The sequence below is a fragment of the Pogona vitticeps genome, chromosome 1 (assembly GCF_051106095.1).
Source record: "Pogona vitticeps strain Pit_001003342236 chromosome 1, PviZW2.1, whole genome shotgun sequence".
Classification (NCBI taxonomy): Eukaryota; Metazoa; Chordata; class Lepidosauria; order Squamata; family Agamidae; genus Pogona; species Pogona vitticeps.
Genome location: NC_135783.1, coordinates 346,121,850 through 346,266,028, shown reverse-complemented (window position 1 = coordinate 346,266,028; position 144,179 = coordinate 346,121,850). Strand labels below are relative to the sequence as shown.

The window sequence follows — 144,179 nt, the reverse complement described above, 5'->3', positions numbered from 1 at the left end:
TCAACTCCTCCATAGGTTCTCTTGATTCAAACGGACCTACTCTAGTCATGACTTACTTTAGGCACAGTAGCTCCCAGTTAAAGTGGGCTTATTTGAATCAATGGATCGGAACTTACATAAGAGTTTATACACAAAATCCCCACTGATTCAGTGGGCCTGCTCTAGTGTGACAATGTGCTACATAACAGGATTTCAGCTATTGTTGTTGGGGAAATTGATTCTTTCACAACCCTATCCCTAGATATTGTGGGGATTAGGGTTGAGACTCAGAGGTAGAGATGGGCACAAACTGTGGTTGGGCGCTCTGCCCCCTCTGGTGGATGCCCGCTCAAGAGGCAGGGAGGAGGGAAGCCGGAGTGCTGCCCCCGGATGGGCGCTGGCCAGAGGGAGCAAACCTTCAAGGGTACTGAACCACGAAACACTTCTGCAGCCACTTGCCCACCTCTACTCAGAGGTAACAAAGAAGATGGTTTGAAGTGGCAGATGGTATAGTCCTGACTAACCAAAAATTGTTTTATTTTTATTCCGAACCTCCCTTGTTCTAGCTGCCTAGCTGGCTCTTGAAATTCCTCAAAGGCCAAAATATCGGCTGCTGGAATTTGGAGAAAATTGGTTTGAAAACGGGGATGTTTTAGGGTTCTTATAGGGGATCCCCAGCCAGGCAGTGAGTGTTTAGAAATACCGTTTTGTTCCTCCTTTTTAGGTAAAAAATGCCCATGTGGAAAGAAAGCAAAGCAAAAGTATGCTGCTTAAATACTACCCCATAGTGCCCTCTCACCCACCCCCACTGCAAGGTGGGTGGGTACTCAATTTACCAACTTCGGAAGGATGGAAGATTGAGTGAACTTGGGCCAGCTACCTTTAAATTCAGTCTTCTATCAGGCAGTTATTCATACGGAGGACTTTTTAAAATAAAGGACTGTTGCCTGCAAAGTAGAACACATAGCGACGCTAGTGGTGAAGAAGACAGCAGGTTTTTTTCTACGCTTAACTGATATCTGCCTTGCCTATGCTTTTAAGCAATGTTTTCAGCTATTATTAATACAGCTGTTTAAATTTGAAATCACAGACTTGGGAATCCTGTAAAAAGTGTGTGGAAGAGCTGAGCGGTGGACTGCAAGAGCTCAAGGCAAAAATAAAAGATCCTCTTCCAATAATGCATGATATGCTGCAAGCATCCAAAGAAGATGTTGAGGTAATGAAATGCTGAATTGCCAATTATTTCCCTACCTTAGCTTTTCAGACTGATGGATTATTCCTTTTGCCCCGGGAAGCCAAGATTTTGCATCTCTACAGAGGTATATGCCAAATAAAACTTGTTCATTTTACAGGAGCCATCAGACTGTTCACTGGCTGATTTTGGTTTGTTGTGTGTGTGTGTGTGAGGGGGGGTGCAGCATACTTATTTGGCTCTTGTTTTTTAATCATTAAGTCGTGTCCAACTCTTCGTGACCCCATGGACCAGGCCCTCCTGTCTTCCACTGCCTCCTGGAGTTTGGTCAGATTCATGTTGGTAGCTTCGATGACACTGTCCAGTCATCTTGTCCTCTGTCGTCCCCTTCTCCTCTTGCCTTCACACTTTCCCAACATCAGAGTCTTTTCCAGGGAGTCTTCTCTTCTCATGAGATGGTCAAAGTATTGGAGCCTCAGCTTCAGGATCTGTCCTTCCAATGAACACTCAGGGTTGATTTCCTTCAAAATGGATAGGTTTGTTCTCTTTGCAGTCCAGGGGACTCTCAAGAGCCTCCTCCAGCACCACAATTCAAAAGCATCAATTCTTCGGTGGTCAGCTTTCTTTATGGTCCAGCTCTCACTTCCATACATTGCTACTGGAAAAACCATATCTTTGACTATGCGGATCTTTGTCGGCAAGGTGATGTCTCTGCTTTTTAAGATGCTATCTAGGTTTGTCATTGCTTTCCTCCCAAGAAGCAGGCGTCTTTTAATTTCATGGGTGCTGTCTCCATCTGCAGTGATCATGGAGCCCAAGAAGGTAAAATCTGTCACTGCCTCCATATCTTGCCCTTCGATTTGCCAGTAGGTGGTGGGACCAGTGACCATGATCGTAGTTTTTTTTACGTTGAACTTCAGACCATTTTTTGCGCTACCCTCTTTCACCCTCATTAAGAGGTTCTTTAATTCCTCCTCACTTTCTGCCATCAGAGTGGTATCATCTGCATATCAGAGGTTGTTGATATTTCTTCCGGCAGTCCTAATTCCGGTTTGGGATTCCTCCAGTCCAGCCTTTCGCGTGATGTATTGTGCATATAAGTTAAATAAGCAGGGAGACAATATACAGCCTTGTCGTACTCCTTTCCCAATTTTGAACCAATCAGTTGTTCTGTATCCAATTCTAACTGTTACTTCCTGTCCCACATATAGATTTCTCAGGAGATGGATTCCTTTGTTAGGAACCACCAGAATGCCATGAAGATAAGCAGGTTCTCCAGATAATCTTCATCAGGATAAAATGTATAAAAAGGGTACAAAAAGGGTTTGGAGGGTAGGGGGGCACAGAAAAGTTGGGCCCATTCTTGCAGCCATGGGTTCTGCAAGATAGATTCTCGCAGACTGAATGAATTAGACACTGGAAGATGTAGCTGGTGTCAGATTACACCTCACATTCTTATACAGAGAATCACCAGCTGTCCAGCAATTGTGGAACTGTAAAAGGCCAACTAAAATTATAAAAGCCAATTGTAACCCTGCTCAGTCTCATGCTTCATATAATTCTTGGTAGGCAGACGGCAGAAATAAATAAAATTAACTGAATAATACTTGGTGGTACACAAGGTTTTAAAATGTTTTTAAATAAATGGTGTAATATTGCCTACTATTTATTTAGTGGGGATTGAATCCTCATGACCTTAGGGGGGGGAAACATAAAGATGTATCCAGGATGCTGTGGTTTTGGAACCAACATAAAGTTTCCCTGTTTCAGGCTGGAATAAATAAATATAGATGTGTCCTAAAAGTCTTCTATCTGTCAAGTTTTTGGAAATTTTATATTTGAAGATGATGATGATTTCTTTGAGTTATTGTTATGTGCATTTAAGTCACATCCAACATATGGCAACCCTGTGAATGATGAAACTCCAAAATGGTAGGCCTGCTCAGGTCTTCCAAATGCAACGCTATTATTGAGTCTATCTATTGCATGTTCGGCATTCCTCTTTTCCTGCTCCTAGCACTAACCTCTTTCCCAGCAAGTCTTGTCTCCTCCTGATGCGCCCAAAGTATGATAGCCTCTGTTTTGTTATTCTGGCCTCTAGAAGAGTTCAGGTTTGACTTGATGTAGTCCCCACTTGCCTTTCTGGCAGTCCATGTTAACTGTAGTGCTGTGGCCACTTACAGAGAAGATTCTTGACAGCTTCCAGAAAAAATACACAGAAGACAGAATCCAATTGCTGCTTCATACTTTTACAAATACAGTTGTGACCAGCTTAATGATTACCCCATATAATGACAAATCCGCTTCACGATGATGTTTTTGCAAACGCAATTGTGATCGCAAAATGATGTTTTAATAGGTTTTTTTCGCTTTGCAACAATCGGTTCCCAGCTTCGGGAACCGATTCTTCGCATCATGACGATCAAAACAGCTGATCATCAGGTTTTCAAAATGGCCGCTGGCTGCTCAAAATGGCTCCCCGCTGTTTTTAGGAGGCATTTTTCGCAAGACAGGCACCCAAAAATGGCCGCCGTATGGAGGATCTTCACTGGACGAGCAGGTATTCAGCCCATTGGAACACATTGAATGGTTTTCAATGCATTTCAATGGGCTTTTTATTTCGCTTTACGACGTTTTCGCTCTACAGCAATTTCGCTGGAACAAATGTCGTCAAGCGAGGTACCACTGTACAATGGCGTTGTAAGTCACAGCATTCTGAGTTGAGCAAACACCTAGGAATGCAACCAGCAACCCATTAATTAGTGACAATTTACCCCACTTCACTTATGCAAGTGTAAATCAGCAAAGGGTTACTAGCCAGAAAAAAAATTTTAATTAGCAATTTAGGATAAGGTAGGGGATACAGAAGGTAAAGGGGGGGATATGAGGGGGGGAAGTAGGGGGAGGAGAACACAAAATGTACTGCCATTCAATCTATTCATATTGCCGTATCAACTCGACTTTCTGCTTTTCTACTATATGATTGCCCTCCAGGTTATAACTTACATTTACATCCTAGTTTTAATCTATATTATTTAAGTACTATCTGGTGATTCGAGCTATTTATATAATAAATCCCATCGTTCAGTTGCCTTTTGTATTGGACAGTCCTTCAGCACTTTTGATAAAATATCCATTTCTGCCGCTTCCTGTATCTTCTCATTAAGTTCCTCTTGTATCACCGATTTCTTCCAATTCTTGGCATAAAGCATTCTGGCTGCAGTGACTATGTATATAACTATTTCTTTGTCTTATCTATATTGTCTGGTATAATACTCGATAGAAACAGTTCTGGGGTTAGTGGAACCTTACAAAGCAATATTTTTTGTAACAAAGCATGCACACCTATCCAAAATTGCTTTGCTACTCTACAAGTCCACCACATATGATAAAACCTTCCCTGAAACTAGCCTGAAATTTTTAAATTATGGCTATGTACTTGAAATGTATAGGCAGTTCCTTGCTCTCTCCTTACCCCACATTTATTGTGAGTTGTCATTCTGTAAAGAAGAAAATAAACCAGAAAGTAGCATCCCAACAAAGCAGTACAATAGTACCTTTTTTTCCTAATTGACCATCACAGTTAAGTGTGGGTCCACCCCCCCCCCCTTTTGTCTTTGGATTGCATCTGCCAGTCCCTTGCATTGGGCCAGGATTCTTCAGTTTCTAGGCAAAGTCAGTCATACAGCAAACCAGCCACATAAATACCAGTGAAACACAGTTCTGTTAAAAAGCAAGTTCCACAACATTTTCAGTAATTACCCTGCATTTTTTTCCCATCTCCCTGTTGCAACACCAGGCGTCTCCTGGAATGGCTGATCGTTTGACCGGCCCATGTTTTTAAATTACAGGTATTACACTTTTGAAAACCCCACCAACTCTTCAAACCCCCCCCCCCCGGCTCTAAAGTTTTTGTTGTGGTTTGGGGTGGTTTTTTATATAGTTTTTTTTAAAGTTCAAATGCTCAGAGCTCACGAAGCCCCATTAAATCCCAACAGAAGTAACTTTTCCAATAAATCCCCGGAGGCTTGCACGTTTTAGCTTCTAGGCTCCCTGAAATCCAGTCTTGTTCAGTTGCACACAGTGTCCTGAACCCTAGCCAACGTTTTGCAGAAAACAGGGTGACACCAGGCATTTTTTAAAACCTGGAAGTGTCATAGAAAATTTCTGTTGTTAAAAGCTTGGGAAACCTTCTGTGTCCCCCTCCCCACATTCTTTTCAAGACATGGAGAATCCAAACAGCTGCTGCTAAACCAAAGCCTCTGGGCCCCTGGGCGGAGGCAGGGCCTTTCTCCGATATGCAGATTTCTTTCCTCCCCCTTTCTTTCCTCTCTCCTCCTCTTCCAGGCCAATCATAGGATTAACCCAAAGATTTGGAGGAGAAAAATACACACATGCGCTGGCTCCCTCTCTCTCTCACTCACCCACACATCCCAGGAATCTGGTCTGAAAGAGTTGCTGTTTTCATCCAAACCCCCCTTGGTGTTTCCAATGCAGGAGCTGGAGAAGACGCTTGCCAGCTGGAACCAAACGGCCAAAGAGCTTGGCACCCGGAAAGCTGATCTCGCCCGCTACCTCCTCGCAGAAGATGTGATGGTGTTGAAAGAACAAGTCCAGCACTTACACACACAGTGGGAAGAACTCTGCCTCCGAGTAAGTGGCTTACAAAGACCGGCAGCTGTCCACAGTCCGGCTTTAGCAGAAGGAGATGCTACCTGGTGGTGGGTGCTTGGGGAGAGAGAGAGAGAGAGAGAGAGAGAGCTTCTGGGCTTTAATGGGGTGCTATTTGGGAGTCTTTTTCTTCCTTCCTTCCTTCCTTCATTCCTTTCCTTTTTCTTTCTTTCTTTCTTTCTTTCTTTCTTTCTTTCTTTCTTTCTTTTTTTCTTTCTTTCTTTCTTCCATAGTGCCTCTTTTCCTTCCTTCCTTCCTCCCTTCGCTCCCTCCCTCCCTCCCTCCCTCCCTCCCTTCTTTCTTTCTTTCTTTCTTTCTTTCTTTCTTTTCTTTCTTTCTTTCTTTCTTTCTTTCTTTCTTTCTTTCTTTCTTTCTTTCTTTCTTTCTTTCTTTCTTTCTTTCTTTCTTTCTTCCATAGTGCCACTTTTTCTTCCTTCCTTCCTTCCTCCCTTCGCTCCTTCCTTCCTTCCCTCCCTCCCTCCCTCCCTCCCTCCCTTCTTTCTTTCTTTCTTTCTTTCTTTCTTTCTTTCTTTCTTTCTTTCTTTCTTTCTTTCTTTCTTTCTTTCTTTCTTTCATAGTGCCTCTTTTCCTTCCTTCCTCCCTCCCTCCCTCCCTCCCTCCCTTCTTTCTTTCTTTCTTTCTTTCTTTCTTTCTTTCTTTCTTTCTTTCTTTCTTTCTTTCTTTCTTTCTTTCTTTCTTTCTTTCTTTCTTTCTTTCTTTCTTTCTTTCTTTCTTTCATAGTGCCTCTTTTCCTTCCTTCCTCCCTCCCTCCCTCCCTCCCTCCCTTCTTTCTTTCTTTCTTTCTTTCTTTCTTTCTTTCTTTCTTTCTTTCTTTCTTTCTTTCTTTCTTTCTTTCTTTCTTTCTTTCTTTCTTTCTTTCATAGTGCCTCTTTTCCTTCCTTCCTTCCTTCCTTCCTTCCTTCCTTGGTTTTGTTTTGGGTCCCCCCCCCCAATTCTCCAGATGGTCTGGAAACTTTTTACTGGCAACACAAAAGACTATGCCTTGGAACAAAACAAAAGGTTAAAAAAAAGGACAGTTCCAGGCGTCTTTGTTCAAAATGTAACTGTAAATGTAATGCTTGGAAATGGCCTGGAGTGGAAGGAGGAATAATTCTGTAGAGGTTTGGGGGTGGGGTGTCTGCAGGGTTCTCAGGTGACAGCCCCTCTCCATTTTCAAAGGCCTCTGAGCTTTTCAAATTTAATTGCAGAGCGAGAGAGATTAGCCTGTGCATGCACTCCAGGCTGGGGTCATAAACATGTCACACTTTCTGCTTGCATTCCTACCAATGTGCCTCTAAAGCCACTTGTAGCTTTTGGCTGGGCTTGACTGCCATTGTGTGAGCAGCACCTTGTGATTGGGTGTGTCTTGCTACACACTTCTCTGCCGCTGCAGACCAGCAGTCCTACTGAAGTTCTTTTCAGAGGCTTTCCTCCAGGTTTGCCCATCGGGTGGAATGCCAAAGCTTGGGGCGGGTGGAGGAATCCTTTTTTTTGGATCATAGCTCCTAACTAGCACACCCAGTCATCCTGGCCATGCCCATCCTGACTGGGGGGTGGATTCAAAGAACCATATCTTTTTTATTTCCAAGGCTCTAGAACAAAAAAAAATGAGTTGTGGCCAGAAGGAGAGTCCTTTCAATGACCTGAGTCTCCTTTCTGAAATTTCCTCTCCAAAAAAGACCCTCTTGGAAGCAGCAGTGCCATTTACTTGGTGCTTGGCAAAGATCCTTCCCCCACCCCAAAGACTATTAAATATATTTGTGTTTTTAATGAGTGGTTTTATTTTTATATTTTCCCCCATAAATCCCCTGAAAACTGTGCCAGAAAATCTTAACATAAATAAATTAACTTACGCATTAAGTTGGTACACAAAAATCCTTTTTTAAAAATAAGTTCACACAAATCTTGCATATAATGGGCCTTATTGCTCCATAAGCTTACACGGTCTTCCACATTCCCAGCTGGCAATCAGTCCTGCTGAACTCACAGTGACATACGAACAGATATGAATAAGACTGTGCTGCATGGATGATGTTCCCATTTGGTGGGGACACAGAAGAGGGCCTTCCCTATGGCTGCTCCCAGACTCTGGAACTCCCTCCCACTGGATGCCAGCCTGGCTCGATCTTTGTTGTCCTTCGACAAGCAGGCAAAGACCTGTCTCTTCAGGCAAGCTTTCCCTCAGTGAATGACTGCCTGAGTGGGATTTTTTAAATCAACCCTGCTGCTTTGAATTTGTATTTGTAATATTGCTTTTGTTTACCATATCTTAGACTGACATTTGTTTGGTGTTTTTTTTTTAGTATTTGTATACACACTTGTGTTACCTTTAAATACTGACTTTTAATGATCTTTGGATCCTTTTTAAAGAGAAAGGCGGGGTAGAACTATGCTAAATAAATACATACAGTATATGTTACTGGTTGAAAAGATCATTCAAATGTGACCCAGGTGGCACTGTTACTGATATTAGTGCCTGTGTTGTGAAGAAGAGAATGTGTGGGCCAGCCGCCCGCACCCAGCCCATTCAATTACAGTCAGCTTAGTATCGCTACGATGAGAGTTGTAATCCAAAATATCTGGATGTGCTAGATGGGGGTTGATGACCTAAGCTCCTGGAGATGGAAATAAAAAGACACATCTTTTATAGGAAAATACTGCTTTAGTCCAAGCCATGGGTTGTGGTGGTAATGATGATGATGATGACAGTGCTTAGCATGTATCTGTCGCACTCGTAAGATCAAATGCATTCTACTCCAGGTGTTGTTTCACCGTAGCTTCTGGTATTCCTCACGTTTGGCTCTACTGGGCGACACTCTACAAAGGTTGCAGTCTTGGGTAGAGCTGGACAGATAGCTCAGCAGGTTAGGTCTCTGGCTGCAGAGCCAGAGGTTGGAAGTTCAATTCCCCCACTGGGCCTCCTGCGGGAAGTGTGTGTGACCTTGGACATTCCCAGGGCGCACCCAGGAGAAGGGAGTGGTAAATTACCTCTGAGTACTCTCTACAGAATTGACTTAATGGGATACAATTATTATGCTTCAGTCTGGCCCTCCTTTGCCCACAACCACCTTAGAACATTCTATTAATATCCCCACAATGCGCACCGGAGGGCTGAGGCTGAGAAGGAACTACCTTACCTGTGACCAGCATGGCAGAAACCACATTCGCAAGGGGGTGATCTTGCACATTCTAGAGATGTATGTTTCTCAGTCACTGCGCATCACAAGCTTTTTGAAAAGCTGAAACTGCAAGAAAGAAGGCTTTTGTCCTCTGTCCTTCAGAGTCTGATTACAAATTTTCACAGATTGCCATCCTCCTCTTTCTTGTATAGTCTTTAGTCCAGGCTCTCATGCCCACATTTCATTATGGCCTAACCTAAATTTGCAGTATAGTGCGTTGGGAGTGTGCCTTGCGTTGAGTGCAAGCTACTCAGTCCTGTCTTTTGCTTTAAATGCATGGTTCCTGCAGCAGAAAGAAGGAATAGATGTGGGATGAAATGTATATCCCTAAGTATTACAGGGCATTCATTACAGGGCTTTTCCTGATACATTTTTCAGTATAACTGGCAACATGCATCCGCATCAAGACCACAGTTATTCCATGCAACGTACTTACTCTTGATGGAGGTGATCTGTTCTCTTTGAATTGAGGCATCATCCTTCACGGAATACATGTCAGGAGTATATGTTATTTGTTTATCTTTTTTTAAAAATCCTCATAAAGTTTGTTTGGTAGCCATTCGCCAGGAACCTTTTAGTTATGTGAAGAAAATAATATTTTAATATTTTAACATGCAGGGAAATATAGTAGCTGAAGTCCTGTTTGCACAGCTGTGCCACATCAGGCTCATGACATCATCAGCCACCGTAATTTTTGAAAAATAAAAATGTTCAAATCCACCTGGACACGCAACCCTACAAGGTCCAGAGGCTCCCAGAGTGGGACTTGCTCCAATGTTTATTTTTGGGTTTTTTGTTTTTTTATATATTTTGCAGTCCTAGTGTGGGACTTGCTCTGTTTATGATGATGATGATGATGATTTTTGAAATGCTGGAACAGATTAATCCCGTTCCCATGCATTTCAATGGGAAATGGTGCTTCGACTTATGAGCATTTCCACTTACGAACATCTTCTGGGACGGATTAAGTACGTAAGTCGAGGCACCACTGTAGCTACATTCCTTACCTTTGTTGGCTTGTCTGTACAAATTGTGACCCTTGGCCTTCTTTACTTCACTGCATCTTTCTGTCAGTAACTCTGTGCTATTCTTAATCTATGCCAGTCTAATAGTACAATTTATCAGGCATAATTGTGTTCATGGCTCTACCTTAAATCTAAATCCCCCTGAATAAATGGAGGATCGATATCTGGTACAGAATAATGATCTACCAGATCTTGTAAATGTATTGGGGGGGGTAGGGGCTGGCTGTAAATACCAGAATATACCAACCTGCCTCACCTGTTTTCATACTGACAGTTGGATTCTGGAAATTATAGTTGGGGCTTTAAAAATATATATATATATATATCCGAAGCTTGTTTCCCCCGAGGCCAAATAATTAGTACAAACACAGAGGTTGGTACCTAAATCTTACCCTCACATTTTATCAGAAATTTTAACTTGTGATTGGTGAGTTTCTCTGAAAAATTAAGGAGCCTTCAAACAAGGAAAAGTTTGAAATTAAAATGGTTAAGTTTGAAAAATAGGTAGCCACAACATGTTTTTAGTCAGAAAAACGGGCAATTAGCATGTCCCACTTACTTTCTGAGAGGTAAGCCTAAGCTGGCGTGTCCAACAGAGGCGTATTGTTTGAAAACAATTGATGCAAAAGCCCGAGCCACTATAAGCATTTAAAAAAAGCAAGATAGGGCAGCTGTCACCGAATTACCAGGACAGATGCTCCTGCTGGAAGAGATAGGAAGACCGCCAGAGCCAGACTCATTCAGGGGCCAATATGAGGTCAGGGATTTAACGCAGAGACAGGGTTCTTATCACCATCAGGCTGTGGGGGAATACATATGAGCATGGAGAAGGGCTATAGTTATAGGTTACATCCTCCCTGGGAAGACAGGATGGTGACTTATGTTTAAAAGTCATATGCACAAAAGATAGGGGAGGGGACAGTGTTGTTGTTGTTTAGTCGTTAAGTTGTGTCTGACTCTTCGTGACTCCATGGACCAGAGCAGGCCAGGCCCTCCTGTCTTCCACTGCCTACCGGAGTTTGGTCAAATTCATGTTGTTAGCTCCGATGACACTGTCCATCCATCTCATCCTCTGTCGTCCCCTTCTCCTCTTGCCTTCACACTTTCCCAACATCAGAGTCTTTTCCAGGGAGTCTTCTCATGAGATAACCAAAGTATTGGAGCCTCAGCTTCAGGATCTCTCCTTCCACTGAGGGGCAGTAATGTGGATGAAATGTGCACGTGCTAATTTTTGTATATAAAAATCATTAATATCAAATCAATCAAAATGTCACATAACAAAGAGACTGTGACCAGGTGGCCTGTATAATATGTTCTCTGGGTTCTCGCTGTTTAAAGGTAATTTCTTGTGATTTTTCCTCTTCAAAACTGGGACAGAAGAGCCCTTCAAACCAGCCTGGATAATTCTGTGATCAGAAACTCTCACCTCTGCCTTCAACCATCCATTGAAACAACTGACAGTGCCTATTTTTACCCATGATCTATTGAAGCTATCCAAAATTATTTATCATGGCTTAAAGATGGCTTGTTTTTACTAAACCATAGTTAATTCTAACCACTGTTTGTCTGGGTTCATCCATAGCAACAATTGGTTATCTGGAAGAAGTGAAAGCTTCCGGTCTCCCTCTTGCAGCTGCATCACAGGAGGACCTGAAGTCCTATGCTTGTGTTTCATGTTATGCAACGTTCAGTATTTTCTGTATACGTAAAAAATAGCATTTGTTGTAGCTCCTAGTACACAATTATGTCTGCTAATACAACAGTGCCAATTGAGATAATGTATTTTCCAGTCTACCTTTACACTCAAAGATATTGAACCTAATAAGTCTGGTTGCATTTTTTAACTCCCAAAAGAAAACCTTTCGTTTTCTTAGCAATAGGAATTAATTCCTTCAGCATTCTGCATGTTGTAGTGAAGCCTTTTGACATCCTTAGTTGTGGAATGAAACAGATATATTTAGTCATTCTTGCCCCTGAGTTATGACGGCAATGCTTCTTTGGATGCACAAAAGACAGGTGTCATGTATGTTCTCTTCCACAGGTTTCTCTGCGCAAACAGGAAATAGAGGATCGACTCAATGCCTGGATTGTGTTCAATGAGAAAAATAAGGAGCTGTGCACTTGGTTGGTGCAGATGGAGAGCAAAGTACTTCAGTCAGCAGACATCAGCATTGAAGACATGATAGACAAGTTGCAGAAGGTGAGCAGACTTTCTAGTCTGTCATAAGATAGGTCAAGATCTGGCAAGAGCTTTAGGACATGGAAGGGGCCTTAGTGCCTGGCATATTGAGCTAAGCCTGGAGCGCTGAGGTTTCAAGAACTTGAATTGCAAGCTAAGGTTTAAACTACTGCAGGACTATGGTAATCCAAGCCCCCACCCTTGCGGATGCCAAAAAATGTGGAAATAGTGAACGCTATACAAAGGGACGTGGTGGCGCTGTGGGCTAAACCGCAGAAGCTTGTGCTGCAGGGTCAGAAGACCAAGCAGTCGTAAGATCGAATCCACGTGACGGAGTGAGCGCCCGTTGCTTGTCCCAGCTCCCGACAACCTAGCAGTTCGAATGCATGCAAATGCGAGTAGATAAATAGGGACCACTTCAGTGGGAAGGTAACAGCGTTCCGTGTCTAAGTCGCACTGGCCATGTGACCACGGAAGATTGTCTTCGGACAAAACACTGGCTCTATGGCTTGGAAACGGGGATGAGCACCGCCCCCTAGAGTCGAACACGACTGGACAAAAATTGTCAAGGGGAACCTTTACCTTTACCTATACATAGCATAGGGATGTGGTGGCGCTGCGGGTTAAACCGCTGAAGTCTTTGTGCTGCAAGGTCAGAAGACTTGCAGTCGTAAGATCGAATCCACGCGACAGAGTGAGCTCCTGTCGCTTGTCCCAGCTCCCGCCAACCTAGTGGTTCGAAAGCATGCAAAAATCCAAGTAGATAAATAGGTACCGCCTCGGTGGGAAGGTAAACGGCGCTCCATGTCTAGTCACGCTGGCCACGTGACCACGGAGGATTGTCTGCGAACAAACACTAGCTCTATGGGTTGGAAATGGAGATGAGCACTGGCTTAGAGTCGGACACGACTGGACGAAATTGTCAAGGGGAACCTTTACATAGCATGGGATCTGGCTCCTTCTAGTGGCCAGTTCTGGTAAATACACTGTGGGAATACATATAAATGTGCATTTCTGGATTTTGTTATGTAATATTTTCATGAAGCAGATAAGTGAATCATCTGTGGATACTGATCCCATGGATAGGGGGTACTTCTGTATTCTGATTTTAGCCTCATTTTCTCTACAACATCTGTGTCTAAATAGTTGGAACCTGGGTCTTCTGTGTTAGGAATTGTTAGTATGTTTTTTTTGTCTGTTTTATTGTTGTTTTCTTTTAGGCCATGAGTGAATAGTATAGGTACTGTATGAAAATGTGATCTGGCCAAATATGTGATGACAAGTAGCTTTGGATGCTGATCTGCATAATTATTTAATAAAATGGAATCAAATGCTAAATACAGTGGTGCCTCGCATAACGAGCACACCGTTTAACGATGAATCCGCATAGCGATGCAGATTTTGCAATGTTTTATCGCATTGCGGAACGCCCAAAATGGCCACCAGAACACCCAAAATGGCCGCCAGAATACCCAGTGTTTTCGCGGATGGGGAAACATCGCGGAATGGTGAGTTTTGGGCCCATTTGGAACGCATTAAACGAAGTTTAATGCGTTCCAATGGGCTTTTCCGTTCCGTTTAGCGATGTATCCCCAAAGTGAAGGTTAATCCGGAACGGGGCACCCCTGTACTTTGATTCTGTGACTAGACAACCAGGGACAGTTTTGTAAATAAAATTCTGTTTCTCCCAGCATGGAAGGGTGTAGGAACCAAGGTCCTTCTGGAAATGTTTTGGCAGGTGTTCATATACAAATCTCTTTCCTAAGCCTGATGCTCAGTTTGTTGTGTCTTCTGGCTAGTGTGTGTGACAGAAGCATGACATTCTTGCAGCACGGTCCACAGAAAGAATGTTCTTATCTTTTCATCTAGGCAGGTAAAGCGTTTGCGAGCAAAATTTCAGAGAAATAATGTGTTAAGTGAAACCCATGTGTCTTGGATGATGTTTAGAGACAAAATTACAGGACTTCAGATTGTGTTAATGTGATCAACTTGTAGTTTTAACATAGGCTAACAGAGCTGAAGTCTCATCATCCTACCAATCTTTTCCTAATTCACCCAAAATACAACGGTTCTATTCATGAAGCATTCTCTGTTTTGTCCCTTCTATCTTTTATTCATTATTTTATTTTATTTTATACCACCCAATTTCTGAGAATTCACTACTCTGGGTGGTGTACATAAGAGAACTGAATCATCGCTAATACCTTCACCTGACAACAGCAACATAAGATAACAAAATAACATAATGAATAACATTAAAAAACCATGAATTCTAAGAATAACATTTGCAATCAATATGTTTCATTAGGATTGTATGGAGGAAATCAACCTATTCAGTGAGAACAAACTAGTTCATTTCAAGCAAATGGGTGACCAGCTAATGAAAGCCAGCAACAAGAAAAGAGTGGCTGAAATTGATGAGAAACTCAACAAAATTAACGACCGCTGGCAGCACCTCTTTGATGTCATTGGCGGACGGTAAGAAAAGAAACAGCTAATTGGTAGAGAATTGATGGACATGATGTGGACTGATGACTTGTACAGTAAATCCATATAAAACCAGCAACTTGTAAAGTGCTCAACCCACTGCATTTTGTCTAAAATGTTTCTCGTTTGGGCCACCCCTATTTTTTGAGTTGGCTTATGAAATGCCAAATCCATAAGAGCACAATATACTGGTGCTCCTGGGCACCAATATATTGTGCTGACAGCAGTATTCAACATTCCATAAGCCAACTAAAAGAATAGTAGCTATGAATCTCACTTCAACACCAAATTTGGCCCCACCATTCACACTTATTGAAAAACAGTCCTGACAATTGTAACAATTGGGTGAGAAGTGGTTAACTGATAAAAAAAAAGGAGTCAGCTTCTGGGATTTTCCCACGCTTGGTGTCACTTTGTGAAAGGTAGTGAGCAGAAGAGGGTATCCTGTAGACCATCTTGACTGCTGCCATTGGTGTTGTCAACATTCAGGCTGCCCTTTACTATGTAATGCTTGGCATCCTTTTTTCTGCTGGCAACGCGGGTGTGATAATGCACAGGATTATCAGGCCATTTCCTGGTTTTTTGAACCATGGGTACAGAAGCACAATATCCCCACATTCATAAACCAGAGGGGCTTTTAAAAAGAATTGAAAATAAATTATGAATGCAAACAATGCATGGTTGAGAAACATATAGATGCCCACCTTAGTGGCTGCTTGACTATAGCTCCCTGTTTTGCATATGCTGAGCAGCAAGGAAACAGTCTTGTACTGAATGAGATCGTTGATCTGTCTTGCTCGGTACTGGCCGTGTTGATGCCACCGACTATCTAGAAGTTGAGGCAGCAGTCTTTCCTAGCCTTGTCTGGCACTTGGTTAGACCCTAGAACATAAAAACCTGAGTCTGAGCCTCGGTGCATCTAGTATTATCAACAGTGACCAGCATCAGCGCTCTGGCATTTCAGGCAAGGCTCTTTCATTGCCCCAGGAGAAACGCCAGGAAGTGGACATAGAACTTTCTGCACATGGAATGAATGCTCTAGCACTGAAATGCAGCTCATCAATCTACAGACTATGTGAAGCTGTCCTCTGTCAAGACTCAGATGCAACACGGCCTCAGATTTTGGACTGACATGTACCTATTTGACTTGGGTATCTCACAGTGAATTTAGAAATTAAACACAGAGGGCGGGCAATGGAATTGCTACCACAAATTGTAGACCCAAGTTGAAATCTCAGCCTCTCCCTATAATATTTATGCACTGCTACCTGTGTCTTTGACACCATCCCATCATATATTTGTGTGCTCCCAATGCTCACAGGTGAACATAAGCAAGGAAGCACAGTGAAGTCTGGTTCCTTGTTAAAGGAAAATAAAGAAAGCTTTATAGCATAAGGCATGGTAAATAAGAAAAAAAGTGACAACTTTTTCATCTCTGTGGTAGGGAGCACATTTCCTTAAAAAGAAAAGAAAGGAACAAACATTGGAGAAGTAAGTTTGAATAAAACAGGTTTGTCTGTGCCATTATTTGATGCAGAGAATTTCCCCCCCTTTTTGCAATACAGTGGTGCCTCACATAGCAATGTTAATTGGTTCCAAAAAAAACCATCACTATGTGAAACCATCGCTATGCGAAACACCATTTCCCATAGGAATGCATTGGAAACCGGTTAATTGGAACGGATTGCAGTTGTTAAGCGAAAAAACCCATAGGAAACATTGCTAAGCGAAACAATGTATCCTCCATTGGAATGTATTGAAGCTGACTCAATACATTTTAATGGCTTTGCGAAGTCAATTTTTGCAAAATTAAGTGTGTCATAAAAGGGTCAAAAATGGTTTTAAATGCTTGGATTAGCTTCTGCACCCTCTAAAACGGATGCAAAAGTTAATTTGGCTTTGATCTGACTTTTCATTAATTTATGGTGAATTTTTCCCCCCAACTTTTGACAGCTGTCAAAATCTGACAGCTCCATTATTTCCTATGGGGGAAGAAAAAATTCACAAAAAATTAATGAAGACTCAGCAACTGTTCTACATTCTTGGGTTTGTTAGAGGACCCCCTAAGTTGTGTGCAAACCTGATTTGGCTTTGATCTGAACTTTCGTTAATTTTTTGTAAATTGTTTTCTCCCCCATAGGAAAGCATGGAGCTGTCAGATTTTGACAGGTCCATTGGTTCCTATGGGCCAAAAAAAAATTCACAAAAAATTAACGAAAAGTCAGATCAAAGCCAAATCAGGTTTGCACATGACTTAAGGGGTCCTCTAACGAATCCAAGCATTTAGAGCCGTTTTTGACCCTTCTAAGACACTTTTTTAATTGGAAAAAAAACATCGTTAAGTGAAGCAGGGGACCTAAAATCGCATTCGTTATGCGAAGCATGGTCCCAAACTTCGCTAAGCGAAAATCGCCCATAGGAAACATCGTTATGCGATGCATATTATTTTCTAAAAAAACACATCGTTATGCGAATTCATCGCTAAACGAGGCAATCGTTAAGCGAGGCACCACTGTACTTTACAGGTGTGTTTCTCCCTTTGTATCCCTTTTCTGAGGGTGTAAGTGCTACAGGAGGGGTAAGCAGAGAAGCACTTAGGCTAATTGGAAAAATTGGGAAATCTGCATATATTCACTTCAGATTTCTGGCAAAAGCAGCCTGTCCATTTCATGGTGGCCCATGAAGGAGGGCACTTAGCTCATGGCAAGAGAAGGGGGAGGAAGACAGAGAGGAAGACGAAGGAAGGAAGGAAGGAAGGAAGGAAGGAAGGAAGGAAGGAAGGAAGGAAGGAAGGAAGGAAGAAAGAAAGAAAGAAAGAAAGAAAGAGAAAGAAAGAAAGAAAGAAAGAAAGAAAGAAAGAAAGAAAGAAAGAAAGAAAGAAAGAGACATCTCTGCCTGATTTTCTCTCCAGCATTACTATGCCAAATCTTTGCTCCTGCCTTTTCGGAAAGAGGAAGAATCAATCACACAAGTAGAGAATGGGATTCCTCTCTAAAAGAAAGCGTACCGCACTGGCCAACACCTTGTTCTAGCAGAGAGAGGGTAAAAAGATAACCCAAAGTTTTTTCAAAAATAAGATCTTCCACTCCCAGTTATATTTGGAGGTGCCGGTATAGCCCTTGGAAGTAAAGAAATGGACTCTTGACGTCCAGAGCTTACCCATTCTGGCTTTGACTAAATGTTAGATGAAGTCAGCATCACCAAAATGATTGAGGCAGACACGTATTAGAAACATTTCAGTGCATCGGCAGAGCCAGTTTGAAAGTCGCTGGTCAAAGCAGTGCCTTGCCGTAAACAACTTGCTTCACCTTAAACCAATAAATGGCCCAAGACAGATGGGCAAATCAGGTGAGATTTCCATTTAGTCCTTAACGTGCTTCTTTTAGTTCATGGAGAGAAGCTCAGCTTTGCCATATGGCACCAGTTGCACGGAACTGTTTAGCCTTTTCCATTGTGCCTGTACATGTTTGGCTTGCACCGTTCGCAGTGTCTCTGTTTGGGCCTGAAAGCAGCTGGACTATAGATGCGCATCAAACAAGGATGGGCCCTGGGAACTCGGCGTATCTAGGGAACCAAACAATAGCAACAAAAGAGTAACATGCAGACATCTGTCCTGTTTTAAATGTGATGCATGCATATAAATTCATGGGATGCTTCTGAAAGACTGTTCAGGATATTGAACATTGCTACATGAAACTGACATCGGAGCTGTTGTGATGGGGCACTAAATCGAAAGGGGATATGAACACTATTCTAATCTGTTTTGGAATTGCGTTGGTTTCTGCTCAATACAATGTGGCTGGAAGTAAATGTTCTTTGCTCTTGAGTTAGGCACATACTTTAGTGCTGAATCAGAAAAGTGAGAGGTCATCCTAATGGTCAGACTAGATGTATGATAGGCAAGAAGATGGATAGGTAAATAGATACATTAAAAAACACACACACAAATAGGTTGGCTGGTAAGGAAGCTGTATCCCTTTGGGTTTCCTGCCTCCTATTCAAATCTGGGGCAAGGGAGGGGGGGGATTCTTCTGCTGTTGTCAATGGGATATGTTCCCATGTGGCCCTGATCTGGATAGGGACGGTGACAATAATAATGGGTTAGATCTTTATCTCCCTTTTCCATCATTCTGATTCTGCTTCCACTGAAAACACTTGTTATTCACCATGAAAGAATCATCTATCCCAGCTCTAAAGACACGAACATCTTCACATCTCTGATCTGATTGTAAGACTGTAAACTTGTCTTTACTCACATGCATCCTTTCTTACTGTTTCACTCCTCTGCTCACTATTTGTTTCCCCATTCTTGACATTGAAATTGCTATCTCTTTGGGGCAGAAATCTGTCCTTTTTTTTTTTTTTTTTTTTTTTTTTTTTGTTCATGTTGCAGGGTAAAATTCCATCCACAGCCATGATGCTACATAATTGAAAACGTGTGTCTGGAAAAAGGCGGCTACGACTTTCATAAGACATTGGAAACCCTGTTGGGTTATGTTCTGATATATAATTCAACCAGGAAATTAAACAAGTTGCAGCAGTTTCCACTGATGCATGCAGTGACCATAAGAAATGCATCAGATCTCTCAGATGAGATGCACTGCCAGTGTGCCTTTGGTCATTGGCTTATAAACTGTGCAAACTGTGACTGCAGAAACTTTTAGAACACTTAGAAGTTATGATTGGAATGGTATCCTGTTGCTCTGACATGGGATACCATAGAAAGCAGAAGGTGGGAGAGAAGCGGATCTGTTTCCCGAAAGATAACCCCAATAACCTTCTACAACACTGAGTTATTAATACGAATTAATAGCAGTGCAAGAACATGTCATTGGGTGCATGAGTCTAAAATTGTTTTGTTGTTATTAATGTGTGTTTCCACTCATCCTTCAAAGAGGTCATGGCATGTGTGTCCCCTGTGACAGGGAGGTTTTCAGCTGACCAGTCACTTCACTTGAGTGAATATCTCTTTTTCAAAATTCAGTACATGAATTTTTTTGCTGCCTTTCTCTCTCTCTCTCTCTCTCTCTCTCTCTCTCTCTCTCTCTCTCTCTCTCTCTCTCTCTCTCTCTCTCTCTCTCTCTCTCTCACACACACACACACACACACACACACACACACACACACACACACACACACACACACACACACACACACACACACACACACACACACACACACACACACACACACACACACACACACACACACACACACGTTCATATGCCTATAGAATAAACAAATATTCCAGAACCGGCAGAGAAAAGCTGGCTTTCTCCAATGGCCATGGGGTACAGCACTGGATCTTTAGTTATTCTATCATGTTCCTTTGTCAGTTTTTTGTGATTTTTTAAAAAGATATCTGTATCTTCTGTAGAAACTTTTAAAGAGGAATCAAACCACCATGACTTATTCTCTACACACACACACACACACACACACACACACACACACACACACACACACACACACACACACACACACACACACACACACACACACACACACAATAAGACACTTATGGCCTCCCCCACCTCTGCCACATTCCCCCATATCAATCTTATTTCTGATGTGCCGGAATTGAACGTGTTTTGGTTTTACAAGGTCTCCAGCTTTATGGGAGGATGACGTGGTGATACTGGGAGATCTGGATGCCGCAGAAAGGAGAATAAAGGTGGTGTTCGCTCTTCCACACTGTTATCCAGCCAGTGTTTTGAGAGCGCTGTGTATGTATGCATGCATCTCTGCTGGGGGACTTAGAGGAGAAGGAAGAAGGAAAAGATCTCGGTGTGTGTGTGTGTGTGTGTGTTTTCCCCTCCCTTTCTTTCTATGGGAGATGTTAAAGGCAGTGTTATTAAATAGGGCATCTGTGTAGGAGGGGTTTCCTCTTCCCTGAGAGCTTGGCTCATTCAGATGCTCTCCCTGCCGCTTTGGACCTGATAAGCTAAGGAATGGTTTTTCCTTATAAACAGTAAGTGCATCTCTGCTCATCAAGGGTCCGGTAAGAATAGACATGTCTGATGCGGTGAAAAGACTGTGCAGTGGGGGATGGGTACAGACCTTGCCGATATGGATGGATCAGTGGGTGTGGGTGTGTGCACGACATCGCAGACCGGTTTGCATTTGTCTTTGACAGGCGGCAAGGAGGGGAGGGAAGCGTTTGCAGACCATTCGAATGGAGGAGAAATCGCATCCAGGGTCTCCCCTCCCTCCCTCCCACCACCCTTGCTAAAATTAACAGTTTGTTCTCCGTGCTACTGTCAGAGGAGATTAGCAATGGCGGCATTATGATTAAACGAAGAGAAGACGTGAAGTGATGATTATATTTTTACGACCTGCTCTGTTCATTACGTTTTGGAATTGACATTTGTAGCGCAATCTGTCGGCATAAAAAGCGGAGAGGCGCATTACCTGTGTGGATGGGTGCAGACCCATGGCAGAACCACATCTCCTGCTTTACAGTCTAGATATGCTGGGCCTTTTAAAGCTTTCCATCGAGTGCTTTCCAATAATCTGTTTCTTTTCAGCCTCGCTTTTTGTCCAGTATTCTGTGTATCCTCTGAAGAGGGCATTTTCGGGCCCCGTTTCTTTTTAAGACCACAGATGGAATTATACACAGTAGTGGTGATTAACCGTGATGCTTTAATTTCACAGCCTGTTTACCCGTTGAACTTTTATTATCAGCTCCCTCATTAAGACAATGTTTATACTGAAATGTAAACATGTGTTTCTTTTTCATTTTTTAAACATGGTGTCCTTGGGAGTGCAAATGCAAATATTTTTATTCTTCCATTGGCATTGTTAATGGTGATTTTTTAAAAAATCCGTGCAGTTCAGAAAGCTGCAGTAAAGTCTTAATTGCTTCAATTTTTTGCTTCTATTTGATCTCTAATTTAACCTACCAGATCAAAGCTTAGTTCTCTGCTCTTCAGAAGCCCATAGCTTCTTTTTTAAAAAATTAAGAGCCCTTATCAGGCTAGCTTTGGTGGGGGAGACAGGTTGTAACCCCCATGTAGATGGGAAGCATTTCGGGTGGTCGCGATCCAGTCACTATCTCTCAGCTTAATGAAACTCACAGTGTCACTAGGATAAAATGGAGGCAGGCCATGTATGTCCACTTGAGCTTCTTGGGGAAAAGGCAGGACATATACAGTATTTATTAAAGGCAGATCATTCTTGATTTCTCCAATATAATACATCTGTCTCTAAAGCAGTGATGGGCAAATCGCACCCCTGTGGCCGTATATGGCCTCCAAGGCAGTTTGTTCAGCAACCCCTTTTGCCCGCTCTTCCCCAAACTGCCTCTTATGGCAAAAGAAAAACCAATACAAAAATATATATTACTGCTCTTGGAGTTTGCCTTTCTAGTAGGCCACAGGTTCTCTGCAGTGTTTAGCACCTCAGAATAAGCATTCTGCACAGATGGAAATCTGTCTATTTTTGGTTTTATTTTTAGTATCCTTTGGCATTTTTGGTGGTTCTGTGCTGCCTGCAGAGGATCCCGTGGCAGACACTGAGCCCCAGACCCAACAAAGTTGCCCATCTCTACTCTACAGTGGGTGCCACATTGGAGGGGGATGCAGGTGGCGCTCTGGGTCAAAGTGCCAAGTCACTGGGCTGTCGATCAAAAGGTCAGCAGCTCAAATCTGCACAACGGGCTGAACTCCCGTTGCTTGTCCCAGCAGCCGCCAACCTGGTAGCTGGAAAACAAGGAAATGTATTTAATTGACCAACCAAAAGGCTGGGTAAGTATTTCTCAATGACGACTTATGGCTCACGTGCCCACAGAGAGGGCTGTGTATGCCCGCTGTGGCATGTGTGCCATAGGTTCGCCATCGCTGCTATAGAGCATAGGATGGGGTGGGAGAAATTGAGAAACCCAGATATTATCCTGGCTAGATCCTAAAGGTAGAGGATCTGTAGTCTGAATAAAGTTCCAAGTTGCAGTTGGCAAAAGTGAGGTGTGATGCTCCGCCTCAGAGGATGTAGAATCAGTTGTCTGTATTCTAGAAATCGACAAAAATTGCTTCATGCAGGGTCACCTGAAGTCATTGGCTTTTCCTTCCCCCACTGGCCAGCCAGCGCATGCTGCTCTTCTCCTCCTCTTTGGGCATTTGCCCTGTCCTGTTCCCTCCTCCGCCTCCTCCAGCAGCCACCCACTCAAACACTGCGCTGCAGAAATCCCTGTCCTGCCTCCTTGTCTGAGTGGGCATCTACGGGGGGGGGGAGGGAGGCAGAGGATGGAAGCAGGCGCTCATTGTGCAACCAACGGAGCCAAGCAGGATATGTCCAGCCAGCCCGGGGGGGGGGGATGTGCAGCACTTGTGGTGCCACACTGATGACTTCAGACAACCTGGCACAAAGCAATTCATGCCCATCTCTACTGCATTCATCTCTGTAATAGACAAAAGAGAAGGGTTACCAGTCATGCAATGAACTCTCCATTGCCTTTTTTGAAAACACACCGAACCAGTGCTGTTTGGGAGCAGAAGCGCCAAGAAACATGGCCATTCCCGTACCAGAAATTTGAAGATTGAATATAGAGGGCATTCTAGATGAAAAGTGTCAATCGAAGGCTAATTATGTGAGCCTTACCTAGTGATTGCAGGAAGGTGCCATATGTGGTGCCACTCATTATCCCACACCCCATTAATTCATTATTGGCATTAGCAGCATGATTATTTTTAATATATTACTTTCAGGTTCTGGTTGAATCTGTGTCAAAGGCTGTGTGCAAAGCAAGGAAAAGCAGTATCTCTCTTAAACTTGATTCTCCCACCTCCCAGTACAACTAATTAGGAGAAGCTAAGCCAGCAGGATTTCAGAGTGTATGTTTTTCTTAAATTTCATGCCCATGTGTTCCTCGTGTAAGCGGAATGCTTTAGTGACCCTGCAGCCAAGCAAGCCACATGGTGCTGAGAATCATACATTTTGTGCTATCCTCTTTTTTAAAAGGGTTTTTCTTGGGGATTTCTGTAGCGGAAGCTAGAGATTGATGAGAGAAACTTGAGGGGAGTCAGATGGAAAGCCAAATGGCATATGCAACAAATTAGTTAATTAGGCCAGCCTGTCTGCAAGAGTAATTAGCATTACAAAGTAAGAAGAGGGAGCCAACTCCAGGCACCATGCTGGCTTTTGGTGTGGGACTGCAGTTGCTGTCCACGCTCTGTGCTTTTTAGCGAAGTTTATTCCGTGCTTTAGAATTTTTTTTGTTTATGAAGAGTGCTAATCTGGCAAATGAAACACTGGCTGAAATGCTATTGCTTAGCGTAGTAAACTGCACTAAACTGGTCCCAGGACAGATCCATATATTTGCACTTGTTCAAACAACTATTTTATTTCCTTTTTCATATGGTCAGAAAGAGGAAACATCTTGTATTCTGGACTACAGAACTATGCTCCTTCTGCTCCAAGCTGAAGGATTTATGGTGGTAGGAGTCTCAAAAAAAATTTGTACCTCCGGTGCTGACCAGCTCCCAGGAGGCTAAATTAATGCCTTAAACCAGTATCATTTCTACTATAATTGCAGGGCTATTTAAACGTAGGAACGTGCTACCAGATGCGGCTTTGTGGCGAGCCTAGATGCAGCAAAGTAGAATGTGCTTGCCTTTGTCATGTGGGATGGTATGCACGCAAAGTACACAAACAGTTTTCAACTGGGGAATGGCAGTCGTGTCTGAGATACATGTTGGTTCAAGCCAGCTCTTGGCTGCCTTCTGAAACTTTATCCCTCCCTCTCTCCCTCCCTCTGCTCTAGCCAGCTTCAGGGTCAGTCAGTAGCCAGTGCATACTCTCTATTTCGTCTGGGACATGCAAGGTAAATAAGTTGTTCAGAATTCGCCTGGATGGAGCGGAAAGGAAACTGTAAGTCCAATGTTTTATATCCTTCTTGTACATTACAGAGCCTTCAGTGTTCTGTCTTTTTGTCTCCCCCCCCCCTTTCAGGGTGAAGAAGCTGAAGGAGACCTTTGCTTTCATTCAACAGCTTGACAAAAACATGAGTAATCTTCGCACCTGGCTGGCGCGCATTGAGTCTGAGCTCTCCAAGCCTGTTGTTTACGACATCTGCGACAACCAAGAGATCCAGAAGAGACTTGCAGAGCAGCAGGTGGGGTGGGGGGGGAGCAAGGGATTGTCTGAAAAAGACAGGCTAATCATTGTCTTGATGCTCTGTGGTCATCTTAGTTTTAGTTTAGACGGTGACCCTTGGCGTTGATTCAGTGGGAAATGCATTCTTGAGGGTTACAGACTAGAGAGACGTTTCCTTTTTTGGTACCCACGTGAAAAAGAAGACGGAGGCTCCTGTATCTTTAATAGTTATACGGAAGTGAAAATTACATTTCACTAGGTGTGCAAAGTATATATACTTCAGTTCCATCTTCCACACAGCTATTAAAGGTGTAGGAGCCCTATTTGCTTTTTCATATCACCCACCATATCATAGGTTCCTGTCTTTCATCAATTTGATGGGAGATAGGAGCTTTTCCAAGGATGTAGTAGCGCTGCGGGCTAAACCGCGGAAGCCTTTGTGTGCTGCAAGGTCAGAAGGCCAACGGTCGTAAGATCGAACCCACATGACGGAAAGAGCTCCCATCACTTGTCCCAGCTCCTGCCAACCTAGCAGTTCAAAAGCATGTAAAATGCGAATAGATAAATAGGTACCACTCCGGTGGGAAGGTAACAGCATTCCGTGTCTAGTCGCGCTGGCCACGTGACAATGGAAACTGTCTTTGGACACACGCTGGCTCTCTGGCTTGGAAATGGGGATGAGCACCGCGCCCTCGAGTCGGACATGACTGGACTAAATGTCAAGGGGAATCTTTATCTAGGGGCGTTCCGAAAAATTAGTAGCTGCATTCAGTCCACAGAATAACCTGGGCACAACTTGTGTCACATGGTGTCACAGGAACCATGAGGTAATTGTCTTCACCTTTTCTGTGAATTCCCCATGATGCCATTGTTTGGTAGCTTCTCCAGTAGTTTACAAGGGCTTCTCTATTTCTAAGATATCAAAATGACATTCCCATAGCTTAGCTATGGGAAGTAAGAATTTTAAGCTAAAGTAGAATAGTATTTTTGGCCCCACCCCTCTGCCGCATCTACACCAGCAGCATGAACTTGTAGCTCTTGATAGAATACAGTGGTGCCTCACATAGCTATTGCTTCGTTTTATGACGAAATCGCTTTGCGACACATTTTTGCGATCACAAAAGCGATCGTTTTGCAATGTTCCCTATGTGGGAATTTCGCTTTGCGATTATCGGTTCTCTGCTTCGGGCATTGATCATCGCAAAGTGATGATTTTTTAACAGTTGATCGGTGGTTTCAAAATGGCCACCAGGTAAACAAAATGGCCACCCGCTGTGTTTAGGGACGGATTCCTCACTTTAGAGGCACCGAAAATGGCGGTGCTATGGAGGATCTTCGCTTAAAGGTGAGTTTTAAGCCCATAAGAACGCATTAATCGCATTTTAATGCGTTTCTATGGGCTTTTTAATATCGCATAGCGACGTTTTTGTTCTGCAGTGATTTTTGGGGAACGAATTAATGTCGCTATGCGAGGCACCACTGTATCTGAAGCTGAACTTACTCCTCGGGCAGAACAAGGTTCCTCTGTCCTTATCATGAAGGCCAATCATATCAGTGGATATTAATAGGGATAGCTACGTACAGCTTCTCAACCCAGGAGCAGTATATCAGTATATTTCTGAATAAGAAAATGCCAAGGCAAACAACAGGGAAGGAATTCTGGCTGTACATCCTGCTTTTCGGGGTCATCAAATGATAGGAGCAATGTTTGTAAAAGTTGCTCTTTTCTTTAAACTGCAATTCCCAGAATGCTCCAATCTATGTGTAGATGTGTTGTTATTCATCTATAGCTGGATTCATCCTGTGAGGCTGCTGGCCAGCTATCTCAGGACATTCCTTTTGAACCCTAGAAACTGTTGACATTTTGTTTGTCATCCTATCTGTAGCTTCTTCTGCTTCTGTTTGCTTTCTCTAGTTTTGCTATTTTTTTAAAAAAAAGGTGGATTTTAAAGGAAGAGATTATTACTCGTATCTGCTTGTAACTCGCGTTGACCGTTTCCCCACGGCCCTAGGACCTGCAACGAGACATCGAACAGCACAGTGCAGGTGTGGAATCGGTGTTCAACATTTGCGAAGTCTTACTGCATGACTCTGATGCTTGTGCCAATGAGACTGAATGTGACTCCATCCAACAGACCACAAGGAGCTTGGACCGGCGGTGGAGAAACATCTGTGCCATGTCTGTGGAGAGGCGAATGAAGTGAGAGCCATTCTTTCTCTGCGTTTATTTGTTTTTAAACGGGATTGCTTTGTTTTAATTAGTGTTTTTATTTGGTTTTCTTTATTTACTTATTTTAACGATACCTAACCAACACAGCCTAGAGGATCAGTTTTGAAAAGATTGTTGTTTAGGCAGGGAGGAAAAAATCTAATCTGAAGTAATTTAATCAGCTGTCCAGAGTCGCCAAAATTTATCTACCCGAGTAAAAATAAATTTATACTCGGGGTATAAATTTATTGCATTTATACCCTGCCCAGAGTAGATGGGTGGGGTATAAATTAAATTTAAATAAATAAATAAATAAATAAATAAATAAATTAATAAATTAATAAATTAATAAATAAATTAATTAATAAATAAATAAATAAATAAATAAATAAATAAATAAATAAATAAATAAATAAATAAATAAATAAATAAATAATCAGCGTCAACTCAAGACCTGGCTCTTTAGGCAGGCCTTCCCTCCTGTCAATACTTAATTTATTGTTATCCTTATGGTTTAAATGTTGTTGTTTATTCTATTTTATTATTCTTGTATGTTATTAGCCGTTCAGAGTAGACTTCAGTCTAGATGGGTAGGGTAATGAATGAATGAATGAATGAATGAATGAATGAATATTCAGGCACATGCTTTGAAGGCTGAAGTTCCCTGGACTTCAGCATCTTCAGCTGAAAAAAAATCATGAAAGTGGATTTTGAAATGGATGACCTTTTGAACCGCCTTCCCCACCTCTTAAAAAAATAATTACAGTGAACGAAAGCAATTTCCACTCACCGCTTTTTAAACAAACTTCCTATGGACCTTGTTTCCCTCTCCAGAGGGATTTTACAAAACAAAGGACTTCTGGATGGTGCTGCTTTTATTTTTAGAAGGAAGTTAATATAGCCTCATTGCCCTCCTCGAACTTCTGGAATGTATCTACCTTTGATGCAGAAAATGTGACGGGAAAGACCAAGCTTGGGACCTCTGAATGTGATTGCCAGGGTAGACAGTCCTGTGCTAGAGAGTCAAGTGCTTTGTCTATAAAGCATCTTGGATTCAATCTCTGATATCGTCAATTGAATCAGTGGTTCTTAACCTTAGGTTACTCAGGTGTTTTTGGACTGCAACTCCCAGAAACCTTCACCACCAGCTGTGATGGCTGGTGTTTTGGGGAGTTGCAGTTCAAAAACACCTGAGTAACCCAAGGTTAAGAACCACTGAATTAAATGACCTCAGTAGAGAGTGAGAGCAATAGCTTTCCTCTGCCTGAGATCCTGGAAGGTCGTTGCCAGACAAGCCCTATTCAGTCCTTACCTAATATGCCATTGTCAATACAGCTGGAAGAGAAGTTAACTGGTTTTCTTCCGTGGGAGGAGGGAGAAGTTTGTTGTTGATGTTACTACTAGGGTGTAGACCAACATTCCCTCTAATTATCCAGAGTGCCTCGTGGCATCTCCACTCCCTGCACACAGGATTCTGGTTACAACTGGAAGCAAATGGGCAGGACCACCAGGTGTGCACCCGCACATCTTAGAGGGAACATTGGTGTAGACCCAGATTTTCTGTGATGCTTGCTCGCACAGAGAGTCTTCATGCAAACATGGACCTCTCCCTTTCAAATTCACCTCTGCCCATGTGGAGAAACCAGTGACAGAAGGAGAGGAGCCAAAGAAAGAAAGAGCTCATCATCTTCATCTTAACTCACACTCTCTGGGTATCTTCTGAAGAGGTTTTCACTGGGGTTTGTTTCTTGTAAAAGCCCTGCATTGCAAAAGTTGGGGAAAGTGTTTTGCTAGCTTTTGTTTCCTTGTACAAAAGCTGCTTTTCTTGGTTCCCCCTTTAGAATTGAGGAGACCTGGCGACTGTGGCAGCGATTTTTGGATGACTACTCTCGCTTCGAAGACTGGCTGAAGACAGCAGAAAGGACAGCTGCTTCCCCAAACTCTTCTGAGGTTTCGTACGTAAATGCCAAGGAAGAGCTGAAGAAGTTTGATGTAAGCCTTTCTTTCTTTCTTTTTTCTTCTTCTTTTTCTTGTTGATTCCACTGTGGCTTTGGTGCATCACATGGAGGATCCACACTTGTGCATGGCCACAATTTATTTCCTTCTAGATAGACAGTTTGGAGGTAGACCAACCTCTCCTGTCTACAGTTCGTGTATTAGAAAGCTGTCTTTTAGTTCATCTTCTCCACTGCAGAAGCAACTCATTGGAGTTGATTAATGCTTCTTATTAGGTTCATGGTTATCATTATATTTATTGTGCTTCTTTAATATTTTCGCTTTGTGAACAGATGTACATAGGCTTGGACTCTCTTCTCCCTTCAGGTTTTTCTTTTCTTTTTTTTCTCAAAACCCACCCCCCCACTCCATGGCCATTTTTTAAGCCAAGAGTTTTCAACCTTGGGTAATCCAGATGTTCTTGGACTGCAACTCCCAGAAACTCTGACCAGACGAACTAGTGGCGAAGGCTTCTGGGAATTGCAGTTCAAGAACACCTGGGTTACCCAAGGTTGGGAACCACAGCTGTAAGCACTGGTGTTTTTTAATGGATAAAACATTTCTCTCTCACATACAAAAGGTGACTATTTTGCCTCTTGAGTATATAACATGACTCTTTAGAATGCAACATCTGTCAGTCATTTTCAGACCAGAGTATATGTAATCTCAGTGTTCATTTATGCTCTCTATCTCTGATTTTTATAATCTTCTAAAAGATATAATCTATGTGTAAATCACCAGTGATTCCCCAGGTCATTCTTCTACTTATCACTGTCTGTCGGTCTATCTAAAATATTTTTACCCTGCTTTTCTCCTTAAAAGAACTCAAGGCAGCTTACATCATTAAAAGGCAATATTAAAACTAACAACAATGAGTATACAAATACTGAAAATAATCAAACAAATACCCAACAAAAATGTCTCTACCACTCAATGGTTTATGTATCTGGCTGTGGAGCCAGAACTGGGAATTTGATTCCCCCAGACAAGGACTGGACCTGATGATTCATATGGTCCCTTCCAGCTCTGTAGTTCTAAAATATCTAAGAAATCAACTACATAAATCTCAGTGTTGATTCTGCATTGATGCTGATCTTGATGTTGACCCCATGTATCAAAGCTGGAACATCCAAGAAAGGAAAGACAACAGATTCCTTGGGTAGCCACGTGGCACAGTGGTTAAACTGGTGTACTGCAGCCAAAACTGTGCTCACAACCTGAGGTTCAATCCCAGGTAGCCGGCTCAAGGTTTACTCAGCCTTCCATCCTTCTGAGGTCAGTAAAATGAATACCCAGCTTATGGGGTCTGTGTGTTAATGTGTAGCCTGCATAATTAGCTTGTAAACTGGCCAAGAGAGTGCTTGAAGCACTATGGGAGGCAGTATATAAGCAGCACACTTTGCTTTTCCTTTTTTCCCCCTGAGGCATAGAAAAGAAAAGAGTGTTCACCACCTTCATGCCACCATTATCACGACCACAACCCTATCACTTCAGACTATGATTGGCATTGATGCTTAGACACGTTTTCTAGGGGGATATTTTACTTGTCATCATCATTCTTCAAAGCATTGCTCCTCTGCTTCTAGTTATTCACCCCATCATTATTTTCAGTTGTCAGCAGTTCATGACATTAGTCTTCGATCCAGTTCCTTGTATCTATCAGCCACACCAGAATCACACCTTGTACAATTGTGATTAGGATGCCCAGTGTGGGGTAGTGGATAGGTTGGCACACCAGGATGCAGGAGGTCTGGGTTTGACTCTCCCAGCCCACCATGGAAACTCACTGGGGGAATTGGGACTGGTCAAACTGCTCCTTAAATATCTCACTTACCTTGAAAACCCTATTAAGGTTGCGACTGGTTGGTTCCAACTTAAGGGCACATTTATTTATTTATTCAATTTATATGCCGCCCACACTACCCAGAGGTCACATGACACACAACTGTGATTACATCAGCACCATTGATCTCTTCAACACAATATTTTATTTCCTCTTTTCACCCAGCCTATCTTTTTCTTCCCTGGTTGTTTTGTTACACCCATGTCACCACGAACAGCATCTTTATCCTCCGCATTGGTGCTTTCTTTCAGTATCGTCGTAGCCACAGTTCCGATTTTCATACCGACTTCTTCGGAGCGCCATCTCGCTCTCCTCACCTTCATGACTAGGACTGTTTTCATCTGTCCCCTGTCATTTCTGCAGTGGCACCGGCTCTGTGGAAGCTACGCCCAGCCCCATCCCTACTAATGTTTAGAAGGCAGCTCAAAACACTGCTTTTTAGGGAGGCCCTTCCACAATGACCTTGCTTGGTGTTACACCGACTACCCTTGGCTTATACCGAGAGAATGCACTTCCGGTGCCGTTGGTTTTAATTTTTCAACTGTTTTAACTCTCTTGATTGCTCAGTTATACATTTATTTTTATATATTTGGTTATTTCATGATGTCGTGAACTGGCCATAAATTGTGCATTGCACTAATGGGGCAATATATAAACTGAACCAATCAATCCATCAGCACCCACAGCTCCGTACATAATCCACCGTGAATGTTTGCACCGTATTCTATTGTAGTTGTAGCTCTGATACTGTCTCTCTACATTCTGTAGCCTCAATGGTACACCACTAATCATGCCCACCAGATGCTTTGGTTGGTTACCGAGCCCTTTCCTTGCCCATCAGTGTTCTACATTTCTCACACTGTATTATTTTTCTGAAGGGCAACATGTTTACAGATTCGGTACAAGCAAGAGAATTCCCCTCCCAGCCCGACATGTCCATTATTCCAATCCTTTGCACTCTGGGGAATGCCTGCATGGTGCTCCCCAAGCTATCTTCTTTCATGAAGCCTGTTAAGAGCATCTTCACTGTAGACTGTTCATGAAGGTTACTAAGAGCATCTTGGACGCCATCCACTTCTTATCAAGGGGAGGATTTCCCAACAGCAGCTTTGATTTGGCCACCCGTCCTGAGGCTCCTCCCAAAGGAAGCCCCAGGGAGGACTGAAACCTGAAAGAGGGGATGTGTAGCTTTCAGTTTATTTCAACGGTTGCCAGGTGATGATATCATCTGGTTCACATGGTATAAATTTACGCAAAAGGATTTCAGGCAATGATTGACTTCTCCAATGTGGTTGTAGGTTTTTCCGGGCTGTTTGGCCGTGTTCTGGTGGTTTTTCTTCCTAACCTTTCGCCAGTCTCTGTGGCCATCATTTTCCTGAAAAACCTACAACAACCCTCGGATCCTGGCCATGAAAGCCTTCCAGAACCTTTTGACCTCTCCCTCTGCCTTTCTTGTGGGTGTTTCTGTCATGGCATTTACCTTGGAGCAATGCCTGTGGACAGCTTACAAGCAAGTATGGATGATGTGGAAGATGAGTTGGAATATTGTTTCTTTGATCATCTTCTCCTGCTGCCGCACATGCTTGTTGTTTCTTTAAACCTTTTGGAGAAATTAAATTTAAATATTTTGTTCTTTTAAAAAAGAAAAGAAAAGAAAGCTCTTAATTCTTAGAAGACTTTGTAATGTTGTCGTCTCAGGCTTTTCAGCGGCAGATCCATGAACGCCTGACCCAGTTGGAACTGATCAATAAGCAGTACCGAAGGTTGGCTCGCGAGAATCGCACTGATTCAGCCAGCAAGCTCAAGCAGATGGTACATGAGGGTAACCAGCGATGGGACAACCTCCAGAGGCGTGTCACAGCCATTCTCCGGAGACTCAAGGTGATTGCACAGTAGCGGTGCAGAAAAGGATCAACAGACTGGAATAACTCCTTTATAAGGAGTAGCTAGAATGTTTGGGGTTACTTAGCTTAAAAACTGAGAAACCACAATACAGATGCATAAAATTATGGGGGAAATGAAGAGAGAGAGGAGTTTTTCTAGTAATACTTCTAGATTGTTTCTAGTAATACTTCTAATACTGTCTAATAATACTTGAATCCATCCACTGAAGCTGAAGGAGGGGAGGGCCAGGGGAGACAAAGAAGAAGTACATCTTCACACAATGCATATTTAAACTGTGGAACTCACTGCCACAGGATGTCATGATGCCGCCTCCTCCCCTTGGGCAGTTTTGAAGGGCAGTGTGGCGAATTCATGGAAGATGGGCTATCAATCACGATGGACATATACAGTATAATCTCAAATACCAGAAGCAATAGACTCATATTTGTGTATGAAGCTCGTGTTTGTGTATGATTTTGGGAAGCATGTGAGCAACTGCTGTTGTAATCTTGCACTTGCTTGCTGTCTTTCCACAAGCAACTGCTTGGTCCCTGGAGGAATAAAATGTTGGACCAGCTTGGCCAGATCCAACAGAGCTGTGATCTGAGCAGTAGTGACTGAGCACTGGACCTTGCCTGTCATTGCCTGTGCCACATACTCATCATCTTTCCTCTGCAGGAGGACAGGATCTCAGGCATGCTTTTCCAGCCCAGATATCTTTGTTTGCTGGGAGGTGCCAGGGCTTGAACCAGAGACCTTCTTTGTGCAAAATCTCAGCATCCTCAGAGAATTGCAATAATGTTTAGAGCTCTGAAAATACATCAGTGTGGTATAGTGGTTAGCGTGTCCAACTAGGGCCAACTAAGACCCAGGTTCAAGTCCTCAAGTGCAGACTAGGTGACTCGTCGTGCACCCTTTCTTAGACTAGCCTACCATGCACGATGACTATCAGAATAAAACAGTACGAATGAGGAAGAACCCCATGTGCTGCTTGAGCTCCTTGGAAGAAAGATAAGCACATAGGTGAGATTTTTCCATTAAATCTTTACTGAAATATGAATAACCCCTATCAGCAAGATTCCTGGGTTTGTTGTGTTACATATCTAAGTTCATAGGGGTGACAGTGTCACGTTGCAACAGTCAACAAGGAACTCTCGTGCTAGCAAAAGTTGTGTGTTTGGAATGCAACACTCTAGAATCTGGGATAAAATTAGGGCCAGTGAGAAAGATCAGGGATTCCCGGGAGCTGTTACGTCAGAAAGGTTGCTTTCCCAAGGCAGAGCATTCATCAGACAAACAGCAATTTTGCAGGGCAGAATGTGCCGGGACAATGGCCATGCATGGGTCACGATTTCCTCTCATTGCCTTTAGCACTTCGCCAGTCAGTGGGAAGAATTTATGACCACCAAGGACTGCATCCTGGTATGGCTGACCGAAATGGATCTGCAGCTCACAAACGTGGAACATTTCTCAGAAAGCAACTTTGAGGACAAACTGCGGCAGCTAAATGTAGGTGTTGATTTTTTTTTTAGCTGCTTCATGATAAATACGTTACAAATTGTTCTGCTGATTATCTCAGAGCCAGGTGTCTGTTGCTGCTGCTGCTGTTTTAATTAACAGGTTCCAAAATGTAGGCGGTTTCAACAGGAGTCGCCTGGTGTCCTCTCCAAAAATGAATAGAGTTGATCCTACTTGCTTTAGCTTTCAGAGTTGTATTGCCAAACTGTCCCCTGCCCCGAAGACCATCTATTGCAGATGCAGTGAATGCAGAAACAGCTTGTAGGTTGAGCAGAAGGGATCCCTGCCCCTGACATGGGAGGAAGGGGCCTGCTCTCATTGTGAGCTGCCTGTGGGGGAATGTTGTTGGGACTCCTGATTCCTCCAGATGTTGTGGGACTCCGATTCCCATCAGCCACAGCCAAAAAGAATACACAAGGAAGAGGCTGGGGGAGCTGCAGCCCAGCAACATATGGAGAGCTAAGAAACGATTAAGAAACATCCTCACTTTTCTTGTAAGCAGGGTTTCCAGCAGGAAATAATGCTGAACACCAACAAGATCGATCATCTCATTCTGTTCGGGGAGCATCTGATCCAGAAAAGTGAGCCGTCAGACGCCGTCATAATTGAAGAGGAGTTGGAAGAGCTGAACAGATACTGCCAGGAAGTATTTGGCCGGGTCTCTCGATTCTACCAAAAGCTGGCATCCTGGCACCCAGTAAGAGCCACGTCTTTCGCTGACACCCACTTGAGTTTGCATTCTAGGGTCAGAAACTCCCATACAGTGGTGCCTCGTATAGCGAGGTTAATCCGTTCCGGATTAACCTTCGCTATGTGAAAACTTCACTAAGCGGAAAGTAAAAAGCCAAATCGGCACAAAACTTCACCGTTTAGCAAAGTTTCCAGGGTCCAGCAGCCATTTTCGCACCCTCGATAAGCAAGGGGAGGGCGCGAAAACGCTGTGCGCGGCCATTTCGGGCATCCGGCGGCCATTTTGGAGCCGCCGAACAGCTGATTTTCGGGTGTCGCAAAGCGAAGATCGGTAAGCGAAACGCTTACCGATCTTTGCTATGCGAGTTTTGCCCATTGGGGCCGACCCTATGCCTCCGCATTAGCGATCCTGGAAAAGGGATCGCTATGCGGATTCGTCGCTATACGAGGCACTCGTTAAGCGAGGCACCACTGTACTTTGTTCACAATCCTTGCGAGTGAGCGATAAAAGCATTCAGGGTGGATTTTATGGATGACTGAATAAAAGTAATCTCTCCCCCCCCCCCCCCCCAAATTAATAGAGGAGGCATATTTCCATACTGCTAAGTTCTACTTTGGTCCCAGGGTGAAAGCTCAAGGGCCTATTTATTTTATTTATAGTTCTTTCAGCTGCGGCACCCTCTTTATGGAATAAAGTTCCATGAGAGATCAGGCAGGACCCCACCCTACAATTACTGAAGACTGAAAACAGTTCAAGGAGGCCTCTGGCAATATCTGATATTAATTCTGTGACCCGCTGCTATATTTCATTTTTGGGATAGAAGTTTTATCAATTTTTTGTTGTATTGGATCATATCTATTTAATTTTGATCTGTTATAATTTGTTCGATGCCTGTTGCTGGTGTCATCTGATGGTTGCCTTTCAGTTAATTTGACCATTTGATTGGGAGGTGGGGTTTTTTTTTTAATTCTTCTCCTTTTTTGATTGTATGATAGATATATTTACAGTGTCTTGACCATGGGCTGACAGATTCTGGAAGTTATGCTTCCAAAGAAGCATCCTCTTCCAAGTGACAATGGGTATAATCTGGTATTTTATCAGATTATTGTTAGGTCACCTTGTTGATGTTGTTAAGCTGCCCTAGAGAATAACATCCTTATTTTCTCTTTTAGGGACTAGAAGATGAAAGAGAGACATCTGAAAACGAGGCTGAGATGGAAGAGGGGAGGACAATGCCCTGGCACAAGAAAGCCATGCACGAGATGCCTCCCTCCCAGCAGTCTCTCTGCCACCTCATGCCTCCAGCTGTGGGTCAAGAGAGGTCAGGCTGTGAGACACCTGTCAGCGTGGACTCCATTCCTCTGGAGTGGGATCACACTGGGGATGTGGGGGGCTCCTCTTCTCCAGAGGATGAGGAGGAAGAACCGTACTTCAGTGCTCTCTCAGGTGAGTCCTCCCCCCCCTTTTGACATCCGAGCCATTTTTTCACCTTGGCTAGAAATGGTGACTTGAACAAATCCAGTTGGCAAGCATCAAAGACTCAATTATAGCAACACAGCCATGCAAAGGCATGTCAGCAGAAGACCTTTTCCATTTCTCCAGTTCAGTGTTGCTCGTATACCATGTTTCCCCGAAAATAAGACAGGGTCTTATATTCATTTTTGTTCCAAAAAACACAGGAGAGCTTATTTTCAGGGGATGTTTTATTTTTTTCATGTACAACAATCTACATTTATTCAAATACAGTCATGCCATCTTCTGGTTGCTGCACAATGGTGGAGGATGGGGTTTCTCTTAACTGGGGATCATTTTGGGGCTAGGGCTTATATTACGATTATCCTGAAAAATCATACTAGGGATTATTTTCAGGTTAGGTCTTACATTCGGGGAAACAGGGTATGTATTACACAGAATGAGGTGAGAGACTTCTGGACCAAGGGGCGAAAGAAATGAAAGTTTCTTTCATTCACTCATAAACCATACCTTATTCACTGAAGTGGAAAACCAAATCCAGTTATCCACAGGATTCATCCTTTTCCACATTTTTGATGCAGTTTACAAAACTGATGCGAATAGTGGATTATACTTGCTTGGCAGACGGAGGCTGCAGCTTCGGGCGTACGAAAATCACAAACCAGAAGGGGAACAAGATGGGATAAATACATGATTGGAAGAAAATAAGACACTGAGGCAAACCAAAATTATCACATGCATCTATCCTTATTGGGGTCAGAGTACTTCATTTTAAAGGTGGTGTGTGATTCATATCTAAGGAGCAACGATAGCTTGATGACAGAGCATATGCTTTGTAGACAGATAGTCCTGACTTCAATACTTAGCATTGTGTGTTAAAAAAAAAACAACCAAAAAGGTGCTTTTTGCTTGGAACACTAGAGACCCACTGGTGCTCAGAATAGATGATATTGGGCTAGACAGATCATGGTTTCAATATTTTCGTGAAGGCTTTCACGGCCGGGATCTAATGGTTGTTGTGGGATTTTCGGGCTCTTTGGCCGTGTTCTGAAGGTTGTTCTTCCTAATGTTTCGCCAGTCTCTGTGGCCTGCATCTTCAGAGGACAGCACTCTGTCCTCTGGTGTAGTTGGCTTGGGAGTGCAGTATTTATGGCTGTGAGATAGGCTTTTGTCTTTTTCTGTAGATGGGTGATTAGTGTGTATTGTTGTGGGTGTATTGTTGTGCTAAGGAGAAGAGATTATCTGTTCCTGTGGTTGATGGGTGTCATTAGCTGGTCTTTTGTGTGTAGTGATCCCCTGTCCTCTTAGCTGGGTAGAGTTTGTTGACCTTTTGCATGCTGTATTTTTGAGAGCTGAGAGCCAAGTTTTGTTGAACTTCACACTTTTCTCTTTTTTGTTGAAACTGTGCTGGTGCTTGTGGATTTCAATGGCTTCCCTGTGTAGTCTGACGTAATGATTGCTGGTGTTGTCCAGTATTTCAGTATTTTGAAATAGGATTTCATGTCCAGTTTGTTTCAGGGCATGTTCAGCTACTGCAGATTTTTCTGGTTGTTTTAGTCTGCAGTGCCTCTCATATTCTGGTGTGGATGCTTTGTTTTGTGGTTCCAATATATATCTGGCCACAACTGCAAGGTATCCGGTATACTCCTGCAGTGGTGAAGGGGTCCTTTGCCGACCGTAACATTTGTTGTATTTTTGTAGTGGGCTTGAATACTGTTTGTAGGTTGTGTTTTTTTCAAAAGTTTCCCCATGCGGTCCGTGACCCCTTTGATGTATGGCAGAAATACTTTATTTGTGGGTGGCTGTTTCTCTTCTTCAGTTCGGTGTTGTTTTCTTGGTTTGATGGCTCTTGTGGTTTCATTTTTGGAGTAGCCATTTGCCTGTAGGGCCCAATTGAGATGGTTGAGTTCAGTGCTGAGAAACTGAGCCTCACAGTTCCGATTTGCACGGTCTACCAGTGTTTTGATTATGCCTCTTTTTTGCTGTGGGTGGTGGTTGGAGTTTTTGTGTACGTACCGGTCTGTGTGGGTGGGTTTTCTGTAGACCTTGTGTCCCAGTCGGAGGTCAGTTTTGTGTAGGACCATGACATCTAAAAACGGGAGTTGGCCCTCTATTTCTTTTTCCACGGTGAATTGTATATTTGGGTGGATGCTGTAGAGATGGTTGAGAAATTCTTCCAATTTTTCTTCACCGTGACTCCAAATTGCAAAGGTGTCATCCAGATATCGGAACCAGACTGTTGGTGTGAGGGGTGCCGAAGCCAGGGCCTGTTTTTCAAAATGCTGCATGTAGAAGTTTGCTATAAACGGGCTGAGGGGGCTGCCCATGGCCACTGTCTGTTCATAGAATTCATTATCCCACTGGAAATAGCTGGTCGTTAGGCAGCGTTGGAAGAGGGCCTTGATGTCTTCTGGAAATATCTGCTGGATGAGTGTCAGGGTGTCCTTTATCGGTACCTTAGTGAACAGGGATACTACATCAAAGCTGATCAGTCTGTCCCCAGGGTTGAGTTTTAGGGTGCTGATCTTGCTTATGAAATGTCCTGAATCTTTGATGTAGGATGAGGTTAGTCCAATGTGGGTCTGTAGGAGGGTCGCTAGGTGTTTGGCTAATTCATATGTTGGGGAGCTGATGGCACTTACAATGGGTCTGAGTGGGATTGAATCCTTGTGGATTTTGCGGAGTCTGTATAGTCTTGGTGGGAGAGCTTCTGTCTTGCAGATACGTTGAAGGACGTTGGGGTGCAGGGAGGAACTCCTGATCAGCATGTTTGTTTGTTTTGTGATTTTGTTGGTTGGGTCCCTTTTCAGTTTTCTGTAGGTGGTGGGGTCTAGAAGTTCTTTGATTTTGTCCTTGTATTTTTCTGTTTCCATGATTACTGTGGCGTTGCCTTGTCTGCTGGCAGGATGATGATGTCCAGGTCTGAGTTCAGGGACTTGATGGGATTTCTCTCCTTTCTTGTTATGTTGCTTTTGGGGTTTTTTGCTTTCTGTAGAATCCTAGTCACTTCCCCTCTTATTTCCTCTGCTTTTTCTTCTGGAAGATGATATAATGCTGATTCCACGTTAGCAATTATGTCTTCCACAGGAATTTTACTGGGTGTGATTGCAAAATTTCTTCCTTTGCTTAAGACTGAGGTTTCTTCTGGGGAGAGTTGGCGTCCCGATAAGTTGATGATGATACGTGTGGTGTCTAGTGTAGGTTTCTGTTGGCTTGTTTGGCATTTGTTGAATTTCTGTTTTTGCCTGGCTGTGTGGTTCATCATTTATTTTTTCCATCTTTTTGTAAGAGAGGGTATCAATCTTGTCCCAATCTTGACTTCTCATTTTTTTGGCTGATAGTGATGTGTAGGCCTAGTAGTTCTTTGTCTGTGGAGTCCAGTTTTTTGCGGGTTGTGTGGATTCTTTCTCTTGTATAACCACTATGTTCCTTCAAAACTCTGCGTGTAGAAAACTAGTCCATCATTGCGGCAGTTTTATTACAGCCCTCCCTGATGTGCTAGCTTACTTAATGCAGGGGACTTTATAATGCCTGGAGGGCATTCAGCAAAACGAAATCTCTTCCCCCACATTGCAGTCCAGAAGTCTTTGTCACCTCGTTCCGTGTTAATAGGCAGCAAAGCTCTTTGAATGCAAGTAGGAGTGCAAACATCTGTACCTAGAAAATGAAACATGCCATGTTGTGTGACTGGCTTTGCATATGTTCCATCACATGAATTATCTTCCCATAGCTTCCACATGGGCTTTTGCAGTTCCGGCAGAATCTGTTGCAAGGATGGGAAGCAATGGATTGGTGCCGTCTGGCCCGGGGAGGTGGGCACCTTGTGGAAACATTCCATTAGCGGTTCATGCCTATCTCTCTCCCCTGTGCTCAGACATTCCTTCTGAGACTTTGGAAAGCTTCTTGAAGATAGCCGTTTCGTTTTCTCACATCAAAGCTTGGCTGCAGTCATCATGGAAGGGGGTCTGCATGTTGAGACTGCCAAAGTCTGCCCAACACCTTTTTGTCAGCTAAAATGTGGGGCAAGAGGACAGAAGGTTCCTCTTATCTCTTGTAGCAGTGAATGTCCTTGCTCAGCCTCCCCTCCTACTGAAGAAGGACAATCTTCTGCTAAGGAGAATGATAAAGGAGAGGTGAAGAATTCCTGCAGAATGGGAGCTTTGAGGCAGTACAGTGTAGCAGTTGCAGTGGAATTCCGTAGACCTTGTCAGGACAGCTAGTGGGTTGTTGTGGTTCACAGTGGTAGTACTGAGGAAATCCATGTTTCTGTCAAATCCATTCTGACTTATTGTATGGAGATTTTCCAGGTAGTGGTTTACCATTCCCTTCTCTTGGGACTGTGCAGCTTGCCCAAGGCCACACAGATGGCTTCTTCCCCCAGAAGGCCCAGTGGGGAATCAAGCGCCCCACCTCTGGCTCCGCAGCCAAAACCCGAAACCACTGAGTTATCCGGCCAGAGTACACAAGGAACCTGAGTTCAATTCCCTCAATTGTCCAGGGCACTCCCTGGGTGACCTTGGGCCAGCCACCCCTTCTCATCCTGACCTCCCTGATAGAGCTCTTGTGAGGATAAAGCGAGGAAGAAAGCCACATCCTTGGCTGTGGGCTTTCTGGAGGACATGCAGGCTGTAAATGTGACAAATAAACCAATAAAAACCTCTGTTTTCTGAAGCATTCTATCTGGGCAAGAGGGCCAAGAAGAGGGAAATGCTCTGTGTGAGGTCCTCAAAGTCATGCAAGGAGCTTCTTTGGGGGAAAGACCATTAGGCTTCCCGAACCCTGCATGGACTGTTTAGGCCGGGTGAGGGAGAGAGAGCGTGTGGGCCGTCTCGTTTTGCATCCAGCAAGGCGATGGGGTGACGTTAATTCTTCTTTCAGATCTTGAAATCCCTGACCATCCCGAGGCATATCTTAAAATGACCACAAAAACTTTGAAAGCCGCTTCTGGTAGGCACCTGCTACTGCATGTGTCTCAACGTGACAGTCTCGCCCCACCCAAACCCCGCCGCACGCTATGCTCCCCCTACACCTCTCCCATATGCAAGCTTCCGACTCCTTAGCTTGTGTTGACACCATGGGCCGACGGGGTCATGGTGGGCTCTCTCTCTCTCTTTTTGTTTTGTTTACTCTTTTTTTTTTAACACTGCACCATCCACACGTGTCTGTACATTAATCAAGATGAATGCTGTACTTGGGTTCTCTTTGTGTCATCCAGTGCAAAGATGGTTGGATAGGCATCAGAATCAAGGGTCCAAAATTTTCTGATGCCCATTCCTTACTAGGTGGTCTGGAGTGAACATTTTTGTCAGCTATGGCGACACCGCTTTTTAAGACATGCTCTGCTGTTCAGCCCAGAGCTTCACGAGGCCACATCTGGGTACAGTACATATTTATAGGAACCATTAAAAAAAAATTAAAAAAAACTTTCCTACCCAATCAAAGAGAGGAGTCCCCTCGCTTATCTGCAACATGCCTTGTTTGCTGCCTTAACATATTCATTAAGGAGTTAGGTTCTCAACTGAGATGGCTGGGAAAAGCTCCTGATACAGGAAGACTGAAAATTCAGACAGAATCCTTCCTGTTTAGTGGTAAAATATTATAGTGAATCAATAAAAGAAGTTGTTCTGTGATCCACCCATAGAAAACAAGTTCTGGGTTTGGTCATATCTTTCTTGGATCACTAAACACTTACCAATAAGACAAATTTGGAGTTCTCCAGAACCCTCCACAAAGCACAGCTGGTATAAAACATAGGATTAAGATGGTAAAGGTAAAGGTTCCCCTTGACATTTTAGTCCAGTCGTGTCCGACTCTAGGGGGCGGTGCTCATCCCTGTTTCCAAGCCTTAGAGCCAGCGATTGTCCAAAGACAGTTTCCGTTGTCACGTGGCCAGCGCGACTTAGATTCGGAACGCTATTTACCTTCCCACTGAGATGGTACCTGTTTATCTACTCGCATTTACATGCTTTCAAACTGCTAGGTTGGCGAGGAGCTGGGACAAAGCGACGGGAGCTCACTCCGTCGCGTGGATTCGATCTTACAACTGCTGGTCTTCTGACCCTGCAGCACACAAAGGCTTCTGCGGTTTAGCCCACAGCGCCACCACATCCCTTTAGGATTAAGATGAGTAATTCCCAAATTGGGCCAACGGCCCCGTTTGCTCTTTTAAAAGGCTGCCAGCAGTTCTGTAGATTCCTTATAAGTGTCAGATGTTGTCAATTTACATCCTGTCTTCTCACTGCAGACAAAAGCCTGGGATCCTCACAGATCTGCTCGTTGCACCAGGTGAAGTGCACAGACGTGTTTGTAGGCTTAGAATAAAAAACATGGAGTAAGGAGCAGAATCATTATTCTTTCCTACCCTTTATTAAAATGTCCTGAGATCTACTGTCTGAGGTGGGACACCTCATACTGGTTAGCTTTTAAGGCCCAGCCCTTCCTTCTAAACTAGCTTCTAAGTCTCCCTCCCACCCCTCTTTTTGGTGGTGGTGTTGACGCATAGGGCCTGTTGGCATTTTCAGGAAAAGAAAAGACTAAGTCTCCCCATAACTGCATGACTGTCATTTCATTGCCCCCCAAATACCACTGACATATGTTTGCAAACAAGCATGCTTTGCAAGGAAAATGGCGAAACTCATTTTTCCCCCATGCCATGTTTTTTTCCTTTTCTGACGAATGCTTTTAATGTATTATTAATAAAATAACCAGCATTTCTCTTACCACTACCCTGGCACCTAATTTTCTGTGGATTTCTTTTGTGATCTCCTGCAACAGGAAAATCTGCGTCTGAAACGCATACATGGCACTCTCCAGAGAGTTCCACTTGTCGGAAATCTCCGTACAAGCAAGAGGAGATGATTCGAGATGTCTTATCCGGCAGCCTGGAAACCAGCACTCCCTACAAACCAGGCTACGTAAGTCCCAGATGCAAGTATATTCCAAGACAAGAAGGCTGGATTCACTCTTAGGCTGATGTGGGGGATTTTTTTGGCCTGCAGTTTTGATTTAGAAAGGTTTGGGGAACACACGTGAGCAGCTGGTGGATCTAAAGGCACAGGAACCAAGCCTTATTGATTTGGACAGATTCCTACCAGCCATAGATAGCACAGCTCAAATCTAAGCATAATCTACTCAGGGGTACAACTCCGTGCTCTGCAAATCAAAGCTCAGTTCCATGCAAAACCTTCCTTGGCTTTAAATAACTCTGTTGGCTGGTTGGAGATAAGAGTAGAAAAAGCTTATAGGTCAAAACAGAAACCATTGTTGAAAGAGACTGCTGGGGGAAAACAATGTTTACTAATCTCTAATTTTGGGAACAGTGAAGAATCCCTTAGTGCTCCAGGGTGAAATATCTGTTACTCCTGCCTTCTCCTTTTATTTTTATTCTAATTTTATTTTCCATTTTCTTTATCTCTTGTTACGAGCAGGATGTTGTGAAATTCTGCACAGCTTAATGCACTTTCCAATCTCATTTTATGATTGGTTAACCTCCCTGGTGGGAAGGCTGTAGACATAATATATCTTAACTTCAGCAAAGTGCCCCATGATATTTTGATTAGCAAGCTAACTAAGGGCTGGAGAGAACAACTGTCAGGTGGATACACAATTGGTTGCGGAATCATACTCAGAGAGTGCTTATCAATGGCTCCTTCTCAAACTGGGAGGAGGTGAGAAGTGGCTTGGATGGTGGGGTGGTGGTGCAGGGAATGCTTATCAGATTTGCAGGTGATAGAAAATTGGGTAGGATAGCTAATACCCTGGAAGATAGGGGAAAAAATTCAATTGGATCTTAAAAGGCTCAAGCCATGGGCTGTAAACAACAGAAAGGGGTTTACCAGGAATAAGTGCAAGGTTCTAGGAAACAGACATCAAGTGCACAATTACAAGATGGGGAATACTTGTCTCAGTAATACTGCATGTGAGAAGGATCTTGGAGTTGTTGTAGATTACAAACTGAATATGAGCCATATGATGCAACTGCAAAAAAAGACCAGTGCTATTTAGGCTGCATTAATAGAAATATAGTTTCCAAATCCCACGAGGTGCTAGTCCCCCTCTGTTCAGCACTGGTTAGGCCTCACCTTGAGTATTGTGTCCAGTTCTAGACACCCCACTTCAAGAAGGATGCTAACAAATTGGAACATGTTCAGAGGACGGCAACAAGAATGGTCAGGGGGCTGGAAACCAAGGCTTATGAGGAAAGGCTGAAAGAACTGGGCATCTTTAGCCTTGAGACTTGAGGATATATATTTTAGCACTCTTCAAATAAACAGAAGACTGCCATACAGAGCAGGGGCAGGGTCTGTTCTCAGCTATGCCAGAGTGCAAGACACATAATCATGGGCTGAAGGTACAGGAAACCAGATTTCAGTTGAATATCAGGAAAAGCTGCCAAATTGTTAGAGCCCTATGACAGTAGAACCCATAAGCTCAGGAGATGTTTAGTCCTCGAACACGGGAGGCATTTAAGAGAAATTTAGACAACTGCCTGGCAGACACACTTTGATTTGTATTCCTGCACTGAGCAGGGGGCTCGGCTCCATTGGCTTATAGGTCCCTTCTGACTCCATGATTCTGGGATGAATACGGTGCAGGAAAGATGCCATTCTGTGCAAAAATCGTTGGGCATTTAATCCAGGGGGGGAAAAAAACCAAGGAGCACCACATTGCTGATAAATCCTGCAGCATTTCTTGTGATTGCCAGGATTTCATGTAGAGAAATATTACGGTGAGAAGAAAAGGGATTTTTCCTTCTCAGTTCCTCTCCAAGAGTGAGAGGCTGCAAGTTTCACACACCTAACCCCAGCACCAGCTGCCTGATCACCCCAGTATAGAAAGACTTTGCTATAGTTGACCAATGCTAGATCATTGGACTTTACTGAAGTGTCTTTATTTTGGTTGCATCACCCTATCCCAGGCGAAACAGCTGAGTACGGACAGTATAGACAGCGTGAAGGAGATCTCTGCCGTCTCGCCTACAAAAGAATCCCAAGACAGCCAGGATTTTGTTGGCGTCGCAGCTATGGAGAAACAACCAGGTACATTAGCAACGGGTCTTTTAAAAAAAAAAAGTAATATCTGTCTGTGTGTAGTTTCTGTGAATCACAGTGAGTAGAAATGGGCACAAACCAGTTGGTCCCAGTTCTTCCCAGTTTGTCAAAGTGCTGCTGCTCTCCTCCCCCACCTTATCTGGCTCATCCAGCCACTCATCAGACCGGGTATGGTAGCTTCCGGCCCCTCCTCGACTGATCTCCCAGTCCCGGCAAAAGCTCAGGCTTCTCTGTCCCGCCCTCTTGGCTGATCTCCCAATCAGAGAAAAGGGGCGGGGCAGAGAAGGCTGTGCTCTTGCTCGTGACTGGGAGATCAGCTGAGGAGGTGGGGAAAGGCAATCAAGCTGGGCCTGGAGAGAGGCTGGATTGGCTGAAGAGGCGGGGGGGGGGAAAGGAGGAGGATCAGCACTTGGTGTTGCTATCTTGAGGAACTGGGAAAAAAATGTTAGTGCCCATTTCTATTCACAAGTTAGTTGTTTTGAAAAGCGCCGAACGGGCGATTCAAATGGGCCAGACGATGGTACATAGACCTGAGTGGGGCGAATTGGGGCAAAGTGGCTTGTGTCCATTTCTAGCAGTCAGCTAGATCAAGAGACACTGCCTTAGAAAGGAAGGGTGTAACCCATGATGTCGTCAAAGTGGCAAAGAGGCTCTTTTCTCACTGCCCTGGCAGTTGCGCGCACACACAAAGGCAGCACCCGGTTTCTTTAACTTGTGGCTACCCAGAGATGACGAAACCGATTTTATTTAAAACAGAGGTTAGTCACAGCTTCGCCACTTTCAAGGCATCATCCGTGCAGGGAGGAGACGGTGGCTTTGCAGGGCAGGCCCATTGCCATCATCATCTTCAGGAGTCGTTGTAGATCTCCGTGACCCTGCAGGGTCGTGGATCCAGGGCCGCTGCTTCTGTACATGCGTTGAAAAGCAATAATTTGAAAGTATTCAGGGCTCACGACCTTGGATTGTCAGCTGATTAAGATACAGATTGCTGGGGTATTATTGTAACAGAATACAGTCACATAAGCCCTGCTTGTAAACATACACTGGCCTCTGTGTTGGTATAGTAGCCACCATAGTATAGAAATCCTCCTTCCTCAAGGGGTGCCACATTCATAGCCCTTGGTCTCATGTTCCCCATTCTTTTTTCAGAACTGTATTGTTCCCCCTTTGGGGAGGGGTGTGGAAACCTATTTGAAGGGGGGCACAGACCCGAAACAGTTCTTCACACACCACTTTGTAGGGTTCATTATGCGACTTCTGCAGTCCTGATATTGCCTTTATTTCCTTCCTATTGTATTAATGACGGCGAAAAAAAAAGGTGGGGGGGTTGAGAATGATTATTTTTAGCATGAATTTATTTATTTATTTATTTATTTGATTTGTATCCCACCCATCTGGTCTGATTGACCACTCTGAATAATTATGCAATGAACGTGCAGGAGCCGTGGAGCGGTGGGAGCTCATTCAAGCCCAAGACTTAAGCAACAAGCTGAGAATGAAGCAGAATTTGCAACAGTGGCAGCAGCTGAACTCTGACCTCGCCAACGTCAATGCCTGGTTGGATACCGTGGAAGAGGAGCTGGAAGAGTTGCAGGAGGAGGAACCGCCCACCAGCATCCCGGCCATTGAGCAAAGAGTCAAGAAACTGAAAGTGAGTTGATCTGCAATAAATACATCAACGGTTCCCAACCTTGGGTCACCCAGGTGTTTGTGGACTGCAGTTCCCAGAAACCCTGGTCCAGCACAGTTGGTGGTGAAGGTTTCTGGGAATTGCAGTCCAAGAGCCACCTGGGTGACCCACAAGGTTGGGAACCACTACAGTACATGAATATATAGATCCCTGTTGTCTGGGAGTGAGCAACCTCTAGGAGGCAGGAATTTATTTATTTATTTTTATTTATTGTATTTATACCCCGCCTATCTAGTCATTTCAACCACTCTAGGTGGCTTACAACATAAAAGATGACAAGTTCAAGAAAACTTTATAACAATTAATTAATTAAATGATTCTGCAAGATGGGGAAAATACAAAATAAACCAAATAAAGAGAAAAAGAATAAAAAAGGAAAGAGGACAGGAATTAACTGGAAGGGAAGGCCTGCCTATACATCCACGTTTCAAGTTGGTTCTTAAAAGTACCCAGCGAGGGTGCAGCGCGAATCTCCGGAGGTAGGTTATTCCAGAGGTGAGGAGCCACCGCCGAGAAGGCCCGGTTTCTTGTTCTTTCCTTCTGGGCCTCCCTCGGCGTCAGGCTCCTCAGCCTCACCTCCTGGCTCGCGCGGGTGACATGGGTAGAACTAGTTGGGAGTAAGCGTTCCACCAAGTATCAAGGTCCTAAATCGTTTAGGGCTTTATATGTAAGCATTAACACTTTGAAGTCAATGCGGAAACGGATGGACAGCCAGTGCAGCATGGCCAGAGTAGGAGAGATATGTTGGTATTTTCTCACTCCAGTAAGGAGTCTGGCCGCTGCTTTCTGCACCACCTGAAGTTTCCACATCAGCCTCAAAGGCAGCCCCACGTAGAGCACGTTACAGTAGTCTAATCTAGAAATTACGAGCGCATGTACTAAGGTAGTGAGCGCCCCCGTGTCTAGGTAAGGTCGCAGCCGGGCAATCCGCCAAAGGTGGAAAAAGGCCGCAATGGGTCTTGCCACTAAAATTCAGTAGCCGCCCCCCACCAACCCCCAGCGGCGCAGCGGGGTGTCAGAGCGGCTGTTTGCACAGGAGAGCCTTAGAAGTCTTCCAAAGACAGCACTTCCTTTCCTTCCACAAGGGTTGGTTTTTTTCTGCAGTGGTACTTCTGTGGGTTTGTGATAGCATTGTTTAGCAGCTACAGATTGGGAAGGTGGGAACACAGACACGAACCTCCAGAGAGTGGCATTTGGGGCAGCGTTGTCCGCAGAGATAAGCAGTGCATTGGTGGAGCAAACCAAGCTCCATCCATGCCTTCATCCCCTTTCCTGGATGTCTCTTGGAAGCTCTCCATCCAGGCCAGTTCTTCTCTGCCCTTGCCATTTGCTGTTGAAATGTATCCTGTTCCTGTAACTGGAGGCTCCATTTCTCTAATAAGCAGTAATAATGCTGCAGTCTTTACATTTAATCCTTTCGTTTCTTCGGTCCCTCCAAGTTAGTAGCTGCTGACACCTCTAATGGTAGCAACCTCCGAGCGTTCCTTGTGCGAAGGACATGATGAAGAGTTTGATGTACAGTAACAAAGACTATTAACACGGGAAAAAGTGGCTCACTCCAGAGATTTGAAGGGCCGTCCTGTAAAGAAGAAAGCGAATTTCTTCCCTTTTCCTTTAAGTGTAGGATCTGAACGAGCAGGAAATTTTAGGCTAGGGGTGAGATATGTAGGCTTTGGCACTCTCCCACCCAGCTCCAAAATCACCCCCCAGCAAAAATAGTGTCTTATTGCTCCTGGGAGTCTCCGTGGGGTAAAATTCACCCTTTACGTAGGTTGCAGGGGCTCCTTGGACCCCTCAGTCCATCTGCTGTACCCTTTTTCTTTTCTGGAAAACCAGGAATGGTACTGTGGTCACTTCTGCTTTTGTTCTTTGGTGGGGGCAAGGGGGGTTTGCCTTTTTGGAGTGGTCCCCGAAAACTGGCCCCGTTGTTCAATCCTGTTTTAAGGCTAAGGAAGAACTGCCCTGGACAGTGGGGAGCTTTTCTTCATTAGAGGTTTTCGGATGAAAGATAATTGGCCACCTAACCAAAGATGTTTTAAGTAGCGGGTTCCCTGCATCAGCTGTGGTTGGAGTACCTGGCCTTTGAGAGACCACTGGCAGCTCTGACGTTTTGTACTCCATTTTCTAGCTGTGCTCGCAGCAAGATGATTCCCTGCCAATTCTGCAGGCATCCTCACGTGAACACCTTGACGTAGCAAAGCAATGTCAAAGGTGGGATGGTTGAATATTTTCATGGCTCAGTAATCCTATTCTGAAAACAGCCCTGCTTGCTGAGAGAAATGGGTGGTCTGACATGCATAAAGAGTGCTTGCAAGGAAAGTGTCTGCAAAATACCGTATTTTTCCATGTATAAGACTATACTTTTGTCTAAAATCTTTAGAATAAAAATTGAGGGTCATCTTATACACAGAAGTAATCTGAGGAGAGAACAAAAATAATTGGAGGGGAAAGCAGGGATCAAAGTGATCCTGCAGGGCTTTGATCCCTGCTTTCCCCTCCACTTGCTAAGCCCCACTTAGATTTTGGGTTAGAAAAGTGGGGGGGGGATCTTATAAATGGAAAAATACGGTACTTTACTAGAGGTGTACAGATTGTTGTTCACAAATCTGCACACCCTCTAGTCTTTACTATTCCTGAATCAGGCCATAAATAATGCATCGCAATATCCTCTTGAGACTTTTTGTCAGCATTCTCCTGGAGGAAAGTAAGTATGGATTCTCCCGACTGCATCTTGCTGCTCATGGATTGGTTGATTTGATTTGATGGCTCAATCGATGGATTCACAGAACCTGAATCTGTTTCTCTCCCCCCCCCCCAGGATATGCTTAAAGCTTTCGATAACTACAAAGCCCTTGTACTTTCCATTAACCTGACCAGCAAGGACTTCAAGCAAGCTGACAGCACTGGATCCAAAGAACTTCAGAACAGACTCCGGCGAGTCAATTTGCGCTGGGAGAAGGCGAACCTTTTAATAGGAAACTGGAAAAAGAGTTTACAAGAAGCCCTGATGGACTGCCAGGTCAGGAAATGAATCCCTTGGTCCTGCTTTGGCTTCCCCATTACGGAGAAACCAACGTGGGTGGCAAACTAGCAAACCTCTTTATAAGTTCTGTTTTTAACTCTTTGGGATTGCACAGAATTCTTATGAGACGAGAGGTCTCTCCTTACATGTTTAATCTTCCCCTGTGTAATGGAAGGCGGTGGATCTGTGCCTCCACCTTGATGCTGCCTGTGATTCTGACTGTGGTGACCGATGTATCCTTTTTCCCTGTCTCATTTTATCTGAACTCTGTCATAAAGTGGCACAGATACTACATTGCAAATTCAGAGAATGAAGGGCCTGGGCGAAAATCATTTCTGTTGGCCACAGCCCACCACTTGATGTTTGCTGATAAGAGGCTGATCAAACGGATCTGACTTGCTGAATGTAGAACTCTTGAGAATACTATATGTGGAGAATAGCAGAAGTGCAATAAAAGCGTCAGCTGAACCTTCCAGCAAAGTCTGGCTCCTGTAATACCAGGTGGCATGGCATGGCTAGTGAATGTGCTCTGACATGACTATATTTTTCCAGCTGTCTTAATAACAAACTTATGCTCCTGCAGGATTTTCATGAGCTGAACCAGAAACTGCTCTTGTGGCTGGCTTGCACAGAGACTCGGAGGCATCACGCCCAGGTGAAAGGTCTGAACGCTGATCCCCACACGATACAAGAGAGTTGGAAAGAATTGATGGTAAGTGAAGGTATTTGCAGCATCCAGAAAAGAGGGGTTGCCCCACCAATTAATAAACTTAGAACTGCAGAGCCGGAAGGGTGTCTGTGGATCATTGAGTCCAGCCTCTGTCAGGAAGGCATTGTGGAGTAACTTAGGTTTAAACTAAAATATAATTGTAGGTTGATAACTGCAGGGTAATCAAATAGTTTTTTTAAAAAAAGCAGGAAGTTGATTTGATACTGAAATATGAATACAGTGGTACCTTGCTAAATGACGACCCCGCTAAATGACAAAATCGCACGACGATGACTTTTTGCAATCGCTATAGCGATTCGCAAAACAGTCATTCCAATGGGCAATTTTCACTTAACGATGATTAGGTCCGTGCTTCGCGAACCGTTTGTTCGCAAGACGACGATTTTTTCGGCTCTGCAAAATGGCTGCCCTGTCTTTTCTGGACCCATGCCTCGCAGGGCAGCCATTTTTACAGCTGATCTGCGCTCGCAAAATGGCTTCCCCATGGGTGATCTTCGCTGGACGACGAGGTATTTTCCCCATTGGAATGCATTAAACCGGGTTTCAGTGCATTCCAATGGGGAAAGGGTTTTTGTATGACGACGGTTTCACTAAACAGCTATTTTCCTGGGATGGATTATCGTTGTCATGCAGGGCACCACTGTAGTTCAAATGACTGTATATTCTGTGTTCTCCCACCCTCAAATTTTTTTCCCTTTCCCCCACCTTCCTTTTACATTTTGTACTCCCTACCCTTTTCCTAGTAGTTAATTTTTTTTAAAGGAAGGCATAGTGGGGAATTGAATTCCCAACCAACCTAAACCATTGAGCTACCCGGCAGTCTGATTTAAATGGTCCCCATTGGCTGCATCATGGATTGATTCATTGCAATGTCCCTTTCCCCCAAAGTCCCCTCAGGCACCGGTGAAGGGTTTTTATAAAACCTAATTCCTGCATCTGTAGCAGGGAGAGGAAAGGTCTGTCCCAGGCAGCAAACATCTGATGCATGAGCCAGAGTCTCCTCGTCCCTGAGTTAAAGGTTCTGAAAGCTACCCAAGGACGGCTTCATAGACTCATCCCCTAGGCAGCGCTCCTGGAACAGATGGACACGATTTTCTGCAAGGCAGGTTTTTCTATCTGATGGTGACGTTTCCTCCTTTTCCCTTGTCTTAGCAACTAGAAAAAGAGCTCCTGGAACGCCAGCTTCAAGTAAACACTCTACAGGAAATATCCACTTACTTGCTTGCCAAGTCCGACGGAGGAGAATATGTTGAAGCCAAAGAGAAAGTTCACGTCATCGGGAAGAAACTAAAGCAGCTTCTCGAAGGAGTTTCGCGTGATTTAAAAGTTTCACGGAGAAGCCAGGTGAGGCTGGGCTGGGTACTATGAATTTTCCAGCCGTAGAAAGTTTGTATTCTCGTGAAAATGCGGGCGAATCAGGGAGAAAAAGAGTGTGATTTTCTGCACAATATAAAAGTTTTCTTTTTGTTTTTGCTGTAGGATATAAGTGTGTTTCAGCCACAAGGGGATGAAAGAGACTCTGGAAACTATCACCAGCTGCCCGAGAAACCTTCCTTATACAAACACAAGGCAAGCTGCTTCGTAATTTTTTTTTTAACATGGCCCTTTTCCTCTTAATCTAGCCAGTCTTTCTTATCGGAGGATGCTAGTCTTCAGTGTTCTCTGCACATCAACAGGAGTTGGCAATCCTAATGGTTTTTATCAGGATTGTCCAGATAGTCACACTAACACACACTTGTATGAAAGCACACTTTTATAGTACAAATATAACGAGGTGTGGTTTTGGACTAAAACTCCCAGAAAACTCTATGGGGGGTCCAAAACCATGTATCTGCACACCTCTAATATGAGCAGACTCACTGCTTAGGTTGATCGAGTATTTGTGAAAGTAATTAGAGCTCTTCCATTTATGTTGCCATTACAGTTCTTCTTCCATTTCTCCTGCCTAGAAATGTTTTTCGCACAGAAATATGTAACCTTGGAATCTGCATCTTTGTGGTTTTGTCCCTTAACAATATTTATATTTTAAACATCTACAGGTCGATGGAAGGGAGGCCTTGGAGAGTGAGAACGGCAGCAGGATTAGGTAGTACTTTATGAATTTCTTTCCTGTAACTAATTTTTTTTAAAAAAAAACACCAAAGATTTGGCAGTCTCAGAGCCAAACTAGAGAGGATATTGTGTGTGAAGTAATTACCGTATTTTCCGGTGTATAAGACAATACTTTTGTCTAAAATCTTTAGACTAAAAATTGAGGTTCGTCTTATACATGGAAGTAAGCTGAGGAGGGAACAAAAACAAGTGGAGGGGAAAGCAGGGATCAAAGCAATCCTGCAGCGCTTTGATCCCCTTCCCCCTACACTTCCTAAGCCCCACTTAGATTTCTTAATTTTGGATTAGAAAAAGGGGGGTCTTATACATGGGGGTATCTTATATACGGAAAAATATGGTACTTATTTGACAAAGTCTGTCTAACCCATTCTGTATGGACAGATCTCAGGAGAGGGTACGGTCAACAAAGTCGTGGTACAAAAGAATTTAAATAATCTAAAATAATTCAAGTCCTTTAAAACCATTTAAAACAATGTAATGATACAGATAAAACAAAGGAGGGGGAAATGGCTAGAGGCTCAGGAGGGGTGGCCCGCTTTGCCCCGCTTCCAGTTTTTGATGTCTGGCGCATCCACTGCATTCTGCCTAATGGTAGGGCCAGCCTTAACCCAGAGGTCTAGAAGAGCAATCACTCTTGTCAGAACCAACCATACAGGGCTAGGTGGACTCCATACTGAGGTTCAGGAAGTTGCGTACTTAAATTGTCCTCTTTGCAGAGCGGAGAAGAGGGACGAAGTCCGTGCAGCCTCTCCCAGCGCCCCTTCCTTCTTCTACCGTGTCCTGCGAGTGGCGTTACCTCTCCAGCTGCTGTTTCTTCTCCTGCTGTTTTTGGCCTCCTTGGTCCCGTGTTCCGAGGACGACTACAGCTGTGCTCAAACCAACAACTTTGCCCGATCTTTCTATCCCATGCTACGGTATACCAATGGACCTCCACCAACTTAAAACAAACGTTCCATGTTTTGCCCTCGACTCAAACAAACTTCTTCCTGTGGGTTCTCTCACCGCTCTGCTAGCGCCGTTCTGGGGACTTCGCAGAGCTAAAGTTCCTCTCCAGTTTCAAGTGACGTCCAGTGGGCATTAACCTGTCCCTCATGAGTAATACTAACCATACATCGAGGTCTCGCTCACAATTGACAATGGCTGAAGAAGTGACCTCCCGCTTATCGACCTATACGTTATTGTCCAGGCTTGTGATGGAGTCGAGACCCCCGAGGGCGTTGCTCTCAACTTCTCTGACATACTCAAACTCCCTCACCATATTCAGGTGCCCAACTAGGAGGAGGGGTTTGGGCCATTTTAGGACTTCGGATGGGAAAGTGTGTTCATGACTTACCATTTTGTACAGAAGACCCTCTTTCTATATATTTTGGAGCTGCAAACAAGGTCTTTTATAGTTTTGTACAACATGCGATGGATCAAGCCGTGGTCTTTGATAGTCCAATGAACATAGAATGCATAAGAAGACATTTCTCTAGTTTGTGATTGATGTCGTTGGACACAATCATCCAAAAAGCTGTCCTGCATTGGTACCGTTGCAATTCATGAGAGGTAGAACGGTACAGGAGACTATCAGCGGGCTTTGCAGGGGGCCATGTCCTCTCGCTTATGATATGCTAGAGAGCACATTTTCAAATGGTGCTTTGCATGCATAGAGATCACCAAATCTATTTCCATATTTTGCTACTGAGGTGTGTGTGTGGGGGGAAGGTTTAAATTTTTTTAAATAAATATTTCTTACGCCCTGTCATTTTAACAAAGCTGTTTCTCCACTTAAACGTACGTGCACATGTTTCTATTTACAAAGATTTTAGTACTTAGAACTGCTGCCTGGTCCGATAATCTTCTTTTGTATTATTATTATTATTTTTAAGATAAAAAGAAATGAAGATGCTGCTGCATGGGGGGGTGGCTTTTATTGTTCATAATTTTCTAAAAACAACCGTCGAAAAGAATTAGTGTTGATTATCTCACATGTGTACAAATGAACTATGTAAAACTTGTGGCTTTTAAAATCAGAGCTGTCTATAATTCATCATCTTTGAATCATGTACAGTAAGTCAAAAGAAAGAAAATTTTGTGATTTTTTAAAAAAATAATAATAATAAATCAAAACAACAATCACTTTCAATGCCAGTGTGGCGGCACTGAAATGTATGCAAGAAAGCATAGCGTAGTTCCTTGGCTGCTTCTTCCCATGGAGTGTGCAGTGTGCCTCCACTGAAAATGTAAATACATGGTAGCTCCTCAACAGGATAAAGGAGAATAGATGACAAAAGAGGAAGAATGCCCTCAAGATAGATCCATTGGTTTCGATGGTGAACCTTCCAGTCACGTGTTTCACATTAACTGCAGGGAAACCTCCATGTTCAAATGCAATACAGTGGTGCCTCGCATGACAACATTAATTCGTTCCAGCAAAATCACTGTCGAACGAAAACGTAATGCCATATTAAAAAACCCATAGAAACGCATTAAAACTCAATTAATGCGTTCCTATGGGTTTCAAACTCACCGTCCAGCGAAGATCCTCCATAGCACGGCCATTTTCGCTGCCTGTACAGCAAGGAATCCGTTCCAGAAAAGAGCAGGCGGCCATGATTTTTACCCGGTGGCCATTTTGAAACCGCCGATCAGCTGTGCGAAAATCATCACTTTGCGATGATCAGTTATCGAAGCAGGGAACCAATCATCGCAAAGTGAAATTCTCCATAGGGAACATCCTTTTGCGATCACAAAATCTTCAACGTCAAGCGATTTTGTCAAACGGAGCGCTCGTAAAGCGAGGCACCACTGTATATCATTTGATCCCAGTTTCCAGGGAAAAGTGGAAACAGTAAAGTATGGCTGTATCCCTTGCTCACTGCTTGTGAGCAGGCTGTTTTTGAAAACAGATGCTGGGTTACATGGTTCATTTCTCAGATTCAACACGGTCTTCCTACCTTTAGGAGTAAGGGCTGGCGCTCTTAACTTTGTATGAATCATTACATATAAAGTAACTGCAGCCTCAGGTGATTGTCAGAACAGTCTATTGACTCTTCCTTGAATCCACAGGAGATTGGTTCTGTTTTCCATTGAGTCATTTTTTTTTCTGATTAAAATTCTGCAATAATTCTGACTCCATGTGGTTTGATACTTTATTTAAGTATTAATTTTTGTTATTTGTAGCATGTACTTATCATGCCTTTGTCCACCTGGACACCCAAAATGATATAATGAAAAAAGTTGTAAATAGCTTTAAAGTATACAAGGGATCTGGGGGTTTCTAGTTTTTCAAGGATACCTGTGGCACCGCCACAGCAAAATACAAGTGGTGTTCTCATTGTCGGCACTGGCTGTACCTCAGATGCTGACAAGACGTTGCAACAATTATCATCATCTGAAAACATAACACACGACAGCTGTATAGCTACCATTTTGCATTGGTCTTGAGGGCAAATGTACCATCCAGCGGAAAACTTGGAGACATGGTACTCTTCTCATCTGTACTTCCCATCGTTATAAAAGGGACTCTCTCAAAGTCCATGCTTGCCACCACGGAAAGAGTAAGGACAAGTGCCCCAGACCAGAAAGGATTATACCCATGAAAACAACCATACATACACATGAGTAGGGTGTATCATTTATTGATTTTATTTGCCTTATTTATAGGCCAGTTTTCTTCCGATAAGAGGACCCAAAGTGGCTCACAGTGTTAAAAGAGTCTAAAATATAGTAAGTTCTACATTAAAAACAAATTATGGAAGTGATTAAAATGCGACGGAATAATTAAAAACAGGTAAACGTTGAAAGCTATGGTTGTTATAGGTTTTTTCGGGCTGTTTGGCCATGTTCCAAAGGTTTTTCTTCCTAACGTTTCGCCAGTCTCTGTGGCTGGCCTCTTCAGAGGACAGGAGTAGCACCAGAGCACAGACAGAGTTCTGTCACCTGTCCTCTGAAGACGCCGGCCACAGAGACTGCCCTAAAAACCTACAACAACCATCGGATCCTGGCTGTGAAAGCCTTCAAGAATACAGTACGTTAAAAGCTATCGTAGCTTAAAAAGGGCATCCAGGGACTCCATTAAAAGCCTGCCTGAAAAGGTGGGTCTTCAGCTGACAGTGGAAAGATGAAAGGGAGGGAGCCAGCCTGACCTCCTGAGGGAGAGCATTCTACAACTGAGGAGCAGCCGGGGTGGGCCATTAATTTGTATACGGGGCCACATGAAAAATCTGAACTGTGTTCGGGGGCTGAACCAACTTTACTTAAAAATAAAATGAAACAGTGATGCTATGATTGTTTTTATTTTAAACTTGTTAATCTTCACAAATACTAAAGAGGTTTTTTTGCGGTATGTTAAAGATAAGCAACTTTAGACAAAAAGTTATAAATGGTGTTGATGTTCAACTTGTTCAGTGAGAGAAATCGAATCTGTCTTGGGCTTGAAGAAGTGATTCAACACCGGACTGGAACAACGACCGGCAGGCCGGACAGGAGTAGCTTGTGGGCCGTATGTGGCCCTCGGGCTGCCCTTTGCCCAGGTCTCAGCTACAGAGAAGGCCCTCTTTTGGACCCCCGTCAACCAGTCTTGTGCTGGCCATGGGGCCCAAGGGGAGATTGTAAGAGCCAGGAAGGCTCGTATGAGGAGATATGGTCCTTCAGATAAGTCTGGACACAAGCTGTACAGGGCTTTATAGGCAATGGCCAGCATCTTGAACTAGGCCTGGAAATGGACTGGTAGTCAGTGCAGTTATTGTAACAGGGGTATTACAGGCTCCGGACAACTGGCTGGTTGCTAAATTTTGAACCAGCTGAAGTTTCCGATCCATCTTCAAAGGGGGCCCTTGTTTTGACATATAAAGCACTAAACGGCTTGGGCCCTGGATACCTGACGGACCGCCTCCTTCAGATCTAGCCAGGGGGCCCTTTTGAAAGAGCCGTCCTTCAAGGAGGTAAGAGGGACGGCTTGTAGACAAAGGGCCTTTTTGGCAGCTGCCCCCAAACTATGGAATGCTCTCCCAACTGAAATTCGTCTGGCGCCGACGTTGATGACATTTCGGTGCCAGGTCAAAACCTTCCTGTTCCAGAAGGCTTTTAATTGAAATAACATCAACTGTGGGTCCTGGTGGCAATTTTAATTGTATTTTAATCATTTTATCTTTTATTGCATCTTAATTGAATTTTAATTGCTGTAAGCCACCCAGAGACCTTTGGGTAGAGTGGGCGGCATATAAGTTAAATAAATAAACAAACAAATAAATAAATAGCCTCACAATTATTATTATTATTTATTTTATTTATATCCTGCCCATCTGGTATATCATACCACAGTAATCCATGCATGATGTATAAATAAATAACTAAGGCTTATGTTATTCCTCGTCCACTCTACAAGGCAGGACGGTATGCTTAGGGTCGTGCTTAAGATGATCAACAGCAGAATCAGATTGATTGTTTTCCTAAACAGAGAGACTTATATCCCCTTCCCCTCAAAGAAGAAGAGCTAAAGTTTGGCCAAGCTGTCACCCCAGGAGCCTTCCCGGAACGCTACACCCAACAGAAACAAACTGGTTGGGGATGGCTGTTCTCCCTGGAAACAGGATCATTCCTGTTGGGATGTTCCATGGGAAACAGATGCCAGCTCATTGCTGTGATGGCACCAGCACCATTGCTTGTCTTGAAGTGACATTGTTTTGTTAACCCCATAACTCATCTTGCTTTTGAGTCCCATACTTGTCCATCGCTTGTTGAAAGAAATTTAATACAAAACGGCTGAGTTTTGTTTCACAGTTGCATGTCTGTGCACTTCATAAAGTTTCTAGATTTCATCACTGAAGTAGGAACCAAATCTCTTCAGCATCCCAGTGCAATTATTTTTTGTCCTTTTGGTTTCAGCAGACTGTGGAAGCAAACTAAGTGCAAATTTCAACTTGGCCACACAAATAACTGACATTCTTCCAGCTTCGTTTCCACTGCAAATACTAGCAAGCTGTACAAGATGCTCCTCCTAACACTGTCGCCTTTGATTGTGAAATGCATTGGGAGGAAAGACATGTGATGCCATTAAACTGGTTTACTTCTCTTAATATAAACACAAAGGTTAAGTTCAATACCAAAGTCAGTAAGTTCAGTAAGGTCCCTTAATTACCACTGTATCCATTTTGCAACTGAAATAGAATCCACAGAAAGAGAGAGAAGACCCGTCATGTCATCCCTACACTTTGCAGGATACCATAGGAGAGATCCTGCCCTGAGGACCTTAAGATGCTAAAATTAGACATGAGAGAAAAAGCAGAGGAATAGGAGGTAAGGAGCAAAAAGAGGAGCAATAAGTGGTGACATTGGTTGCATGTGCATGCCCATGTGCCTAGACTTAGCTTCCTACTCAGGGTGTAATGCAATGTGTTTGTCTTGCTGTTTGGTCAGCTGTGGAGACAAGCTCATTTTGCCAGGGACCTGACAATGTAAAAGCTAGTGAAAACCAGACCATTCCCCAAAGCATTCCTACTTGCACCTTTCTGGATCTTGTGTCAGGTGCTACTGTTTGTTGTTGTTTTTAGTGCATGTAGGATCACTTCATTTTGGTTCAATTCCAGCAGGGAAAACCACTGGAACCAAAGCAGATTTGTGGCTTTAAATTTCCCTTCCATTTTCAATTTCCCAATATTGTTAAGTGGCTAAGAACACAGCTTAGCCACTTCACAATATTGGGAAATTATGCACTGGCAAAGGCTTTATTGAAAAGTGGCTTCCAATATCTCTCAATATCTCTCTCCCTCTCTCAGCTCACGTTTCTGCAGATTCATCACATGGGCATATTCTAGAGGAAAATCTGAAGCAGGCCTCACGCAGACATGCTTAAAGAAAGCAGGGAAAGGATCACTTTGCTTTGGCCCTGACCACTTTGTCTTTGAGTCTGCCCACATATAACCTTGGCCTCAAAATTCCCACCCAGGGCTGAAACAGATCTGTCACGACTTTTGCTAAATCAAGCCTCAGCCCCTGAGTTGAGAAAGTCTGCTTGAGTCTGACCTAAAGATTGCTTTCTCTCACTTGAGCCCATCTGGATTACAACCCTTTTCTGAAATTAAAGGGCCTCAAACCTAGTCCATCACCATAGTCTGGAAGGGCCTTTGTTCACACCTCCGAAATAAAAATTACTAGTGGTTGTTGTGGGTTTTTTGGGCTCTTTGGCCGTGTTCTGAAGGTTGTTCTTCCTAATGTTTCACCAGTCTCTGTGGCCAGCATCTTTAAGATGCTGGCCACAGAGACTGGCGAAACGTTAGGAAGAACAACCTTCAGAACACGGCCAAAGAGCCCGAAAAACCCACAACAACCATTAGATCCCGGCCGTGAAAGCTTTCGCAAATACAAAAATTACTACCCTTTCAGGTTATATTTTTGAGTTGTCCAAGCAAGCCTTTTTGGTTGGAATGCATGTAACATGGGTTAGAGAATCCTGTTTGGCTTTTTCTGCCAGGCATAACAAACTATTGGTGCATTATTCTCCTTTCCTGCTATTCTGTTGCCATGATGTCTGTCTTCACCAGAGATTCCTTAGCAAGCATCCAATAGCCATTTGGGACCAAGGCTTAGACTGGAAGATAAGAATTAATTGGCCCTATCAGAGTCAAAGAAAGAGAGCAAACCAAGACACCATCTCCACATCTTTGACCCCCAGTAAGAGGAACCTAAAATAAGCAAGACAATCACTTTACAGAATATCCATTTATTTGTCAGGTACATCCAACGATTATCAAACACATCACTGACCCAGAAAAAAAAGCAACATTCAAAAGTCTACATTAGTAGAAAGCAGCTGAGAAAGGGCCAGAAAGTTTTCGCCCACCACCCTGTAACCCCCACCCCACCCCATCCGAGTCCCACGCCTGGATTTGTGTTCACAAAGTACTGGTCAAGGCACCGAAAGAGAACTTTAAAAGCATTTCAGGTTCAAAGCTGATAACGGCAAAGGGTACACATTCATATTTATCTTGTGTTTTACGAAACACCACGAAACAAGGCATGTAGTCAATGTGTGTGGCCAGATCTCTTCAGTCTAAACACCTCAGAACCCAAATAATCTCCTTTCTGTGGAAAAAAAGTGCTTCTCATTTCAGAGCAGCACTTTGTTCTCTCAACACTTGTGCTTAGCAGTGCAGCCAAATAATTTTTGGAGAAGGGAGAAACCATGCAGGCTCACAGCAAAAGAACAGACTGAATCCGCAACACGGAGGCGATGCTAACATAACTTGTAAGGAAAGCAACTTGTAGGGAAGGTTTAGGTGTTTTTAATGGCTTGTAACGAGGAATGTAAGTAGGGTACACTGTATTAACTGGCCCATCAAGAACACAAGTTTTACCTCTTTGGGATCATTTATATTTCCAAGTCCACTTATTTGGACTGTCCAGCCACAAGAACCTTCAAAATCCTACATGTAGTGAAGGATGTCCCGAAGTCAGCAGGGCAGTGAATTTGGTCTAGGGTTTTAGTCAGAACTTTGCAGGAGGTCTCCAAAGAGCTAAACCCTAGGCACAAGATTCAGCATATTAAATGGATCATTTAAAGTCTGGGCCAAAAACTGGAGTGGATTCACTGCCCCACTGACATTATGGCTGCCAGTCTCCATTTTGTCCATGGCTGAAGAAACCTGCCTGCATATTAAGCTAATCTCCAGAAAATCTCTTCTGGGTGCCCTAATAGCTGAAGATGGTAACGCATCTTCTGGGTGTTGGCAATCTAGGTGGGGAATGAACCATTCCATGCTGCTTCACCTGGCAGCTACACACACAGATGTACAAGCTTATTCTTTTTTGCAAGAAGGGAATTGAACCTGGTATATTCCCCATGTAAAGCATATACTCTACCAATGAGTTATAGGCCTACAACAGTGCTTCCCAACCTTGGGTCTCCAGATGTTCTTGAATTACAACTGCCTTACAATGTTGAACAGAGAACAGCCTTCATACCTTCAAAACCTTCTTCTCTCAGGCCACTTGCATAGCCTACTGAGGATGCTTTCTTATCTCATTAAGTTACCCAGATGAGCACCTAACAGGAAAACCACAGGAAAGCCGCAATGACCATTTCAAAGAAGAAATTCTCTATGGCAACAAAAATGAAAATTGAAACAACCTAAATAAACTTAAGGGTTTTTTAAAAATAATTTCCTTCTTTTGAAACCTAGCATTTTGGTGTCTATAACCTGGAATTCTTAAGAGTCATTTCAATGCTATTTTATCTCCATGCCTCAATTTCTCTATTATAGTTGTTAAATGAAGTGGAGGACCGCTTTAAATACAGCGTACATATACCAATCGTTATCCTATAGTCTGGATCTGTGCATGGGGACAGCGTTATATTTATCAGTGGTTTTGGAAAATCTGGCATGGTGCCTCCCATTGTACAGTTGTGCCCTGCATAACGACGTTAATCCATTCCAGGATTAATGTCGCTATCCGGAAACATCGCTAAACGGAACTGAAAACCCCATAGAAATGCATTAAACTCTGTTTAATGCGTTCCTATGGGGCGAAAACTCACCGGTAAGCGAAGAATCCCCATCTGCCCGCCATTTTCGCTGCCTCAGTAAGCAAGAACAGGGCGTGAAAACGGAGCGGGCGGCCATTTTCTGCACCCGGCGGCCATTTTGGAACCGCCAATCTGCTGTTTCCCTAACATCGCAATGCGAAGATCGGTAAGTGAAACGCTTACCGATCCTCGCAATGCGATTTTTGGCCTATCTGAACATTGCAATGTGATCGCATTAGCGATCGCAAAAAACGTGCCGCTATGCAGATTCGTCATTAAACGGTGCGCTCGTTAAGCGAGGCACCACTGTATTCTAAATGCCTCAAATAAGATATGAAAAAAACACCTTCAAGCCAGCCACCCAGATGGATTGTCTTCACAGCTTTACACAAACAGATCCCGTTGCCCAGCCTGCTAGTTTACCATTCCTATGCTATGAGCCCAAAGGAGCTAGCCATGTCTGCTTCCTGGTAGCATACAAATCCTCCCCATAATAAGGCAAGGAAGAGAAAGAGGATGCTTCCAGATATGTACTAAAAAAGGGAAACCATCCCTTCACTCCCCACTCTAAATACAGATGGTCTCAACTAGCAGATTAAAGCCTACAGACCATCTAAACCGACCTAAGACAACCAGAGACATCCAACTCACTCTGTGAATCAACTCAGATGTGTAATTAAAGTGCTATGTATTCTCGCCTAGATCAACTCTGGGGATGTGTCAGCCAAAAGAGGCAGTAACAATTTCCCTTGGGTTCCCATAATAATTAAGTATTATCTAGGGAATGGGACAGCCTTGTCTCTCCATTGACATTTTGTGCACTAAAAAGAAAACTGTGATACCCTGTCCAAACGGTATGAGATAATTTTCATTGTTTTCCAATGACATGGAAAGACAAGCGCCCAGCTTTCTTCTTCATCCAGTGGCATTTATGTAAAAGGTGAACATATTCACGCATTTTGCCCTTCACTCTACAAGCTCCAGAGCAATGTATGGGTTGTCATATGCATACAGAACAGTAGCACACAGATGCATTCACATTTACTTAAACGATAGGGGTGCACAACTCACACACACACAAAAAGCAGCAATAGCTGTCTTGGCACAAAATAAATTCCAAACTCCATATTTTAAGGCCATATCTTTATAACCAACCAAAATTGTACAAAACATGTGCAGAATAGACTATAAAGATCTTAATATGGAGTTGAAACTCTGGTCTAAACTTTGCACAGTTTTCGTTTTTTGTGCGTCAAACTGCTTCAGCCATTGAAGTGAACTGGGAGACCATTAAGAGTGGAGCAGCTCTCTGCGTGGAGACCCCGAACTAGCACATGGTAGAGCATGAAGATGCTACCGCCCAATACCTTAAGCGGCCCACCAGAAGACATCACTTTTCTCCTATGCTGTGCTCTTCCTCATTTCGGAATGAACATATTTACCAACCCTGTTTCTCCTTCTTCACGTCTAATTGCCATAATAACTGTGAACCTCTGTAGACATAACATACAGTAATCATTCACGGAGTCTGAATATTCATCGCAACGATTCCTTCACATCAGTGGCAGCCATGTTGCAAAGCTTACAACCCAAACGTCCGGTCAAGTGTTTGAACACAGAGATCTAACAAGCCAAACATTGATAGAACAGTCCGTACAAACTAGAGCTATTTTTAGAAGCTTCTGGGCCATGTTGTCCCAATGTATCAAGGAGCTGGGCCCTTTCAGTTATATCAGAGCATCCCCTACATATTCAAAAGGGAAACATTCTCATGTCTTTTGCAGTTACCAAGGCAAACAGCACACATTTCTAGTGGGAACAGGCTACGTCTTCCTTGTTTTAATACGGAGAACGTGTTGATGAAAAGCATCCTGTTAAATCAATCAGTTATTCTGTAGAAGTTGCTCCTGTTTCCTGCACCACTAGAGTTTTTGCCGTTAGTTCGTAAACATGTGTGTCATTCCCTCTTTTTTTAAAAAAAAAAAAGGCTACCCTCAGCTAGGGTATCATAAAGCAATAAGGCTCATATGGGCGCGTCAACAGTCTCCTCTAGAAGGCACTTCAAAAGTGCAACATTTGATAAAGCCAGGATCATAAACAGTTCACTCGATGCCAGCCATGCGAGGTTTTTCCAGAACAGTTCCATGTGTGATCCAATATAAATGGTTACAAAGATACCAGTGTCTTCTTTCTGAAAGATAACGAAACAAACAGCCTCGACTTTTAATCTTCACCCCTCCCTCCATTTTTAATTTATTTTCCAGTTCATTGCAAAATCACATTTGTGCTCCATCTGTAATGTCCGTGTGCGGAGGTGGATTGTCTTCATCGTTGGAGATGGGTGTTTTCCTGTGGCTTCGGACCGTGTGGGCATTCAGCATTTCCAGTAGCAAATCGTAAACGGGTACGACGTTCTTACACTTCATGCTGAGAAGGTGCTCCATCCCTTTGTTGCTGTGGTGAAAGGTGAAAGGTCAGAAAGAAGAACCTAAAATAGCATCATTCTGAGATCCTCAGGGGTTGTGGGAAGTGTACAGCATAGACCAAGTTGGTAATGGCAATATTTACCTCACCAATGTGTAAGTAAAGTACTAATCCAAGATACCGTATTTTTCTGTGTATAAGATGAGACTTTTTTACTTAAATAATTGGACCAAAAATTGAGGGTCATCTTATACAGGGCAGGCAGCTGCTTTCCCTGTCTTTTGCAAAGCTACAGAGTAAAGCAGCCATGAAAGGGCAGCACACTCACACCCCTTTGATCCTGAAGCAGCCATGAAAGGGCGCATTAGCCATTTCCTAAACTCTGCAGGGCTTAGAAAGCGGGAAAGGCAGCTGGGAAAGGGTGTGAGGATCAAAGGGCCACATGCGTCCACTGCCCTCAAGTTTTCTAATTTGGGTGTTAGAAAAGGGGGGGGGGCTTTTGTAAATGGAAAAAATACGGTATTTTGCTGCCTAAGGTAAAAGACAAGACAACCCCCTTCCCATACATTTAGAAGAAAATAAGAGGGGTTGAGCTTTAGATATGAAAAAATGCGCAAACATGCAGTTGATCTCCACATCCTGAAACAGAACATTCTCAGGAGGTCTATACAGACATTACAGCCGGATTTACACGTAAACTAAGTAATAACTTAGAGCTCAGGTGATTATGGTGAATTAGGTGCCATTAAGTCAATGTCAATTTATGAAGACCCTCCCAGGGTTTTCCCCATTCCTCCTTCTTATGTTGCCCTGGGAGAACCATGCAGTTTGCCCAAGGCTGCACAGGTGATTGGGTACAAAATCCAACATGTCAGCCACACGGTGGGTCATCTCATGTGGCCCCTCTCCCAGGAGGCCGGGAATTTGAACTCCTGATCCATGTGCTCTAATCCAACAAGCTGCACCAACTCAGGTTATGAAGGACCACTGAATCCAGAAGAATGATTTCCACCAAATATTGACTAGATTGCACATTTTATATCATACAAGCTCTGGGCCAGGCAGGGGAGGTGTGGCAACAGGAGATTCTAATCCCAAAAAAGTAAAAAAAATTTCCCAAGCTCCGGGCTGGGCAAAATCAACATGGCACCTACTTATGTCAATGCTGGCTTGGAGGCCTCAGTGAATTGTATTTGCTGAAATGAATGTTTCCAAGCTCTGAGCTGGGGAAGGGTTTCATGCAATCAAGAAACATAGATGAAAAAAAGACGCTATGTATTTGCAAGATGCTGCTACCTTGTCCCTCCAGGCCAGCAGGGAGAAAGCACAATTTGAACTTTGTAATATGAGAAAAGGTGTAGCCATAAAAGGTCAGAAAGGCCATCATTTGGTCATCCATGCCTGTGCTCTCCAGCTTATGCTCTTGATAAAATTAATAGTGGGTCCAGAGAGGGAGTAGATGACAGTTATCATCTCTCAAAGGAGAGATTTGAGAAAATGGGAAACTATTCACACTCTTATTATGGCCACTGATCATCTCATCATAATCTTGTCTCCAAATACTGTACTCAAATGGGAAGTAAACTTTCATTATGCTATGGAGTGACGGTGACTTGTATTAGCTAAGAATGACTTGATGAATGAATTAAAAATATATTTTTACTCCACCTTTCTCCTTGAAAAGGTCTCAGTGCGGCTTACATTGTTAAAAGACAATATTAAAGCTAAAAACATTAAGTACACAGATTCTAAAAAGTACTGAACAAATATCAAATAAAAAACATAAGCAACACCCAAACCCGTTTAAAGCAATAAGGCACCGCCATCCATTTAAAAATCCCACTCAGGAAGCTAGTAATGGAGGGGAAGCTTGCCTGAAGAGAAAGGCCTTTTGCCTGCTTGTGGAAGGACAGCAAAGAAGGGGCCAGCCTGGCCTCCTGTGGGAGGGAGTTCCAGAGTCTAGAGCAGCAACAGAGAAGACTCCTGTGTGCGCATGGAAGCAGCTGTAAAGGTGGGGGAACCAAAATAAAGGCCTCTCCTGGAACCTCATGGAAAAATCACGTCACTCAGACTGGAGCAGCCATCTGGCATCCACACCATTAGTAAGAGCAAGGTTGGGAAACGGAGCATTGCATCTCAAATGCAACTGAAGAATCGCATAGTCATCAATATAGTCATACCCCCATAGATGGTAAACACCCTGGAAGCAGAACATTAGCATGGCAGGGTGGGTTCTAGCCCCCATGTTCTACCTATGGGGATTTTTTAACGTTTGTTTTTATAGTCTTGCCTGAAAGTCAATAATGCTGGAAACAGTTGAAGGCAGCAGGAGATGAGGAGAACCAAAGAAGAGATGGTTTGACTCAATAAAGAAAACCACAGCCTTGAGTTTGCAAGACTTCAGCAGGGCTGTTGGTTGACATTTGTAACGCAACTAAATATACTGATAACTCAATGTTTTAGAATTCACATTACAACCAGAAGTGTCTCTTCATATTTCCTTAATGCACGCGTAGTTTAAAATTGAGGGGTTTGGTTTTTTTTTTTCCTTTTGCTCCTGAGAAGCTAGGAATTAGATTACTAGAAAGGTTTATAGCTTTTTTTTTAAAGGCAAACGTTAAGTCAAAATCCAGATTACTCCATTTTGTACCTCTCATGATGGGGGGGGGGACACTATTTCTTAGGTCCTCAGGTCAATTCTACATAATGGCTCAATCTTTTTTAACATGCCAATTTAAAAAGTAATGACGAATTTTCCAGTGCCAGGTCAACATTTTATCACAATTGCAGAATACAGTTCCATCACTACCAAAGCATAGATAATTGTCATAGAAAGGCTTGTGTGGAAGATTTCAAGAAGCAGAAAATTACGGGAAATACATCCTTTAAAATACATCTAATTTTTTTTCCTGGTGAAAATTACATTCCATAGTGGTCAAAACTGTCTTTCCCAATCTTGCTATCCTCTTGTGTTAGATCTAAAACACCCTTTATATCTACCAGTGGCGTAGTGGATGAGGATGGTGGGACTTATAGGAAGTATAGGATGCCAGGTTAAGAACGTCAGGTTGGAGAAGGCTGGACTAAGAACTACCCTTTTGCACATTCACAGAACGGCATGGGTAGGTATTGCTCTGTCTCAAGCTTATGGACAGTATGGTAAATCAAGCATCGAGCAACCACAGCAGATGACGTTCTCAGCAGCACCAAGGACCTTCCCACCTGGCTGGAGAGGATGGCCATGGGATATTTATCTGCTCATTTTTATGCTTATATGGAAATTTAGAATGATTGCTATCCTTTCAATACAATACGAGTAGACGTTGTCTAGAGGGGCAGGGTAAAAATTGAATAAATAAATAAAAATAAATAAATTTACAGTAATCATAGAAGCATAGAAAAGTGAAGTTGGAAGGGGCGTACAAGGCCATCAAGTCCAACCCCCTGCTCAATGCAGGAATACCATCAAAGCATATCTGCCAGGTGATTATCTAAATTTTGATTGAATGCCTCCAGTGTTGGAGCACTCACCAACTCTCAAGGTAACTGGTTCCACTGTTGTACTGCTCTAACAGTTAGGAAGTTTTTCCTTATATTTAGCCCAAATCTGGCTTCCTGTGGCTTGAGCCCATTATTACATGCCTTGCACTCTGGGATGATTGAGAACAGATCCTGCCTCTCCTCTGTATGACAGCCTTTCAAATATTTGAAAAGTGCTATCATATCACCCCTCAGTCTTCTTTTCTCAAGGCTGAAAATGCCCAATTCTTTCAGCCTTTCCTCATAAGGCTTGGTTTCCAGCCCCCTGATCATTCTTGTCGCCCTCCTCTGAACTTGTTCCCATTTGTTAGCATTCCTCTTGAAGTGTCATGCCCAGAACTGGACACAATACTCAAGGTGATGCTTAACCAGTGCTGAATAGGGTGGGGGGGGGGAGACTAGCACCTCGCAGGATTTGGAAACTATACTTCTATTAATGCATTTGCCTTTTTTGTAGCAACCTTACACTGTTGGCTCATATTTAGCTTGTGATCTACGACAATTCCAAGATCCTTCTTGCTCGCAGTTTTGCTGACCCAGGTATCCCCCATCTTGTAACTGTGCAGTTGGTTTCTTTTTCCCAGGTGCTGTACTTTGCACTCATCCCTGTTGAGTTTCATTCTGTTGCTTTCTGCCCAGTAATAAAGCCTAGGGAAGAGTATGACCAGATAATCTTTATTCCTGCTGCTCGCTGATGAGCCCACTCAGGAGCCTTGCTTTCCCTTTTCGCAGTTAATAATAATCTTAGAACTGCCGAGCTGGAAGGGACCTTATGGCTCATCAAGCCCAGTCAAGGAGCCACAGTGCGGAATCAAACTCCCAACCTCTACCTAAACCACTGAGCTACCTAGCAACTCATTCCTACCTTTTTAAGCCAGAAGCTTTAGGTTAGCTTATGTTTTTTAAAGGATGCCCTAAACCAGAGGACAGTCCTCTATAAAACTGGGCATGTTATCACCTAATGATAAGGTGAAAATCAAGTTATAAATACCCCAATAGGCACCACTGATAATTGATGAATTTAAAGGCTGGGCCCAGTGACACGTGATAATAACTTTTGGACCATCCTATTGATGCATATACAGTGGTCCCTCGCTGTGTGAAAACATCGCTGAATGGGGCAGAAAAGCCCATTGGAACGCATTAAACTTTGTTTAATGTGTTCCAATCGGCTGATTTACTCACCGTTCAGCGATGTTTTGCAATGGCTGGCAGCCATTTTCGCGCCCTCCCCTCGCTTAACGAGGGTGCGAAAACGCTGCGCGTGGCCATTTTGGGGCTTCTGGCGGCCATTTTGTAGCCGCCGAACAGCTGATCGGCGGGTCGCAAAGCGAAGGTCGGTAAGCGGTTCGCAAAGCGAAGGTCGGTAAGCGGTTCGCTTACCGACCTTCGCTCTGCGATTTTCGCCCTATGCAGGCATCAGTGTGCGATCGCATTTGCGATCGCAAAACCGGCCTCGTAGAGTGAATTCATCGCTCTACGGTGCAACCAGCCTTGTAGAGTGAATTCATCGCTCTACGGTGCACTCGTTGTGCGAGGCACCACTGTATAGGGGGTGCCAGAGCTTTTATGTGCTTGGACTGTTATACACACCTATAAATATCCTTAATCGCATAAATCACAAATGATGTGAGTAAGTGCATGTTCTTCCTTCTATAAACTAAAGCTTCACTTGCAGATGATTTACTGAAGCTTTAGAGCAGGCTTGTCCAACCCGTGGCCCGAGGGCCGCATGCGGCCCAGGTCAGCTCGTAATGCGGCCCAGTGCAATTTTTTATTTTTAAAGAAATTCCAAAGTTTCAAGTTACACTGCCGGCGCTTGCGGCCGGAATGTGGCCGGGGCATGTCACAACAGTAGAGGGGGAGAGAGGGAAGGAAGGAAGGAGTGGGAGGGGAGGGGACAGGGGGGCTGTGTGACTGCACTGTGCCGTCCCCGTCAATAGGTGGACCTCCTCCCGGCCCCATAAAGCCGCCGGAGTAGAAGCTGGCAGCCTCTGCTGTCTGAGATCGCAGCTGCCGGTAAGCGCACTTGGAGCGGGACTGTGGAGGACAGCTAGGGCTGCCCCCCCATGTGGCCCAAACCAAATGTATGTGCTGCCCAAACCAAATTTTCATCTTCTAATGTGGCCCAGGGAAGGTGAAAGGTTGGACACCCCTGCTCTAGATCATGCAGGTACTCTAATAATAATAATAATGTGTTGTCAAGTCAATTCTGACTTATGGTGGACTCTTTCCAAGGTTTTCTCTGTAAAGAATACTCAGAAGTGGTTTACCGTTCCCTTCTTCTGAAGGTGCCCTGGGACTGTGCAGCTTGCCCAAGGCCACACAGGCTGACTCTTCTCCAAAGAAGGCAGAGTGGGGAACTGAGCTCCCAACCTCAGGCTCTTCAGCCAGATACCTAAACTACTCAGCTATCCAACCAGTCAGCTACACAGTTTTCTAGGCACTCTAGCGCTAACTCAGTTTATATAGCCTTGAAAAATTAATACAGCTGCTCCCATGTTATCTTCCAAAATATTACATGCAAGGTATCATACAGAAAGGGGTGGTGATGTTTCTATGGACGTATGCAGGAATGAGTTAAATTAAATAATAGAATGTGAATGAATTGAATAATAGAATAATCTTGTGTGAATGACTCAATGAGGGTGTTTTTCCTCTCCAGGAAGCACTGCTGGAAATATCCAACTGCTGGCCTTGGGAGTTGGCTTATATCACAGCAACGTGACTTAGGCCTTGGGTTCCCCTAGCAAAAATCCCAAATGAAGGTTTAACGCTTCAGGAAGATATAGCTGTTATCTCCTCGGAAAAGCCACAGAAATCTAGCCAGTCTGTGACCCAACGAGAATATCTCAATTGGAATTACAGGCTTTGCACAAGATGCTTGTGTATTCCGGACTGGGACGGAAGAACTGCATGATGGATTGCTCCCCATATTTTAAAAAAAATTCCCTCTGCACTGAAAACTAACTGCTCATGAGGGAGTTGTGAGCTGAGCCTTCTCAACGACGCTCTTTACAGTAGTACCTCGGTTTGTGAAACGGATCTGTTGTACGCGACGTTATGTAGTCCAGAAATTTCGCAAACCGAAACGCCAATTGCACTACGAAAGGGCTCTGGTAAAACCCTTTCGTAGTGCAAAAAAGAGAGAAAACAACATAAACCGAGCCTTTATTTCTTATGGATTTCGGTTCATAAACTGAAAATTATGTAAACTGAGGCATTCACAAACCGAGGTACTACTGTATATTTTTCCTGGGGTGTTAAATCCAGGGGTGGGGCTGAGAAGCATGGAATCTGAACGTATAGTTTCCTCCCTGGTAGAGTCCAGGAAACATCTGGAAGACATTTTGTCGTGTTAATGAGTCCCTCCTCCCCCCCCTCCGAACCAAATCTTTCAAACACAAGGTTGCCACCAGAGCAGATTCTGATGGGATAAAAACCATCAGAATCCTCTACCTTGGCCAAAAAGACTCAGGAAAAGTAAACTTCCCAAGTCCTGGCTCCCATTATGCCACTTAAGAGCCCTCTGGGATGAACAGAGCCATGGGCCTGCCCACACTGAGAAATTTGGCGTTATCCAGCCCACTCTTAAAAGTTTGTATCTTAAGTTTGGTATCTTTTAACTCTCACTTGTGTGAGCCTTCCACCCACAGTGGAGATCATGCTACGAGTCTTTGTTCCCATGCTATAGATCCACACAGAACTTGTACCTGGTTTGTTAGTTTGTTTGTTTGTTCAATTTGTATCCCATTCCCATTAGTGTCACAGCTCTACTCTGGGCAGGTTACGGCAATAACCCTTAAAAAAAACAACAGATGGCACTGACTAATCCCTGAACAGATGGAGGAAAAGAAGGGAAGGAAGGAGGGGAAAGAAAAAGTGTGGAGAAGATCATCAGCTGGCATTGGTGTGGAAAGCCTCCCCGAAATGCAATGTCTTTCACTGCTTCCTAAAAGTCCACAGGGAGGGGGCTCGGCAGAGCTCCTCCAGAAGCTGGTTCCATAAAGTTGGAGTCATTGCAAAGAAGGCCCTGCTTCTTGTAGAGGATTTATGGCCCTCCCTTGGGGTGGCCACCCACAGGAGCCTCAACTGAGATGATCTTGTGTGTCGGGCTGATGACATTAAGGAGAGATGCTCCGACAAGTAACATTGGCCCAAACCATGGAGGGCCTTGTATGTGAATGTCAAAACCTTGAACCTAATCCGGGACACCATGAGCAAACCCATGGAGGCGAGCCAGAACTGGAGAGACGTGGTCAAATTTACTTGCACCAGCCATGAGTCTGCTGCAGTATGTTTGCCTGTATTATTCGCGAGTAAGGAGGCAGTGGCAACCACAGCCAAGGACAGCTGCAACACAAGAGGAAAGCGTTGGGGTGAAGGTTGAGAGACTGAAAGGAAGGAACTCTCCTTTTTCCTGGCCTTTTTCCCCCAGCAGGGGCTCTGCTGAAGCTGCACCTCCTTCCCCACCTTTTCTCTCAGACCTTAGGGTGACTTTCCTTCTTCTTCTTCTTTTTCAATAAATTAATTTGCATATCAAAATGGCAATGCATCAGCCTCGCATGGTATTAGAATTTTGCTGTGTGAGTTAGCAAAACATTTTTTTAAAAAACCCACACAAAATAGAGAATTTCTTTGCCCTCTCTTCTAATGTCACAATATGTAACAGGCTTGTCTCCTCTGTTAACACTACCCATTTGTGTGTGGGCTGTCTGCGCAGGCTACACAGCAAGCTAATTAGGATTGTGTTGAATCTTTAAAAGAAAATGCATGCCCTACCGCTGTGCCCAAAAGGAGAGGGACAGCTCTTAAGAGGCAGGATGGATTAATCTAAGTGGAAACACATGTGGATGCCATAATTAGATCCAAACGGTACCAACAGCGATCCATATAACGATGTATACGCCAGTGTGGACAGTCTCATAACTGGCCATTTTGGCACTTAGAGCAAGCAGCATTGACCTCTACTCACTCCAACACAACACATGGGAACAGGCCTTCAATCAAAAAGGAGGAAGATACAACCGTTCTCCTCCCTGACTCCACAAGAGAGAGAGAGAGAAAAAACAGTTATGTGTTCAATAATAAAGGAAGGTGAATAGTGTTGGGATGTATTGCCATTTATTTTCCAAATACTGAATGGTAGAATTATCACTAGATCATGTTTTCCTATAAATCAGGGGTCCCCAGCCCCTGGTCTGTGGCCTGCTGTGGGTCTGTGGCCTTCGCAGGACCAGGCCTTAGAGACAGATCTATGCCCCTGAACGCACTCTCCCCATGCACACCCACATGCACATAGGGCCCGCCGACCTGCACACACAGGTGCCTCACCCACCTACATGTGAGTGCGAGTGCATGCCGCTCACCCATGAGCGCGCCATGCCCATCCGCACATGCATGTGAGCCCACCAAGCCTACCTGTGAGCGTGCCACGCTCACCCATGGAATCGTACGAGTGTGCCCCTCATCTGCAAGTGTGTCCTGCCCATCTGCACATGCACACGAGCATGCCACACCTACCCGTGAGCACGCCACACCCACCCATGCATGCAAGTGCACCATGACATGACCACATGTGAGTGGGGGTGCCCCACCCCCCATGCATGGACCCTCCCCACCTGGTCCATGGTTCGTAAAAGGTTGGGGACCACTGCTCTAAATATTGTGTCCTGTGGCAAAGTCCTGGTTCCACCAACCCGTATACGCCTTGTGGATCAAACAAAAGGGCCTCCCTGTACCAACATCCTATTCCCTACTGCAGCCACCTACCTGTCCATGAGATGCACACCTGACTCCCTAAAGCAGTGGTTCCCAACCTCGAGCCCCAGATGTTATTGCACTACAACTCCCAGAAATCCTGGCCAGCATATCTAGTGGTGAAGGTTTCTGGGAGTTGTAGTTCAAGAACATCTGGGGACCCAAGGCTGGGAATCACTACCCTAAAGGAAGCCACAGGGTTGAGTTTACAAGATCTGTGCAGGGCAACTGAGGACATGACATTCATAGGGAGAGTCATAGGGTCGCCATAAACTGGAGGCGACTTGATGGCACATAACAACAAAACACAACAACAACAACAACAACAACAACAACAACAATTAACTGCTTCTCTCCTCCTCCTCACTTCTACATGTATAGCTCTTTCGTACCCTCAGCAGGATTTTTAAGGAGCAAGTAGGACTTATGCCATTGCATTAACATCATCATTTTTATGCCCTTACTTGACATACTATATGTCAGCCATGAGCCGTTGCAAGTATCCATGAAAAAATCCAGAAGCAAACACCTAACGTTAGCCTAGCCTCTAGCATGTTTCACTGCCAGCCATTTTTTAAAAAAGGCTCATAGGTTTCAAAGAAGGGCCTCATCTGGCCTGAGGTCCCAAATGGTCTTACCTTGCATGCCGGACGTGTGAAAGCAGCATCAGCAGGTTTGCCAAACGGGTGGTCTGTTGGGCCAAAGGGATCCCACTCTTTGCTATAACCCACACCAAAGCATCCGTCACAGAATTGAGCAGGTGGTTCAGCTTTCTGCTGCTTTCAGGTTCTTCTGCAGTGGGGGCGAGTGGAAACATGTCTACCCAAAAAAGAACACCAAAAAATCAGGACCTACAGCCTAAAGGTCCATAGAATTGGTTGTACTTTCGGTGCTGTCTCATACCACCTCATCCCAGACTGTTTTTTTTTAACAGACTGGGCAACTTCAATGGATCCAGGACCATTCTTAACCCCATCAGGTGCCACCAGAGACAGACATAACCAAAGCAAAGTGGGGAAGGCCAGGTGTAACTGACAAAGGCACAGCTCAATTCTTATCATTCCTATTCAGCGTAAAGCCACAGAGCCACAGCTGTCAGGCATACAAAGCATTGCTCAGGTCTATGCATCGTGATCTGGACATTTTAATCAGCAGTTCCATGCCTTTCAAAACAAAACAAAATCATGAATAGAGATGGGCACAAACCAGTTCGTTCCAATTCATTCCAGTTCGTGAAGGCAGCAGCACAGGGGCTGCTCCTCCTCTCCTCCGCCTCCGCAGCCAATCAGCCACTCACCAGCTTGATTGCCTTTCCCCACCTCCTCAGCTGATTTCCCAGTCATGAGCAAGAGCACAGACTTCTTTGCCCCGCCCTTTTCTCTGAGTGGCAGATCAGCCAAGAAGGCGGGGCAGAGAAGCCTGAGCTCTTGCCGGGACTGGGAGATCAGTTGAGAAGGTGCTGGAAGCTACCCCATCGGGTCTGGTGAGGAGTGGACTGAGCCAGAGAGGGTGGGGAATGGGAGCAACAGCACCGACTTTATGACCTGGTACGAACCAGGTTGTGCCCATCTGTAATCATGAACCGCAGCAAATATTCCTAAAATAAACTGATTTTGCTTGTTTGTTTGTTTTGCATATTATGCTTCAGAGCTGGTCGGTAAACCTTCATGACTTCTCCCCTGGCCCTCTACCTCAGACCTGGGCAAAATATGGCCCTTCAGATGTTGTTGAACTGCAACTCCTAGCAATCCTAGCCCACACAGCCAATTGTGAGGAGTGTTGGGATTCGTAGTTCAGCAACATCTGGAGGGCCGCACTTTGCCCAGGTCTGCTTCTACCTGAATCAAGTCATTCCCAAACAGTGCAAATATCAAGGTAACCTTTGAGGGGCCCAGTTCTATAGAAGCCAGAATGCAAAGCATGTTCTTCAGCCAGAAAATTAAGATGGCACTCAGATTCACATGACTGGTTGGTTTGGCTCCTGAAAGCTCCATTTATTTGAGGCGAGTGTGGGGAAGTGTCTGTAACACACCACAAACAATGGCCCAGCATTCAAACCTAAGTCAGAGCGTCGAGGTCATTTGGGGAAAATCCTTTTTTTCCCCCAATAAGAAAAATAAAGGTACTGCTACATTACAAGTGAAATGTAACTTCATTCTCTTTTTATTTAGAGCATTTTGTATTTAGAATATACAGTATATATTCCATCCTATATCCTATGACCTCAGGACAGACTACAGCAATAAAAACAATATAAAAACAATTAAGTATTTTCAAAAACATTTCAAACCATTAAAAACATTAAAAGTTTTACACAGACATTAAGACCAATAGCAAGGAAGAAGCCTCCACAGTCTGCTATCATAATCTCTGAACACTCTGGTGAATAACCATGCATTAATTTGAGACTAGACCTTGTGGCACAACTGTAAACCCGCATCTTTACTGAACAACGGAGAAGGAATATTTTCATTTTAACTGGATTGCCCTGTTGACTGTTCTGTAGCCTTGACACGCATGAGACCTGCCAGGCCTGTTTTGATGGGAAAGTAATAAAAATTTACCAAAGAACATTTTAAAGCTGGAGGTTTCAAAAGAAAAGAAATCCTTTCTGTTACTATGTGAAATCGTCTCATCACATTTTGCCGAGTTGATTCTGACATTTGGCAATCTTTTCCAGGGCTTCCTGGGTACTCAGAAGTGATTTATTACTCTCTTCTTTTGAGATTATGTAATAATAATAACCAAGCCAAGTCAATTCGGATTTATGGCAGGTAGAGAATACTCAGAGGTGGTTTATTGTTCCCTTCTTCTGGGGCTGGTCTGGGACTGTGCAACTTGCCCAAGGCTACACAGGCTGGCTGTTCTCCCAGGAGACGCAGTGGGGAATCAAACTCCCAACCTCTGGCTCTGCAGCCAGATATCTAAACCACTGACGGGGACTACGTAGCTTAGCCAAAATCACACAGGCTGGCTCTTCTCCTACAAGGCACCAGTGGGGGTTTGAACTTCCAGTCCCTGGTTCTGTAGCACATTGGGAAATCAAACCCTCAATTCCTGTCTGTGCAGCCAGGTGCTCCAACTCACTGAGCTATATGGCCAGCTCTGTTGTTACCTATAACTTATGTGTTTTTAGTTTCAGTATTTCCAGTTTAGATATATTTTCTTCCTTATCAGTTAACAGCATAGGAGAAAAAGTAGGCAATCTAACTTTCTCGTGTATCTGTGAATGAACAAAAGAGTAAATTAGAAATGTGTGGATCGTACACTATTTTATCGAGAGCCCTTTTAAATGTTACCTTAAAGAAGACATCAAACACAGGTGCCGAATAATATGGTACAGCAACCTAGGTGTATCGAACCCTCATAACACAAGGAAGGGAAAAGGCAGTTTGGCTGTCTTCATTTCATTTGCACGAACGGCTCTTGTGTCATCTGGTACTTCTACAACCACCATCCCACATTTTTGTCACAATAATCAGCACAACTTGACACAACTGAAGGGTCTACTCACTGGAATTGAGGAGGATCAGCGCCTTCACACAGATATATTCCTTGTGCTGCAGTTTCAGCTCTCGAAGCCTTGAAGTCGTCGCCAAGAGCATGTCAAAGATTTCCAAAATTCCTTCCACGCATTTCCCCTCATCCCTAATGTTAAGTCGTCAGAGGATTATTAGAACTCAGAAACACTTTCTCCTATAAGATATTGCTCCTTGTGCCAACAATGGTCTCCCACCCACCTCTTTTTCATGAACTGGTTTTTTTTTTCTTGCATCCACTTTTTGGTAAAGAAATTAAAACGTTGAAACTACCAACATAAAATGTTTTCTCAAGAACTTTGAACTGTTGATAAAATCCTCTCATACAACACTGTTCATAACCGCTGCTCTACTAGCTTCGCAGAGTAGAGGGGCCTTTCCTGTCCAAATGAGAGAGAGAACATGAAAGAGCCTTCTGTAGTCTATGTTCTGTCAGAAATTGCAGAAAGACTGCCTCTGCACACAAAAGAGTCTATGCTTATGCAAGAAGAGTACAGAAAAGTTTCATATTTCTTTCGTGTTCCCTCTTTCATGTAACCTTTTGGTGCCATGTCACTCTTTGTCTGGCAAATCACCAGATAAATTTTTCATCCAATAGCAGTCATGAAGGCTAAAAAGAAATCTCTCCATATTCTAATAGCTTTGGTTTGGGAGGAGGCTTTGATTGCATTTTTTTGCCTTTATTTGCTTGCTTGCTATTCTTGGTTTTTGGGAGAGGAAGTATCCCCGTGGGTGGGTTTTTTAAATTTTTACTCTTTTTCCCCTATGTGTTCATTTCTCTGTATGATTTTTTAAAAATTATTTGGTTAATGTACTCTGCATTTTTTCTATTAAAAGTATATATGGGGGGTGCAATACCATGTGTAGCGCACCAAAGATTGGAGAGGGAAGGAATTGGGGTGCCAGCGCCAAGCAATGATGATTGATGGTGTATGATAATGTAAACTAGTGTCTGCATATTGTAGATCTGATAATTTTTCTTTTTCATGTACTGTTGACTGCTTTTGGAGTAGACTGGTTCTCTGTTGCCTTGCCTCTGCCCTTTTTAAAGTCTTTTGGTGTGCCAATAAAAATGAATGGGGAAAACTCCAATAAGGAAAACATGAGTGGGAATCTCAAAAGAGGCTTTCCTTTTAGGGCAAAACAAAAGGACAGATACACAAATAAAAAAATGAAGAGGCATCCCCCTAAACAACCCAAAATAAAAAAATGCAATTTTTGCCTATTGCAGACATGGGGTTCTGCTCCAGATGTTGATACAGTAGTGCTCCCATAATACTCGGCATTGGTCAGCTTGCCTGGGAGAAATAGAATCCATCAACCATTGGAGAGTCCCACTTTCCCCAGGTCTCCTTTGCTGCCTTCAACAACTTCCCAAAGACCTCCTGCTTGCCTAGAAGATCCCTGCCCTTCTTCCTTGCTACTTTTTCCCATCTTGGAACTCCCCAATGGAGCACCTGCATTACAGCAAATTTCTTCACCTTAGAATATCTCAAATCCCCCACCTTACAAAGAGTTATTTGCTTAAACAGTCTAACTATCATCCCACCCACAACTGAAACAAAATATTATTGCAATGTAAGAGAATGCAATAGCTATCTCAGTTTAAGTCAGGATTTAGAAACAACCTCTTACCAAAAAAAGAGATATTTCGAATCAGTTCCTTTTCACATCAACAAAAGTGTAACTCACCTACACTATGACTTGTTCACCTACGCCCTTTTCTGGACTATGACTGTAGCTTAAGGAGAGTTAACTGCAGTCTTATCCAACTGTGCCTTTACTTTTTAAAGTTACATTGCTAAATATAACGGAAGAAGGATATCACATGGTTCAAGGGCTAGCGTGCTCTATGCCCGGGGTCCCCAACCCCTGGTCCATGGCCCAGTGGCGGTCCATGGCCTGGGCTGGACCGGGCCGCGGAGAAAGATCTCCCACCTGCCACATGCACTCCCCCCCTGCACAGCCCCTACACACATGCACACGTGCCCATGTGAGGGGCCCCCACCCCTTTGCGCATGCGAGCGAGAGAGTGCTCCCCGGCCTTTGCACACCCGTGCAAGCGCTCCACCACTCCTTCATGCATGCGTGGGGGTGCCCCGCCTTCCCCAACCCTTGCACAGTGATGCAAGGGTTCTCCAGAGGAAGTACTGCCCGCTGTCCAATCTTGAGCAGAGGGGTTTTAAATAGACTCCTGCAGTGTCTATTTGTGAGGGCTGTGCGCCCCAGTGATCTCACCTATGTCCACAAGAGAGGATGCCCCCATTTCTGAATTTTGGAGTGAAGGCAACCCCCCCTTCATTCAGAGACACACACAGAGAGAAAGAACATGAGTTCTTACCTGTCAAGCACAAGATCTGGTGCAAAGATGAGTTTACCAGGATGATCAATGGATCTCCACATGAGCCCAACCATCAACACTTCCAGCCAACAGCTTTCCAAAAGCCTCACTTGATCGTATAGACTCAACTCTATGAAACCTTTTAAAATAATAGGGTGGCAGGGTCATGACATCAGAAATATCCAAGTCTCTATCTGTATTTCCTAACAGAAGGCAGTGTGGATTTTAAAGCACCTTTGAACGCCATTTAAGATTTAGGAAATATTTTGCTCTTGAAAGAGTGGCTTGTACATAAAAAACCAAGCCTGAAGACTTTTCGGAAAGAAGGAGATGCATTAGTCTCTTTCAATGTATAGTCAGAAAATATTACAAAAACAAAAATCAAGTATTACGGGCACTTTAAGACCGATCACCCAAAATCTTGTCACTTAAGTTACACCTGTAAAAAGGTAATGATGATAATGCCACCAGGAGGGGCAGATATCTGTTAATTAAAGACTTCTTCCTTCTGTCATGTGGCTTTTCCTGCTCCTATGAAATCATTTTCATTGCATGCAAGAGACGGATGAGGGCGAATTATTTAATCACTAAAAAAACCCTGCACCACCAGATGACATTATTGGCAAGAAGAGATTAGAAGATTTACTAATTGTTGTACAGTCAACCCTCGACTTACAAACGGCTCGAGTTACAAACATTTCGACTTACAAACCACTCTGATAGAAAAATATTGACTTGACTTGCACACTTAGATTCGAGTTACAAACAAAAAAAAACGTGTTTGAGGTGGGGAAAGCATGAAGTTTCAACTTTCAGTTAACTGTTGGCCAGTGAAGAGGGTGCTTATCTACTTCCTCACTCTTCCCAGCATTTTGAGAGTGGATTTGGAGACAGTCTTCAGACTGCCTGGTACTGCCTGGTACTGCTGGTATTGCCTGGTACAGTGCAGTACGGACTGTATTTTTATTTTTTGGCGCTTTTTTAATTTTTGATTTTTGGATTTTTAAAAGGTGTTCCCTCCCTCCTTTGCTGCCCCCCCCTTTCCCCAAAAGGTGCTTGTATTGGCTTGTCTTGATTTAAAAGGTGCTTTTCAAGGTGATCTGTTGTCTGAAAGGTGGTTGGTTTTTTCCAGAAGGTACTTGTCTTGGCTGAAAATGTGCTTTTCAGGGTGTTCTGTTGAAAAGGTGTCTGTTCCCTCCTTCTCTCCCTCATTTCTTTCCTTTTTTTAAACCTAAGTCATCTTAGATTAAAAGGAAAAAAAGAAAGAAATTCTGCCCCTAGTGGTAGGAATGGATTAACCGGCTTTGCCTTAGTTCCTATGGGAAATGCCCCTCAACCTAAGAACCAAAAACAGCCGGAACAGATTAATTGGTTTTCAGTGCATTCGTATGGGAAATGCTGATTCGACTTCCAATACGGATTAAGTTTGTAAGTCGAGACCCCACTGTAATATATATACTGTAATTACTACAGCAATTAGTGAGTCCTCTATTTGCCTGTAATGTCTCCTGGTGTTGTTGTTTTTCTGAAAATGCTCTCAACACAGAAGGTTTTAGTATGAACATTATATTTATGGGAACCCATATTTGTAATTGCATAAATTAAAATATACATACGTGTGTGTGTGTCTGTCTGTCTATCTATCAGCCGCCCAGAGTGGTAGAACATACCAGATGGGCGGGGTATAAATCAAATAAATAAATAAATAAATAAATAAATAAAATGTGTGTGTGTGTGCATGTGCGTGCGCACGTGTGTGTGCATTGTGTGTGTGTGCATACGTGTGCATGTGTGTATGAATGTATGTATGATATGCAATTTTAATTTATGCTCTAAAACTTACAAATGTGGGTCATAGACATTGTATTTGTTATTTGTAATTACATGATATTAAAATGTACCTTTTGCATTGTACCTGATTATGTTCTTTGTGGAAATTAATACATGTGCTGTATAACTATTTAAAATGTGTGTGTTTTTATCTCAATATTCCTTGCAGTGCATGTGTAACCCCTATGGACTGTTTGGTTCAGCCTAATGGGAGGGCAAATTTAGGAAGGGGCTGTGAAGAGCAGGCAGGAGCTGTTGTCTCTATTCATTTAGGTAGCTGAATTTCAATATCTTTGTGCAGGAGGGGCACCAGAAGTGTGGATCTACCAAGCAATCATATGTACTTACATCTAAAGGCTATATACTTGAAGATGTTTCCTTTATGTTGTGGATATCCTAGGTAAAGGTTCCCCTTGATGTTTAGTCCAGTCGTGTCCGACCCTAGGGGGCGGGGCTCATCCCTGTCTCCAAGCCGTAGAGCCAGCATTTGTCCATAGACAGTTTCCATGGTCACGTGGCCAACACAACTAGACACGCAATGCTGTTACCTTCCCACCGTGGTGGTACCTATTTATCTACTCGCATTTTTACATGCTTTCAAAGTGCTAGGTTGGCAGAAGCTGGGACAAGCGACAGGAACTCATTCCATCCCGTGGATTCGATCTTACGACGGCTGGTCTTCTGACCTTGCAGCACCTCCCGCAGCGCCACCACGTCCCTTGTTTATTTTATTTATTTATTTATTTATTTATTTATTTATTTATTTCATTTATACCCCGCCTATCTAGTCAATTGTGACCACTCTAGGCGGCTTACAACATGCACTTAAAAAATAAACATATAACAAACCTCATCACAAATAATAATTTACATAAATTAAAAGATAGAATAAAATTTTTCCCAAAGATGGCGAGAAACGGGATATATTATAACAGAAAAAGAAGGTATTAGGTAGAAAGGGGGAAGGCCTGCCTGATCATCCATGTTTTCAGTTGTTTCTTGAAAATACCCAGCGAGGGAGCTGCGCGAATGTCAGGAGGTAAGTTGTTCCAGAGGCGAGGAGCCACCACCGAGAAGGCCTGGTTTCTTGTTTTTTCCTTCCGGGCCTCCCTCGGCGTCAGGCTCCTCAGCCTCACCTCCTGACTCACTCGGGTGACACGGGTAGAACTGGGTGGGAGTAAGCGTTCCGCCAAGTATCGAGGCCCTAAACCGTTTAGGGCTTTAAACATAAGCGTCAGAACTTTTGAAGTCAACGCGGAATCGAATGGGCAGCCAATGCAGTGCGGCCAGAATAGGAGAAATGTGATGGTATCTTCGAGCTCCACTTAGGAGTCTGGCCGCCGCATTCTGCACCACTTGGAGTTTCCGCGTCAGCCTCAAAGGTAGCCCCACGTAGAGCGCGTTACAGTGGTCTAATCTTGAGATTACGAGCGCATGGACCAGGGTGGTGAGCGCCCCCACATCGAGATAGGGTCGCAGCCGGGCTATCCGCCAGAGATTTAAAAAGGTGGTGCGGACCACGGACGCCACCTGAGTCTCCATGGAGAGCGCCGGGTCCTGGTGGATCCCCAGACTGCGAACCCCACTCTTTGCGGCAAGAGTCACCCCCCCCAAACGAGAGGGAGTCGCCCAAGCCGCCAACAGTGGGGGCACCCACCCTCAAGACCTCCGTCTTGTCCGAGTTCAGCCTCAGCCCGTTCTCCTGCATCCACTCCAGTACGGTCCCCAGGCAGCGCTGGAGGGACAGGACGGCATCACCTGCAGTTGGAGTAAAGGAGATGTAGAGCTGGGTGTCATCCGCATACTGATGACACGACGCTCCACATCCCCTGATGACCCCGCCCAGCGGCCTCATGAAGATATTAAACAGCATTGGGGAGATAATCGACCCCTGTGGAACCCCACAATTGAGGCTCCACGGGGCCGAGACACTCTCCCCAAGCCTCCACTTTAGATTTAAAAAAGGCTGCAAACTGGTCAGGTGAGAAACTAGGGGGAGGCCTAGTTCGACAAGCAGCCTTCACCTTAGAGAGGTAAAGGTTAGTTGCGACCCTGACAGCTATCCAATTATAATCCGTCGGGTCCTTCCTCCACTTACGCTCTAGCCTTCTCCTATGTCGCTTCAGCGCTCGGAGCTCCTGGTTAAACCAAGGCGCTGGGCGCATTCTGCGACGGAGAGGGCGTTTAGGCGCGATCATGTCTACGGCCCTGGTGGCAGCCATGGTCCAGCTGTCAACCAGAGCATCAACAGGAGCGCTAGCCAGGTCAGCCGTGACCCCTCTCATGGCATCCTGGAATCCAACCGGATCCAGTAGCCTTCGAGGGCGGACCATGAAAATAGGTCCCTGCTCCCTGCGAGGGGGGAGAGCCACGAAAACCTTACATTTTACCAGATGGTGATCTGACCATGACAAGGGGAGTGACACAAGGTCGGTCACCACCAGACCACACTCGCTCCAGTTGGTGGAAAAGACCAGGTCCAACATATGGCCACCCACGTGGGTGGGGCCGTTGACATGTTGGGACATGTTCAAGGAAGCCATGGTTTCCAGGAACTCAAGAGCTGGCCCGGTAACCTCTGCCCCCGCATGCACGTTGAAATCACCCAAGACCAGAAGCCTTGGGGATCCCAACAGTGCCGCGGAGACAAAGTCGGCCAGCTCCGGAAGGGAAATCGCTGGGTTACAGGGAGCGCGATAACACAGCAAAATCCCAATTCCATCCCTGGCCCCAACCGACACGTGGAGTGCCTCTAGACCCGGCCTTACCACCGAGGAGCGTCTGGTAACCTGTAAGCTGGGTTTATACACAATGGCTACTCCCCCCCCTCGCCCCTCCAGTCTACCCTGGTGCTGGACGGCATAACCGGGCGAACAGATGAGAGCCAGGGGAGGACCCCCCTCCCCGCCAATCCACGTCTCGGTTATGCATGCCAGGTCTGCGTCCTCCTCCAGGATAAGGTCACAAATTACCTGGGATTTATTGGACACAGACCTGGCATTCAACAGCAGCAGGGATAGAGTGGAAGGCTGGCTGAACTGGTTACCTCGATATTGGGGGTTGGTCACAGTCTCAGAACAATGAACAGCCTTCAAACATCTATTCCTTGTTCTTCTAACATGAGTAGGGACTGCGCCGACGCTATACCTCCCATTACCCGTAGTCACAGAGATCTTAAAAGGATGTTGTGGATGTCCTACCTTGGCTAATAAATATATCTGGGACTCTGGTCTGATTTTGCCTCAAAGAAATGTTTGTATTCTTCCTTGTTTCCTGCTCTGATGCTAGAGAACAGAACATGGGGTGTACACAGTGTGGCATCCAATTTTGGGCTGTGTTTATATCACTGTTTCTGTTGCTCGATTTGTATATACAGTATACATATAAAAATATTTTTGTAAAGTTTGTGTTTTTAATACTCATTTTCAACACATACACACACAGACCCATAGAACCAGAGAGTGTTACACGTCTGTTATGTCATTATACCATGTGCTTCCATGCCTTATTATCTACTAATAGCATTTGAAGGCAGGAGTACAGAGGGGGGAGGGTGCCATGGCTACATTTGATGTGTACTTCCATTTCCCCCCTCAGTGCCTCTTCTTTCTCACCTTCTCCCTTGCAACCTTTTCCTCAACAATCTTACACATCCTGGAATTTGTAAATCATGGATCCTTTAGCCAAATGTTACATGGAACTACTAATCCCTCTTGGATTTATAATATATGCTTATTGGTTTTATTGGTTTTAAATTTGTAAACCGCCCAGAGTAGACCTTTGGTCTAGATGGGATAGTAATCTAATAAATAAAATAAATAATAATAAATAATTTTACAGTCTGGCTATTGTGGGTTTTCCGGGCTGTTTGGCCGTGTTCTTAAGGTTTTTCTTCCTAACATTTTGCCAGTCTCTGTGGCCGGCATCTTCAGCGAACAAGAGCCAGAACTCTGTCTATGCTCTGTTTTTTTTTTTTTTTTTACCGTCTTCTAAAATTTGTATATCCAGGGAATTCTCCAAGCATGTAAACAACTCCATCCTTATTTTGGGGTCGCCCCATCCAACGTCCCTATTGGAAGACCACAATCAGCACTCTTGGAATGCAAGGTGAAATCTGCCTGCACTAGACAGTAAAATCCACAAAAGCTTTCCTTCATTTAGCCCCGAATTTCAACTGCAGCATTTCTTAAGCAGAGAAGGAAAAGAGGCCGAAGAAAGTGAAGATGTAACAAAAAGCGTGCAACAAAGGCCTTGACGGCAGGAGGATAAAAGCCCTTGCACATTTTAGTGGCACACATGAATGATGCACTCTAAGACCAGCACAGTGGATTTTAAGTATCTGGCTGCAGAGCCAGAGGTTGGGAGTTTGATTCCCCACTGTGTCTCTTTGACAGGGGCCGGATCCATAGGGTCCCTTCCAGCTCTGCAATTCTAAGATGACTACTACTATTATTAACATACTCTTTGTGTTACAACTTTATACATTGAGAAACCATCATTGGTTAAACAAAGGACCAAGGAGGCTTCTTTTTAAATTAAGAGGGTTGGTAGGAAATCGGTGGATGGAAATCAACCCTACGTGATCATTCACACCCTCCTACTCGCTGTTTGCCAGGAGCAGGGATGTGAAGCTTGCTGGGAATGAGTCAGTGGCAACCCACTGTTGTAGCTAGCATGAGCAGCAAAGCCTCATGGGAAGGAGTGAGAACTGAATGAAGATTACAATCGTTGCAGAGAAATGATTTTTTTTTAAGGTGAAAGAGAAGGAAGGACACATGGAAGCCAGAACAGAGAAGTGTGCCATAAAAAGCTTACACAGCACACTATGGCTGTAATCCAGTCCTAGAGTAAGCACAATGAATCAGCTGGGATTTGGTGAGTCAACCCATCTGTAAGGTCCATTGATTCAAATGGGCCTACTCTAGCTGTGGCTTATGGCTAGGTTTCACACAAAGGAGCCTCGGTGTTCAAGAAGTGATGGGAAAAAGATTAAGTTGTTGGGATCCTTGAGGATGCATCTTAAAAAAGCAGAGACATCACCTTGCCGACAAAACTCCGAATAGTCAAAGCTATGGTTTTTCCCTCCTTCATGGATTGCTGCCTTGTCGTGGCGAAGGGGCTTGAGTAACTCAGAGAAGCTATGGGCTATGCCGTGCAGGGACACCCAAGACGGACAGGACATAGTGGAGAGTTCCGACTAAACACAATCCACCTGGAGTAGGAAATGGCAAGCCACTCCAGTATCTTTGCCAAGAACGCCCCATGATCAGAAACAAAAGGCTAAAAGATATGACGCTGGAAGATGGGCCCCTCAGGTCGGAAGGCGTCCAACATGCTACTGAGGAAGAGCAGAGGACAAGTACAAGTAGCTCCAGAGCTAATGAAGTGGTTGGGCCAAAGCCGAAAGGACGCTCAGCTGTGGACGTGCCTGGAAGTGAAAGGAAAATCCAATGCTGCAAAGAAAAATACTGCATAGGAACCTGGAATGTAAGATCTATGAACGTTGGGAAGCTGGAGGTGGTCAAACAGGAGATGGCAAGAATAAACATCGACATCCTGGGCATCAGTGAACTAAAATGGACAGGAATGGGCGAATTCAGCTCAGATGATTATCATATCTACTATTGTGGGCAAGAATCCCGTAGAAGGAATGGAGTAGCCCTCATAGTCAACAAACGAGTGGGAAAAGCTGTAATGGGATACAATCTCAAAAATGATAGAATGATGTCAATACGAACCCAAGGCAGACCATTCAACATCACAATAATCCAAGTTTATGCACCAACCAGCATTGCTGAGGAGACTGAAATTGAACAATTCTATGAAGATTTACAACACCTTCTAGAACTGACACCAAAGAAAGATGTTCTTCTCATTCTAGGGGACTGGAATGCTAAAGTAGGGAGCCAAGAGATAAAAGGAACAACAGGGAAGTTTGGCCTTGGAGTTCAGAACGAAGCAGGACAAAGGCTAATAGAGTTTTGTCAAGAGAATAAGCTGGTCATCACAAACACTCTTTTCCAACAACACAAGAGGCGACTCTATACATGGAAATCACCAGATGGGCAATATCGAAATCAGATTGATTATATTCTCTGCAGCCAAAGATGGAGAAGCTCTATACAGTCAGCAAAAACAAGACCTGGAGCTGACTGCGGTTCTGATCATCAGCTTCTCATAGCAAAATTCAAGCTTAGACTGAAGAGATTAGGAAAAACCACTGGGCCACTCAGGTATAATCTAAACCAAATCCCTTATGAATACACAGTGGAAGTAAAGAACAGATTTAAGGAACTAGATTTGGTGGACAGAGTGCCTGAAGAACTTTGGATAGAGGTTCGTAACATTGTCCAGGAGGCAGCAACGAAAACCATCCCAAAGAAAAGGAAATGCAAGAAAGCAAAGTGGCTGTCCAACGAGGCCTTAGAAATAGCAGAGAGGAGAAGGGAAGCAAAATGCAAGGGAGATAGGGAAAGTTACAGAAACTTGAATGCAGACTTCCAAAGAATAGCAAGGAGAGACAAGAGGGCCTTCTTAAATGAACAATGCAAAGAAATAGAGGAAGATAACAGAAAAGGAAAGACCAGAGATCTGTTCAGGAAAATTGGACATATTAGAGGAACATTTTGCGCAAAGATGAACATGATAAAAGACAAAAATGGGAGGGACCTAACAGAAGCAGAAGACGTCAAGAAGAGGTGGCAAGAATACACAGAGGAATTATATCAGAAAGATTTGGATATCCCGGACAACCCAGACAATGTAGTTGCTGACCTTGAGCCAGACATCCTGGAGAGCGAAGTCAAGTGGGCCTTAGAATGCCTGGCTAACAACAAGGCCAGTGGAGGTGATGGCATTCCAGTTGAACTATTTAAAATCCTGAAAGATGATGCTGTTAAGGTGCTACATTCAATATGCCAGCAAGTTTGGAAAACTCAACAGTGGCCAGAGGATTGGAAAAGATCAGTCTACATCCCAATCCCAAAGAAAGGCAGTGCCAAAGAATGCTCCAACTACCGTACAATTGCACTCATTTCACACGCTAGCAAGGTTATGCTCAAAATCCTCCAAGGTAGGCTTCAGCAGTATGTGGACCGAGAACTCCCAGAAATACAAGCTGGATTCCGAAGAGGCAGAGGAACTCGAGACCAAATTGCTAACTTGCGCTGGATTATGGAGAAAGCCAAAGAGTTCCAGAAAAATATCTACTTCTGCTTCATTGACTATGCGAAAGCCTTTGACTGTGTGGACCACAGCAAACTATGGCAAGTTCTTAAAGAAATGGGAGTGCCTGACCACTTTATCTGTCTCCTGAGAAACCTATATGTGGGACAGGAAGCAACAGTTAGAACTGGTCATGGAACAACTGAGTGGTTCAAAATTGGGAAAGGAGTACGGCAAGGCTGTATATTGTCCCCCAGCTTATTTAACTTATATGCAGAATACATCATGCGGAAGGCTGGACTGGAAGAAACCCAAGCCGGAATTAAGATTGCCGGAAGAAATATCAACAACCTCCGATATGCAGATGATACCACTCTGATGGCAGAAAGTGAGGAGGAATTAAAGAACCTTGTAATGAGAGTGAAAGAGGAGAGTGCAAAAAACGGTCTGAAACTCAACATCAAAAAAACTAAGATCATGGCCACTGGTCCCATCACCTCCTGGGAAATAGAAGGGGAAGATATGGAGGCAGTGTCAAATTTTATCTTCCTGGGCTCCATGATCACTGCAGATGGAGACAGCAGCCCTGAAATTAAAAGGCGCCTTCTTCTTGGGAGGAAAGCGATGACAAATCTTGACAGCATCTTGAAAAGCAGAGACATCACCTTGCCAACAAAAGTCCGAATAGTCAAAGCTATGGTTTTTCCTGTCATGATGTATGGAAGTGAGAGCTGGACCATAAAGAAAGCTGACCGCCGAAGAACTGATGCCTTTGAATTGTGGTGCTGGAGGAGGCTCTTGAGAATCCCCTGGACTGCAAGGAGAACAAACCTATCAGTTCTAAAGGAAATCAACCCTGAATGCTCACTGGAAGGACAGATCCTGAAGCTGAGGCTCCAGTACTTTGGCCATCTCATGAGAAGAAAAGAGTCCTTGGAAAAAACCTTGATGTTAGGAAGGTGTGATGGCAAGAGGAGAAGGGGACGACCGAGGATGAGATGGCTGGACAGTGTCTGCGAAGCAACCAACATGAACCTGACACAACTCCGGGAGGCAGTAGAAGACAGGAGGGCCTGGCGTGCTCTGGTCCATGGGGTCACGAAGAGTCGGACACGACTAAACGACTAAACACATGGTTTTTCCTGTAGTGATGTACAGAAGTGAGAGCTGGACCATAAAGAAAGCAGACTGCCGAAGAATTGATGCTTTTGAATTGTGGTGCTGGAGGAGGCTCTTGAGAGTCCCCTGGAGAGCAAGGAGAACAAACTTATCCATTCTAAAGGAAATCAACCCTGAGTACTCACTGGAAGGACAGATCCTGAAGCTGAGGCTCCAATACTTTGGCCATCTAATGAGAAGAGAAGGCTCCCTGGAAAAGACGCTGATGTTAGGAAAGTGTGAAGGCAAGAGGAGAAGGGGACGACAGAGGACGAGATGGTTGGACAGTGTAACCGAATCTACCAACATGATTTTGACCCAAGTCAGTGGAAGACAGGAGGGCCTGGCGTGCTCTGGTCCATTGGGTCACGAAGAGTCGGACACGACTAAACGACTAAACAACAACGACTTAACCCATGCTTCCTGAATTAATATACAAAGAAAAATGCAAGCATCCTTTGGAATTTGCTCTTCTTTGGAATTTGCTGTGTGGGTTTCTGAACCAAATTACCTGCCTCTCTTTCTCTGAAGGCCATCTCAGTTTCTGAGACTGGCTACCATCATGGCATATCTCCTACTCTCTCTCTCACTATATAGATCTGCTATTTATTAAGGTCCAGCTGGTCTTGAATGATAGTTCTCCAAGGCTGTTGCCTTCCATCTCTTCCACATTGACCCGTGATCTTCTTTTCAATGATGCATTGCAGATAGAGAGGGGCACAGGCTCTCGGTTTGGTGATTCTTCCCACTTTGTTTACCACCACAACACATATTTGGTGGTTCAGCACCTCGCCCCTGTCAGTGGCCACCCATTCAGAGGCAGCACCCAGAGGAGATGGGACCGGAAAGCTGGGATACGGCCTCTGAGTGGCACCTGTTTCTTGACAATCCGTTCTATTTCTTTTTTATCTTGTTATGCAATGAAGTACCTCTTCATTCTATCAGTCCACGGAGCGTAAAGGAGCCTTCTGTACATCCACATTTCAAATCAGTTATTCTACTAAGCACCTGCTTCTTGATAGGCCAAACCTCACATCCATATAGGAGGGCTGACAGTATGTAACACTTTAAAATCCTCAGTATCAAAGGTATGTCAAGGTCTTTATTATGCAACATTTTCTTCAACTTCATAAAAGTTATTCTGTTTCCATTAGTTATATTATGTCCATATTGAAGTCTATGTAATTGTTAACTAAGCATCCCAGACACATGGATTTGGCTACTTGGGCTAAAAATGGGTATAGGGTATATACCCATTATATACCCTATGGTATATAATGGGTATACAATATTTTATATTATCCTCGTGTATTGCCTCTAATCCTGGGGATTTAGGGCACCGATTGACAGTTCCATAGCAAAGAGCATGGAAGATGTATATTTTAGGATAACACATATGTAAATGCAGAGCAAAAATATGTTTACAAATGGGTACGTTGTGAAACCCATTTTAAAAAAAGATAAGATTAAGTATAGTTTCGAATGTAATAAATTTGTATGGCTTTTTAAAAGATTAATGCAGAAATGGGACTCATGACCAAATGCATGTAAAACAGAGAGTGACCAGCAATAAACTGGTCCATCTATTGTTGTAGGTGACCCTCTTTTCCACCTTTAATGCAAAGCTTGGAAAAGTTACTTTTTTTGTACTACAACTCCCAAAATCCTACAGCCACCTGCTGGCCACACCGCCTGGGGAATATCCCAGCCAGTTATTGGTCATGCTGACTGCAGCATTACGGGAGTTGTAGTCCAAAAGCAGGAGTTATGCTGGTGTCCAAAATGCGACCTTCCCAATCTCTGATAATAAAATACAGGCCCCTTTGAGCTGCAAAGAATTGTTTGAGTCTGATGGCATAACCTTACAAACAGTGGTGTGCATTTTCTCCTGTATCAGAAATTTCTATTTTCTCTTCTTTTATCCAAAAAAAAAAAAAAAAAGCAGTGCAAAGTTGAAAATTTACCATGAATTAGTCTGTGGAGTAGGACACAAGGCAGAGAAGTGTCTTTTGCCAAAGGAACAAGTCACCCATGTACAGTTTGGAGCCAAATCCATCATTGATGGTTGCCAACATCTCTTTACCTTCCTTCTGCATTTCCTAAGACACCTTGTAGCAAAAGTGAATCAACCAACATTTTCTGAAACATGCCGGAAGAAGAGGAAGAAAAAATCAAAATTGTTTGAGATGAAAATGATGGAGTCAAAGGAAGCTGGGAAAATCCATTTCTTCCTGCTGACGACTTCCCATTTCAGACAGGAAGGAATTTTCTAATTTTGGAATTTTTTTCAAAAATGAACTGAGATGAAATTGTCACTTATAGGTGATGGACGATCTATCTCCACAATGCCCCTTCTCTCCCTCTCCCCAGGTTTGGGTTATTTGCTAGATGCATTGGTGCTCCATTTTGAACCTTCTGAAGTCAATGGGCTTTGAAATATTACAATACAAGATGACGGACTCATATTAATGTTTGTGGTTATGCAATCTGGTCCTCAGACACCCTGGCTTTCAACTCACAGAGGCGTCCTTCCAGAACCCCAGCTTGATTTTGAAAACTGAATGTTGTTAGGATCTTTGCATTTCAAAAGAAAAGTTCTTTTAAAAAAATCAGTGTGAAATTAGAGAGAACAATATTCCTAAGAATGTTCACTTGCGCAAGGAAAGGGGGATTCAGACATGCTTAGAACAAAATTGTTGGAATCAATCCAGCTTGTTATGACTAGATTAAGTCTGATTGATTTCATAGGGTCGTCTATAAGCATGACTATGTTTAGACATTGCCCGCAGAGATTTTTCATCTTGTAGGAAGGAAAAATAAGCTATGGAAGAAATCGCCCTCAAACTACAGGCATCTCTACTAATGAAGAGCTGAGTGACAAAGGAAGCAGAGACGGTGACTCAAATGTGGAAATTGTCTCCCTTCGCAGCTGCGTACAAATGCCATGCATTATTCCAAATATCAAAGTAAAATCGCTCACCAGCAGACTTCCATTCAAGCCTGTGATTGCTTTAAATTTCATTTTAAGAGTTCAAAGAAGAGGTAATGTTCTTCCTCTATCTCCTATCCTTTCCTTCACTCCCTAGAGGCAGTTCACAATTGTCCCTGCTGAGTCTGAGTTTTAGACACCATACGAATATTAGAAATGGCAAGATTGTACAATAGTCAGGTAGCTGAAGCATGGCTTCTACAATTTCAGATCAGCACGTTTCAAACAATCATGGAAATAGCATGTTCTGAAGTTTCAAAAATGTAACACCTTAGCATTTGTATTTATGGTAGAAGAAATGGGAAAGACAAACGCAGATCAAATTAATATCGAGGATGCTGTGTAGGCATGTGATGACTGGCGGATGGCTGGGGAGAAGGACTGACAACCCAGGGGGCAGGGAAATAGAAGGGAATAACTGGTTCTTAGTGTTTCCTGAGAAATCTGTACATGGGACAGGAAGCAACAGTTAGAACTGGTTATGGAACAACTGATTGGTTCAAAATTGGGAAAGGAGTACGACAAGGCTGTATATTGTCCCCCTGCTTATTTAACTTATATGCAGAATACATCATGAGAAAGGCTGGACTGGAGGAATCCCAAACCGGAATGAAGATTGCCGGAAGGAATATCAACAACCTCCAATATGCAGATGATACCACTCTGATGGCGGAAAGTGAGGAGTTAAAGAACCTTTTAATGAGGCCACTGATCCCATCACCACCTGGCAAATCGAAGGGAAAGATATGGAGGCAGTGACAGATTTTACTTTCTTGGGCTCCATAATCACTGCAGATGGGGACAGCAGCCACAAAATTAAAAGAGGCCTGCTTCTTGGGAGGAAAGCGATGACAAACCTAGACAGCATCTTAAAAAGCAGAGGCATCACCTTGCCGACAAAGGTCCGCATAGTCAAATCTATGGTTTTTCCTGTAGCAATGTATGGAACTGAGAGCTGGACCGTGAAGAAGGCTGACCACCAAAGAATTGATTCTTTTGAATTGTAGTGCTGGAGGAGACTCTTGAGAGTCCCCTGGACTGCAAGGAGAACAAACCTATCCATTTTGAAGGAAATCAACTCTGGGTGCTCACTGGAAGGACAGATTCTGCAGCTGAGGCTCCAGTACTTTGGCCATCTCATAAGAAGAGAAGATTCCCTGGAAAAGACCCTGATGCTGGGAAAGTGTGAAGGTAAGAGGAGAAGGGGACGACAGAGGACGAGATGGTTGGGCAGTGTCATCGAAGCGACCAACATGAATTTGACCGAACTCCGGGAGGCAGTGGAAGACAGGAGGGCCTGGCGTGCTCTGGTCCATGGGGTCATGAAGAGTTAGACACGGCTTAATGACTAAACAACAAAAAGTGTGACTGATAATTTGACTTCTGCGACTGTTTTACTGCTAATCTAATCTAATCTAATCTATTCTAATCTAATCTAACCTAATATGTTATTGGATAATGAAATATTAGATGGCATTAAATATTGAAGAACTAATAATAGTAATAATGCAAATAGCTAGAATCTCTTAACCCAGTCTGCGCACACAACTTCCCAGTGCAAACACTGTTGAGTTTTTCCTGGGTTTGTGTCCTTGCACAACTTTAATCTGCTTGTTGCAACACAGGAAATGCCTTAAGAAGGCTTTCCTTCTTCAGTTTACTAATTCCCTCATTTTATTTTGTCAACCATAGAGCTTGTTAAATGGTAAAAAATAAATACAATAAAGTAAGTAAGTAAACAAGAGCTCTGTCTGAATAGAAGTTGTTAAAAAATAAAAAACAAGTGTCTTGAGAGAAAAACATTGCACAGAGAAGTGAGTGCTGGCACCCTGTGTATGCGCACAGGATTCTTTAATTTTTTTAAATAGAGCATAAGGTACTCTAGTGGGGAATAAAACCTATGGATTGGATCTGTGGGACATGGGGTTGATTTGCATTTCCTAATGTGTCATCTGAATGCAAACGAGCTGGCCCCAAAGCCATTCTCTTTCCCACATTTCCCCTCATGTAGTCAGGCTCTATAAGAAACAATGCAATCATTGTTTTCTTTCTCTGTTTCAGGATCTTAATACTCAAGTCTTCAAAGATTATATATCACAAATTTCACCATAAACCTTTATGTTTCCAAAATACATACCAGGAATCTTTTTGGCCCAACCAATCATATGGACCAGCTCTTTGTCGGCCAGTTTCGTCAAGGACATCATCATGGAAGCTTCCGTGAATGGCTTGTTGGGTCGACTCACTAGCACATTTGGTGGCTCAGCTTCAAGTAAGATGGAAACAAATTGTTCTGGAGTCAAGGCATTGACAAGGATCTCCTTCATCTGAATCATGGTTTCATTGTTCTTTTTCACTTTGCTTACACAGTGCATGGGATCGTCCGTGTTCCGATGGCGGCGTATAATACGATACCCACAACGTTCTCTTCTTGAACCTGAAATTTCAGAAAAGGTTTCAGGAATAGAGGATATCCCAACCTCAGATTATAATTAACCCATGGGCGGAAACTTTAGAGTGTCTAAGGACGGACGGACGGACGGACGGACGGACGGACGGACGGACGGACGGACGGACGGACGGACGGACGGACGGACGGACGGACGGACGGACGGACGGACGGACGGACGGACGGACAGACAGAGAGATAGATAGATAGATAGATAGATAGATAGATAGATAGATAGATAGATAGATAGATAGATAGATAGATAGATAGATAGATAGATAGATAGATAGATAGATAGATAGATAGATAGATAGATAGATAGATAGATAGATAGATAGATAGATAGATAGATAGATAGGGATGTTGTATCCCCTTCAGAAAATGCCATTCCCCCCCTTCCCAAAATCTATGAGGTTGGAAGCATATAATTCCCAAAATGCTCTTTGGGCCACCCATGTTTTGCCTAGTAAAGGTAAAGGTTCCCCTTGACATTTTTAGTCCAGTCGTGTCCGACTCTAGGGGGCGGCGCTCATCCCGCTTTTCAAGCCATAGAGCCAGCGCCTGTCCGAAGTCAGTTTCCATTGTCACGTGGCCAGTATGACTAGGGAACGCCGTTTTACCTTCCCACCGAATGGTACTTATTTATCTACTCGCATTTATATGCTTTTGAACTGCTAGGCTGGCGACGAGCTGGGACAAAGCAACAGGAGCTCACTCTGTTGCGTGGATTCGATCTTATGACTGCTGGTCTTCTGACCCTGCAGCACACAAAGGCTTCTGTGGTTTAGCCCGCAGCGCCACCACGTCCCACATGTTTTGCCTACCTCTGTGTTAATCCAGTAATCTCATTTCGCTTGTGCCAGGCCAACTTCTAATAAATATTTTACAAAAATGATTTTTCAAAAGCATTAAAACCTGCAAAGAGCAAGAACTTGCACAAGCTGGTGGCTGATTTTCTCTAGGCCAAGAGTGGTGAAACTTGGGCAGCCTAGATGCTTTGGACTGCAACTCCCAGAATCCCCAGCCTATATTGCCAACAATAAAGGACGATGGGAGTTGTAGTCCAAAACATCTGGATTGCCATAGATTCCCTACTCCTGGCCTAAGCAGGCATACAGCTTTTAAGTGGGAGAAAGCTAAGGTGAAAAAACCAACATACAAATGTGTTGTCAGTAAATATGATCACTCAGAAAAACTTGTTGCTATCGCTGCTATGACTACTGCTACAACCCGCTCTCCCCAAAACAAGAGTTACTGGTGAAAAATAACTTTTCTGAGCACAAAGAACAAAGGCAACTGCATGAAATTGAGGCAGGCAGATGAGATTGTGAATCAAGATTTCAGGTCGTTCCGACAGCTCATGAAGCCTGCGGTGATTTCAGGTTAGGAAGGATCAATCAATTATTTACACTTTCTACAAAATGAGCAAACAAAGGAGAGGTGACAAAACAGCTCAGCCTCTGTGTCACAAGAAGAATATTTGAATGTTCAAAAAGCTGTTGGGGGACAAGCACATCCATGAGTAGCCATTGGGTAGACCAGGGAAACTTCAAAGGGAGGCTGGAGGGAGAGATGGTGAGTTACAATCCTTTAAGCACCATCAGTATACGATCAGGGAAAATTGTAGATTTCTACATATATACTGTAAGCTGTACGTTTACACAAGCAAGCCACCAATTCCAATTATTCTCTTTATTTATTTCTTTAGTTGCCATCATATCTGGCCTGGAAGGCAATGTAGCTGGCTCTCTTGGGTCATTCCAGGAAAAATACTCCCCCTCAATACAAACTGGCAGGTTTTCTCATGCCAACGGAGCTACCTTTGCTTCACATGAAGATCCAGCTGCTGCAAGGCAGGGTGAGGACACAGAGGGATATCTAAGCATGCAAAGGGAGATGTTACTTAATAATAATCATTCCCATCTGACAACTGTAGAGCTAGAAGGGACCCTATGGATCATCAAGTCTTCGTCTGCTTAAGAAAGTAACAGCGTTTCAGCCAGTGTATCACTGAATAGTCACTTGGAAAGTCTGGTTGGTTGGTTGGTTGGTTGGTTGGTTGGTTGGTTGGTTGGTTGGTTGGTTGGTTGGTTGGTTGGTTGGTTGGTTGGTTGGTTGGTTGGTTGGTTGGTTGGTTGGTTGGGTTTTTATGCCACCTTTCAGTGAATATACTCAAGGCGGCTCACAACATTGTTAAAACAAACTAACAGGACAAGATGTCAAAGACCACCTAGCTAACCTCAGAGATATAGATTCTTTGTTACATACATTGACATCCATGTGTTATATGAATTACTCCCCAAGGATTCAATTCCATTTGCTATAGCAGTTTTTCCCCAACATGGTGTCTTCGGGATTTGCTAGACTAGAGATGATGGGCATCATCAAAAACAATCAAAAGTTGGATTTGACTTCTCAGACCATAACTTGTGTGTGTGTGTGTTACTGCCATTTATCAACTCAGTTTAAAATAATGTTATTTGTGAACAATGGATTCCTCCCCCAACAGTATGCCATTGTTGATGGTAAGCCGCTACGCCATGTACAGTACGAGCTACGTTCATCTGCTGTTACAGCTGCTATGCTGGCTGCTATGTTGGCATGTCCAGCAAGCCTTGAATACAAGTGTTAAACAAAGCATCAACTTTTCAATCTCTCTCTTCTTCCCACCAAAGAATAATGAATCATTTCGTAAAATACTGTACTTGCCAGAAAATCTAGAATTGGTCTTATGGTGGACAACAAGTAGATATTTCTTGGCATATGAATGAAGCTCAGCAAGAGTTTCCATATGAGACATTTACTTTGATTTAAAAGACACAGAAGGAGAGTCCATTCCCTATTTTTCCTTCAGACTGGTTGGAATCACAGTCACCCTAAGGCAAGAAACTAGAAACCAGAAACTAAATGGGAGTGTTTTTAAAGGTGAAACCTATGCATTTGTAAGACACCAACACATACATTTCTGAATCTACTTCCCCCCAATGTAGCATTTTGTATCCATTTTGAAGAGTAAAAAATATTGAAGAAATTATTTAAAATGAGACTATGGGTTGTTTTGAGTTCACATATAGATTCGGGGTGTGTCAATTAGTCAATTTTCAGATATCGAAAAGAGATCACTCAAGACACAGCTCTTCACAGAAGTCTTTGATGGCAACTTCACGTTAACTTGCCACTTGCCTTCCCCATCATGGGTTGTTCTTCCTGGAGTTCCTGTTTTGTGAAGCTTGGGTTGATTTGTTCGTTTATTTTTATCTTTGTTGTTGCTTGATTGATTGTTCTTGTATATTGAACCCATTATTTTGTGTCCTGTACTCTGGAATGGCATACCACTCTGATGGCAGAAAGTGAGGAGGAATTAAAGAACCTCTTAATGAGGGTGAAAGAGGAGAGTGCAAAAAACGGTCTGAAGCTCAACATAAAAAAAACTAAGATCATGGCCACTGGTCCCATCACCTCCTGGGAAATAGAAGGGGAAGATATGGAGGCAGTGACAGATTTTATTTTCCTGGGCTCCATGATCACTGCAGATGGTGACAGCAGCCACGAAATTAAAAGATGCCTGCTTCTGGGGAGGAAAGCGATGACAAACCTAGACAGCATCTTAAAAAGCAGAGACATCACCTTGCCAACAAAGGTCCGAATAGTCAAAGCTATGGTTTTTCCTGTAGTGATGTATGGAAGTGGGAGCTGGACTATAAAGAAGGCTGATCAGTGAAGAATTGAAGCTTCTGAATTGTGGTGCTGGAGGAGACTCTTGAGAGTCCCCTGGACTGCAAGGGGAACAAGCCTATCCATTTTGAAGGAAATCAACCCTGAGTGCTCACTGGAAGGACAGATCCTGTAGCTGAGGCTCCAGTACTTTGGCCATCTCATTTATTCATTCATTCATTCATTCATTCATTCATTCATTCATTCATTCATTTATTTATTTATTTATTTATTTATTTATTTATTTATTTATTTATTTATTTATTTATTTATTTATTTATTTATTTAACTAATTAACTAACTAACTAACTAACTAACTAACTAATTAATTAATTCCCCCCCCGCCCCTCTAGACCATGTCTACTCATGAGAAGAGAAGACTCCCTGGAAAAGATCCTGATGTTGGGAAAGTGTGAAGGCAGGAGGAGAAGGGGATGACAGAGGATGAGATGGTTGGACAGTGTCATCGAAGCTACCAGCATGAATTTGACCCAACTCCAGGAGACAGTGGAAGACAGGAGGGCCTGGCGTGCTCTGTTCCATGGGGTCACAAACGACTAAACAACAACAACAACTCTGGAATGATTGAGAACAGATCATGCCCCAGCTCTGTGTGACTACCTTTAAAGTATTTGAAAAGTGCTATCTTATCTCCCTTCAGTCTTATTTTCTCAAGGCGAAACATGAAGAGAACTAATCTAATACCAAGTTCACTTTTTCCCCTGAGACTGAACTACTGCATCCTGATAATCTCATTTGTGTCTGTATTCCTGCAGCAATGAAGGTCCTGAAATTTAATCTTTCTAAGAAGAAAATGCAGATCAACAAGATTTCAGCCCCAGTGAAATTTACTTTCATCTGAAGATTTTTCTAATTAAACTTTATACATGTGTTAATCTTTCTGGCCTTCAGGTAATAAAATGTGAGATCTAAAATGTAAGATTTTAAAAATGTATTTAAAAAAATCAAAGGACCAAAGAATGATTTTTCGGTCATGTCACACACAGTTACATGATGGGTGATACTTGGCTCAGTAATACTGTGACTGAGAAGAATCTTGGAATAGATGTAGATCACAAGTTGAATATGAGCCAATGGTGCAATGTGGCTGCAAAAAAGGCAAATGCTATTTTAGGCTCCGTTAACAGAAGTATAGTATCCAAATCCCATGAAGCACACCAACACTGGAGGGGAAATCAGAGACCCATCTGTCAGATCTACTTTGACTTGAATTCCTGCATTGAGCAGGGAGTTGGACTCGATGGTCTTATAGGCCCCTTCTGAATCAATGATTCTATGATCCTATGAATAATCTATGATTGAATCCCTACACTTTAAATTGCACCCGAAACTGATCACTGTCAAACTTTATTAGAAATATCCACGCAACATTTTTAAAAAGACAATTCTGTTAGGATGTATCACTTAGGCGATTATTAACTCATTTCTAAATGTGAACTTTTGCCATTTTCATCTAGAATATAAACTCTTACCAAGACAAGAGATTTATACGTATTAACTGAATACATCAGCAACCATCAATCATTAAAAAAAAAAAAGGTAAATGTTATGATTTTTCCCCAATAGTCATGTTGATTAGCAACACCTGTACTCCCACCAGCTCCCAACCCCCTCTTCAATCCTGCACTAACCTTACTATCATCTTGCTGAGAATTGATGCCACAGTTGTTAGCCATTAATTACCAGGACCATTAACATATGTCAGAAAAACAGATGCAGAAATTGAGTTGTGATAATCTAACAACACCAGTTGGAAAGAAGACTGTTTTATACCATTGGATGGAAACATCTGTCTCACTAATCTCCAGCCTCACTGACAGTGAGTGCCAAATTAATGCACATTCAGGGAATTGACTCTTCCTGCTCTTGCATTTTCTCCTCAGCAGTACAATCTGCTTGCTTATACACGAGGAGCCATTGTTTACACAAGTCACTATTCTAATGACATCTTAGCGTCTTTTAAAATGTCCTCACAGTCGTACCTTTTTCACCACTTGAGGAGTACTCTTTCTAGAAACAGACTTATCTGAACATTTGTTGTGGCCTTGACAGTGGCCCTGTAAGAAAGAGATGGGAGATGTGCCGCCCTTCTGATGTTGTTGACCAGCATCACCTATTAGCCCGAGCCAACCTAATCAGTGGTGAAGGATGATGAGAGTTCTGTTTCTGTCCCTGCTCTCAAACACCTTGAAAACCCTACCGTTCAAGATTCTTTCAACCAGCTAGATTTAGGATTGAATCTGGCAATTCCAGCATGAGAAGAACGGGCTGTTTCTACTAACCTCCCTCTGTATCGTTATTGTGATATAAGTTCTGCCCACCATCTTAATTTTTGAAGTTTTCACATTGAAAAGGGAGAAAGTTAGTTTTCTGGGATGTCAGAGTGAAGGACTGAAGTAGTGAATTTGAATTAGAAGGAGCATTCCCCAAAGAGTGGAAAATTGTGTTGTGAGTATATGTGGGTGTCCCTGGGCAATGTTGTGTAGCCAGCAAATCCTTTACTTCCAGAACATATTGCACTGGAACAGCACAAAACCCACCCACTTCATGGACACTGACCACCACCACCCCCGGATGGCAGCCAAAGTCAAGGAGAAGTTTCCCTCTAAGGCTCAGGCCTAAAAATTCCACTTGCTAATAAAGCCCATGTTTACCGACCAACGACCAATGGAGGCTGATGGAAGCAGGCTCATTTGCGAGCTATTTAAAATGAGAATGATCTTGCCGTGGCCATCAGATACTGTTCAGCATTTAAGATTTTCCCATCTCTAATGGTGTACTGTTGGTTTTCCCACGTTTTGACCCTGAGATTTCCACTTGGGATAGCTTTTCCAAATGAGAACTTCCAGAATTCCATACCTATTATGAGGATTCTTGGATTCTAACATTATCTTTTCCAAGCTTCATCCATTTCTTTTTTTAAATCCAGTTTTCACACGTTTTAGATGAAGTTCACACTATTTCCACTAACCCTTTCACTAACAACATTTTGGTGTGTTAGCTCATCACAGCCAATTTCCCCAAAAAACAATGAAAAGATCATTCAAGCCATCACACTGCATGTTGGCAATGTATGAAGCGCTGAGAAGAATAAGCTGCATCAAAGCTTCAATAGAGGCAATCACCAATTCTCACTTGCTCTTCCTCAAATCTAAAATTGCATGTATGAGTCCCAGGTTTAAACATTTGATTGCTGCTTCTCAGATGATTATAATATTTTTCCCATTATGCTTAAATGCTCCCCACTAGAAATGGACTATTTGTATTCGTATCCCTTGGGATACGAATAGTTGGCACCACAAGTGCCATGGGGGCCATTCCTTCCCCCCCAGAAACAGATGGTCCACCCACCAATCGCCACACAACATTGGGGCCGTTTGTTGTCACACCAATGCGAGAAATAGAGTAGACATGGCCTGTTCGTATTCATAACATTGGGGTACAAATACATATAGTGGTATCACAAGTGCCACAGAAGCCCATTCCCTCCCCCCATAACCAGCCGGTCCACTTAGCAGTTGCTGCACAGCACTTAGGTCCCTGCCTCCCCATACAGCTAACCACTTCAGCAAGAAGGCGGGATGGGGAGTTTCCCAACTCAGCTGAAGAGTGGTCAGTTGCATGGGGAGGCAGGGAAGCACCTTGCAGTTTGGCATAATAACAAAGGCACTCAGAAGACATTTCAAGGGCAGCCATATGAGCAGTGATACTGCAGAGCAGGGTTTGACAGGGTCAAAGGCCCAGGACTTTCTGAGTAGAAGGGACGATGAAATCACCCGCCAACACCACACGCTTCCCTCTTCCCACTCTCTTTAACTGGAATCTCACACCAGCTACGCAAAAATGGATTTTGCTAAGAAGTTTATTGATGCAATTTATTTCTGTTACAGTGCAAAGGATTTGATGGTGATTTGGTCAACAATTTCTTGGAAGGGCCATATTTGGCAGAATTTACCTCCCAACAGATAACTGAAATCTCTCATTCCTACTAAATTGTGTCTCTTTGAAATTCTTGCAACTTGTTTTTGTTTTTGTTTTTTTATTATTAGGCAGACGAGAAGATTATCTGGCCTCCAAAGTCCTTGAATATTCTTCACAGAGATTCCAAGTCTGGTGTAATTTCTTCATAGTTCCTCTTGACTGTGTCATTTGTTCCCTCATGGACGAGAAGAAAGGGATATGAATCCATGGGTTGACATTTATAGCTTGTATTTATTATTAACATAGGCTTGGTTTTCTCTTGATTTATGTTTATTACTGAATTGTATTTATGTCTATGGTATGATTTTGGATGCTGTGCAGAGTAGTGGCCTAGCTACTAGATGTGCAGGGCAATAATTTTAATAAATAAAAACAAATAATGGTTGTTGTGGGTTTTTCGGGCTTCTTGGCCGTGTTCTGAAGGTGGTTTTTCCTAAGACTAAAACAACCAGAAAAATCTGCAGTAGCTGAACATGACCTAAAACAAACTGGATATGAAATTCTATTTCAAAATACTGAAATACTGGACAACACCAGCAATCATTACGTCAGACTGCACAGGGAAGCCATTGAAATCCACAAGCACCAGAAAAACTTCAACAAAAAAGAGGAAAGTTTGAAACTCAACAAAACTTGGCTCCCAGCTCTCAAAAATACAGCATGCAAAAGGTCACGAACTCTACCCAACCACAAGGTCAAGGAGATCACTACCATCAACCACAGTGACAGATAATCTCCTTATCACAACAATACACCCACAACAAAACACACTAATCACCCATCCACAGAAAACAATACACCCACAACAATACACACTAATCATCCCAACTCACAGCCATAAATACTCCACGCCCTAGCCAAACTACACCAGAGCACAGTTTGCTGTCCTCTGAAGATGCTGGCCACAGAGACTGGCAAAACGTTAGGAAAAACCACCTTCAGAACACGGCCAAGAAGCCCAAAAAACCCACAACAACCATTAGATCCCGGCCGTGAAAGCCTTCGCGAATACAAAAACAAATAACATATTTTGGGATTTGCTCTTCAATTAGCAATGGTGATTCAAAGCCTTTTTCATTGATCACACAACGGGAGTCACACTTGATGGCCTTATAGGTCCCTTCCAACTTCATTATTCTATGGTTCTATGAACACAAAGGTTAGTGCGAACCAGCCCAGTCTTTTGTGCTTCAGATTCAGTTTCTTCCTCTTTGCTAGGGGCTTTCATTTTTTAAAAGCCAGAATAATTTGAATGGTATTTTTGCTGTGTGATGGTTTGTTTCATTCTGCAAAAGGACAGAGGGATATGGGTCTGGGTGGCATTATGATGATGTATTAAGCTGGGGGCATGCTGTTTTGGGATAGCAGGAACACTCAGCCCCACAATCTTTCTTCCCAGTCACCCTGAAGCATTTTTAATTTTTAAAAAAAAAAAAACAGACTACTGATTTTAGTGCTAGGTAATATTACTACTGAATTGATCCATTAGTTTAGAATTAAATTAAATTAAGATGGTGAGCACTCCAATACTGGAGACGTTCAAGAGAAAATTGGACAACTATCTGTCAGATCTGCTTTGATTTGGATTCCTGCATTGAGGTGGGGGTTGGAATCGATGGGCTTTTAGGCCCCTTCCAACTCAATTATCATATGATTCTATGATTCTGTGATCACCTCTGCACAGAGAACAAAAAGATTAGAAGGGAGAATCAGGAATTGCCAGACGGATAGTATGAAAGGAAAGGGGCTCTGGAATGTGGCGCGCGGGCACATATCAAATTGCATAAGATTGAGAGCCAGGGCAGACACTGGCACCAAAAACAATCCAGAATCTTTGTGTGGTCACCTAAACTGAACACAAGCATAAAAGAGACTGTGGATCAAGCCGCAGCAAAGGCAGATTGCTCAGATTCATCTTGACAGTGTGGCCCCACCCTCAGTTTTAGCACCTTGTAATCTAAGGCTTCTAGTTACCACCTTTCTCCACAGTAGCTGACAAAATGAAATGATTGGAGTGTTAAAGGGTATTCAGCCACAACTGCCACACATTTTCGGATTTCCAGTCTCAGAATAAAAAGATTATGATTGAGTTTAACAGGCTACCCTAAAGCAACAAGGCACAAGAAACCTCAAGGGGGGGAAGGAAAATCGTAACTGAAAACTGCTTTTTTCCCCTTCTATATAGACCTCAAGTCCTCCCAAATCATCAGCTGCATGTCTGTTATATGCTAATTATTTCTGGGTGAAGCTTTACCTAGAGTCAAGCTTGTTCAGTGTGTACACTTGAGATTCTGAAGGTATGTGGGAACAGGGCTAATTTCTGTGCCATCATGGAAGGGCGTTGTTCTCTAACCTGGTGTTTTCCCAATGAGTAGAATTCCCATCATCCTCAGCCAACATATCTGGAAGGACCCCAAACTGGGGGATCTATCTGAGGGCTTGGAAATCTTAGCATTATGAACTGGAGACAAGAATAGGTTCAGCAGATGTAGAGTTTACTGTCCAGTGTTTTCAAATTTACCGCTCTCCTTCTAATTCTAGCTAACTTCTGTTGCAATGGGCGAGCCTGTAGCTTGTCAGGGGAGGGCCAAATTAAACAATACAGTTAACATGTCTTTAGAAGTACAGCTCTATTATGAAGCAAAAGGTGGCTTTTAATGCTAGCACTAGGTTTCCTCTGTTACCATCTCCACACAAGAATTGGAGGTTGTTCATGACTTTGTGTACCTTGGCTCAATGATCTCTGACACCCTCTCTTGAGATGTCAAGCTGGATAAATGCATTGGCAAAGCAGCTACCAGCAAAGCAGAATGAAGGAAAGAATGCACTCTTGGAATAGTAACAAGTGCTATTGCTTTCAATGGGTTGCTCTCCAGTGCAACTTCAAGTTGCAGATCACACAGAGCACTACATCTGTGGGGCATTATCTTCGAAAAAATTGTGCCCTTTGAATACTACCCCCTGCCACATGATTCCCCCAGCGTACAAAGCACCTGTGCTGGATGGTAAGCAGAAATAGTCTTGAGTGATGAAAAAGTGAAATGTCAGCGGTAGTACCATTAAAGTCTCATAAGCATTCTTAAATCTCCTTTCTAATCCCACCTGCCACTTCCCACAAGGATCAGCCTTGGGAAGCACTGATTTGATGCCACCAACCACATGCCTTCTTACAAACAGCCTTCCAAAGAGCCACCAGGAGTGGTGGAGAAGTAAGCTCAGCTCTGGGTGCCGAAGTTGATCATACAACATATGCGTAATCAACATAAGGGAAGACTGAATCTTCCCAAGCATCCCTAAAAACACAAGTGGTTTTGTTTGACTGAAGGTAAATATCTCTGGATCCACATCATAGTCATCATTGAGATCCTTATGGATGCCTGTGGCCTGGATTGGACTGTTTTTGCATGGCAAGTGGAGAGGATCTCAAAGGAGCGAAAAAAACTCACCGCATTTCATCATTCCTACTTCGTAGCATTTCCGTAGCCGGCAAGCCTGACAGCTTTTGCGCCTATTTTTATCTATTGTGCATTGATTCGTCGCCGGGCATATATAATCGTTGTGTCCTGCGTGGAGATATAAAAGGTATATTTAAAAACTAGAGAAAAAGGAAAAGCACTACTTGATTTGTGATTTTAAAAAAACATTCTGTGCCTTGAGCCTAATCTTTGCCAAATCCTGATGGGCCATCAGCCTTCTGATGGGTTTGTCCTTGGTGAACGTCTAGGTGGTCTTACAATAACATAATTTACATCCTCGTCCAGAAACTGAAATTTATATGAAAAACTATTGAGTAGGATTTGCAAGTTATCAGGTTAGAGGGGGGTGAGTTGCCAACCTGCTCAGAAGACCATTTAGAGAAGCCAGTGCTTCCACCAGCTAGCTCATTTGGGCATAGATTATTCCGTACTTCCTGTTTCCTCCTTACGACAATCCTGCTGGGTAGTCACAGCAAGAAAGAGTGACTGTTCCAAGGACAGCTGGTGAACTCAGTGGTATCTAGAACCTAAATGTCCCAGATCCCAATCCAGTACTCTAACTCAATGCTTCCCAACCTTGGGTCTCCAGATATTCTTGGACTACAATTCCCAGAAATCGTGGCCAGGCCAGGGGAAGGCTTCTGGGAGTTTTAGTCCATCTGGGGACCCAAGGCTGGGAACCACTGCCTTCTACACCACATTGGGCCAGCAACCTGTTTAACTGTAGATCTTTGAAAGAGGAAGCAATGTCAGGTAGCAGATTTTAGTGTCCATTTTCCTCCCTGCACCTGCTTCTTTTCCTAACACAGCACCCCTGCCTACCCATGGTTCCACATAAGTGTGTGGAACTCCTGAGAAATAAATTTGAGATTTAACCTTCTCCCATTTTTGGTGCTTCTCCATTGCAACACCTCCTCCCAACCAATTCCTCATCTCTCAGGATTCCAAGTCTCACAAATACACACCTGAGCTTTGTACAGGAGAAGCATATGGAGGTCTAGTTTGAAGCGGGGAGACTGTTTAAGCAAACCTTACCTGAAGGAGAGAGGATACATCATTCCTCTCTTAATTCTCATGCCATTTCTTCTCTTCAAATCCCCCTTGCCCAACACCCTTTTCCTTAGGAAGATTAACCAACCTGCTTATGGGCTTCGCATGAGGTCTCATCATCAAAAGCAATAACACAGTTTCTATCAGTTTTTATAAAGCTTCAGGAAGCTGGCTCTTATGTAGACAAGGAGCTGTGCAGATTTGTACAATGATATTTTTAAAAAATCTAAATAGCTCAAAATGATATTTCTTTTTTAAATATAAATGTTTTAAAGATTGGTTTAATAAGACCAGAAAATTAGTTTTGTAGAACTGCTGGAAATTGTATTGCATTTTATTTTATTTTTATTTTTGAAAGCCACTGTGTTCCCAGAACAGATGTGGACTCCGTGCTTGGCAGCAAAGGCTGATTATAATCAAAGGTGCCCTCGAAAATAAGATAAAAATGTTGTCCTACTAGATCTCTTATGTCACGGCCTTCAAAAGGTTATCTTGTACACTTTTGAAAGCGTAGGTGACCAAAACGGATGTCAGGTAAACATTTTGGTTTCATGAATAAGCTTAATTATCTGCCTTCAGAATTGATGCTATTTGTATAATTGAAGTCCCATTGATAGCAATGACTATTACTTCTGGGTAAACATGAATAGCAGAATAAAGCAGGTAGACATCAGAGATTCTAGAATTGCACCATTAACAGTACAAACTGGAGTCCAAAGCTTGGAAAAGTTAATTTTTGGCCTACCGTTGGCCTACAGTTCCTGGAATTGATGAGGTGGTCACTGGCCAGGTTGACTAGGAGATTCTGAGAACTGAGGTTCTCTACGGATCTTCCCAGGTTGTGGAATGTTTTCTTTTGCAGCAGGAGATGAAACTCATGGAGCTTAAGGCCCCTAAATCCCCATGGAGCTCCAGAAGCAACTTTACCCCACTTTCCAGTTTCAGAAGCAACTTTACTCCACATTTTTAAAAAAAACAAATGAACCTATGATGATCTGTTGTGGAACCATGGTTACTTAGACCTCATTGCTAGTTGTGAAGGGGGTCCCATGACCGTTCAAACTTCAGGGCCCCCAAATATTGGTCCTCTGGTGCTCCCTCACGAAGTTACGTCAGACCCCTCCCTTTTATCCTTCTGTGAACAGGTGGAGACCAATCTCTTCAGATGACTGAGTCTCTGGATGTTGGAGTGCTTCTTTCATTTTGTATATTTTTTGCCTTTTTCATCTTGCTTGTTTTTGGCTTTTTCTTTTGTTTTCTAGGTTTGTTTTGACATTTTTAAAGTTTATTGTTATTTAAATTTGCAATAATTATTATAGTTTAGTTGCTTTTTAACTGGTAAGCTATTGTGCTTTTAACTGCCTCACATGACCTAAAAATGACACCAATAAATAAAATAAACAAAATAGGTTCCAGAGAGTAACCTTACTATGTTCTGCTCTCACACTTCGTAATTTGGCCTCAAGTTGTTGTTTTTTTTAAACAAAAAAAGATTGTCCCACCCCGCAATGAAAACCCCTTGCAGGAAAACCCATTTCTCCTACCTTGGATGCTTCTTTTGAAGAAGGCTTTGCAGCCTTCACAGGACCAAACACCATAGTGGTACCCGGAGGCATAATCACTGCACACGGCACAGAAATGAGCATCCCTTTTTGAGCTGGGACTGTTTGTGATTGGGCTGGTACAGTCAGTACTACCACCTTTCCTTTTCAGTGTCTCTCTGGAGTCACAAAGAAAGAAGGTTTAATTATAAAGCAGTAAAAGCAAAGTGTATGTTTAATGATTTCCGTTCTTTGTTCCATTGGCCATCCAATTCTTTTATTGGAGAGGAATTGGACATGGGAGTCTATTACAATGAAAACACACACAAACACAAACACACACACACACACAGAGAGAGAGAGAGAGAGAGAGAGAGAGAGAGAGAGAGTTTTCTTATAGACTGCTAGATTTATTTTGGAAGAAGAGTTCAGGGGCTAGGATCCACCAGCGTTGAATGTAAACAAAGTTCTATAGCTTCCAGCCTTCATTATATCTCCAGAACTTGATAATGTTATCCTTTTTCGAACTACAAGTCACAGTATCATGAGAGTTGTAGTCCAAAAAAATAACATTTTCATGTTTCAAGTCCCAGTATAATGGGAGTCGCTGTAACATATATATGAAACTGTTATATATACAGTTTAAAGTTCTAGGCATTTTATATTCCACCCATCACACTGTTCAAAGAACCTTCGTTACATCATGATAGAAACCAAAAGCCTGCTTTTTGTCATTGTTTTTAAGAAGATTATGATAAATTGCTTGACAGGGGGAACTCATGATCAGGTGAAAAGTGAGAAGCCCCAAATTTAAATTAGCATGCTCAAAGATCACATATGGATAGTTTTGAGTGAATAGAGTTTATAGGAGATAGAACAGAACAGGAGAACATCCAGGCTGAGCGGGAATTAATCTTTAGTCATTGTTATAAAACCCTTTGATATGCCTCATCTACAAAAATGTTTTCTGTTGACTCATTAACGAGTGATCTCCACAATGTACTGTCCTCATGTGATCCTTTTATGGCAGTGCTTCCCAACCTTGGGTCCCCAGATGTTCTTGGATTACAACTCCCAGAAGCCTTCACCACTTTGTTGTGTTGGCCAGGGTTTATGGGAGTTTTAGATCAAGAACACCTGGGCACCTAAGGTTGGGAACCATTGTTTTAGGGAGTCAGTCCATCTCACATTTGATTTTCCTCTTTTCCTGCTGTCTTCCACCTTTCCCAGCATTATTGTCCTTTCCACTGAACTATCCAGCTAATCTCCTCGTGAGATTACCATCACTCCTGTTTAATCCCTTACATTTATAGGTTGTTGTGGAAGGCAGACGAGGCAAAAGATGATTTACATTCCTGCTGTAAACATGGAAGCCCGATGTGTACTATCGACAGCAATTTTTAAAGTTTGCATAAATTCTGGCCAGTAGTTTTACCCATCTCAGATCAAGAAGGTTTTGGATTATGGCTTCAATAAAGGTTTCAAATAAAAGGAAAGGTTTCATTAAAAGTTTGTCAGTTCTTAAACTGGTTTTTAAACTGGTTTTAAATAAATTCCCTTCCAACTCAAGGAAAGTTTTATCTGTGATTTAAAAAAAACCAACAACCCATCATTTAAAAAAATTAAAATGGCCTATGGACATTTAATCAAGGAAAAGGAGGGACTGGCTCTGTGTAATTCATACTCTTTGCACCTTAGAACTTTCATTTAAGTTGTAATTCACAAAATCTCAATACCACAATCATTGTCTCCATGGCAATAAATTAATACAGGATTAAGACATTACCACCAAGGAAAGAAAGAAAAAGAGCGTGAGAGCGAGCAAGCCAGAGAGAGAAAGAAGTGCCACCCCAAAACAGGATGTGTAACAAGAAAGATCATTTTGAAGATGAGAGATGCTCATTATACTAATCTTAATCTGTCCCTGTTCTCAGACTCACCAAGAAATATTTAAAAAGCTACTACACTGTAACCTGTCCGAAGGCCAAATCAGTCATGTTAGCAGCAAAGCCTTACTGCTTTTTAATTTGTATCACTTACCCTTTATTAAAAGAGTTCAGAATGGAATGCATGCTTTTTGCCCCATTGCTGGTTTTTATTTTCACAAAAGCCTTACAAGGTAGGTTAGACTGAGAGGTAGGAATTGGCTCAAGGTCACTGGGACAGATCCAACCTTCCTCCTCACGCTCTTTATCACAAATGCCTTTGTGAGGGGGCCCTAGAAGGTTCCAGTGTCAAGCTGTCTCTGGTGCCTTTTACCCCAATAATTCTCCGGAGGTTGGACTATCCTACCCCAGATGTGGTGGCACTGAGAGTTAAATTGCAGAAGCCTCTGGGCTGCAAGGTCGAAAGACCAGCAGTTCGAATCCACGCGTTGGAGTGAGCTCCCAGCTCCTGCCAACCTAGCAGTTCGAAAGCATTTAAAAACGCAAGGTACCATCACAGTGGGAAGGTAAAGGCATTCTGTGTCTAGTCACACTGGCCACGTGACCACAGAATATTGTCTATGGACAAAACGCTGGCTCTACGGCTTGGAAACGGGGATGAACACCACCCCCTAGAGTCAGACATGATTGGACTAATTGTCAAGGGGAAACTTTACCTTTATCCTTATCCTACCCCAGAAGGTGGGCATGTTGCACCCTGTGAGGCTGCCAACACTACCAGAAATACCAAGGAAGGTAGAAGAGGAGAAGTCGGAAGAAGAGGGTTGGTCAGAAAATCCAGAGGGCGGGGAACCTTCTGGAAAGAGCAGGCACAGGAAGTAGTACCAGAATGCTAAGGATCTGGAGGGGAGGAGGAAGATCTGGCAGTCGTTAAAGGGGAACAAGAAATAAACAAGTGTTGACCAGATTAGTTGGGGTACAAATAAATAAATAAATAAATAAATAAATAAATAAATAAATAAATAAATAAATAAATAAATAATTGATAGATTAGAAGCCAGATATCTTTTATGTTGATATATTTGGGGCTTAATGATAATATTCCTATGACATTCCTTTTGCAACCCTTACCAATAAAAATGTATCTATTCATGGGGTCCATCCCATGCTGAGTGGGATTTGTGTGACTGGGTGACCCATGTTTTGGCTGCTTCACTTGAATATCAATATTATTGATATTAGGCTTTCGGGTAGACTGACACTGATAACATACAGGTACGGGGGTGGGGGGAGAGGAAGCATCCTTGCCAGGGGAGAACTCTACTTTTTCTTCCGGCGATGCATAGTGAACCCACCTATTTGGCTTTTTATATTATGTGTCGTCAACTCACTTTCGAATTGAGGAAGCTTTATGGATGAGTGGCCTCCAAAAGGTAGTATAATCAAGAGGCATGCACAGCTTTTGCAAACTCATGTAAACAGACAGAATACTGAGCTCCATCAAGGCTTTTCCCCTTGGTCACATTACTGCAAGCCTTTACTGGAGCACTCACCAGGTACGATGAACTATGGAGGACGTCTTCCTAAGAAATTTGAAGAGCACCACGTTGACTAAAAGACAGTGAATTCAGAGAACTATGACCGATAAGGCAAGTAGAACATTACCTGTGCATAGGCAGGACGTGATCCACGGGTCTTGTTTCACACCACGGGCTTTTGGGTTGCTCCGCATATAAAACCGATGACTGGCAATGCAAAGTCAAGGGCGAGATGTGACCGGGACCAGGCCACAACATGCCTGGACTGGCCGTCTGCCTTAAGGGGGCGCTCTCCGAATCACTGTAATTGCTGGGGATGTTATAGTTCATCATGGTAGGGCTATAGAAAGCCATGGCTGAGTAATCGGGCCGGCTTTCCATGTAAGACGAGGGGATGTAGATCGAACTGTGCTCAACGGTCAAAGCAGACTGGCTGCAGCTGAAGGGGATGACACTGGAGTTCAGCTCAGAGAGGGAGCCTTTCCCATCTGTTTTGCTGCAACCGAGGTCCTGAAGAGGTGGCAACGGAGGGCATTCCTTGTGCGACGACGTACAGAGGGACATGCTGGAGCAAGACGGAGGCTCCGTGTCTCTTCTTCAAGCAGTCACCCCCACATATTTAATCTGGAGAACAAAATAAAAGGGTAAGGTTGCAAAATGAAGATTCCCCACCACCATCACTAATTCACACCCCCACTTCTGCCCCTTTCCATGCTATGGGCCCAGGAATGAGTTTGAGGCGCTAGGCCATTAATGCTACCGAGTTTGAGTAAAGAGACAATACCAAGAGGCATCTGGTCCAAGAGCCAACAGGGTTAAGGTAGGAGGTGGATGGGTGGTGTAGTGGAAAATTTGGCAGTGCTGGTGTTCATTATGTGTATTATCCAGTCCCCTGTCAACAAGGAGTCCTAAGATGTCGACAGCTGGATCAATCCATATCAAAATGAGTCATTGCAGTTTTCTTTAGGGAGCTGCTCTTTTGTAAAGGTTTTTGGCTCTTTATTGCTCATTTGACCCAAACTATCTTCAAACACCATACATTACAAGAGGGCTATATGACTACACAGAAGCTCCTGGGGGAAAATCCATTTCTTTCTTGGCAATTGTAAGGATGGCAGACAGTCTTAGGGAAGTCAGAAGGACATGGCAGATGATCCCATAGTCTGTCCTAATCAGAAAGTCCCAGGACTTTGACCTTGTGAAACCTGTTTCCATTATGGCACCATACGTGGAACATTATTTTCTGGAAAGCTTTAATGTGCTTCACTCCTCCACTAGGCTAGTTAATAAACTAATATTCTTTAGATGGGGATTTTCACTGTCAGCCAGGTTTGTTGAGTCATAACGTATTTATTTCTACCCATGGCACATCACCCCCTTTTTTTACCTGGTCATGGGTCTTCCTGGATGGAGACATCCCTCCTATGCTTACCTGTGGTTAGTTATCTCCAGTTAAGATTGATTAAATTAGATGGTGTCTACTACTGTAGAGGTCATAGGCATGTCATCAAAAAGAAAAGGTGCAAAACTCAAGGAGACTGAATTGAACTGCAATGTTAGTGATGGAACACCATCATCCCCCCCTAGCAGAACATGGAAATGGCCAAACCTAGGAGAAAAGGAAATGGCCTCCAGCCATCTTAGTACAAAAAAGTAACATTTCAAAACCCTGCACCTTAAACCTTGGGAGGCAGTGGGATATCAGCACTGTTTTAGCGCAATTCCTAAATGGCTTGAGTCCAAGCGATCCCAAGGACTACATCTCTCTTTATGAGCCTGCCCAGGTGTTAAGATCATAAAAGGAGGCCTTTTTCTTGATCCCACCACCTTCACAGATGCATTTGATGGGTAAACAGGAGAGGGCCTCCAAGACTCTGGAACCCCCTCCTATTGGAGGCCAGGCTGGCCCCATCTTTGCTATCCTTCCTCAAGCAGACAAAGACCTTTTCTTCAGGCCAGCTTACCTTAGTAAGTGGATATCTGTGAAGGGTTCTTAAATGGATTGTTGTGTCTTGTTGCTTTTGAATGTGTTTTTACTATTGATTTTATTTACTGTTTTGAATATAATATTATTTAATTCTTTTTTAAATAATTGTATTTTACAATTGTATTTTACAATTAAGAGATTAGGAAAAACCACTGGGCCACTCAGGTATAATCTAAACCAAATCCCTTATGAATACACAGTGGAAGTAAAGAACAGATTTAAGGAACTAGATTTGGTGGACAGAATGCCTGAAGAACTTTGGATAGAGGCTCGTAACATTGTCCAGGAGGCAGCAACGAAAACCATCCCAAAGAAAAGGAAATGCAAGAAAGCAAAGTGGCTGTCCAACGAGGCCTTAGAAATAGCAGAGAGGAGAAGGGAAGCAAAATGCAAGGGAGATAGGGAAAGTTACAGAAACTTGAATTCAGACTTCCAAAGAATAGCAAGGAGAGACAAGAGGGCCTTCTTAAATGAACAATGCAAAGAAATAGAGGAAGATAACAGAAAAGGAAAGACCAGAGATCTGTTCAGGAAAATTGGACATATTAGAGGAACATTTTGCGCAAAGATGAACATGATAAAAGACAAAAATGGGAGGGACCTAACAGAAGCAGAAGACGTCAAGAAGAGGTGGCAAGAATACACAGAGGAATTATATCAGAAAGATGTGGATATCCCGGACAACCCAGACAATGTAGTTGCTGACCTTGAGCCAGACATCCTGGAGAGCGAAGTCAAGTGGGCCTTAGAAAGCCTGGCTAACAACAAGGCCAGTGGAGGTGATGGCATTCCAGTTGAACTATTTAAAATCTTGAAAGATGATGCTGTTAAGGTGCTACATTCAATATGCCAGCAAGTTTGGAAAACTCAACAGTGGCCAGAGGATTGGAAAAGATCAGTCTACATCCCAATCCCAAAGAAAGGCAGTGCCAAAGAATGCTCCAACTACCGTACAATTGCACTCATTTCGCACGCTAGCAAGGTTATGCTCAAAATCCTACAAGGTAGGCTTCAGCAGTATGTGGACCGAGAACTCCCAGAAGTACAAGCTGGATTCCGAAGAGGCAGAGGAAATCGAGACCAAATTGCTAACTTGCGCTGGATTATGGAGAAAGCCAGAGAGTTCCAGAAAAATATCTACTTCTGCTTCATTGACTATGCGAAAGCCTTTGACTGTGTGGACCACAGCAAACTATGGCAAGTTCTTAAAGAAATGGGAGTGCCTGACCACTTTATCTGTCTCCTGAGAAACCTATATGTGGGACAGGAAGCAACAGTTAGAACTGGTCATGGAACAACTGAGTGGTTCAAAATTGGGAAAGGAGTACGGCAAGGCTGTATATTGTCCCCCAGCTTATTTAACTTATATGCAGAATACATCATGCGGAAGGCTGGACTGGAAGAAACCCAAGCCGGAATTAAGATTGCCGGAAGAAATATCAACAACCTCCGATATGCAGATGATACCACTCTGATGGCAGAAAGTGAGGAGGAATTAAAGAACCTTGTAATGAGAGTGAAAGAGGAGAGTGCAAAAAACGGTCTGAAACTCAACATCAAAAAAACTAAGATCATGGCCACTGGTCCCATCACCTCCTGGGAAATAGAAGGGGAAGATATGGAGGCAGTGTCAAATTTTATCTTCCTGGGCTCCATGATCACTGCAGATGGAGACAGCAGCCCTGAAATTAAAAGGCGCCTTCTTCTTGGGAGGAAAGCGATGACAAATCTGGACAGCATCTTGAAAAGCAGAGACATCACCTTGCCAACAAAAGTCCGAATAGTCAAAGCTATGGTTTTTCCTGTCGTGATGTATGGAAGTGAGAGCTGGACCATAAAGAAAGCAGACCGCCGAAGAATTGATGCCTTTGAATTGTGGTGCTGGAGGAGGCTCTTGAGAATCCCCTGGACTGCAAGGAGAACAAACCTATCAGTTCTAAAGGAAATCAACCCTGAGTGCTCACTGGAAGGACAGATCCTGAAGCTGAGGCTCCAGTACTTTGGCCATCTAATGAGAAGAAAAGACTCCCTGGAAAAGACCCTGATGCTGGGAAAGTGTGATGGCAAGAGGAGAAGGGGACGACCGAGGATGAGATGGCTGGACAGTGTCTGCGAAGCAACCAACATGAACCTGACACAACTCCGGGAGGCAGTAGAAGACAGGAGGGCCTGGCGTGCTCTGGTCCATGGGGTCACGAAGAGTCGGACACGACTAAACGACTAAACACACACACACACATTTTACTACTTTTAACTTTTAAATATTGGTTGTTGTGGGTTTTTCGGTCTCCTTGGCCGTGTTCTGAAGGTTGTTCTTCCTAACGTTTCGCCAGTCTCTGTGGCCGGCATCTTCAGAGGACAGCACTCTGTGCTCTGGTGTAGTTGTCTTGGGAGTGGAGTATTTATGGCTCTGAGATGGGCTTTTGTCTTTTTCTGTAGATGGGTGATCTACAGAAAAAATATTGTCTTTTAAATATTGTCTTTTCATGATTTAAGCCACCTTCAGTCCTTTTCAAGGAGAAAGGCAAAGTAAAAATATTTTAAATAAATACATAAATACATTAAGTCATGTAGCACACGCAAGTCTGTCTTTCACCCCTTTGCCTCCTCTGTCCAGCACCAGCACCCTGTACAGTAGTACCTCAGTTTACGAATTTAATGCATTCTACAGGATGTTACATAACGTCAAAAATTCGTAAACCGAAATGCGGATTGCCATAGGAATGGGGGCGGCACTATAAACCTCCTGGCACAATGCATCCTGGGGAAACTTCCTTCGTACTGCGGGGGGGAAAATAAACTAAGGAATTATTTTCAATGGATTTCCGTTCGTAAACCAAAAATTACATTAAACAAGGCATTCGTAAACCAAGGTACTACTGTATTTGCTGCATGAAGCAAAACTGGGCTGGAGACCACTTTTGAATGTTTCAAAAGTTCTCCTGTATTTTATTCATTGTCATCTATTTACATCTGTTCACAACTGCAGTTAATCTTCCATTGGACCAATTTCAGAGGTCTCCTGCCCCAGGTCCTTTATCCGTCTACTCCTACTGTGTTTTGTCCACCTTCTGCCCCAGCTCCATCTCCTCCTACAAATGGCCTCCCAGGAGAGTTCCCTTCCAAGATGAGGCAATCCTTGAAATGGGGCTCAACACAAACACCATCCATAAACGTTGGCCGGAAACGCAACTGCCAGGTCACAAATTAGCTGGAACATATCTCAACAGTCCTATGGTTCATTTCTGAATAGAATCCAAAGTGTGCAAGTTTAGCTTTTAAGTTCTGCATATTCGTGGTGTTAGATAGTTAAGGGGCCGTATTCTCCTGGATCAACCTGATAACATACTTAGGACTCCTTTTGAAGCCCTTCTCCTGATGCCTCCATCTTTACAGGCTGGTGAACAGAGGGCGATGGTTTTCTATGGCGGTGCACCCTCTTTCAAAGGCTGACCCAAGGGAGGCATATATTTAAGTCCACCTTCTCACCCTGCCGGATTTCTGAAGCTAAGCAGGTCGGCCCTGGATGAGGGCCCACCATGGAATACCAAAGGCTTCCACAAACAGCTAGGCAAGGATTCTGCCTGAAGCCCTGGTGAGCCTCTGCCAATCAAAGCTGACAAGGATGAAGACTAGATAGGCCATGTGTCTGTCAATAAAATGCAGTTTCTAAAGATTAGAGAATCACTTCTCATTTATTTTCAGTGCCAGCCATTCTCTCAGAGTGAATGCTTTGGCTTAGTTTCGTTTCTCATCTGTTCTTGTTGTTAACATGAGTTATTCTTGTTATGGTGATTTGTCTTACACTGTAATTTCAGGACTAGCATTGCCTGTAAATAGCAGTCTGTCCACACACACCCCCACACACGTATGATTCAGAAGGGCTTATTTTTCTGAAGATGGAAGAATGGGGTTCAAATATATAGATACAGTATGTGTATTCTGAGCAAGCTGGCTGGATAGCACAGTGAGTCAGGTATCTGACTGCAAAACCAGAGGCTGGGAGTTCAGTCTCCCCCCGCCCCACTGTGCCTCCAAGAAGAAGAGCCAGCCTGGGTGGCCTTGGGCCAGCTGCACAGTCCCCAGAAGAGACAGGCCTTCCCTCCAGGCATCACTTGATCTATTGATGAGCAACTGCAGTTACAGGGTATTGAATGGGTTCCTAAGACGGTAACAAAAGCTATGCTGAATCAGAGCAAGGGTTCCTCTAGCCCAGGGGTCTCAAACATGCGGCCCCCCAGATGATAGTTTGTGGCCCTTGCCTTGCCTGCCCCCCCCAAAGCGCCCACACATCCTCTGCTGTCAAGAGTAAAAAAAAGCCTTGCCTCGCTCGCCGGATCTCTCCCAAGACAGCACCTCTTGCACCCTCCATCCAGAATCTGTCGGCTGAGGAAACTCCTGGGCGGCTTCCTTGGGCTCTTGCTCCGCTTGGCGGAAAATCTGATGCGGCCCAGCCTCACCCAGACTCTGCCTCTAGCGGCCCCCAGGTAAATTGAGTTTAAAACCCCTCTAGCCCAACATCCTATTTCTGACTAGCCAGATGTCCCAAATAGAAAAAACATGAGTACAAAAGAAACGTCCTGGCTCATGGGCCACAGAAAACATTGCTGAGAGAAATGTCATCTCCAGTATCATATCATCGCCACTGTAAGCATCAGATCTAGGCCTTAAAGCCATTCCTGAATTTTGTGGTGGGGCAAATGCCACAGGGAAACTGTGCTGTGTGAATAAGTGCTTCCTTTGATTTATGTTCTATTACCAGAATTCAGGTTCACTCAGTGGCCGTGAGGACTTGATACAGCACAAGAGCCGGGAAGATTTCTTCCTGACCACTTCTTCTACACTGCGCATCATTTTATCAGAGCATAGAAATGTCTTTTTAAACTAATACTGTACAACTGTGGGACATTCAGTTGATTTCGTCTTATAGCAACCTAGGCAGGCTCTTCCAAGTTTGGAGTGCTCAGAGTGTTTTACCGTTCCCTTCTTCTGGGCAACACACTGGGGCTCTGTAGCTTCCCCAGAGTTACCCAGGCTGGCTTTTCTCCAGGGAAGCAAATCGGGGGATCAAATTCCCAACTTCTGGCTTCAACGGCCAGGCATCCGAACTCACGGAGCTACCCAGACAGCATTAAAACTTCCAAAATCTTGTTGGAATATTCTGGGAACTGTAGTTTAAAAATTAACTTTTCCAAGCTCTAGATTTTATATATCCTTTATCAGATACCCTCTTGCTTTGCTTTTTTTTCCAAACTAAAAATCTCCCAAAGTTGCAACTTCATAGGGCTACTCTAGCCCATTCATATATTTGCTTGCATTTTTCTAGCTCTCTGATATATATTTCTGTGCTGCAGTGACCAACACAGTACATAGTTGTCCACGTTAACCTCCCTTCAGCCTTTCACTGTTTTCTGTATGCCTGACTGATTTTCAAAAACGGAGGAGGGAGGCAAATGTAGAAAAGGCCCTTGAATGTCTAGATATACCAGGTTGTGTCTCTTCTTCCCACGCCTATTTTCCTTGAATTTCAAGGAAAACACAAAAACAACATTTTTAGCTGACCCAACATGCCGGGCTAAATTTAAACTTTGCTGTCTGCTACCTAGCAAACGCACCCACTCTCCTCTTCTAACAGCTTTGACCCTGATCAACAATTTCTTTACAGTTTTGCAAAGATACTCCTTATTGTAGTTTAGTTACTACATTTCTTAAGCTGGAGAAAAGAAAGAAACACCAGACAGAAACACCGAAAGGCCTAGCAACACTAGCATGTGACTTTACAACAAATCTCCTCATCCTTCCACGAAACAATGCAGGGGTGGAAACGTAAACGGCATTTGCTGGAATCTGCACCAGATTTTCCATTTCAGTGCTCATGCATTCAATTTGATGATTACATGGAGTGATCCCCTATTTTGAAAGGACTGCTCCCTAATTATGTCCTTTATATGAGGCAAAAGCAGGACCACCTCAAACTGCCCACAGGTTTTCAGTTTTCTGTATGAATAAAATGCGGTGAGGAGGAAATGGACATTTTGCAGGTTTAAATTTGAAATGGCAAAAAAAGTTAAAAAAAAAAAACCAGCACAACCTCTTATTATGGTTTCAAACAGAACCGTCATGCTTTCTTGAAACAGGCTACTGAAAATGTGATGATAATATGACTAGAGTTCATAAGCTCTATTCAGAGTAGCCTCCTTCACGGATTGATGCCTTGTCGTGGCGAAGGGGCTTGAGTAAATCAGAAAGCTATGGGTTATGCCGTGCAGGGACACCCAAGATGGACAGGTCATAGTGGAGGGTTCTGACTAAACGCGATTCGCCTGGAGCAGGAACTGGCAAGCCACTCCAGTATATTTTCCAAGAAAACCCCATGAACAGAAACAAAACGCTAAAAATATGATGCTGGAAGATGAGCCCCTCAGGTCGGAAGGTGTCCAATATGCTACTAAGGAAGAGCAGAGGACAAGGACAAGTAGCTCCAGAGCTAATGAAGCGGTTGGGCCAAAGCCGAAAGGATGCTCAGCTGCAGACACGCCTGGAAGTGAAAGGAAAGTCCAATGCTGCAAAGAAAAATACTGGAATGTAAGATCTATGAACCTTGGTAAGTTGGATGTGGTCAAACAGGAGATGGCAAGAATAAACATTGACATCCTGGGTGTCAGTGAACTAAAATGGATGGGAATGGGCTAATTCAATTCAGACAATTATATCTACTATCATGGGCAAGAATCACGTAGAAGAAATGGAGCAGCCCTCATAGTCAACAACAGAGTGGGATAAGCTGTACCGGGATACAATGTAAAAAATGAGAGATTAGTTTCAATACAAATCCAAGGCATCACAGTAATCCAAGTTTATGCACCAACCACCAATGCTGAAGAGGCTCAAATTGATCAATTCTATGAAGATTTACAACACCTTCTAGAAGTGACACCAAAGAAAGATGTTCTTCTCATTCTAGGGGACTAGAATGCTAAAGTAGGGGGTCAAGAGATAAAAGTAACAACAGGAAAGTTTGGCCTTGGAGTTCAAACCGAAGCAGGGCAAGGGCTAATAGAGTTTTGTCAAGAGAACAAGCTGGTCATCACAAACACTATTTTCCAACTGCACAAGAGGTGACTCTACACATGGACAACACCAGATGGGCAATACCGAAATCAGATTGATTATGTTCTCTGAAGCCAAAGATGGAGAAGCTCTATACAATCAGGAAAAAAAAGATCTCGAGCTGATTGTGGCTTTGATCAGCTTCTTATAGCAAAATTCAACCTTAAACTGAAGAAAGTAGGGGAAAACACTGGGCTAATCGGGTATAATCTAAAACAAATCCCTTATGAATAAATACACAGTGGAAGTGAAGGAACTAGATTTGGTGGAGAGAGTGCCTGAAGAACTATGGATGGAGGCTCGTAACATTGTACAGGAAGCAGCAACAAAATCCATCCCAAAGAAAAAGAAATGCAAGAAAGCAAAGTGGCTGTCCAATGAGGCCTTACAAATAGCAGAGAAGAAAAGGGAAACAAAATGCAAGGGAGATAGGGAAATATACAGAAAATTGAATGCAGATTTCCAAAGAATAGCAAGGAGAGATAAGAGGGTCTTCTTAAATGAACAGTGCAAAGAAATAGAGGAAAATAATATAAAGGGAAAAAACAGATCTGTTCAAGAAAATTGGAGATATTAAAGGAACATTTTGTGCAAAGATGGACATGACAAAGGACAAAAATGGTAGGGATCTCACAGAAGCAGAAGACATCAAGAAGAGGTGACAAGAATACACCGAGGAATTATACCAGAAATATCTGGATGTCCCAGACAACCCAGATAGCGTGGTTGTTGACCTTGAGTCAGACATCCTGGAGAGTGAAGTCAGGTGGGCCTTAGGAAGCATGGCTAACAACAAGGCCAGTGGAGGTGATGGCATTCCAGTGGAACTATTTAAAATCTTAAAAGATTACACTCTTAAGGTGCTACACTCAATATGCCAGCAAGTTTGGAAAACTCAGTAGCGGCCAGAGGATTGGAAAAGATCAGTCTACATCCCAATCCCAAAGAAGGGCAGTGCCAAAAAATGCTCCAACTACCATACAATTGCACTCATTTCACATGCTAGAAGGTTATGCTCAAAATCCTCCAAGGTAGGCTTCAGCAGTATGTTGACCGAGAACTTCCAGAAGTACAAGCTGGATTCCGAAGGGGCAGAGGAACTCGAGACGAAATTACTAACATGCACTGGAATATGGAGAAAGCCAGAAAGTTCCAGAAAAACATCTACTTCTGCTTCATTTGACTGCTTCATCTACTTCTTTGACTGTGCGGACTGCAACAAACTATGGCAAGTTCTTAAAGAAATGGGAGTGCTTAAAGAAATCTCCTGAGAAATCTATACATGGGACAGGAAGCAACAGTTAGAACTGTATATGGAACAACTGATTGGTTCAAAATTGGGAAAGGAGTACAACAAGGTTGTATATTGTCTCCCTGCTTATTTAACTTATATGCAGAATACATCATGCGAAAGGCTGGACTGGATGAATCCCAAGCCGGAATTAAGATTGCCAGAAGAAATATCAACATCCTCAGATATGCAGATGATATCACTCTGATGGTAGAAAGTGAAGAGGAATTAAGGAACCTCTTAATGAGAGTGAAAGAGGAGAGTGCAAAAAACGGTCTGAAGCTCAACATCAAGAAAACTAAGATCATGGCCACTGGCCCCATCACCTTCTGGCAAATAGAAGGGGAAGATATGGACGCAGTGACAGATTTTACTTTCTTGGGCTCCATGATCACTGCAGATGGTGACAGCAGCAACGAAATTAAAGGACACCTGCTTCTTGGGAGGAAAGCAATGACAAACCTAGACAGCATCTTAAAAAGCAGAGCCATCACCTTGCCGACAAAGGTCTGCATAGTCAACGCTATGGTTTTTCCAGTAACAGTGTATGGAAGTGAGAGCTGGACCATAAAGAAGGCTGATCGCTGAACAATTGATGCTTTTGAATTGTGGTGCTGGAGGAGACTCTTGAGAGCCCCCTGGACTGGAAGGAGATCATACCTAGCCCAAAGAAGAAAAGCTGTATACAAATTTCTCGATCAATTTTCTCACATAATATCCATGCCTTATGAATGTTTCTGGTAACTGTGGAAGGGATTGTCACCTTCGAATTGGCCTTCTTAGCCACACTAGATGCTGTTCCAAGTCCTCTATTCAGAGCATGTTAAAATAGTCTCTTGAGACTGAAGGATGCCTAATCTAATGAATGTTTCCTCAGAAACAAATCATACTGAGTTCAGTGTGGCTTGCTTACTCCTAGCAAGAGCTGTGATGTCCAGACTTTTCAGCTGGTCCTGGTAACTCTGCTTAATACATCCTGGCTACTTTGAGCAGCTGGCAAAGAGGGCAGTGGCCAGCTAGTGACAATGACCAGTTTAGTATTATTAGTTTATCACTATTAGTGCCCACTGTATTCAGTACTGATTTGGTCTCACCTTGAGTATCTTGGCCAGTTCTGGACACTACACTTCAAGAAGGATGCTGACAAATTGGAACAAGTTCAGAGGAGTGTGACAACGATGATCGGGGGGCTGAAAACCAAGTCCTGTGAGGAAAGACTGAAAGAATGGGGCATGTATAGCTTTCAGAAAAGAAGACTGAGGGGTGATATGATAACATTTTTCAAATACTTGAAAGGCTGTCATACAGAGGAGGGGCAGGATCTGTTCTCAGTCATCCCCAATTGCAGGACACACAACAATGGGCTCAAGTTAAAGGAAGATTTCGGTTGAATATGAGGAAAAACTTCCTAACTGTTAGAGCAGTATGACAGTGGAACCAGTTACCTTGTGAGGTAGTGAGTGCTCCAACACTGGAAGCATCCAAGAGGAACTTAGACAATGACCTGGCAGATATCCTTTGATTTGTTTTCCTGCATCAAGCAGGGGGGTTGGACTTGATGGCCATGTAGGCCCCCTCCAACTTCAGTATTCTATAATTAGTTTGCTAATTAAAATCAGTATTTTTAAAATAAACAGCAAAGTTTACAAAGGTAGGTTGTTATCCCATCAATCCCTAGTAGCCCATTTATTTTGGGGCCTTCAAAAGGCTGCTGTTTGACACGGTGGCATTACATTCCCCAGTGTGGCATTCTTGGAGATGAATTACAAATCCCGTACTAAAACTGTTAACTGGAGATGCAGTTCCAGTGTATCGACGCTATCAGTCAGAAGACGGATCTGCATCCTAAACCAGATTGTCACCTCTCTGCCCTTACAGGAAGAGATGCCCGTACTGATCTGACAAGACTGGCACTCCACGGAACCAAACGTTTCTCTGACCACTTTCAAATGCTTTTTTTAAAAAAGCAGAACACTGCAGAAGCCTTGCCGAGAGTACACTCTTAAAAAAAGAAAAAGGCTGATCAACTCCCCCACCTCAGTCAGAGTCTCCCTCCAGCTGTACAGGTCACGGTGACCCATTCTTGTTCTCCAGCGGGGGACTCCTGGCGTTGTCAGCCTATAGTTTCCAGAAAACTGCCCATCAGTTATGGCGGCTAGGGCTTCTGGAACCTGTCAAAGCACCTCAGAAGTCCCCATGTTGGGAATCTCCGGACAATCTTTCAATACACCAAGGCCTTAAAACTGATAATTCAATTGATTTTTGCACTCCTGGAAACAACTGACAGAGAAACGTCACACTGGTCCGTCCAGAGACTTTTAAACAACAAAAAAAGGTAACTTTTTCTGGAACGTGTTGTGAAGCGAGAAACCTGAGACTTTCTGTCACTCACGTTTTCCATCTTCAGATTAATGAGTCCTCCTATGACTAATATTTTTTTTGTTCACTTTTTGAAAAAAAAAAGCTTTCAAGGAAATGGCCTAAAATAATAGTTTACAGTTCCTCTCAAAACATTAGCCACCCCCGAAACTAATGCCTAAACATTACTTGTTACATAGAAAAAGTAATCGCTATTGTTACATTATTTGAAAGAGGAAAGCAGTGTTTAAATTTAAAAAAAAAATTAAACCAAAGTCTAATTTAGAAACTCTCTTAAGTGCAGCCTAGATATTTCTGATTGTAACTCGTCTCACCATCTAACTTTCTAGTAATTTTTATTGAGTCCCATACTATATGTTTTCAGCTACCTGCAGTTTAACATCAATCGCAGAAATCATAAAAAAGTGAAGTTGGAAGGGACCTACAAGGCCATCAAGTCCAACCCCCTGCTCAACGCAGGAATACAATCAAAGCATATCTCCCAGGTGATTATCCAAGTTTTCTTGAATACCTGCAGTGTTGGAGCACTCACCAAATCCCAAGGTACAGTAACTGGTCGCACTGTCATACTGCTCTAACAGTTTTGAAGTTTTTCCTGATATTCAACCGAAATCTTGCTTCCTTTAACTTGAACCCATTGTTGCCTGTCCTGCACTCTGGGATGATCAAGAACAGATCTTGGCCCTCCTCTGTAGGACAGACTATTACCTCACAGGATTTCAAAACTATACTTCTATTAATGCAGCCTAAAATAGCATTAGCCTTTTTTGTAGCCACATCATACTGTTGGCTCATATTTAGCTTGTGATCTATGACAATTCCAAGATCCTTCTCGCTTGTAGTTCTGTTGAGCCAGATATCCCCCATCTTGTAACTGCAATTGGTTTCTTTTTCTGAGGTGCAGTACTTTGCACTTATCCTTGTTGAATTTCAGTCTGTTGCTTTCGGCCTAGTGCTCCATCCTATCAAGGTCATTTTGACTTTTGTTTCCGTCTTCTAGGGCAGTGGTCACCAACCTTTTTAACACCATGGACCAGTTGGGGAAGGCATGCACGAAGAGGCGGGGGTGCTCATGCGGGCGTGTGTGCACTTGTGCGCATGCACGATGGGCGGGGCGCTTGGGGCACTCACATGCATGTGTGAAGGGGCTGTGGGGGGAGTGCGTGCGGGACGGGGTGGGAGATCTGTCTCCGTGGCCTGATCCAGCCCAGGCCATGGACCAACACCGGGCCACGGACTGGGGGTTGGGGACCCCTGTTCTGGGGTATCTGCTTTTCTGCCCAATTTGGTATTATCTGCAAATTTGACAAGCATTCCCTGCACTCCCTCATCCAACTCATTAATAAAAATGTTGAAGAGCACTGGGCCCAGGACTGAGCCTTGGGCCACCCCACTTGTTACCTCCTTCTAGTTAGATAAGAATCCATGAATCATCACCCAAGTGTGATTCTGTAGCCAATTATGTATCCACTTGACACTTGATCTATCTGGTCCACAGCTAGTTAGCTTGCCAATCAGGATATCATGGAGCACTTTGTCAAAAGTTTTGCTGAAGTCAAGATATGCTATGTCTACAGCATTTCCTCTGTCAATCTGGGAGATGACCTGATCAAAAAAATGAGATCAGATTAGTTTGGCAGGATTTGTTCTTGTTATTACTGATTTGTTTTCTAGCTGCTTGCACAACGACCACTTTATGATCTGTTCCAGAATTTTGCCTGGGATTGATGTCAGACTGACTGGCCTGTAGTTCCCAGGTTCCTCTTTTTTGCCGTTTTTGAAGATAGGGACAACACTGGCCCTCCTTCATTCCTCTGGCACTTCACCCGGTTCCCAAGATTTCAAGAAAATAATGGATAGTACTTTTGAGAGTTCTTCAGTCAGTTCCTTCAGTACTCTTGGATGCAATTCATCTGGGCCTGGAGATTTGAAGTCGTTCAAGGTGGTAAGGTATTCCTTGACTATTTGTTTATCTCCTGCTGAAATCCTGCCCACCCCCACTTGCACTTCAAAATTGTTTAGAAGTTCATTGTCTGTCTTATGGGAAAAAACTGAACTAAAATAAGAAATGAGCACCTCTACCTTTTCTTTGTTATCATTTTTCTATCTCCATTGCAGAGTTGTGCCACTATGTCTTTTGTTTGTCTTTTGCTACTGACATACCTGAAGAATGCTTTTTTATTGCTTTTAGTGTCTCTAGCTAACCTCAGCTCATTCTCAGCTTTTGCCCTCCTAATGCCATCCCTGCATTTCCTTGCTACTTGTCTGTACTCTCCCTTGGTGGTCTGGCCTTCTTTCCATTTTCTGTACAAATCTCTTTTTTGTTTGTTTGTTTTTAGGTCCTTCCTGAGCTTTTTGTGAAGCCACACTGGCCTTTTTTGCAGCCTCGTGCCCTTTTTGTTGTTGTTGGAATTGTTTTTAGTTGTACCTTTAGAACTTCTTCTCTTTTTTTTAGAAGCTCCCACCCTTCTTGGGCTACTTTTCTTGTTAGGATCTCCTGCCATGGGACCTTCCTTATCCTTGTTCTGAGATTGTTAAAACTGGCTTTTAAAAAATCCAGCTACACTCTGCTTTCGTTTCCTTTGAAACATACAAACTTAATTGGTTCCAGAACTCCGATCGTAACTCGAAATGGTCATAAGTCAAAGCATCATTTCCCATAGGACTGCACTGAAATGCAATTAATCTGTTCTGGCCAAAGAAAAAAACACAAACCACTGCAAAACCCATCGGAAACTGGACTAATCCATTCTGGCCGAAGGGAAAAAGAGAAAAGCAAAACAAATAAACTGTGCAAGACCCTTCAGAAATACAAAAAAAGCAAAGCAGAAAGCAAACAAACCATGCAAGACCCATCAGAAATGCAAAAAAAAGAAAAAGAAAAGAAAAGAAAAAAGAAAACCAAAGCAGAAAGCAAACAAACCCCGCAAGACCCATCGGAAATGGGGGGGGAACCAAAAAGCAAACAAACCCGCAAGACCCATCGGAAATTGGGGGGGACCAAAAAATAAACAAACCCTGCAAGACCCATCACAGCATAGAAACATAACTCCACCACCCAGCCCAAATCTATGCTGCAAAACCCACCCAAAAGAGTTTTTAAAAAGCAGAAAGCAGCACATTACCTTATCAGGCAGACCACAGTCTCCTCCAATCGCACACTTGCTTACTGCTGGGGTGAAAGAGCTACAAAGAAACAGCCTCTTCACCGCCAACAGTAAGCAATTTGAATTTTCCGTCTTTCCCCCCTGCCTTTTTCTGTTCGTAACTGAAAGCTCCGGCTGCAAGTCGAAGCAAAATCTTGCAGCCAGAGCTGGTCATAACTCAAAATGGTCGTAAGTTGGGACATTCGTAAGTCAAGGCACCAATGTACATGGCTAAACAAACAGGAAATAGATAATGGGGGTCTTCTGTGCTCACAGTGGTATTCTGGCCAGTTTTGAAATATTTCAATAACAAAAAGAAAAACAGACATTAACAAAAATCTTTTTATTTTCCAGCAGGAGGCTGCTTCAATCCAATTCTAGTCCCAACTGTTTAATGGAACTTCTGTGAACATTGATTTCCCAAGTACAAAAAAGAAAACTGTACTTAGGAAACTCTGGCTGTATAACCTACAGTAATTAGTGTGTGCCATCAAGTCCCTTGAGATTGATGGCAACCCTTTTTAGTGTTTTCAAGGTAGAGAGTACTCAGAAGTAGTTTACCATTCTCTTCTTCTAGGGGCATCCTGGGGCTTTGGGAAATTGACCTCCCAGAAGAGCCAACTTGGACAAAAAAAGAAATACTGTTAGGACAGAACACAGCAAAACAGATGAATCCTAGCTAGCAAAGTAGTCAGGTAAAGGTATATTCTATATCTCTATCTACTCAATCTATATGCAAGACATGCTGTGTGAAAAGGTGGACTAGGTCCAGTTAAAGGAGGCATGAAAATTGGTGGAAGAAACACCAATAATTTAAGATACACAGATAATACAGTTATTACTAGCAGAAAACAGCAATGACTTGAAATGACTGCTGAGGAAGATGAAAGAAATGCAAGAGCAGGATTACAGTTGAGTACTAAGAAGACAAAATAATGTATACAGAAGATTTGCACAACTGACAACTAAGAAATAAAGATAATGTGGTACAGGATGAGAAATTTGCATAGACTGTCAAACAAATAAGTGGGTTCTGGAATCTGAATCAAATCAAACCTGAACCCTCACTAGAATCTAACATGACTGAACGGAGACTATCATGCTTTGGACATATGAGAAGACAAGATTGTCTGAAAAAGAGAATAATGCTAGAAAAAGGCAATATTAAAAAGGAGGACCAAATACAGTACGAGATGGATTAACACAATGAAGTAGAGCTTGGCCTTTAGTTTGTAAGAATTTGGTAGAGCTGTTAATGATTAGGATCTTCTGGATATCATTAATTAATAGGGTTGCAATAAGACAGAAGCAACTTGATAGAACATAACAACAAGATGGTGACGTCAGCCCAGATGGTGAAATAAAGCCCACTGGGTCAGGGGTAGAATATGTTTAAAATTCTGTGTCTAATCTAATCCAGGCTGTGACTCAAAGCACAGGAAGAAGCCAAACAGATACATACAGGAAGTGGGGGAAGTATCAAAAAGCTTGAATTATATACACACAGCTCCTAACCTCTCTCTCTGGCACATATATACTCTGCAAGAAATGAATTGACTCTTCAGTACATACACACAAGAGTGATGATTAACCTCTTTATTATCATCACGTAACACGTTATCATGCAGGGCGAGTGTGATTTCATCTTCAAAAGAGATCTCCTTAGTACGTTGTATGTGCCATCTGATCTAACTCATTAGCTCTTGTTAGACAGCCTTTGGAGGGGATGGGGGTCTCCTTCACTAGAAGTAATTACTTAGAAGCATAGGTGACATCTCACACAGATATTATAGTGCATCCAGCACTGGGCAAAGGGCTGAATTTAACAATTCAATGTTTTCTATTATTTGTTTCTGTCTCCAATGATGTGAAACTAGGTTAGCACTCCTGTGTCCATGGGAATTTGTATGCTCATAAAAAGCTACCAGAATGCACAGCAGGCACTTTGCTGGGTTATAAATTAAAATCACTGAGTCCTACTTAGTCTACACAATCCCCTCTCATCTGTTAGGCCAGTGTTTCACGACCTTTTTAAAATTGTGACCCACAATAACTATGTAACCCTTGACTAAGTAACCACATTTACATAAAAAAGCATTTTAATGGGATAAAGAAAACATATTAAAATAGATTTTTCAGGATATAATTCTAACCTAATACAGCAGGACCCCCTTACTCAAAGGATCAGTATCCACTGATTCACTTATCCACAGTTTGTAAATATTACAAATATTAAAAGAAAAAACTATAGAAAAAAATATCTATTTTGACATGCATTACCAGAACCGGCCACTTGAGGGAGCCAGAGAATACTTGTTAGGAAAGAATACTTAGCATCTCTTAGGTCTCTGGGGCAATACATGTGAAAATATTTTCCTGTTTTGATAGATAGATAGATAGATAGACAGATAGATAGATAGATAGATAGATAGATAGATAGACAGACAGACAGACAGACAGACAGACAGACAGACAGACAGACAGACAGACAGACAGATAGATAGATAGATAGATAGATAGATAGATAGATAGATAGATAGATAGATAGATAGATAGATAGATAGATAGATAGATAGATAGATAGATAGATGTGGGAGCAACCAGGTGTTTGACGTAAGACACTGAAGTTCAGAAGTTACCAAAATTGCTGCTGGAAGGGCATGGCATGTAGTCGTGACTTACCATAGGATACTGGCCAGTATATGATGCAAATGGCGACATGGGGAGGGATCCATGAAAATTACAGCAGTGCTGCCTAACGTTGCTGCATAGCAAAGTCCTGTGGTTCGTGCCTGTCTCTAGACGCTCCGTGGTCTCTCTGATATTCACATTTGATCTGTATCCACTCATGTTCCCTGGAAGTGCACCTCATCACTGTATGTTTAATGATCAAATTATGGATTTTTAGCTCTTTCTGGGAGAAGAGACAGATCCACCAAATTTCACTTTGTAAGATATCTTTGCATGCTGTAAATTTCAGAGCTATATAAACAGAAAGGAATCAATTCACGGTGCTTATTAGTTTTATTTGTTATTTGCAGATTGCATTTGTTTGAGATGAAATATAGTCACTGATTTTATAAAAGGACATGTACTTACAGTGGGATTTATTTTAATTGACAACAATACCAGCAGAATTAAACCCCTCCCAGATGTCACAGAAACATGTTCTCAACAGCTGGGAAAATTACTTTAGATCTGGCAGGCACTCAGGAAAGGTCTTTGCTAAAACAAGGATGTCGATCCAAATATTCTGGTTTTAATCTTCAAAAGATAAACAATTTCTTACTACCAATAATTAATTTTTTTTCCCCTACCATCTTTGTTCCCATATGCTTCAGAAATTTTTATCCCCATTCCTTTTTTCTTGAAAAAAAAACTGACTACTAGACAACACCTTCATTTTTAAAAAACAATTCTAATGACAAACATTATAGAATCTGAACTTACATTTCGCCAAAATACATTACAATTTGATACCTAGAACCTGAAATCCTGTTACGTAAGTTACGGCCACGGAAGGTTGATGATGACATTGACAGGGAGATTTTCCATATTTAAAGACCTCATTCTTTGATCATGTAGCTTGTTTAGTTTGCCTATAATCTGTTTCAATGCATGTTGTGGGAGCCATAGGATAAAAGGTGGTGGTTGTTTAGTCGTTAAGTCATGTCCAACTCTTCGTGACCCCATGGACCACAGCACGCCAGGCCCTCCTGTCTTCCACTGCCTCCCGGAGTTGGGTCAAAGTTATGTTGGTCGCTTCGATGACACTGTCCAACCATCTCGTCCTCTGTCGTCCCTTTCTCCTCTTGCCTTCACACTTTCTAAACATCAGGGTCTTTTCCATGGAGATTTCTCTTCTCATGAGATGGCCAAAGATTGGAGCCTCAGCTTCAGGATCTGTCCTTCCAGTGAGCACTCAGGGTTGATTTCCTTCAGTTTTGATATTTACTGGTCTTTGACCGTAATAAAGTATACTACTACTAAAGTGTACTACTACTTCAGAATGGATAGGTTTGTTATTCTTGCAGTCCAGGGGACTCTCAAGAGCCTCCTCCAGCATCACAATTCAAAAGCATCAATTCTTCGGCGGTCAGCCTTCTTTATGGTCTAGCTCTCACTTCCATACATTGCTACTGGAAAAACCATAGTTTTGACTATTCGGACTTTTGTTGGCAAGGTGATGTCTCTGCTTTTTAAGATGCTGTCAAGGTTTGTCATCGCTTTCCTCCCAAGAAGCAGGCGTCTTTTAATTTTGTGGCTGCTGTCACCATCAAGTCTTTAATTACCAAAAATTTCCTTTGCACAGGTGCAATTTACACAACGAAGTTTTGGCCAGTGCAATGAAAATAATTTATAAGTTAAAATAAAATTCTAGAAGTACTTTTTCTTCTTTATTAAAAAGTACAGTTCATTTCTGAGTTTGATTAGGCTGGAGGTTAGGTAAAATAAGGATGCATGTATGTGCCCTTGTTTTGAGAAGAGGAAAGACTGATTTGGTATTTTAAACTTCCTTCTTTTTAGGGTACAGCTTCAACCATTTGCTCTACCGATGTGCTTTTTTTTTCTTTTGAAAATGCACCTGCTTTGGGGTGAACCATAATGTAGATATTATTGTTGACCCACTTAAAGTTGGTTGGGGGGGGGAACAAGCCACTGCATTTAAAACAGATAGACTCAACATTCAGAAGGATCTAGACAGACTAGAACACTGGGCCTTATCCAATAAGATGCAGTTCAGTGGTAGGAAAAACAAGGTCCTGCACTTAGGCAGGAGAAACCAGATGCACAGGTACAGGATAGGTGGTACCTGGCTCGACAGGAGTACCTGTGACAGGAATTTAGGTGTCCTGGTGGACCACCACCTAAGGATGATTGAGCAGTGTGCTGCAGCTGCCAAGAAAGCCAACACAGTCCTAGGGTGCATCAGCAGAAGGATAGCACCAAGATCATAGGAAATAATAGTACCACTCTATACCATGCCGATGAGGCCGCACTTGGAGTGCTGTGTCCAGTTCTGGTGCCCACAATACAAAAAAGATGCTGAGGCCCTGGAAAGGGTGCAGAGAAGAGCAACAAAGATGATAAGGGGACTGGAGGCTAAATCCTATGAAGAATGACTAAAACAACTAGGTATGTTTAGCTTAACAAAGAGAAGACTGAGGGGAGACAAGATAGCAGCTTCCAATCTCTGAAGGGTTGCCACAGGGAAGAGGGCATCAATTTATTCTCCATTGTGCCTGAGGGTAGGACAAGAACCAATGGGTGGAAACTCATCAGAGGGAGATCCAACTTGGAAATAAAGAGGGATTTCCTGGACGATGAGAACCATGAAGCAGTGGAACAGCTTGCCTCCCAATGTTGTAGGTACCCCATTGCTGGAGGTTTTCAAGAAAAGTTTGGACAGCCATCTGTCCAGGATAGTATGAGGTCCAGGATGGTATGACGTCTCCTGTCTTGGGCAAGGGGGTTGGACTAGAAGACCTCCAAGGTCCCTTCCAATCCTACAACGATTCTATGATTCTATGTCCTGCCTGCCCATTCAACATCCCACTCTTTCTCTCCCTCTTTCTAATAATGTCCTTTATTTTTTTCCTCTAAAATGTACAGTGCATCAGTACTGCCCTAATTGGGTTTTTGTACAGAGTACTTCCTTCCTCTGATCATTTTTTTGAAGCAGAGGGAGCTTCACAAATGATCAGAAGAAGGAAGAAGGTTTTTAATTTCCCAGTTTCCCAATATCAAGTGATACACTGTCTGTTTATGCCTCTCATCGTATTGGGAAATTGAAACCAGCTGGCAAATTAAAATCAGGGAGTTCCACTTTGGTTCATTTCCCAACAATCACATGTCCTGGAAATAAACCAAAATGAAGCAATCATGCCTGCAGTTTAAAAAAAAAAAAAAAAGGAGCCCCTGATAGGGACTCAGAAAAGTGCAGGTAAGAACATTCTGAGGGCAGGCTGGTTCACTCCAGCAAATTTGTCATCTGATCGCTGGCGAAAAGAGCGAACCACCCCTTCCCACAGTGGATCAAACTGCAGGCTAAATGTCCATGTAACCGCCCGCTAAGTTAGAAACGTCAGGAGTCATGGCTGCCTCTTTCAACCTAGAGGAGAAAAGCAAGATGTCTCTTTCTTGGAAGGCAGGACAAGACAGAGATGCAAGGAGGTGACATCAGCAACCCTGAGAATAGCAACCTAACACTGAAAGAGGTTCAACACAGGTTAGGGACTTGCACCTTCTTGAGTGTAAACTGAGTTGCACCCATTCCCTTCCAACTCTTTTCACACCATAACATCTTCTCTATGTTGTCTACTTGGTTACTTGGTTAAATGGTAAAAAAAACCCAGTCCTTTTAGCTACTGTGAGGATTGGAGCTAAACTCAGAAGACTCAAAATAACTTGAAGCTTGAATTCATGTTCCTGCCTGTGTATTTTGGATTATTGCTTTTTTCTTCTAGATCTATTTGGCATTTTCTTTCTTTCTTATACTCAAGGGGATTTTCTTTATTGGACAGAGAGAACTTTTTCTCCCTTTCTCATAACACCTGAACTCAAAGTCAACCAATAAAATTGACTGACAGGAGAGACAAAGAGACAAAAGGAAAGTACTCTTGCACAGAATATATCGTTCATGGGTGAAATTTTCTATCACAAGTGGCAATATCGTCTTAATTAGGAATTAGGTCAAATTAGATCTTAAGGATATCCCTATGATAACTCCTTATTTGACCTTAAGTCTACATGGGCGATGGGGATGTGGTGGCGCTGTGGGCTAAACCGCAGAAGCCTGTGCTGCAGGGTCAGAAGACCAAGCAGTCGTAAGATCGAATCCACGCGACGGAGTGAGCACCCGTTGCTTGTCCCAGCTCCCGCCAACCTAGCGGTTCGAAAGCATGCAAATGCAAGCAGATAAATAGGTACCATCTCGGTGGGAAGGTAAACAGCGTTCCGTGTCTAAATCACACTGGCCATGTGACCACGGAAAGATTGTCTTCGGACAAACGCTGGCTCTATGGCTTGAAGAGCGGGATGAGCGCCGCCCCCTAGAGTCGGACACGACTGGACAAAAATTGTCAAGGGGAACCTTTACCTTTACCTAGATGGGCGAGATAGAAATCCAATAAATAAATAAATAAATAAATAAAATTATTTATTTCCTTCAATACAAATTTCCCACAGAATAAAATAAGCCCTTGTTTACCTTCCATTGACCAATCAAAAAACAAAGTACATTCAATGCAGTATGTGGAGGTGAGCAAAAACATCTCTTACCTCTTAGAGGCTATTCTTTTAAGTCCATGCTTAGTGCATCTCACCTGACCCATAAACAAATCCATGGAGGCTATGTATGGTTTTTAGAATTAATAGCCACATGGAACTTCTCAGAGGCATGGGTTTTGTTAATTGCAGTTCTCAGAATTTCCATGCAATGTGACCATATGGATTAGGCCAAATGAGTGAACGAGTCTGAGAGTTATGGCCTTTAAAATAGTTTAATAAAGCTCTAGAATCTTCATTCAGAGGCTATGAGACACTAAAGTTTTAGAGGGCAAAGAAAATATAGGATAATTGTTTGTAATTGAGAAATTCCAGGAGGTTAACCATACATAGCATTATCATCCATGGATTTATTTATGGGTCAGGCCACATGACACACTTAGCACAGAATTAGAAGAATGGGCTCTTCAAGCAGTAATAGATATTTTTGCTCAGCTCTCAGTACTGCATTTAATGTGCTTTATTTTGCGATTGGCAAATGAAAACTTACGTATTTTGTGGCCTGAGGTAAAGAACAAAATGGCACTCTCCTCACAATTTTTTTAAAGGTGACAACATAATCATAGAACAGAATAGTGGAGTTGGAACGGGCATATAAACACCGTCAGCCCAACCCCCTGCTCAAGGCAAGAATCCAGATCAACGTATAACTGACAAATGACTGTCCAATTTTCTCTTAAATGCCTCCAGTGGCATTTAAGCTAGCTGATTTCATTGTTGCACTGCTCTAAGAATTAGGAAGGTTTTCCTGATATTCAACCAAAATCTAGCTTCCTGTAGCTTAAACCCATTTTTACATGTCTTGTACTCTGGGATGTCCGAAAACAGATTCTGTTTCTCCTGGGTATGAAAATCTTTTAAGTATTTGAAGAATGCTATCCTATCTCCCCTCAGTCTTCTTTTCTCAAGGCTAAACATGCCCACTTCGTTCAATCTTTCCTCAAAGGACTTGGTTTTCATTTCACTAATTATCCTTTTTCCAGCCTGTCTCCTTTTTATTAAAGTGTGGTGTCCAGAACTGGACACAGTAGTCTAGAAGAGGCCTAATCAGTGCTGCTGACCATAGGGGAACTAGTACGTATAGGATTTGGAGACTATACTTCTATAAATGCAACCTAAAATAGCATTTGCCTTGTATTTTTCATTCATGTGACACAGTTGGCTCATATTCAGCTTGCAATCTGCAATAATTCCAAGATTTGTCTTGTCTGTTGTGTTGATGAGCCAAGTATCCTCCATCTTGTAACTGTGTGTGTGTTTGTTTTTTCTTCCTTGGTGCAGAACTGTGCATGTATTCCTCTTCAATTTCATTCTGTTGTTTTCCAGCCCTGTGCTCAAGCCTATCAGGGTCTCTTTGAATTTTTGTTTCCAGGGTATGACCTGTTCTACCCAATTTTGTGTCATCCACAAATATGATAAATATTCCCTGCGCTTCCTCATCCAGGTCATTAATAAAAATGTTGAAGAATACTGGGCCCAGGACTGAGTCTTGGGGTACTCCACTTGTTACCTCCTCCCAGTTAGAGAAGGAGCCATTGATCATCATCATGACCATCATCATCATCACCTTGAAAACTGCAAAGCTGGAAGGGATCTTATAGATCATCATATAGACATTTTGTATTTCGCTCGTTGTTTATCCTCCCCTCTCCGTTTCTGTGCACTGAACAGAAATACAGCTATAAATCTTGGGTGGGTTTGCAGTCCTTTGCTCAACTGGGCACAGAACTGGACTGGATGCCTGTTCATTTTACTGGTGTTACTGGAGGACAAAACTCCCAGAATCCCTAGCATGTGGCTGGGGGATTTTGAGAACTGTGGTCCAAAAAAGTTACATTCTCAGCTGTGAGTCAATGACACCTTTTCAGCAAGAAAATGAAGGGGGGAAATTCTTTTAACGACTTTAGAACTGCACCGCTGGATGGGACCCTAGCGATCATCAAGTCCAGCCCCTGACAAGGAGGCACCGGGGGGGGGGAATCGAACTCCCAACTTTTGACTCCGCAGCTGGATACCAAAACCACTGAGCTATCTAGCAGTTTAAATATGATTCTGTAACTAACGGTGTAGCTGCATGGTAGTATTATGAGACAAACATGTGAATGCAATTCTGCTTGTTTATTCCAGATCTCGGGAACTTCAGTTTTTTTGAATGACAGCTCCCGGAACCCTCTCATAACTGCAATGGCTGGGGGATGCTGGAATTTGTAGTCCAAAATATTTACATTTCTACCCTCTGGTTTATTTATTTTTTATTATTTATCACACCTTTCTTCCAATTAAATCAGCGTGGGAACTAAGGACAGGTCCCCTCTCACATTAAGCTCACAATAGCCCTTCTAAGGTAGGATGATAGGCCTCGCTTTTGCACATTTCTATCTATTACTATCTATTATCCTCTGTGACCAAATATGAATTCAATCCCTCAACTGAACAAATACTTCAAAGCAACACAAGATTCTCAAGCTGCAGCCGATACAAACGGAGACAAGCAATTGCTTTTTAAAGCCTCTTGTGTCAAACATTTACCTTGATTTGAAAAGGAAGTTGGTTCAAACTCAGGTGTGTATCTATTCCTTCGTGTTTAATAGGCTAATAATTTTTGTTTCACTGTCAAAATGAAAGAGCAAAAGTTCTGGTAATTTGCCTTTCAAAGTTTATCCGATTGTAATATGTGTACGCCAAGTCCAGTCATACAGCAGAATGAATAAATAAAATATTTGTATAAAGTTTCAAAATTATTAAATAGAATTAGTTTCTCTTACTGCGCTAGAAGATAGCCCTTCACTCTGCAATTTGATCTCAACAGCCCATAATGAAGGTAAATCCCCTAAAATACATGTCAAATTAAAAATGTACACATGTTCTTTTAAGGCATTTCCAGCCCCAATCCCCTGTCCATCACCATTTTTAGTGTGCATAAATCACTTTTCCAAGTAGAGTGTAGTACAGGATGTTTTGAGCAGGGAAATAAATCAAAGGATACATTCTTGAATTTCAGCTTGCATGATGAAAAATTACAGTATCCTCTGGACATTTCCTAAGAGACAGCCATGCTAATTGATTGCAATAAAAAGAACAAGGATTCTCGGGCACCTTTAAGACTAAGGTTTTATTATGATTTTGTGGACTGTATCCTGCTCCTTTAGAGCCAGCATTTTGCTTTTTTACCTTTGCCCAGCTTTGCTTGGTTTTCCTTGAAATCATTGAAGCGACACACGAGGATTCAGAACTCAGATGTTTGCCAATGATATTATTCAAAACAGAATTCAGTCTTGCCTCTCTACATATTCCATGGAGACCCATTTCTCAAGCTCGTCCAAACTCTTTTGGTGGCTGAATTCCTTTCCGACTAGTTTCTGTTTTTCTATCGTCTATTTGTAGATTTTGCATTCCAACAACATGAACAAGCATGATGATTCAGAAGGATTTTTTTCTTATTTTATTTTTTTTTTTACTTAAGGCTACAATTATACATACATAATGTTGGATAAGTTACATGAATCTAAAGCTATGGGCAGTTTTAATTGGTGTGACATTTTGTGTTTAGCTTAGTGTTCATCCTCCCTTCTCCGTTTCTGTGCAATGGACAGAAATGCACCTATAAATCTTGGGTGTTTGCAGTCCTTTGCTCCACTGGGCACAGAACTAGATTGAATGCCTGTTCATTTTACTGACGTTACTGAAGGACAGAACAGTCTATGCCGTGCCTACTTTGCACTGGAAGACACTCTGCTTAAGTCCTTCTGTTCATGCAATAACTTAGTGATTTAAAAAATTCAACTCTCAACTAACTGATGTCTTAGTCAGAACGACCAGTGGCAAGGGATTATGGACTTGAAAATCTGAAACATACGGAAGTCTAAAAGATCATCTCCTCTTTCTCTAGAACAGTCTTTGCAACACAGAACATATGAAACTCTCTCATGCCCCATCAGAAAGTGTGTCCTTCCAGATATTTTGGACTCAATACGACTCTTACAACTGACCCTGCTAGTTACTGCTTCTCAAACTTCAAGTCCAAAACATCTGGACAGTCAGAAATTTCTTATTCTTGCTTTAGCTCAGCAGTTCCCATCCTTGGGTCTCCAGATGTTCTTGGACTACAATTCCCAGAAACCCCATCCAGCAGAACAAATGCTGAAGCCTGCTGGGAGATTTAGTGTAAAAACATCTGGTCTAGCTTAATTCTGAACATCCTGGCTGATGACCTCTTGGGCTGGAGATGGCAGGGATTAGAAGTAGGACTTCCTGCATGGGCTACCTCTGACCTATGGCTTTTCCCCTTTCCTAATAAAAGAGTCACATTTTAGAAGCCATGAGTCCATGGGCTGTCTCCAGACAGGGGGGAAATTCTGCCCACTTTGTGCCTGTTTCTCACAATCTCAGGATTTATCAGGATTAATGACCATCTGGCACTTTTAAAAGCAACCTCATTTAAACTCCCCCTGCAAGGTCTGTCTACTCTTCTGGACCTATGGGTCTCTCTCTCTCTGTGTTTCCCATTGCTAAGTGATTGTAGATTGAAAGCTTCCAATCAATAAACTGTAACTGAAGAAATTAACTTAATGGAAAGTGCCGTTGTACTAAACTCTGCCCCTACACCACCAGAAACAAAAAGAACCACTACTGTATCTCATTACGAAAACAAGAACACTATAGCCTTCAGGAGGGAATAAAAGCACAAAAGACTCAGATTTTAATCACCCTCTGTCATTGCCTATACCAAGAAAAGCCCTGCGTCATGCGGATGGGATTAGAACTCATAGCTTTCCCATTGAAGTTGCCCTTTTCTAGGCATCCTTGGCAATTTCACGGAGCCCAGATTCCTGTAGATGTGGCAAAAGAGGGACCTGACGCTGTGACATTTAGTTAGGGACAGATGAAATCGTTAGGTCCATTGGTTCAATTAGCAAGAACTGTCTTCCTGGCCAGGATGTTATAAGGCAAACAGGAAGGAAGGATCCTGTCTTCCATTAACAAAGTCTTCTGCTAGTAGAAGACAGATTGTGGATCCAACCCTATGTGTACAACCCATAAACCATAGCTCAGTTCTTAGTTCAACCCATTGGTTTTTGATGGAACACAGCTAAACATATGGACAGCACATCCACGGAATTTACACTGCAATCCTGCCTATGTTGACTCAAAGGTAAATACCACTGATTTCAATCATGCTTACTCTCAGGCAAGCACATATCTGATTGCTGCCAAAAGGGCATAATAAAGGATGGTGGATCCTGCCCAGTATTTTCCTTTGGAAAAAGAATGCATTTTAGCAGAGCTTTTAATAAAACCATTGCTGACTACCTAATAGCACTTCCATACGGTTGTACCAGACCTTCAAGTTAATGAAAACTGTGATTTAAGAATTAATTAATTGGGAATCTCCTTATCCTAGCCTGTTTCATAACATTCTCTCTTTTTAAGTGAACCACATAGACACTAAAGAAAAGAAGAAGAAGAAACACTATGTCTTAAGATGAAAACCGACGAACACTTACGGGGGGGGGGTAAATCTCACTGCATTGAAAGGGACTTATTTCGGAGTAACCATGCGTAAGGTTGCAATGTTGATTTTCCCCTGGCTTAGGACTGCCCCAAGATTAAAAAAAAAAAAAACGAGTGAAACCCCATATTTCTTGGATTTGCATCCGACGGGGTCTTTCCCGGCCGACATCAAGGAATTTCAATCACAAAATTATTTGAAATATTTTCTTACTGACAGGTGCCCAGTTTCTCCGTCACGACGGCCAAAGTCTTGACGCGGGTTTCGAAACGCTGCTCCCCGCGCCACATTTTCCTCTGCCCAATGTTTTTTACACACACACACACACACACACACACACACACACACACACACACACACACACACGCCCAATTCATCGGAGAAATAAACTCCTGCAAACCTACCAGGGTCCCGTTTACGGAAACAGCATGAGAAGGCGGTGGGGGGGGGGAGAATCTATATCCGAGTTCTTTCCTAGGAGGTTTCACGGCCAGTCCAGCGCCGAGCGTAACGGGAGCGCCTACCTGAGTTGTTTTCCAGCGGCTGGCTTCGGACTCGGCCGGGTGGGCGAGCGCGCCGGGCGAGGCGAGGCTCCCGCCCCCACCCGCTCCAGCGAGGCGCTTCCACACGACCGCAAACGCGGGTCTCGCAAACGCGGGCCAACAGGAGAGCGCGCGATGGTCCGGGAGGCGGCGGCCGCCGCGGGCTCGGGGGCTTCTCTCTCGGCGGCGAAAGCGAGAGCCGGGCGGAAGATCCTCCTCCCCTTCCTGACATGACAAATTTCGGGAGCTGGGGTTAGTCAGTCTGGGCGCACTGCCTACTCCCGTGCCCGGGCGAGCGAGCGCGTGTTGCCGAAGGCAGGCATCCCCGGGAGAAGGATCCGGGAGCGGGCAATGCAGCCTTGCTTTATTCGTGTCTAATTCTTCCCTGTTGGTAACAAGTGTCTATCTCTCCGTGATCTCTCTCTCTCTCTCTCTCTCTCTCTCTCTCTCTCTCTCTCTCACACACACACACACACACACACACACACACACACACACACACACACCGTGATCTCTCTCTCTCTCTCTCTCTCTCTCTCTCTGTCTCACACACACACACACACACACACACACACACACACACACACACACACACACACACACACACACACACACACACACACACACCCCGTGTGGTCCCCGTTTAGCCCCGCGATTCTGTTTTCACTTTTTTTGTAACTCCGCCAAACACCGGATGCAACAGAGTTCTTCTTCCCCCAGGGCCCGGGTTCGATCTCCGGAGGGGCATCTTGACTCTAAAAGACATAGGTAAAGGCGCACCTAGGGATGCAACCAGAAGCGTCTGGCAGTACGAGCGCGACGCTTCAATACAGAGAGGTCGCTGGGATGATGATGAAGACAGATGAATACAACGGAAATAACATTTGTGGTCCTTTCTGGGTCAGAGACTCCCAGTTGGGAGTTTTCAGTAGGTTCTGTTGCTGAACCAGCTCAGAAAGACGGCTGTATCACAGGTACAGCTGGATCTTCTCCGTTAGACTGGGCATTCTCTGGTTTTCATAGAAACACGGCCCTTGTTTCTAACCTGTCGGAACAAAAAGGGAACAGCCTGCTTTTTTTAAACCGTAAATTCAGCAGAGTGTTCTGAACAGGCATGCTGGAGATGATTAGTGATATTAGTATTATACATTTCTACTTGCTGTTGTAGAAGGACATAACTGGGGGGGGGGGGGGGGGAAAGAACTCGCTGTACTTTGTCATTAGGCTCTGTTGTTCCATAATATGATAAAGCAAATGAAATCTATGGGAGCGCGGGTGCTGGTCTCGTCAATTTCAGACTAAGCTGGCCCAGAAAAGCCATCAGGCATGGGATGGAGGAGCTGGTTAAAGGCAATTTTTTTAAAAAAATTAAAATAACACAATAAAAACCCTAGGGTATTTGGTGAAACAATCGTGAGGGTTAAAAAAAAAGGCAAAAAGCACAGTCTACTCCTTATAGACAACCCCATAGCACTTAAAGCACTCTCTGGGTAGTTTACAATTCAACCATGCAAGCTATACATCCAATTTGCCGACTTAGGACAGCCTCGATCCGGCAACCTAAGACTGAACTTGGGGCGTGAGCAGAGTTTTAGCTGCAGTACTGCAGTTTAACCACCGCATCATGAGACTCTATTAAATTTATACCCCGCCCATCTAGAGACAAGTCTACTTGGGCAACTAACATTAAAAATGGAATAAAAACAGTATAATAAAATTAAAAGCAACAATAGTAATATGGTTCAAGATGGGGAAAAAATAAGAAATAAAAATAAAAATTAAAAATTAAATAAAAATTAAATAAAAATAAGTAGAAAAGAATGTTTACATTTTCATCCATGCTGAAAAACACGACATTATCAACTTTCTAACCCCTTTGACAACCTACTTTTGAGACAGCAGTTAAATAACAACAGCGGACACAGCACTCCCAAAATATCAGAACTCCCCGACAAGACATCAGCTTGCATGATGAAAAGCAAACACGTCTGGACGACACGC

At 43.2% G+C, this 144,179-nt stretch overlaps 2 protein-coding genes across 3 annotated transcripts in view; one reads left to right on the top strand and one right to left on the bottom strand.

Moving 5' to 3' along the window:
• SYNE2 (spectrin repeat containing nuclear envelope protein 2) overlaps window positions 1-56,133 on the top strand; it is a 294,996-nt gene extending 238,863 nt beyond the window's left edge. For both annotated transcript variants that reach the window (XM_078383714.1, XM_078383713.1), the window contains exons 94-114: window positions 1,070-1,195; window positions 5,669-5,824; window positions 12,088-12,246; window positions 14,534-14,703; window positions 24,658-24,820; window positions 26,814-27,001; window positions 28,852-29,002; window positions 32,547-32,729; window positions 34,104-34,241; window positions 34,753-34,947; window positions 36,114-36,387; window positions 41,293-41,361; window positions 43,189-43,328; window positions 45,332-45,452; window positions 46,904-47,115; window positions 49,973-50,173; window positions 50,760-50,888; window positions 52,059-52,250; window positions 52,386-52,475; window positions 52,946-52,992; window positions 53,735-56,133. In XM_078383714.1, coding sequence (XP_078239840.1) covers window positions 1,070-1,195; window positions 5,669-5,824; window positions 12,088-12,246; window positions 14,534-14,703; window positions 24,658-24,820; window positions 26,814-27,001; window positions 28,852-29,002; window positions 32,547-32,729; window positions 34,104-34,241; window positions 34,753-34,947; window positions 36,114-36,387; window positions 41,293-41,361; window positions 43,189-43,328; window positions 45,332-45,452; window positions 46,904-47,115; window positions 49,973-50,173; window positions 50,760-50,888; window positions 52,059-52,250; window positions 52,386-52,475; window positions 52,946-52,992; window positions 53,735-53,960 — 3,330 coding nt within the window. In that variant the 3' untranslated portion in view covers window positions 53,961-56,133. The remainder of the gene's footprint in view (window positions 1-1,069; window positions 1,196-5,668; window positions 5,825-12,087; window positions 12,247-14,533; window positions 14,704-24,657; window positions 24,821-26,813; window positions 27,002-28,851; window positions 29,003-32,546; window positions 32,730-34,103; window positions 34,242-34,752; window positions 34,948-36,113; window positions 36,388-41,292; window positions 41,362-43,188; window positions 43,329-45,331; window positions 45,453-46,903; window positions 47,116-49,972; window positions 50,174-50,759; window positions 50,889-52,058; window positions 52,251-52,385; window positions 52,476-52,945; window positions 52,993-53,734) is intronic.
• An 8,374-nt stretch (window positions 56,134-64,507) lies between these two features.
• Window positions 64,508-142,301, bottom strand: ESR2 (estrogen receptor 2). The gene is made up of 9 exons (XM_072986787.2): window positions 142,161-142,301; window positions 113,055-113,551; window positions 109,507-109,682; window positions 106,883-106,999; window positions 95,409-95,708; window positions 80,131-80,269; window positions 77,765-77,898; window positions 74,889-75,069; window positions 64,508-64,980 (listed from the first exon to the last, which is right to left on the bottom strand). The coding sequence occupies exons 2-9, from the start codon at window positions 113,489-113,491 to the stop codon at window positions 64,803-64,805; spliced, it is 1,662 nt and encodes a 553-aa protein (XP_072842888.2). The 5' UTR covers window positions 113,492-113,551; window positions 142,161-142,301; the 3' UTR covers window positions 64,508-64,802.
• Between the last annotated feature and the right edge of the window lie 1,878 nt (window positions 142,302-144,179).

Bases quoted from the DNA above. Each gene is read 5' to 3' on its own strand.
- ESR2 (XM_072986787.2), bottom strand. From the start codon at position 113,491: ATGTCCCTCTGTACGTCGTCGCACAAGGAATGCCCTCCGTTGCCACCT. The intron at 75,070-77,764 runs GTGAGTAGACCC...TTTTTTGGGTAG, and splicing joins GCTGATCCTCCTCAATTCCA to ACATGTTTCCACTCGCCCCC. The intron at 64,981-74,888 runs GTAAGACCATTT...CTTTCACCACAG, and splicing joins TCACACGTCCGGCATGCAAG to CAACAAAGGGATGGAGCACC.